This window comes from Pseudorasbora parva, chromosome 20, assembly GCF_024679245.1.
Source record: "Pseudorasbora parva isolate DD20220531a chromosome 20, ASM2467924v1, whole genome shotgun sequence".
NCBI classification, from domain to species: Eukaryota; Metazoa; Chordata; class Actinopteri; order Cypriniformes; family Gobionidae; genus Pseudorasbora; species Pseudorasbora parva.
The window spans coordinates 41,055,926-41,200,104 of record NC_090191.1 but is presented as its reverse complement, the minus strand read 5'-3'; the positions used below and the strand labels follow the sequence as shown (position 1 = coordinate 41,200,104).

At 37.7% G+C, this 144,179-nt stretch overlaps 5 protein-coding genes and 2 long non-coding RNA genes across 10 annotated transcripts in view; 5 read left to right on the top strand and 2 right to left on the bottom strand.

Moving 5' to 3' along the window:
* Positions 1-59,064: 59,064 nt before the first annotated feature.
* Positions 59,065-60,409, top strand: LOC137049946 (uncharacterized). Its single transcript, XR_010899751.1, has 2 exons — positions 59,065-59,194; positions 60,138-60,409. It is a non-coding gene; the product is annotated as an uncharacterized lncRNA (long non-coding RNA).
* Positions 60,410-64,574: 4,165 nt separating this feature from the next.
* LOC137049548 (uncharacterized) lies at positions 64,575-116,157 on the bottom strand. The gene is made up of 3 exons (XR_010899638.1): positions 116,078-116,157; positions 65,166-66,218; positions 64,575-64,990 (listed from the first exon to the last, which is right to left on the bottom strand). It is a non-coding gene; the product is annotated as an uncharacterized lncRNA (long non-coding RNA).
* LOC137049928 (secretory phospholipase A2 receptor-like) lies at positions 69,055-70,955 on the top strand. The gene is made up of 5 exons (XM_067428673.1): positions 69,055-69,187; positions 69,637-69,711; positions 69,965-70,318; positions 70,401-70,604; positions 70,834-70,955. Exons 2-5 carry the CDS (start codon positions 69,678-69,680, stop codon positions 70,953-70,955), a joined length of 714 nt encoding a protein of 237 aa, XP_067284774.1. The 5' UTR covers positions 69,055-69,187; positions 69,637-69,677.
* Positions 84,659-87,675, top strand: LOC137049518 (macrophage mannose receptor 1-like). 2 transcript variants are annotated; one of them, XM_067428061.1, is made up of 6 exons: positions 84,659-84,750; positions 84,896-84,963; positions 85,273-85,347; positions 85,602-85,964; positions 86,047-86,370; positions 86,485-87,675. In XM_067428061.1, the coding sequence occupies exons 3-6, from the start codon at positions 85,314-85,316 to the stop codon at positions 86,850-86,852; spliced, it is 1,089 nt and encodes a 362-aa protein (XP_067284162.1). In that variant the 5' UTR covers positions 84,659-84,750; positions 84,896-84,963; positions 85,273-85,313; the 3' UTR covers positions 86,853-87,675. The 2 variants fall into 2 exon arrangements, with proteins under 2 accessions (XP_067284162.1, XP_067284163.1); XM_067428062.1 differs by lacking the exon at positions 84,659-84,750 and having other exon boundaries at positions 84,887-84,963.
* On the top strand, positions 97,352-100,295 carry LOC137049583 (macrophage mannose receptor 1-like). 2 transcript variants are annotated; one of them, XM_067428135.1, is made up of 6 exons: positions 97,352-97,571; positions 97,717-97,784; positions 98,119-98,227; positions 98,478-98,840; positions 98,923-99,252; positions 99,348-100,295. In XM_067428135.1, the coding sequence occupies exons 3-6, from the start codon at positions 98,194-98,196 to the stop codon at positions 99,713-99,715; spliced, it is 1,095 nt and encodes a 364-aa protein (XP_067284236.1). In that variant the 5' UTR covers positions 97,352-97,571; positions 97,717-97,784; positions 98,119-98,193; the 3' UTR covers positions 99,716-100,295. The 2 variants fall into 2 exon arrangements, with proteins under 2 accessions (XP_067284236.1, XP_067284237.1); XM_067428136.1 differs by lacking the exons at positions 97,352-97,571; positions 97,717-97,784 and having other exon boundaries at positions 98,064-98,227.
* Positions 108,461-110,535, top strand: LOC137049926 (macrophage mannose receptor 1-like). The gene is made up of 4 exons (XM_067428672.1): positions 108,461-108,473; positions 109,322-109,651; positions 109,734-110,057; positions 110,171-110,535. The coding sequence occupies exons 1-4, from the start codon at positions 108,461-108,463 to the stop codon at positions 110,533-110,535; spliced, it is 1,032 nt and encodes a 343-aa protein (XP_067284773.1).
* Positions 116,158-124,080: 7,923 nt separating the features above from the next.
* grm8a (glutamate receptor, metabotropic 8a) overlaps positions 124,081-144,179 on the bottom strand; it is a 275,021-nt gene continuing 254,922 nt past the window's right edge. Inside the window, exons 10-11 of one of the 2 annotated variants that reach the window (XM_067428552.1) lie at positions 126,940-127,186; positions 124,081-124,753 (exon numbers count right to left, since the gene is read on the bottom strand). In XM_067428552.1, the coding sequence (XP_067284653.1) occupies positions 124,701-124,753; positions 126,940-127,186 (300 nt within the window). In that variant the 3' untranslated portion in view covers positions 124,081-124,700. The remainder of the gene's footprint in view (positions 124,754-126,939; positions 127,187-144,179) is intronic. The other variant, XM_067428553.1, reaches the window with a different exon arrangement.

Here is a 144,179-nt window from a genome sequence, read left to right as displayed (position 1 = left end):
ATTTTTAATCAAATAAATGCAGCCATAAGAGACAATCAAAAAATTTTTAATGGCAGTGTAAATATTCTACAAAGTTGTAAAGTCGAAAAGTAAAGTTACTGTCTCCTAAAAGAAAGAATCAACCCTGAAGAGCCTTTATGAGTCATTTAGGTTTCAAAACTCACTGCAAAACAGTTCTACGTTAATAGAAAAGACATTTGCATGTCCCCCTATGTTGTAAATTGTCAGCCCACAAATAACTTGCCCAGCCCTCAAACACTTAATTTTACTGACGACTGCTTCTCAAATCTGACTTCAACTTGGGATTCGCAAAACACTTGCTCTTGAAAGATGGGTCAGTACCAACTTGCTCCTCAAATTCATAGCCTGTATGTATGAATAATTATTAATTCATTCATTTTCTACCAGGTGTGTACGTTTGGGTTTTATATTGTGGAAGTTTCCGGGCTAACTAATGTGGTAACATTATTTTAGGGTTCAGTTAAAGGGGGGGTGAAATGCTGTTTCATGCATACTGATCTTTTTACACTGTTAAAGACTTGGAATCCCATACTAAACATGGACAAAGGTTCAAAAGTTAAGGTGGACGTTTGATGGGAGTATTTCTTTGTCAAAAATACTACTTCCGGTTAGTCATAAGTTTCGGCAAGTTTTTTTCGATCATGGGTCCACTTGACGTTAATAGGTCGGAATTTCCTTGTATGGGCCGTACGGGCAATTTTACCGGAAAAGCGTGAGAGAGAGAGGGAGAGTGCGAAAGCAACAGGCTACGCCCATCAAAGCGCTGGCTCGTAAGCTTCGCTGCACAGGTGCTGTGACTTCAAGAAATTAACAATGTCACCAAAAAAGTGCGTTTTTGGTTGCCAGACCAAGACAGCCCTGTACAGATTGCCAAAAAACCCCGCGTTAAGGCAACAGTGGATGGAATTTGCTTTTCCGGATCAGCAACTGAGTTCCACAAAGGTTTGTGTCTGTTCACTGCATTTCGGTGCAAACTGTTTCATAAACAAGGCCCAGTTCGATGCCGGATTTTCCGATCGCCTAATGCTGAAGGATGGAGCAGTCCCAACGATAAAGGTCCCAACGTTAGAACCGCAGGCGGTGAGTAAGACTGCTTCAAATGTCTGTGTTTTTGCCTATGCCCATCAAGTAGCCCAAACATGATCACGTATAGTTAATTGATCAATGGAGCACGCGATGTGTAGTGCGTGTACATTTGTTTAGCTGGCCACTATATGTGTAACTTTATGTTTGTGTATTGTAAAAGCACTCCAAACAACAATACACAAAGAGTGGGGAAAAATGATATACTAAATAAGCGCGCTTCTTCATTCAAATGCGCTACTATTCCATGTCTTTCTATGTAAACACTAGCCTGCCGTGCAAAACCAGCCCGCTTACTACAATTGTCTACACAAACCACGCGTAAACACACACACACACACGTGCACAACTGCACTTCCCACATGTACACCTTCAAAGAAAAAAAATACGACGATATAATTCAAGTATAAATATGTAAATAACACAAGCCGCTAAGCATATTATATTGTTAGTGTATAACTTGTACCACATAGAGACGTCCTGCTCTAGTCGTTTTTGCTGCTGCTCCTGTTCAACTTCAGCCTCTGGGTCTGATTCCGGATCATAGATGTATGGCTGTATCTGATTAAAAGCCATTTTTTTATTTTGAATAAATTTTTTTTCCCGCTGTTAGGGATGACACAGCTTTACGACGCACTCAACACAATAACAGCGGCGCGCACTTATCATCCGCTCACACGATACGCCCCCACCTGCTCGGCTTTTTCCGGAAAGACTCGAAAAAAGGCATTCTTTCTTATATAATTATTAAAAAAATAAAGACTTTTCGGAGATATGCAGGATGCAATGCTACTCTATAGGTACTCAAGATTGAAATGACACTGACTGAAAGTGAGTGTTTCACCCCCCCTTTAAATATTAACTAGTTGCTTATTCGCATGCATATTACTAGGATATTGGCTGTTTATTAGTACTTATAAAGCACATATTAATGCCTTATTCTTCATGACCTTATTCTACATTTCTTAATCCTGCCCAATACCTTAACTTAAATGCTACAAAAATTACCTTCCTACTTATTAATAAGCAGTAAATTAGGAGTTTATTGAGGCAAAAGTCATAGTTAATAGTGAATATGTGATCCCATACTAAAGTGTTGCCGCTCATGTTAATTCACGATTTATCACCAAAACTTATCTTTTGTCAACTTTAATAATTAATGTGGTCCAGATAACATACTATTTTGAGTTTCTATTTATTAAATCAATCTCCTTCACTGTATGAACTCATTTTTAATTTTAATGAGCTAAATTAAAGCATTTAGGTAACTTACTTTTAAGTTAAACCAACAATATTTAATTTTTTACAGCAAATCAGCTGTGGGCCACGATTATCTAAACCTGTGTCTATTAAGGCAGATTGTTTGTTTTTTCTATTACTTTGAGTAAAGATAAAAGATGGAGGTAGATTTGTTTAACAAACAGCACATATTGATACAGTTCCTACATGTCCATTGCAATAAGTTAGAAGTATACACATGGGATTGTTGATGGACATGCACTTGTTAATGCTGATGATGAGGAAATACAGTTGCAATACCTCATAAATGCACCTCAAAATGAGTGGCGCATCACTGAGAAACATCATTGGTGGTGGTTGAGGAAATTCCCCCCCTTCAATGTAAAGCACTTTGAGTGCCTTGAAAAGCGTTATATAAATTGTACAAATTATCATGCTTAAGTCGTTCTTGCAATGGAGGTTCGGGTTGAATAACTAATTATGTTTCATCATCAATTCAGATTCGCACTTGAACAACCTGGACGTTTGTGTTTTCAACACGCACTGTAAGCTGTAGACCAATCACAACAGACTGGGCAATCTGGCCAATCAGAGCAGAGTAGCTCGCGGAAAGGAGTGATTTAGAGAGATCAAACCATCTGTTGAGTCATTTGAGAATCATTAAAAATGTGGTGGTGTAATGTATATTATTAGAAAATTAAACAGTTTTTTTTACTTTTGATGCATAAAAACTTTTGTAGAAGACAAAATTAGGAGACTTTACAATAGCACAATAGGGACACTTTAAGAGTGCCACCCATGCAATAATGTAATCAGTAGAATTATGTTCATACAACTCAATACAGGTTCTGAATCCTCAGGGAAGACAACCTGCACTGTGCAATTTAGTCACTATGAGCTTAATTGCTGAAACTGAATTATATTGTTCTTATTACCTTTTTGTATTGTATCGTGGCTTATGAGATTTTCCCACGTCAGAATCTCTGCAGCAAAACGTAACTGATCAACGAAAAACAAAAGTCTTTGTTTTAGGGTATGTAGGAGATAACGGCTAATTAAGAAACACCCCCGAATCTTGCTGTGCCCCTTGGATCAGGACTAAATTGATGATATAATGGATTTTTTTCCATTACTGGATAAGCAAAGAGGATTATGACTCTTGAGAAGAGAAGTGAACTTTTCGCCTGCAAAATTATTCAACAAGCAGCTACCTGTTCTAACACAATGTAATTAATTTTTGCCTGATAACACTGTTGTGCTTGAAACGAAAAGATTAGTTCCCTTTTCTCCTTAACTGAGCGAGACGTGCGGTGTAATCGCTACACTATGATCTGAATTTTCTTTTACACTTTTACTGCTGTTAGTAAAAACTACTTTTGATAAGGAGAACAACATTTAAGCTCTGTCGAAAAACCAGTCAATGCTAAAAGCTGTCCATCAGCTCACTGAAAACGTAAGCTGACAGCCTATAATGCTGAAAGATGATGGTTGAAACCATCCTCAAGTTTGTCAAGACACTTGAAAGACTATTAAAAAGCTGACAGATTCTTTTTGTGCCATCTCTGGCTCTAGCATTTGGGTCAGCATGAATGACAATATGTCTGGAGGGGCTAACACTCAATACCCAGTCCCTCCTCATAAATGTGCAATTGAGCCATAAGAAGACATTTTAGTAGAATGAAAAGCTTAACTTACTAGAGATTACTGGCTGTTACATAAAGTTTACAGGAAAAAAGTTTGAAGAGCTGAACAGAACATACATGTGTGCTCAAACATATCTCATTTAAAGCTTTCAAACAAAACTCTTGAATAACTTTATAATTAATATTAAACTTCGATAAATCCACTGATTATTTCCTCTTTGGAAACACTTATTGTGGCAGAAAACAAATGTAAATGTAACGGTCTACCAGTGGACTAATAAAAACCTGTGCACCCTAAGTTTGGGTAAAGACAGTCAATGAGATTAGAGTTTACAGTTTTAAGAAGAGGGAAATTGACGAGTAAGAGGATTTCAGCTATTCAAAATATTTCCAGCACTTACAATATATTGCCATACGTATTGGGACACCCCTCCAAATCATTGACTTCAGATGTTCCAATCACTTCCATGGCCCCAAGTGTATAGTCAAGTAAGTATAGTGTAAGTCAAGCACCTAGGCATGCATAAGCTTGTACAAACACTTGAAAGAATGAAAGAATGGGTCGCTCTCAGGAGCTCAATGAATTCAAGCGTGGTACCATTAAAAGTTCCCACCTGTGCATTCGTCCATTTGTAAAATTTCTTAACTAATAAATATTAATAAACCCCTTAGTTCCAGTGAAAGGAACTCAATGCTTCAGCATACCAAGACATTTTGGACAATTTCATGCTCCCAACTTTGTGGGAACAGTTTGGGGATGGCCCTTCCTGTCCCAACATGACTGCGCACCAGTGCAAAAAGTGTTGGTCCATAAATACATGGATGAGTGAGTTTGGTGTGGAGGAACTTGCCTGGCCTGCACAGAGTCCTGACCTCAACCCAATAGAACACCTTTTGGATGAATTAGAGCGGAGACCGTGAGCCAGGTCTTCTCGTCCAACATAAGTGCCTCACCTCACAAATGCGCTTCTAGAAGAATGGTCAAAAAATCCCATAAATACACTCCTAAACCCTGTGGAAAGTCTTCCCAGAAGAGTTGAGGCTGTTATAGCTGCAAAGGGTGGATCGACTCCATATGAAACCCTATGGATTAAGAGTGGGATGTCATTAAATTTAATGTGCATGCAAAGGCAGGAATCCCAAAACTTTTGCCAAAGTAGTGTATAACATTGTCCATTTCTCAATACCAGGTACGCAAACTTCTGACTTGCGTCCTTGGTAGTTCCGAACAAACTCTTAAGGATGGGAGGACATAAGTCCAATGATTCTGACAGAACAGCAGCATTCTTAATTAACATAATTCAGCTTCGCTCTGGCTACTCCAGTTCTCACTGTATGTATAGTTTAGGCTACAACAAAAAACTAATCATAAAAAAAACACTCTGACTCTTTTCATTTAAAAAAACATCAGAAGGACTAACCGACGAAAGGCTGCTCTGGGATACCTGTCCACTCAAGTCACCTCTCGGTTCATCTTTGATACAAAAGGGGCGGATCAAGGACACATTCAGGGATTTGAACTGTACTTGGCTAGATGTGAACTTTGAATAGGAACAGTACTTGGGCAGCGAACTGATGACGTTTTACAAGTCTACGATAAGTACTTCATGTGATCTCTCACTTTCTCATGTTTATGTTACATTACTTGATTGTACTCTTTGATTATATAACTTATGTTAATTATCTGTAGTTATTTGTTTTCTCTAACTGTTTGTTTATTTCCAACTGTTACTTTGTTTATCTATTGATTGTACTAATGTACTACTTGAACCAACCTTGGGTTCATGAAAGGCGCTATAAAAATAAATATTATTATTATAATTATAATAATTATTATTATTATTAGACAAGAAAGCAAATTGAGAAATGGCCATTGCCTCTCAATGCTAATAATCTCTCAGCAAACATTTTTTCTGCTTTAGCTGGAATCAGCTGGCACTATCACATCAAATATGAACATGTAAAAGACGTCACTCGTCACATCACAGCTCTGACATGGATATTGTTGAAACAAACACTCCCTGTGGTTGTCAGTACAAATCTAGTAGCTTCCAAAAATCAAATAGAATTGGAAATGGAGAAATGACAACTTGATTCGATATCCCTGGCCAGGATATTGATTTCCTGCTTGACAAACCTCACAGTCATTTACTACTAGTGGTCTGGGCTCAGGGAATGGGCTTCCCAACTTCCGAACAAATCCACTCTTTGAAACAGCACACCTGGAAGGTGTATGGATCATTGAAATACAGAACAAAGTTGAAGCCAGTAATTCCCAAAGGTGTTCAGCTGTGCATGAATTTGTATGCTTTGCACATGTGTGTATTAGTAAGCTTTTCTGGCATAAAGACAGGCAGGTGCAGCTCAGTAGGGGAACACCGTTCAACTGCCGCCTTTGAGATGCCTCCTGAGGATTGTGGGATTGACAGCCTGAGGGTGGCATGCCTACGAGATAGGGTGGCTTCTCATGAGAGACCCTGCTTCTCCTGTCATATTTTCTTATCTGCCAATGCCAATTAAAGAAGGCCAAGACACTTCATGAGTCACTTCCTGTCAGGAAGGAAACCATTGCGCTTTTGTAGCACTGTTCAGACAGGATCGTTTTTTTTTTGTGTGTGTGAATGTTTCTGAAAATGTTTCAGGGAGCTCTGCATTGAGTTTCATTTACATTTAAAGATGAGCAAAACTTCAAGCATAAAAGCACAGAGTGGGATATAAGTGTCAAAGAGTCCCACTCCCTGTCTCCACCTCGCAGCTGGTATTGGATTACAAATTCTAGGAGCATAATTTTGTTACGGTTATCTCTTGGGTGTCTTAGATTAAAAGAAGAACTTGGTGCATAATCAACTACACTTCCTATTTACATATTTGCAATTGGACAGAAGCAGCAGTCGCAATTGCAAGCAGTCTCCAGGAAAAAAAGTAGCAGTGTTGCAGAAAAATCCCATACTGTTCATGAATTGTCACACTGAGTGAAAAACAGGCCATTTTAATGTGAAGTAAAAAGTGTGTGGCAGTAAAGACTTTCTCCAAAGCATCTGAAATTGGCAATTGATTCCAGAGTGTGACATTCGATTGCGTTATATATATTGAGCCAATCTTACACATCAGGTGGAATAAAAGTTGGGAGACAGACATTAAATTGAATTGGACGGCAGGATTGAGGGCATCTATAGTAAAGTGATTCTACGAAACAATGGGAAAATTAACGATTTCACAAAAATTACAGATGAGATTTAAGAATGGGTTTCATAAATGCAGGAAATTCAAGATTGCAAAAAACTTCCAGAGCCAGTAATTAGAAATAAAATTTTGGTTAATCCCGCACAGAAACCATATTTCAATTTCCAAAATGGTGACTGGTTACAACAAAACAATTAAAGTGATGATAAAAATAATATTAATAAAAGTTACTGTTTGTTATTTAAACCTTTAAAAAAATGTTTTAAAAAAATTGTATAAAATGATTTAACGTGTTCATGATTTTTTTAATGAATTGCATGCGTTAACGTGTTATGGTGCGTTCACACCGGTCACAAATGAAGCGATAAGTGTAAGTGATTTACATGTTAAGTCAATGCAAAGACGTGAATAGAAAAAAAAAAAATACTTCAGACCTTTGGCGGATATTCACGCCATGTAAACCAATCAGGAGCTTGCTCTAGGAGTGACCACAATGAGGACAAAATGCGGTCCTCATTTTGTGGTCCAATGTGGTATATATATGTGGATTCCCAGAGCTGTACGATACATCTTCGTATAATCTGGTCAGACAATCTGGTACGCTGATAAAAACACCCTTTTCTCAGCTTGAGCAATAGATAGGACTATTATGGGGTGATTGTGACACTTTTTTCCATTGAGATGACTTGGAAGTGTCCCAATCCCTCTGAATTTACTCCACTGAGACTACAAGCTAGTTAAAGCAGGCAAATTAATCTTATCTGGCGTATTTTCAAACAATCCATATCAGCTATTTTGCTACGATACGAGCCGCATGGCAGAAGCCCCTTCCATGACGCAAATTAGGGTCTGATGTAGGCATGTGCCGATATCAATTTTTCATGTTGCGATTAATTGATGAAGTTTTATCACGATATACGATATCACGATATTGAAATAAGTTGCAAAAAAAAAGTGTTGCCATAGCATAACAGCTTTAAGAACTATTTTTGTAAGAACAAAAATAACTGAATGTTTAAATACAATAATGCACCAAAAATATATACAGCTCTGGAAAAAAAATTAAGAGACCCCTCATTGAGAAATCAATGTTAAGTGGTCTCTTGATATTTTTCAGAGCTGTAAAAGTAGGCCTACAATTTTCAAACAGATTAAAGTGCAAAAGAATTAGGCTATAAAGAACAACAGATAGGCTTACAAATTACAATAAGGTCTCATTATTTAATGCATTAACTAAGATTGAGCAATAGCTACATTTGGTACACAAAGTATAATGTTTTTGGTAATGTTAGTTAAGTTAGTTAAGTCAGTTAACATTACTTAGAATGATTAATTCTTTATAAGTATTTTTCATTGTCAGTTTGGTAATAATGAATTAACATGTTATCTAATTAAGTCGTATGTCTCAAAGTTTTATGAACAATAACAAATAATCAGAACAGTTCTAATTATTAGGGTATGTTGTAGTCCAGATTAAAACATAAAAATGTTTAAGTTTGAAAATAAATAGCCTATTAAGTCTTTAAGTATTATGTATTTGGTGCTGTGATGAACAACATTGAGATTACAAAAACGAATGGCTGTTTTAAAAACTACACGCAGTTTTTCTTTGTTTGCTGGTTTCCGGGGAAACCGTTGCATTCTGCAGTTCATCAGCGCCCTCTGCTGTCACTGAGCGGCACTTCAGCAGCACGTCTCCTTCACCGGTTCAGTCATGTGCAAACGTTGGGCTTGTTTATATCTGAGCGCGTCCATTTGACGCAGAATACAGCGGTGTTGAGCATTTATACGGTTGATGGGCAAAGTATTCTTGAGTGCATTAAAAAATATATATAAATTGTTAATAAATTATTATTTACGATATTTTAAAGTGCCCACGATAACAATATCCTGCATATTCATTATCGTGATAAATCGCATTATCGAAAATCGGCACATGTCTAGTCTGATGTGAAGTGAATGTCATGCATGAATAAGGCAAGTAAACTCAAAATGTTCAAGTGTCCAACTACGTGCAAATAGCACGATTTATTTGATTCATTTGTGTCTGGTGTGGGGGGCACAATATGTACGATTTTTGGATTAAAATATCCAAAAACCAGTAGAGCAATGTTATACATTTTGTTGAACTGTGTACTTGCATTATACCAAATGTTTCCAAGAATGTTTAAATCCAGAGAAAGAAGTGATTTTAACCTGGACACGGACCATGTCCGTTCATCACCCATCGATGACATACCCATGTTACCCTCGGTTTTATTTTGTAGAAACCATGGAAACACCAAAGCCACTTTAATATCTGATGTGTTTTATTAGACACTGTGTGGATCATTGATGGACAGAAACTAATGATTGTTCAACAGCTTAACAAGTTAGTCTTATTGTTTAAATCTGATGTTGTTGATTTACTGCACAGAATACCATGTTTTACCATGCCTAATATGATCTCGCTCACTGCAGTGTGAACAAGTGTCTCATAGCATCACAGAGCCAATGCACAGAGTTGCATTATAACATCACTTTCAACACATTCAAATGTGTGTAATACGATAAAACAGCGCTGCGCTACCCAACATCCATGAGTTGAAGAAGCGGGAAGGCTTGGCAGAGGCAGAATAAAAGCTCTGGTATCAAGCCACGCCTTTGTTTTAAATTGGCGACCTCTAGTGACGTATTGTACGTAAATTACGTATTGTGGCTTTAACGCTGACAGCACACTCCAAAATATCTTGTGTTCAGCAGAAGAAATACATTTATACAGGTTTGGAACAAAGGGTGAGTAAATGATGACAGAATTGAATTTTTTTGGATGAACTATCCCTTTAACATTTAAAAACAGCAATTGTAAGTGATGCTTGCCATGGCAAGCTGTTAATCCTAATAACACTATTAAATGCTACAGTCATTAAGGGTGGAGCAGTAGGACATCGATTATCCATGAGCTCTGCCTTATTTTTTTCTTGATCAATACATCTCTTACTCTGGCAGTGATGAAGTAAACTAACAATCAATATATAAATGTTATAAATCTAAAAGCATGTCTAATAATTCATGTACATGTACAATCTATTTTGAAAGAGAATTTTAGCTCACAATTGCAGTCTTTGGGAGCAAATAAGTTTCTCAGAATCTCATTTTCTATCTTGAATTCATTCAATGTATTAATTTACTCAAAGAGCATGAATATAGTGTCTGCCACCATCCCAGAGCAATGAAGTCAGATCAATCCCATGGTTCAGCCTAGCTGCCACAGTGTAATGAAAAGGCTGTTTACAGGAGCATGTGTGAATTTGATCTGTTTAACTGTGTGTCAGCCTAAACTCAGAGAAGCTCCAGCTTCCATGCTGGAACAGGATTTGGCCCATATCAAATGTCCGAAGCTTGCAGCTATAACTGGCATATTCTTAATAGCTCCTTTCCAAAACTCAGTTGCCTAACTGTCTACTGCCTACACACGTAACTGTCATGCATGAGACTCGACCCAGTTGAGTGCAATAGTTTGGCATTAAAAAAAATTCTAAGCTGGAATACAAAAATACGTAGCAATTAGGGGTGGGAATAACAGTGTACCACACAATACATGGCTGACGATACCGATAAGATCACAATGCAGCAATTCTACGACAATCAATATATTGCAAGACAATCCAATAATGATCATGATATCAGTCTAACTATGAAAACAAAACGCCTGTGAAAAGGTTAAATGCAGGTTCTCTTTCTTTATTAAAGTCCAAACTAAAGTGTTTTTTAGTCTGTCAATTAAACTAAAAATTTTAAGCAAATTAAACAATTTCAGTGAGATCAGGGTGATATGGCGTTGCAAGTGGCTTTGCATGTTTATGGTATTAAACAACCATTGTGAATGTAAATGAGAAGTGTGCGTAATTCCATTCATAAACGCCATATATAAGGCCATTATAGATCATAGAAAAGAGAATATTCTAGCTCCAAGCATTGCCTGAAGAACATACACGACTCCAATATAGCAATATATGAATGTGTAGAAGTAATATGAGGCATGGGAATCATTCTAGAAAACCAATAGCAAGGAAAATGGAACAAAAGTAGAAGCATTTAAATGACTTCAGTGAAAGAAAAGTGGATAGTTTTTGACCCAGCCCATGGGGCTAGTAAAATAGACAGTGACGTGTTGCAGTTCTGAGCCCAGCTATGTTAAACCAGACACAAAAGGTAGCAGTATGTCATTAACTCCACCAATATGGCTGTCTGTAAGAGCTCCATACTGCCGCGGGCACAACACCAAACCATCAGGTGGTAGGCCTACGGAGGAAACAGCATTCATTTATTTTCTTTTGTGCTCCAAAACAATGTGGAGAGACCCATAGTTTCACAGTGCCAGCCTGCACAGTGTATTTCCACTATGTTCTCAAAACAAGGAAATAAATAAATAAAATTTATATAGGAAAAAACTCACGCCTCCATTAATATCATCTGACTACTCCAGGGAGTTAGCCTTTCCTGAGCAAAAATTATCTGGAGAGGTTTAGTAATGCTGGAGCCAAATTAATTCATTTATAGAATAAAGAGGAAATACAAATGTAAATGAGTGGAGTCTTCATTAAATGGCAGACAATAAACAATATGTTTTATGTTTATGCAAATATATCATTTTAATTACAGAAGGCCATCAGATGTTAAAAAAAGCAACAATGAACAATGACCACAATAAGCAATGCAGTAAATCCCACTCCGCAAAATAAACTAATGAGCTATGAGACCCGTGTCTGTTTTGCATATTTACAGATAGAACATATTCATAACTCAGATGAATTGCCTTTTTTTTCCTGATAAGATTCAAATTCATTGAATTTGTTGAGGCTGAACCAGGAATGGCACCTACATCCAATAAATATATCATTTGCTCTTCATTCTTTGTCATTATGGTCTTGGTGTTTCGCAGAGACATTATATGTGTTTTTGTTCAATGCCGTTCTCATGATAACTGTGTTGAGTGGTCCCAATGGTGCACCACAGTACAGTCACGACTTCTGCTATTGATACTGCGTCTTATCTTGCAGACCCAGTCCCGCCAACATCCCGCAAACACAAGCAGGCAGCAAAACAAAAGACTGACTAAAAAGCCTCAGGGTCGTCGTCATTTCCATGGCAACCACTGTTCCAGTCAAATATAAATGTATGAAAAGACATGTTGGTTAAAAGTGAAGGACAGTGACACGCTCCTACACACAGTTTTTTCTTCTCTTAGAGATGGCATTGGATGAGATGAGTATTTTAGTGTTGATATGTGGCTGCTAGAATTCCAGATAGTTTTGACTCCAAGTCAAAAAAGCACATCCCAATTAGTGTCTACGACAGGGGTGTCCAATCCTGCTCTTCTCCTACACTTTAGCTCTAAAGTCAATTAAACACACCTAAGCCAGCAAATCAAGGTCATACTAAGCACACTAGAAACATCTAGGCAGGTGTGTTGAGGCAAGTTGGAGCTAATCTCTGCAGGACAGTGGCCCTCAAGTCCAAGTTTGGACACCCCTGGTCTATAACATTCTGGTCTCTTGATAAGACTTTGATCCATTTACTGCAACTATAAAGGAGGTTGTTTTCACATGCAAGCACAATCTTCAGCCCAGATGGAGGGACGATTGCCTTAAAACTTGAACCATTAATGTGCACATGAAATTAAAATGTAAGTTGTTTAGCTATTAGTATGAGTAGCCTCACTGTTATCTATAAGCTAGTGTGCTCGAAAAAACAATGACAAAATTCGAACTTTGAAGATTTAAGCATTCAAAACATAGTCACTTCTGCCAATGCGGATCAATGATTTTGCTGAGGTCACTCTGCACTTCTCATCAGATGTCAGAATCTGAAGCTCCGCCCTCTACATTATAAACTGACACTGAGGCTGTGACTAAAATCGGTCACTTATCGGTCACTCACATTTACTATTTTCTAAATGGTGAATTGCACAGTGCACTATACTGTATAGGGGTAGGGAGCTTTACATTTGACGAATGAAGTCTGGTTTCACGTTAATGAGAGACAAACTGTCGCAGTTCCGGTCCAGAGAGCACAAAACATATCAGCCCCATTTGAATTCTGCACAGAATGATATTTTAAAGCGATATGGAGGAGATTAGGAGAAACGGTTAGAGATTTCTCTGACCAAGGATGTGATATAAACTAACCTATATTGGCTATTTTTAAAAAAAGGATGGGATGTTTCAGTGGAAATGACATAAACACATTGATTAGTGCTGCGCGTTTCAAGGCACTTCAGTTGGCCTTTATGTTTGGGCAATATCAGTGATACTTATCTTAAGCAAGCACCACTAATAATAAAGTCCCTTGTGTTATTGCAGCGTCAAAGCTCATTCCATTCAATTAACCACATTAAACACCAATACTCATGGCATGCCACTGTATCATAATCCCAACTCTCTGAAAAATAAGAAGCACAGCTGGTCAGCACCGAGACCAAGTTTCCATTACGAGCAGACAGCTCGCACAGAGGCACTGAGAGTATTTACATGCTGAGTTACAGCCTACTCCTGAGAGACGCTCCGCTTTTACCAGTGGACAAACATCAAACTCAGTGCTGTCAGTCAAACTGGCCCCCAAATCCCAAGCTTCCCAAAGCCCCTGGTCCCTCCCCCCGCAACACCATGTTAACTGAGGCATGGGCACTCTCACAAAACTCCCTGGCCTTCCTTCTTCCATAGTGCATGGACAAACAGTTTTGGAAAAACATTAAAAAAAAATCATGACAGGACATGAAGTGTGAAATATCCAATATCCGACCTAATTAGAAGCTGTTCTGCTTTCTTAGGCCAGAAACATAGATGTATAAACACAAAACAAATTCTGGTAACACTTTAGAATAATGGCCTTTAGTTAACATTAGTAAATGTATTTACTAACATGAAATAACCATGAGCAGTACATTTGTTACTGTATTTGTTCCATCTTTGTTAACATTAGTTAATAAAAATACAGCTGTTAATTGTTTGATAATGTTAGTTCACTGTGCATTAACTAATGTTAGTTAATGTTCACCCAAAAATTCTGTCAATAATTACTTAGCCTAATGTCATTCGACACCCGTAAGACCTCCGTTTATCTTCGGAACAGAAATTAAGATATTTATGTTGAAATCCGATTAAACCATTAAGGCTGATTCATAGCGGTTCGAAACTTTGATTTGAAATCGGCCTATCACTATATGTCATTATTTCATTTTTTCCCCCCACTAATATCACAATGGAGAAATGTTTTAACCGCTGGTGGTCTGAAAGCTTCCACCCACATATTCCAATTAAATTTCTCAAGCCCGAAGAGGAACTTTTGCATGCTTCGAGTTGTCTAGCCATTCAAGTGAAAGGAAGGCACTAATGAAAGAGATAAAAACAAGACAACATGACATTTGCTTAGTGAGTGATGTGGCTGGCCTATTTCCATATTAATATATAAACATGCAAATGCATGGTTTGAAGTTTCTAATTATTTGTAAGAAGTATGAATTTGTTAATAAACATTATTTATGGAGTTTGTCTCAGTTTCATGATTTCAAGACAGAATATACAGACTGTTCTGTAAATTATGGTATAAACAGTAGTTATAAACATGTTTCTGGTGACTAACTGGGACTAGGGAGGAGCTTCTGATCTGTAGATGGGGTTGTCTCATTAAAATGATCATTAGCACTGAAAAAATTGCCCTAAGACTATCAATCAAGTCACAATGTTCAAACTTACAAAGGCTCTGGACTCTGGTAACTCTGTGAAAGCCATTAGTCATGTCTACACAGCTCTCATAGAGCTTTGTAGCTCTGTGGGGAAAGGAACATTTCATTGGTAATAGTTGTAGAAGGTCCTCATTTTGAAAGAAATTCACCCAAATTATGTCATCTCACCAAGTTGCCCAAAACCTGGTAAAGCAGGGATTTTGAGACTTAAATCATCATCTAACTCTCACAAAACAATTTTGTGTGCCTTTATAAAACGTGTTTGTATAGACTAACATATGGATGTTTTAGTCCATTTGGAGCTTGACATTTCCAGTAAATATCCTTTCAATTATCCGTAAATATCAGAGGTTTGGATCAGCATGAATGTGAGTAGATGGCAATATTTTATTTCTGGGTGATCTACTCTTTTACACAAGCTAAGACTAACTGAAACCCAAGATTTTGCTTCTGCTTCACAATCACACAAATCTCCTTTAGCAATGACCTAATTATGTAATCTTAAAAAAAGTTTAAAGATTTCATACTGTAACCAAGAGACAAGACAAGACGACCTTTTCTAAAAAGACCCACTGAAGCAGAAAGGATATTATTATGATAACATTATGGCAAGCAAGCATTAAGAATTGCCCAATTATTCCCTTACAATTATGTTAATTATCATATTTAGTGCAAATTGTGGTTCACAGTCTGAAATACATAATCAGCGCGTTCAGAGTAATCATGTAAATTGTGAACAATTAAAATGGGTTGGACTTAAAGCATATTTGAATAGTCATAACAAAGCATAGTACCATAACCTCCAAGTTGTATCTCATTAGCATCTTGCAGGTCAGTCCCCTTAGTTGTTTTTAAGCAACTGAGAAGCAACTTTCGATGCATTTAAAACCAACTCCATTTTAGAAAGTGCAATTTAAGTTAAATGAAGCCTTTTTGTAGTTCAGGCACATTGCAAAATGTCTGAGTTCACCAAAAAGCCACAACAATTATATAGCTTGTATATTAAAACAAATCCAAATCTATAAATTTTGTATGTAAAAGTTGTAAAGTTCAGTTCCTTTTGCTACAAACTCAAGCTCTCAGGTGGTATAAAGAGTTTGTTTAATCAAAAATAAAAACTGTTACAGCTGCTTTCTTCTGTCAGAATGAATAAAAGACAAACTAAACCAATTTATAAAACTCAGCCTTTTTAGGATGGAATGGTTTTAGAGAAAAGTCCACAGGTTTGGTGTTTCACAATCTAATGATCACAATTACACCATTAAAATAAAATAATTTATGATTGGTTTATGGTATTGTAGATATGGGATTATGGTGTTATTAAGAGGCTAAACATTCTTCTTATGCACACTAGAAACAAAATTTAAACTATGTGGTCTGATACTTTTGCTGTTTCATACACAAAATATGGAACTCTTGACTAGGGTTGGGTATCAATTGAATTTTAACGATTCCGATTCCACTTGTCGATTCCTAATTTTAGATTCCAATAGGGTAAGAAAAAAAAAACCCTTAGATATTTTTCACATTTATTATTAGGCTATTATTGCAAAACATTTTAATGTAGCCGAATACCATTAACAAAAATCAACAGGCTAGCAACTTTTGCCTATGGTTTAAAAATACCAAAGCAAAAAAATGAGCCTAATTTAATTTTCAAGCATTATTTAAGCAAGTAAACACTCAGTAATTAAAAAAAGAACAAAAACAAGTGAGCAATTGCACAAATAAATACAGTTGAACAAAGATAGGATTAAAATAAACATTTTCAGGTAGGTACGGAAACTGTAATCAAATGTAAAGTAACACTGCACTTTATTGATAACATATAGGGTATATATTACAGACATAGTTAAATGTTGTTCTGTCTAGAACAGCAAGAATTTTCTTATCTTTTGTTGTGATTAATGTTACCATAGAGATGGCATCAATAAAATCTACATGTTTGTGAGAGTATTTTAAATTCGACATTTTGATATGTATTCATCCATTCACGTGCTTTGCAAAAAGAAGAGGAAGACAACTCAGTTCAATATCACACACTATTCAATGAATCACTATGAAAAGCCGTTCTGTGTACGTGTGTGTGTGTGTGTGTGTGTGTGTGTGCGCGCTAGCTTTTATTTAAAAGTCACAATAAAATGTGTACACAGTTAACAATAAGCGGAATCGAAACACGCTTTCTTTATTGAATCATTGGTTCTGTGCAATTTGTAACCGGTTCTCGATACCATCCCTACTCTTGACACATGGAACTTTCTCAGAATCAGGCAGTGTTTCCAATAAAGAAAGCCTTGAATGGAAAAGCCAGGATGCACATAAACTCTAAATGTGCATTAAAAAAAAAAACACGCATGAATCAAGTCGAGAAAATATATTTTAAATATCTATTATTTACTTGCCAGGTGTGTGTTGCAGAATTGTTAGTTACTACAGAGTTACTCTCAAAAGAAATGGACCCTAAGCAATATACTTAAAGTTAGTAAAAAAAACAGAAGGTTCAAGATCCAACACAATCAATATTCATATGCATGGCAAGTCAAAGACAAATGACCATTAACACTGCACACAGAGGATTCATAATAGAACAAATAATTGCTTTATGGAATAAGCAAGTTCGTAAAGGAAGGCTAGGGCTGAATCATCAGGTTTTTTTTCTTTGCAAGTCCCAGCACAGAGTGAAAAACCGACTCAGCAGCCGAGCTGGGTTAATAGATTTTCACCCTCATCTAGTGGGAAAACTCAATGCCACAAACAAGCTTTTCTACCTGTACAAGCAAATCTTGATGGTGGACAGCTGGGCGACACATGAAGCTTTCTCAGAACCAGTTTTCACTAAAGAGAGCTTTTGAGAGCTGAATGACAAAGTATGTAGCCATGTTTCAATCCATCTATTTTTAATGCACATTTTGGGATGGAAACTTTTTTATATATAAGAAGATAAGAAGACATGCATGATAAACTATCATGGAAAAACTGATTTTTTTTGGTAAAATATCGATGCGCAAAACCCCCCAACTAACTGTAAGTCAAATGTACGAATTTAAATGTAACGATCCACTCAACTCACAATGCAATACGATACTCCCGATTTTTGTTCTTTGTACAAAATGAGATTTAAGACATTATAAAGACAAAATTCTTTGTAAAATTTCAATATACACTTTGTCAAATAATATCTCAATTTAAACGTTAAAACAAATCCTCAAAAATCCCTTCAACGAGAGCTTCCAATGGTGTTTTCTTGAAAGGAGGTTGTTTCAGCTTCTTCACCCTCATCCTGCACCAAGGAAAAGCAGAAATAAAAAGACTACAATGACAGGGGTTTCACATCGTTATAAAGGTAAGATATCAATTATAATTTGCATAATTACACTTGCAAGAGTTAGAAAAACAGAACACATTTAGATAAATATGCCATAATAAATCAACAAATTATTGAGAAAAAAAAAATCCATGTGCACATTTAGAGAAAGAGATAAAAATAAATACAACACCTGGTTCTGCAAAAGCATAGCATTCTCCTTCAGTCTGTGGAATATATCCTCGCGCAGGTCTTTCTCTTGATGAAAAAAAGCCTGGAATCCCTTTATTAAGGGAGAAAAAAAAAGCGTAGTATCTTTCGCCACAATGCAATGCTTTCGCCTCGGTGGTAATCGCCCTCAACGGCTGCAAATCCACCGATCCGTGTGGTTTGGCCTATTATCTTTTTATATACAGATGGAGGTGACTAGAGTCTCTCACTGTGGTGATTATTAGTATTCGGAAAGTCAAAATGCCCCCACACCTCTGATTTGAACGAGTCAACGTCAATTACGTCCACGCCTTTGCCATGCTTCTGTTTGACGGGGCGTGCACACAGGTGCGCTCGCGCTCAACTTCCACATGAATGAACTATTCACTGATATCCCTTCTTCGCTCCAGTGAGCACGCACGGTCCGTAATGCTGGCTACAATTTGCTCATTGCAGCCTCAAAATTATACCACGATATTTCAAGAATAATTGTGATAACGATATTTATGACGATATTGAAAAAATATATGGAACACAGTTTTATTAGTTATTCCAGCTGGTAAGCAGCAGAATTTGTTAGTGCAAACAAAATGAAGGGCATTGTCCATCCTTTTCCAGTGAGATACTGTCATTGATGAGAGTATTTATTTCAAAGTGTAAATCTATTTTCATAAGGTGGCAGTAGAAACACACAGCACAAGCCAAGATTGCATTGCAGATCCAGGAGCACAGAAACTTGTAATCAACGCTGCTCCACGACTTTTAGCAATAAAATAGCTAAGCTACTGGATCACTAAATTATATTTCTAAGTAACTAATGGGTTACATCGCTATTTTTAATTAATAAACGCACATCTTCATTTTTAAGAGATGCTGAACAGAAGCAGGCACAAATCTCTCACTCGATAATTAATTCAAATAAATGCTAAAATCCATTCTTTCAAATAAATGTAATCTTACACACTACTTCTCTGTGTCTGAGTCAAAGGAGGCAGAATGCTGGATCTAACGAGCCGTAACTGACGAAAATTACTGTTAATGTTTCCCTTTCCGGTCAAATATTGCACTGCAAACATGATTAACAGCTTTAAGTTGTCAATGTTTATCAGTCATCAAGAGGGCAGACCTCTTGTAACCAAGTAGGTTCTTTTTAGACACTAAATCGTCATTGGGGGCTGCTCTTCGTGTATACTCAGACAGGTGCTGTTGTGCAAGCCAGGGAAAGTAAATGCGCCATTTGTCATCTTGTCGCTATATCATTGATATCACTATATGATGTTTATATAAAAATGTATACCGGTATTATTGTGGATGGTATTGTATGGCACACCCCTAGACAACATCACTGATTATAATGGGTTATATTGTCTTTTGTTGTCGCGCCACTTGTGGTCGGTGTATGCGTTTGCATAATTGTATTAACCAGCAGACCAATCTTTTTTCTTTTCACACCCTCTCAAATGTTGTTTTAGTAATTCAGAAATGCCAGAGCCAAAGTCTGTCATCAAAATGATTAAGTATAATGGCCTTACACAATTTCTTTGCAAACACTGGAATGGGTGCCAGTCAACTGAATGTGTCGCAATCAGGTACCTCCAGTGTAAATAATTGGTCCTTCCTATTATGCTCAGCTGCACTAAGTTGAAACTAGTTGGGTTTTGGGTTAGTCTAACCAGACTTATTTGTTGTTATTCTGAAAATGTGTCAACAAAATGTAGACAGCAATGGTATTCTTGACAAACTACTGTATCAGTAACTGTCAGCAAGTACAATGATATCATCTTCACCATCAATGTGCACTCCTCTGTCTTTATAAGCACTTAGATTATGATTGTCAGTCTTAATACTTATCCTCATCTAGACTCATTTAGCCATTTAGGACGTTTTGGAAAATCAAGAAAACGTGTCAGGCCAAATGAAGGACCGTCACATCTCTACCATATCCGCTTTCTCAATCTCTCTCTCTCCCACACACACACACACACACACACACACACACACACACACACACACACACACACACACACACACACACACACGATCTGTCAGGCATGGGGAGGCCGCAGGGCTCCTTTAACATTCTGATGAGACACATCTATTAAATGTCACCCTGCTAGGCAGAGAACCACAGGCCCAGATACTAACACCAGGGAGCAAAGAGAGCGAGACTGAGAAAGAGACAGTTAGGAGAATCCCTAAAGAAATTTTACAGGTATGAGTCACTCAGAAAATGACAATATGGGTAACCTTTTCACCAGTGCAGTATTTGAGACAAGAACATGACAGCATCAAACCCAATTGGCTAAGAAGTTCTCTTTAAGTTGACTGTATAAAACATTCTAATCTGTAATAGCTTAGGCAGGAGCATCTTAATAATAAACTTTTGCCTCCAAATGTAAATTTCTTGCAAATGCTTTTGCAAAAAAAAGTCACACAGAAGCAAAAAGTTAATAGCTAGTTTCCCACAGTAAAAAATAAAACCTATTGTGTGTGTATTATATAGATGCCTGCAATTAATTTGCATGCCTCGGAACTGATGAGCATCGAACACTACACCTTTAGAAGAAAGCCAAGCAAGAAACAACAGTACACAATGGTCAACACTTAACTTCCTTCGACTACAAGTTTGATGGATTTAGCAAGACTCTAGGGAAGAGCTTTAGAGAAACAGAATCTTTACTGGTTCCGTACAGGCCACATTGCCATGGCAACAGGAGCCCTTTACAAGGGTGTGTGTGTGTGAGAGAGAGAGCGAGTGCAGGGAGAAACCTGGGACTGCGGTTTTCAGCACTTAATTTTTCTCCTCTTATTTTAGCCGTTAATTTTCACTCATCACTTCTGTGACTTATGAAAGAAACATGCCGCTCTTTCCATTTCATTTTTTAGTTATATGAATTTCACTCATGAACGTGTAAAAAATTTATTTGGGGTCTCTTTTGTAATATAATCAAAACAGTGTTATGGGGGGTCTGATGTATTTATTAGGACAGTTGGATTCTCATGTTAAACATGGCCAAATAAAATTTTAAAAAAAAAAGTTGGATTTCTGTGCCAAATATTCTCCTTCAGAGCACATCCATCAATGGGCTTCGTTATTAAAGCCGTTGGCAGTCCTGTGCTTTTGTTTTTAGACCACAAAATCAACAATGTCACTAAAGAAGTGTGTTTTTGGTTGTGAGGGAAATATAACCTTTTTCAGCTTCCCAAATAACCCAGTGTTAAGGAAACAGTGGGATGCAGTTTGTTTTTCCGGAGTTCTGAAAGTGTGTGTGTTTGCATCAAATGTGTGTGTTTTGTTGGCAATCGGCCCGCAAGTGAATATAATGTAAAGAACATAAACGTTTAGTGAGTTGAAAGTTATACAGGGATAACGCCATGATGCATTGAGTGTGTGCTGATGACACTTTAGCTCCGCTCACTGAATGCCTGCATGAGCTTAGCTATTTTATGCAAGAATCAGTATAGTACCGTATTTTATAAATGTTATAAAACTAAAGACTCTTGGGAGATAGGAAGGATGCAATACTACTCTTTAGGGACTCAAGATTAACATGAGATTGTCAGAAACTGTGTTTTATGTACACTTTAATTAATAGTTTTCAGGCACGTGACTGTTGCGGATCCATGGAGGGCAAACCCGCCATAAAACTCCATTGAACTGCAGCAAACGCCTGTCAAATTTCCATCTTAAAACAAAAATGTGTGAACAAGATACACGTTTTGGGCACTTATGATCCATACACAGCACCTTCTGCAGTATTTCAATCACTAAAAACAACGGGACGTTCTAAAAAATTTACTTTGAAAAACACTTTGGGGTGAGTTGCACCAGTAAGGTTTCAATTAAGTAAGGTTTAACGCTTATCAAGGATTTGTTGATATAGGTTTTATTTTAAATGGAGTTGTTGCACCACTTAATTTTAAACAGATTAATTACGCAGTAAAACTGTTAGAATTGTAGAGCTGATCAAGCAGTAGAGAGAGGGTGAACCAACACCAGGCTAAATAATCATTTTGCAACCCACCGTTAAAGTGCAGTAATGTACTAAAACAGTAATATTAATAGATAAAATTTTGTATATATAGAGGTGAGTAGATGAGCCAATAATATGAATGCAACGCATTTTGTTTATAATGGGTTTGAAGGAAATAAAGGCTTAATGAGAAACCTTGTGTTGCTTCCATCTGCTTTCCTATATAAAGTTTGCATCATCAATAAGGTGTATATTGAATTTGGTCTTTTAATATAACTGTCTTACTGCATTAAAACTGACTACAAACCTGGTAAAAATTCCTAGAAGCGTGTGACATCACACAAAATTTTGAATAAGCACTATAGGAAAATTTAGGTTATGTTTAGTTTTATTTTGTTTTAATTTTCCCTTGAGTTTTTATTATTATTCATTATTTGTTGTCATGGCTTTGTGCATATGTTTCTTGTTCATTTTGTTTTCTCCTATTTAAGCCCTTAGTTTAGTATTATCTATAGCAAAGCGGTTGCATTGGTTCTCATGCTGGATTGCCAATGTTTTTTTTGTTTTGTTTTTAATAGTTACAATAGACGTTATTTATCCATCTCACCACTTCCTTGCCTTTGAGTTGCCTGCATGTGACAATGTAAAGGCATACAAATATTTAAGAATGTGAACAGGGATGTATAAAAGTGTCATGTTGCAGATTCATGCACACCTCCACATGCTTTCTGCTGCAGGAGGCTTTGACGTATATTTCTTGCTCTTCTTACTGAAAATTGCATTATTGATTGTCAACCCCACCAGTTTGCACTATCAAATAAGCCTTTGACCTTAAAAGATTGCAGAGAAGAATACATGGAAGGATAAGACAAATGCTAAAGTGCACTTATGGCAAAGTTGTAACATGATGTTGTATAGGCCTGGGTGATCAAGGCCAACAATGGTATTTGACATACAGTCTGCTGGTTGATATTTGACATAAGATCGAACTTTAACTGCATGTCAGTGAAGCCAAGTCTAAGAATGCTTGATGTGGGTAATTAAAAAAATGTGTATATGTAAAACATTGAAACCACTCTGATTATGTATGTATTCAATGAACAACAAATCCTTACTTTTGCAATTACATTTGGTGATACTAGCGCTGCAGACGCGCTGCCACCTTTATCAGTGCCTTGTTATGCCTGGAAAATACTTTAGGCTAATATTAAAACAGAAATGTTTAAATGTGTTTTTCCATAAGTATTTTAATAATCTCTAAGTAAAAAGAGCAAGCAAGTGCAAATTCCCCCATGCAAACCAATTTCAGTACTTGGCTTGTAATATAGTCCTAAATCCCAGAAAGCTTGGTATTTCCGGTAGAGATTTTGGTCCCACCTTATATTAGATGGCCTTAACTACTACTACTACTAATAATAATAATAATAATAGGTTTTATTTATAATGCACTTTTCATTCTGAAGAATATCAAAGTGGAACAAAGGGAAGAAAACAAAAACAAAAAATGAACAACAAGTTAAAAAATTGAATAATACAAACAATCAAACAGCCAAGAAGCTGAACATCCCAACATTGGATGCTGATGACGCTAGCCCGGTGTAAACTTAAGCCACCATGCAGTTCAAGCCCGAGGGAGACCACCAGTGAGCAGCCGACACCCAGAAGAGAGAGCATCCGCAGCGAGCAACATCAAATGTCCTTCAAACCAGAACCAACCGCAACAATTCAAACAAAAACAGCAGAGAAGCGGTGAAGAACGGTGAACGTCCTCTCAGTGGCTGCCAGCAATCAGCAACAGTCCCAATTGTAGCTCTGACTGTTAGACTAGTCACAAAAATAAGAAAATAAAATCTAATAGTACAGTTAACATGATTTGCGGGTGGAGAAGCGGCAAACAGACAATGCAAGCGTCCTCTCCCCCACGTTGCCTAGCATGATTCAACCAGCAGATTGATTAATGATTTGTATCGCCAATGTCACGTGATTCCAGCAGTTTGCCAGTTTTACACGCGATCTGAATCATGATTCACGACCGTTTTAATCTTTATTTGAGGACCATGGAAGAGAAGACAATGCTGAATAAAGTCATAGTTTTTGTTATTTTTGGAACAAAATGTATTGGCGACGCTTCAAAAGAGTCTAACTAACCAACAGATGTCACACATGGACAACTTTGATGATGTTTTCATTACCTTCTGGACCTGGACAGCAAGTGGGCATACACTTACATTCAAAGGACAGAGAGCCCTGGGACTAAATTTAAAATATCAAACTATGTTCCGAGGATGAACGGAGGTCTTATGGGTGTGGAACAACATGAATGAGTCATTAATGAAAGAAATGTCATTTTTGGGTGAACTAACCCTTTAAGGGTAGGATTAGGGACAGGTGTGGTGGTATGGGTCAGTTTAAGGGTAAAGTTAGGGACAGGTGTGGTGGTATGGATAAGTTTAAGGGTAAACTTAGGGAGAGGTGTGGTGGTATGGATAAGTTTAAGGGTAAACTTAGGGAGAGGTGTGGTGTATGATAAGTTTAAGAGTAAAGTTAGGGAGAGGTGTGATGGTATGGATAAGTTTAAGGGTAAACTTAGGGAGAGGTGTGGTGTATGATAAGTTTAAGAGTAAAGTTAGGGACAGGTGTGGTGGTGTGGGTAAGTTTAAGAGTAAAGTTAGGGACAGGTGTTGTGGTGTGGGTAAGTTTAAGGGTAAACTTAGGGAGAGGTGTGGTGTATGGATAAGTTTAAGAGTAAAGTTAGGGACAGGTGTGGTGGTGTGGGTCAGTTTAAGGGTAGAGTTAGGGACAGGTGTGGGTAATTTAAAGGGTAAAGTTAGGGACAGGTGTGGTGGTGTGGGTCAGTTTAAGGGTAAAGTTAGGGACAGGTGTGGTGGTGTGGGTCAGTTTAAGGGTAGAGTTAGGGACAGGTGTGGGTAATTTAAAGGGTAAAGTTAGGGACAGGTGTGGTGGTGTGGGTCAGTTTAAGGGTAGAGTTAGGGACAGGTGTGGTGGTGTGGGTAATTTAAAGGGTAAAGTTAGGGACAGGTGTGGTGGTGTGGGTCAGTTTAAGAGTAAAGTTAGGGACAGGTGTGGTGGTATGGGTAATTTAAAGGGTAAAGTTAGGGACAGGTGTGGTGGTGTGGGTCAGTTTAAGGGTAGAGTTAGGGTCAGGTGTGGTAGTGTGGGTCAGTTTAAGAGTAAAGTTAGGGACAGGTGTGGTGGTATGGGTAATTTAAAGGGTAAAGTTAGGGACAGGTGTGGTGGTTTGGGTCAGTTTAAGGGTAGAGTTAGGGACAGGTGTGGTGGTTTGGGTCAGTTTAAGGGTAGAGTTAGGGACAGGTGTGGTGGTATGGGTCAGTTTAAGGATAGGGTTAGGTATAAGAGAAGTGTCAATAGTGTAATTATGAATGGAACCTAATAATAATCCTTCAAATTCGCGATTACAACCCATATTCATATGTTCCTATATGAACCTTTAGTTATCCAAGTTCCTAGAACTACCCAGTGCAAAAGTCCCTATTATTGTACCATATATATATATATATATATATATATATATATATATATATATATATATATATATATATATATATTAAAAACAATTTTTTTAAAGAAGAAACCAAGCCAATCTATAGATGACATTTGAGGCTTAATGCTGTAGAAAAGCAATACATGTTATTTTAGGAAGAGTGTTTTCAGCTTGTTTTAAAAAATATATATATATATATAGTATATAAAAATGTGACGCAGTTGCTTCAAACTATGGTATAAAGCTATTCAAAACACAATTCAAATGCAAATTTTGATAACCGAAATTAAAAAATTGCAATTACAATTTCAAGGGAATAATCGACAGTTATGATTTTTCTCATGCAGCCCTACATGCAGGTCATTTTTAAAATTACAGTGTAAAAATATGCACACAAGTGCACTGTATCAAATGATTAATTTAAATGTTAGTACACATTAGTTAAGACCACCTAATATAAAGTGGGTCATAGATTTTAGAAGCAGTTAAAGTCCTACACGAATGATAAAAAAGATTCTTGAAATTTTTGCATTTCCCACATTATCGACTATTATAGATAACAGTGAAGGATCTATAGAGTGAGCATTGCTCAAAGAATTTGGGGCTGATGAGATTTTATGCAGATGAATTTAACACTCAACTACACAACAGCATCGCTTCTTAGGGCTTTCGGCCAAGGATAATAACAATGATTTATACAAGCTGTACAGCACTGAAGGAAATACGTTAGTTTACTTCATGAGCCTATTAGGGGAAGCACAACAAGAGCCATTCCAGCTTACAACAACAATAAGAGAGGATAACTCAGCCTGACCAATTTATGTAATTGAAAATTAGTCTGTCATTACTGAATTATAATACACACTATATTACAGAGAAATATATTCAAGGGCTCTTCATTTCTTCAGCACATCCATGTGCATACTAAAGTGTTTTTTCTGCAGGGTTTAGATCTGTGTGGTTTTCGCTTTAAATTTATACCTCTAATTAGACGCACCTGTCCAACCTCAACCGTGTGCCATAGAAGTTGAGAAACTGACAGAACCATGCCTATGGGATTTATTATTCATCAGTACCAGCGAGGAGCAGCGTTTTGCTGCTGGAGAATATTTATGTAGCTCTATTACCAATGCTGTTCACGCAACAGCATTTCTGCTGAGGCGTGGGGTTATTTGTAAATGTTACGCATTACGGCGGCTTCCTGGAGACTTTGGGGATTCCGTGTTTCTTACCAAAACGAAGCACACGGATGGACTGAGGACAGATCCTATAATGGCTGAGTTAACATGTAAGGAATGCTAAATACATGTTGAAGGTATTGGAGTATGGATGATGCATATTGGTATTCCTGAAAAGAAGTGCTGGGTGGGGGGGTAGGCAGTTGTTCTGCATCATGACAGGAAGACAAAGTAAGCACTCAGGGCAGGCAGGGACAGAGTTTGGGCCCTTGAGGCAGTCCGGAGGGTCTGAACAGAACAACAAAGTGCCAGACAAAAATACCCTGCCAACAGCCTCTGAATCATTAAAAACATGCCTCTCCACATCTTGCTTCCGTCTTCCTGTTGCACTTGCTTACAGTGATGCCACATGCCAGGGGTGTGCGATATTCAACAAAAAAATATATATCTCGTTATTTACTTTGATTTTATCGTTAATGATAATTAGACAATATTTTGCTGAGTGGGTTATTGTGCTGGTACCTTGGCAGATTTAGGACTGCTGTGGACAGCTGACACAAAGTGTTTGATATTCTTAATTTTTGGTGGTTAGTTCATAGCAGTTACAAAGTATTTTTTCAATTGATTTTTAACCTTTTATTGGCATTTTTCCCTTATGTTTTTTTAAAACTAATTATATGCATGCATCATCTTTTGTCTCAATTTCATAAATTGAATAACATTTTATTATAATAAGACACAATAGGGCTTTTACTAATTAAATTAAATAAGTATCCACAAAATTCACCTTTGCAACGGAGAGGTCAGTTGGACATGAATGCATTTGACCTGCAATTAAAAATGCATAAATGTTTTGATATTTAAAACATAAAAGTTGAATAGTGATATTTGAAGTGATTTAAAACACGAAGATACTTAAAATGTGAAATTAAAACCACCAGTAGGTGGCAGTGTTAATGAGCGAGTCATTGCGATTCGACCGATTCATTCAAACTACTGATTCATTCAGGAACAAAGCATTTGACTATCTTGGCCTGAGTCCCAATGTGTATACTATCCATCCTAAATAGTATGTGACATTAGACAATTTTTAAACTATTTAGGGCAGATAGGGTGGATAGTATGCACATTGGGACACTGAGAATCTGTCATTAAACCATTAATTCAACTGACTTATTCAAAAAGCTGATTAATTAAGTACCTCTGTGTGTTTCTAAGAGATGCAATTACAGTGCTGTGGCTTTGATTTTAAGTATTGTTGTTGAAGAAATAGAGCAAAAACTGCAATGTTGTGTCTTAAATGTAAGTCACTTAATATCTTATTTAATAAACTTTTCAAATCAATATCACAATTGTTATCAAGAAAAACTGCACTCTTCATGTGATATGTATTAACTATAGTAAATCATATAAACAGACTAAATCACGCAGTAAAAGCATACACTCTAAATGCACACCCGCACTACTTTAATCTACAAGACTTTATCACATAGTCGATGCATTTCATTCTCTGTGTGTGTGAGGGATATTCGACAATGTCAGATCATTGTTAAATTCGACAATGTCATTGATCATTGCACATTGTTAAAACAACAATTATGATTTATAAAATCGCACCCATACACGTACCAAATATATATAATCAACACTTCTGTTTAGAGATTTACCAAACTGCATCATGCCTTGACAATTCCTACTTAAAAATAAATACGTTAAAAGGGGGGAAATGTGCTTGCCCATGCAAAACTAACCACCGTTTTTGAGGTATTTTGAGCTATTTTATTGCCCGCAAGGTTAAAATCTTAAATAAAATGGTTTCGAAAAATGACTGCACACTTTCCTCAAAAGGCCACATTATTTGAAGCATCATTCATGTCTGTAGCAAAAGGTGTGGGGATGAACAATTTTAATATATGCAATATGCAATGTAATACATTCAGCATACTACCAGGAATACAATACATAAATCACCAATATCAAAATGAAAATCTCACCAAACCATAAGCTTAATCAAAGTTGAACCATTCTGGAATCATCTGCCTGAAGAATGCTTTCAGTTATGGTGTGGAGAGCAAAATTAAAATAATTTATCTTTCATTGATCTTTATCTTCAAGGTATAGTTCATTCTTGGTTTGTGAGAAGTGATGATGGGTTACTATTACTAAGCTTTATGGACTGTGATGTTACTCAAGTATCTTTGTTTTGAATTACTGGGGTTCAAGAAGATGATAGAATATTAATTTACCTCTTAACTCTCACCCAAGCAAATCCTTGGAAATACAGAAATAAGAGAGGAGCCAGAGGAAGACATACTGAAGGATATGGCTTTGGAAAATACTTTTTGAACTAAAATAGAAATCCTGTCCTCACCAGTTTAGGAAGTGGGTAGGGAGGGGGAAATCACTGGATCAATTAAAAGCCCAGCCTTGACAGTTATGGAGGAGAAAAATACTGCTCACTCTGGCATAAACGCTGCTTTTAACACTTCTTGTGGAGCTGTGCTTGAGGACTACTAATCAGGCGTGACCTAGCAGCAACCTTCTGAAGAAAAAAAAAACTAACTGGGCTTTTATCAGAGCCAGATATCAACATCCTGAGAGGAAAGACAACAGCCAGTCAAAAAAGTATGCTAGGCACAGTTATAGTATAAATTATGCCAATGCAGTTACTGAATAATACATATACACCCACTCAAACACACATTCCTGACATTTATTAGACACTCCCACAGCTTTATCTTTAATATGCAGCAACTGTTATATTTGCTCACTGAAGAGGCTGCACAATTCATTTTATGTTTTTCAAAAACAAGATTTATAGTATAAATATAGTATAATAAGTTTAATCTATGTCAGGCCGTTATATCAAATAACTATATAATAATTTAAAATGATAATTAAAAGTGAAGCAAAATGATTTATAGCACCATTTTTCCACCAATATTTCTTCCATGTTAAGACCAAACAATTAGATGAGCTTTGAGATCCTAACTTGTCTCGCAACTTGGGAGTGTTAAGTTTTAATAGCGTCAGTAGGCCAATTTGTTTTTCAAGTTGTTAAAAATGTCAATTTATAATGCAGACCTTTCAATAGTTATATTTTTGTGTTAGTAGTTTTATTTAGTTAAAATTACAAAATGCAGTTTGTGGGTAGCATATGTATATTAAGCATACAGTATTGTTTATGCGCAATTTCTTTGCGCAGCTGCGCATTGCATGAAATCTTAGAATTAAATTTTCGTGGTTTCGTACAGTAAAGCTATGGATATAAGAAAGTGGTTTAAAGACTCGTCGTTGACAAAGACGACTTTGACCAACAACGTGTAGAGACGAATCTGGTGCTAATGAGTTGGTAGGAATAGAGAATTTATCTAATGAGACAATGTCACAGCGTAGACAGAGTTGCGGGTGTAATTATGAACGGGCCTACTACTAGTGAAGTGTTTGCCATAGCTGCAGCGATGACTGGGTTAACACTGCAGGCCATTGATGATCTTTCAAATGAAGGACAGAATCAGATCATTCTACAACGATACCCTGCATGATTGTTTGATTATAAAAATATCATGGTATCAGACTTGTGACTGGCTTGAATATAGTGTCAAAGCTGATGCAGCATTCTTCTTACCATGTTGAGTGTTCAATAGTGCGCATGCGCTAGTAAGTCTCGACTTTCACAGTAAAAGGGTAAGAGCAAGGTTTATCCTACATTTAATGTTTTGGGGCGGCCGCCAACATTTTTTTTGTCCTGCCAAAGCCTTATTTGATCAGTTATTGTGATTTTGAGTGATGTAGAATAAATGACTGCTTGTGATAGGGCGCATGTTAACGGAGTTACAGAGAATGATCAGAGTGAGTCTTAGCTCTCTCATATTTAAAATAATACAAATTAAAAGTTCGGAAGAACGAATCCATGTTGCGCATTATGCATTTGGATTTTTTTTTAACCTGTATTATCGCTGAGTTTGAATTGCATTCAAAAAAGTTATCTTTCCTCTGACCAGATGACATAAACCTTTCAATAAACAGGAAACAAATACTATCCAGTTACAAAGTGTTTTCTGTGTGTTGACACAACGTGTCTGCTAATGTCCGATTCGTGACCTAATTCTCCTTCAAACCAATTCATTTTAACAACTGGTTTAAACAACTGATATGTTCAACACTGAACTAATCAATTTAATCATTTATTTAGAACATATCTGAAATGAGAACAAGTGTGCTTCCCAATTTATCAAGAGTGGTTTAATTATCCACAGTATTTCAGCTTATTTATATTGACAACGTGTAGCCTAGACAAATAAACAGCATAAAATAATTTAGCTTAGATTGGAGTGAGGTGAAAACAGAACAAAGTTGTTGTTAGCTGCTGATCATTTTCTTAAATTGTATAAGGCAGAAAATTGTAAAAGAAAGAAAAAGGAAAAAACAAACAAAAAAGACACTATTGCTACTTTATCTGTAAATAGTGTACAAAAAACAGGAACCAAATAAAAAAAAAAACATCAAGGTAAGAGATCCTACATAATGAGAATTCAAAATAACATAAGCAAATACAAATTACAAAGTGTTTCTCTGCATTTATTTTAATTTTATTGTCAGTATTGTGTGACTATGCATTAGACCATTTTTGACCCAGGAAAAACCCTGAAGGGGTTACATAAACATGCAAGTTCAAAAGAACATTTGACTTGTCTGGCAAGATTGAAAGAACACCAGATGTGCATGGATAGTGGAAAGGAAATTTCCACACTTAATTCTGATCAGCTAGGCAGAAATTGCTATATGGCGTCTACTCTGATTGATGTTGTGGGATTTCTCGCTGAAAATCAGTTACCTTTCAGAGGGAGCTGTGATGCTTTTGATGACATGGCAGAGGATGATAGTGGTCTTTTTCTATCCCTGTTGAATTATACTGTTAAGTAAGACCCTACATTGTCTGAAATAAAACACATCCCCCGTAATGCAAGCTACACAAGTCCGTACATGCAAAATTAACTGATCCCCATTATGAGTAACGTTGTGACTGATGCCATTGTACAACATGTGGGCGATTTGTGGTATGCTATTAAAGTAGATATGTTCTCAAATCCAGTGGGGACCCGTGTCCTATCCATAGCTATTCGCTTCACGTCTGCATTAAATGAAACAACAGAATGCATTCTCACTATAGCTACAGTAGATGCTGGTGATGCCAACACATTGACAAACAAAATTATGGAAGAATTGAACTTAACACTTCAAAAGTCAGGTGTATGATGGAGCTTCAGTTATGACGGGAAAGAATGGTGGTGTGCAGAAACTACTCCAAGAAAAACTGGGCAGAGAAATCCCACATATTCATTGCATGAACCACTAGCTGCACTGCAGAGGGAGAGCAGTCACAGATTTTTTTGATGCATGTTGTACCCTGTACAGATAATTTCAGAAGCCTACTGTTTCAGCGCAATGGGGAGCGATTAAAGCGACTTCTTAAACAGAAATGGAAAAGACATTTATCAACAGTCTCTGCAATCATTAAGTCTTAAAAGGAGATAATTTCTTTGCTTTCAGAGACCGACGAAGAGTGGACATATGGTGCTGAGGTGAGGATGGAGGCCATTGAGCTCAGCCTATGTTTATCGTACACTTTGTAAAGACAGTCTTGATGTTGCTGGATGGCCCTAACAAGCTTTTGCAGAGTGAGGACATGGACCTATTGACTGGGTTGGAAATGGTCGTGAGTGCCACTAAGTAAATGCCGCTGTTATGTCTAGTTTACAGAGCTGTGCGATGCGATTTGGATGTTTCTTCCGCACCTTCAAAATGGCAGCTCACAGTAAATAAGAATTTCCACTAGTATTTATTTGAATATTTATTTGTTGGTTTTTAAAGTAGTTCGAGCATTTTTAATTACTTTTATTTAATTCATTACTAGACCTGCGTCTCTCGCTTCCCTCTGCCATTGTGTGCGACCACGACAAAGCACATACGTGACAAATAACAGTACTTTATAATCGGTTATGGTCTATTACTGAACCGATGCTGAATCGTCCTCATCTACATCGCGATGCATAAAAGAAACGATTAATTTTAAAACCCCTAAGAAACAACAGGACAAAAGAGCAATGACAAGCCAGAGCTACGAAGGCTTTATTACAGTTCACTTGACACACTTCTTGGAGAAACCTACCATCGCTTTGGTGAGGACAATACAGAGCTTGCACAATCGCTGATTGCTTTGAACCCAGAGAGATCAATTTTTGAATCTGAAGTTACTTCAATTTTTGAATCTGAAGTTACTTCAATTTTTGAATCTGAAGTTACTTCAATTTTTGAATCTGAAGTTACTTCAGCACATCATGTCATTAACCAAACCAACCATCAACTAAACGGTTTAATTCTACATGAATAAAAAAAGAAGGAAACGCAAAATTGACAGCAAAATCTACTTTTAAAGTACCACAAAACATCAGAAGCAATGCCCACTGTCCTGGCAGCTTTGAAGACCGGATTTACGCTGTGCATAAACCGCAATGTGTGAAAATTCATTTTCAGTTTTGAGGAATTTATTCACAGACCACAGACGTTATATGCGCCACAAACGTCATTCAGCTGGCATTTGAGAAGACCCTCACACGCAAGTGTCAACATAAATTTGGAGATTTCACTCCCGCCGCCTCCAAATATTTTAATCAATTGTGAATACACTGCTTGCCTGCTACATTTTTTATATTGTTCAAAGATAGGATATAGGAGCTCAAAGATTATATGCTACATTATTTTTATTATTGCTGTGTTGTTGATGGAAAGAAGGAGCTTTTGTGACTCATGTTAATGAAGTATAGAGTCATAAAGCAAATGGGTTTTGGTGTAGTTTTAGGTTGGACTTGTAATGATATTCATTGATTATGCCTGTTACTTAAGAAAGCCACTAGATGGGACTGGGTTGAGTGTATATGTGTACGAACAATGCAGAGTAACGGAGAATATACTACTAAATGTGAAAATAAAAAAGTATTTTGTTTGAATAATTGAACAAAACAGAACTTGAATATAGAACATGATCTAATTTAGTTATAAAACGTTTTTTTTTTTTTTTTTTTTTTTTGGTGAATGTCTTTTTCAGATCATAAAAAAAAGTGTGCCTCCCCCCCAAATTGTTTGTTCTGGTGACGAACCTTTATTTTTAAATGTTGCATTTAACATGAGTAAGCACAAACACAACACATAATGACTTTTGTAATACTCAATGATGGAGTACACTCATTTGAAACCTTTTCTAGTTCTTCATTCTTCCTGTTCTGTGGTCAGATAATCAGCATCTAAATCATTCATAGAAAAGATCTCATTTTCACACACTGGCTTGTTTACATCGTGCCTTTGGTTAATAAGAAAGCAAGATAATTAATATTACCAAGTGCTTATAGAACCAGACATAAGAGGCTTGGTGTATTGAAAGCCAGGGACTCTCTCCAGGGAAGTGCTATTACGTGCTGAGTGAGACATGAGCAGTCAGGCTGCAGTTATGTAGGGCCCTATAATTTCCACGATCACGGAATCACGGAATTGGCATACAAACGCGGAATCTGCATATTAACACGGAATCAGAATTTTACATATCTGTAATGAAATTCTGTTTTGTGTGGGAGGAGAAGGTATGTGAGGAAAATGCAGACCGGGGAAAGCATATTTTCGCGACACAACCCCTCCCATCATTTCAGCTCCCCCTTCAAAACAATGAAAGCATGGCGAAGTTGGTCTCCATGGCTCTGCTTTCATCAGCGGAAAATTTAAGAAACTGGACGCTAACACCGGTTTCTGTAACGCAGAAGCTTTGCGTATGGAGAGCGGGAACCGCGCGCCGGTTGTGCTTTTTACACAGGCAGCATTGGTTGCATGCAGCTGAACCGCGGCTTGTGTATTGCAAATACAGACAAATATTGTCCATTCTGTCCGATTTTCCGGTGGTCTGCTCAACCCCTGTCATTCTCGTGCTTTGATTTGACAGACACATTAGGCAGCATATCTTCTGCAAATGCGACCGTTTTCCTCTCTGTTCCAAACATAACTTATGCATAACATACTGTATATGGGTAGTTTACATGATCAAAGTAAGTAAAGTTAAGAGGAGCATCTAGTTAATCATTTAAAGGGGCCTTTGAAATTTTTCTTTAAAAAAAAAACTTCCGGCAGTGTTGTTTTCGTGTACTTTATTTTATTTTTTTACAGCTCTGGATCATAATGGTGATTGTTAAACACACAGAACAATTCACTACATGATTTCATAATTAAATTAAAAAATGTCATGTCAATTTTCAGCTTTAAATGTTTTAATCAATAGTACTATATGTAAAAGATGATTCTTTTAGTTTTTTTATTATTATTTTTACTTGAAAGAAAAAGCTAATGGAGCTCTTTCATTTTAACTTATATTAACTAAAATAATGTATGTTACCGGAAAGTTTAAAGCTCATAACCATTAATATTTGAAGTACTTGAAGTGCAGTGTCATGTTGCATCATGCAGTCTTTGTTCTAAAAAGTTAATGTGATGTTTGTTACCGCAATAAATTTGAAGTCATTCCTATTTTGTGTTTTATGTTCTATTATATTAACATTGAAAGCACACTCTTTTTTGACTAAAATAACAGTAAAGGGTAAAAAAAAATTAAATTCCCAAAAATTAAAAAAGGAAAAAAACGGAATCTGCAAAAATTAAAACGGAAAACACAGAATTTGGGAAAAAAATAAAACAGATTTTATAGGGCCCTAGTAATGGAGATTATAGGTATAGATATGAATGTAAAGATGTAAAATTAATGGGGCCTTGTTGACAAGGTTTGATTTGTTATTTTTAAAACACTGTAAGTGTTGAAGAGGTTCTACATACTTTCTCTCTCCCTTTCATTATTCTTCCTTCACTGAATTTTTAAGTAGTGTTAGCAGAGAGAAAAACAGTCTCCAAAGAGTTTTTATTTAGCTATCAACTGTCTCAGACGTTACTCTTAAAGGGTACATAACACAGTTTCTGCCAATCTGTTAAGTTTGAAGTTTCTGTTAATCTTGAGTAGTAGTAGTTTTATCCTTCATATCTCCCAAGAGTCTTTAGTTTTATTATATTTATAAAAGACAGATACACTTTACAGATTATTTCCCAAGCCAAGCTTGTGAAGGCATACAGTGGGTGAAGCTAAACACACACACACACACACACACACACACACACACACACACACACACACACACACACACATCTATTGTGTTCATCTATTGTGGTTATCACACGACAAATAGTCTTATTGCCCCTAAGATTATTTTAAGGGGGAGTGGTAGACTTCTCCAAACTACTTATGTAATTTTTACCGATAAAGTTACTACATGAAACTTGGGCGTCCAGGTTCTTTAGGGGTCTAATTATGTATTCGGGCTCAATGCTAACAAAATTTTCACTGGTGCCACAACAAAAAGTAATAAATAAAATAGGCCTAGTATTGTTTGTTGTTCTTTGATCCATGTAACCTTAATAAATACGGTTATGACAATAATTAATATATATTATGCTGAAGTACATATCTGGATTAAAAGAAAAAAAACAACGAGGACCATACAGAACGGAAAACTGTGACCCTAAAACCATGATACGAACCGAACCGTGGGTTTTGTGAACCATGCCACCCCTAATATGCGCCTAAAACACAATCATCCGTTGCAGTTTTCATCCATTTTATTGTTCTTTTTGGTACTTATTTAAATGCATTTTTTAAACAGACTGAGAGTCCATGCTCCAATTTTTGTTGTTTTGTTCATTTATTGTGGTTATCTAAAATGTTTTCCATTTTTAGTGTTAAATAGTCTTTAGAAATTAAAGTTTATTGATCTTTGAAAAGGTGTACCTTCATTTTTATGCCATTATCATTATTTTAGATGAAAATGGTCTCAGAACGACAATATCGTTTATCACAATAATTTCTTGGCTAATTTATCGTCCAGCAAAATTTGTTATTGTGACAGGCCTAAGTCATATACATTTTAAATATTGTTAAAGACAATATTGCACAGCTCGATATGCGCACACACTCATCCGGGACCAGTGCCCATACAAGGAATTTCACCCTGTATGACCTAAAACTTTCAGACAATTGTTAAAACCCTGTGTGTGTGACACAGAAATACTCTTTTACACAACCAACTAATTTTTGACCATGTTTAGCATGAGAATCCAACTCTTTAACAGTGTAAAAAAAGACTGCATGAAATTGCATTAGGATATTACCGCTCGTTAACTTGGCTGTTTTTTTTCTTCCACATGTTGAAAGTAAACAACACTATATGGACAAAAAGATACATATTTAACATGTGTTCCAGAGAAGAAACTAAATCATACAGGTTTGGAACCAGATGAGGAAGGTTGAGTAAATTACAATCTTTATTTTAGGGTGAACTATACCCAGTATCAAGGGGAGCTCTATCTGAACTTCCTCTGTGCCAAGGTTAGGCCAGGGGGGAAAGAAGAAATGGATTTGAGCAGAGGGAACTCTGCTGGGACAGAAAATGAGATTTATTTATCTCTTTCTCCCTCCTTTAAAATTTCAGAGAACAGCAATTTATATTCAAGAGGAGATGCAGTTTGTGCTCTAAATTCTCCACTACATTCTGAAAGTAACCACAGGCGCTGAAGAAAAGGCAAGAAAGGGACCTAATCTTTCTTCCACATACAAACAGGGCATGCCAAGCTCTCTGTCAGAGTGCCGGGTAAAAGAATAAACAAGAAGAACACCAGTGGCGCTGCTACAGGCCTGTTTTCGCCATGCAGTGCATCCTCTAATGAGAGAAAGCTGCTCAAATGCGCTTCTTTAAATTCTGCTTCTGTCTCCAGCGCATTTCACACCTAGCTGGACAGAACACACTTGTTATAAAGAAGTATGGTGGGGGTCACGCTTTGGTGCAGGTACACCAAAATATTAAACGTATGAACTTCAAATCAACAGGTTTTCTGTATTTTGCGATTACTTAAAGGGTTATTAGGTCACTCCAAAATTTTATTTCTTTCAATAATACCTCACCCTATTGTCGTTCCAAACCTTTGAGATTTCCGTTCATCTTCAGAACACAAGTGAAGATATTTTTGATGAAATCCAAGAGCTCTCTGACCCCTCCTTACACTGCTATTTAATTAACATTTTCAAGGCCCAGAAAGGTGGTAAATACATTTTTAAAACAGTCCATGTGACTCTAGTGGTGCAACCTTAATTCAGTTTACACAAAGATTAAATTCTTTGGTTTACGTTAGCAAGCTCCTGCATCAGCATCACACACATGCGTTCTTGTGGTCACATGATCAGTGTCGGCCAATATTAAGCTGCCATTCTGGCGTAGCGCTGACATAATGTGGAAGCACTGGACTGCAATTACTACAGCAACAGCGTCGGAGGCTGACATAATTGTTGAATACATTTTATTTGCTTGTTTTTTACACACAAAGTATTCTCGTCACTTCATACAAATTAAGGTTGAACCACTGGAAAGAGAAACTCAGATCTCATAAAAAATATTTTAATTTATGTTCCAAAGATGACCGAAGCTCCTACGTGTTTAGTAACGACGAGGAGAGTAATGAACTAAAATGAACTATCATTTTAATACTCTGTTGTTTTGGCCAAATTATTCACATAGCCTTAACTCACTACACATTTTATGTATTGCTTTCTGATGTAGATTTCACCATAACAAAGCTAGGATGTGGTGGATGGTTACCAGGGTGTTCCTCTGAACGTGCTAAGGGGTTATAAGCGGTTTCTAAATGTGTATGTAAAAATACATGCAAGAAGTTAAATATCACAATTTCTTATTCAAGTAAAATTATCTACAAAAAGTTCCAACTGGAACTGAATTAACTGCTGGAAACTGCAGCAGAATTTCAATACAGCATTGCGAGCACTGTAAAAATGTGCACAATAGTGAAAGCTTGTCTCAAAAGTATAACTAAAAATAGGTTAGAAAGGTGAAGCAGGAACAGGCCAGTGATTCGTCTGCGTGATAGACTGGAAATCAATTTGTGGTGGTTACACAAGGGTAGGCGTCAAAGAGATATAATTTCAAAAGACCCCCAAAACAGCACATCACAGTGCGTTTGTGTAAACTCTCTCAGATGTGAAAAGTCACGCTGCGCCATGTTAAACATGAACAATGCTTTCAGATGTTTGAGGCTGTTGTGTTTAAATGTGGAGGGGAGGAGGAAATCCACACATGAAATTCAAATCCAACCATCAAACATGCATATGTTGAAAAAGCTTTACTTTTGTTGTTGCTGCAAAGATGTGACCTGGGATCCCTGCGCCTTTCTCACAAGACAATACTGCCCTCCCACAAAGAATTAAGATGTGGGAGAATTTTTTACCAAAACAAGAATTAACAGATCTGTGAAATTCCATGGAGGATCTTGTGAGTGATTTCAGATGTGCTTGTTTTATCCATTTATCAAAAACTGTGCTACAGTTGCTAAGCTCGGGCTTGTCACTTGTGTTTGTATCTCATCTCAAGTGTCCCTGGAGAGAATCTTGACAGTCTGCCGCTGAACGATACACAACCAGTAAAGTGTTTAAAATTCTTGTAATAACCTACAGGATCAGATACTGGGTTATATGAAAAAAAAGAATGTCAGCATGACAGGAAATAGAGGTAGCACTGGGTAAATGGTCTTCATAATGTGTAAATTGTATTCTGTCATATCTATAGCAAACATACAGATTCTGCATTTTTTTCAGTAATTGGCTGCCAGTCATCTGAATCAGACAGCACGCCTGCATGTTTGCCTGAAGTTTCCATTTTAATGGAGTCGATCAAGACCCTGAAACTGCCAAAGGTTTCAGATCCTAGTTTCCAAAGCTTCTGACAACTTATTAGACACGCCAGTCTTGATACAATAAATGCGGATTATAAAGAAATACATTACAAGACTCAAAGCTATGTTATCAATGCTGTGCTGTATTAGGTTTAAAGAAAGAGATTTGCTAATTGCTTGGGTCTTATGCTGCATTCCAGGCAGGTTTTTGAGCCTGTAAGTTACGACTTCAAACCACCATTTACGACTTTATAGCATTCCAGGCAAAGTTACGCCTAACTGCCTGAGCGCGAGGAATTGCGGTAGCTAGATATAAACCAAGCATGGCGGACCTTATGGGGCTTATGCTTATTTACAATCATTTCTAATGCCAAAGGTGTTTGCTCCTTGTTTATTTAAGGGAAACGGTAGAGAGAAAAAACGGTGCGTGAGGCAAGAGAAGCTGTTATACCTTTTATTTTACATTATTTGTATTTTTGGAAATGTATTTGGTATTCATTTATTCTTCCACTCTGAACTGAAAACTAGCTAACGCTATAAAAGCTGCTGATGATGATGATGCCCCTCCCCGTCCCCGCTGGGCGTGTTCATAATATATTATTTGGGTCAGAACCTGGTTTCGTTTGTGTCAAAGCAGTAGCTGTTTACCCGGTTGCTAACGACATTGAGCGTGAAGGTGGGGAAATGCATAGTGGTGCTCACGTCACTTTTATATTTTTGTTTTTGATCTGTTGGTTTTGTTGCCAAAGCTTCAGTAAGCAACAGCACTTGCATCAATCTGCCGCGAGTGCACTGCAAATGCTCTAAAAAATGCCGAAGACGAGCAGAAATGAGATCTACAGCTCTCTGCATGTCAGTGACGCTCATCAGGTAAATGAGTTAAACACACACAAAACACACATTTTTATCAAATTATTCATCATTGATACCGGCTCATTTCCTCGATTTAGTACGATTGCGTTTACATCAGCAACCAACCGTACCAGAGTTCACATAAACCGAACCCCAGACCACCTTTTTAAGTGGACTCTGGTATGGTTTGCAGGTGCCCACCCAAGTTTGGAAGACCGCATTCACATTATCCAAACGAACCAAACTCTGATGTCAATCGAACCCGGGTGCGCACCAAAAGTGCAAGTGTGAAAGCACCCTTAATGTTTGACTTCCATAAACACATCATCCGTAGGGGCTGCCATTGTTGTATCACAGGCTATGTAACGTTAGAACTTCTAACTGGGAGTACGCCGACTAGTACGAGTTCACGGATGGGAAGTCAAGGGTTTAATGGCCATTCCAGTGCAATTTCACCAGTAGAAGGTTAGAAAAACACAGGTTACGGGTTGCCTGGAACGCGACATAAATCTGTCAAGACGGCCATTTGGCAGTATTATATAGTTACAGTCAAACAAAAATCAAGGATCTATTTTTTTTTTAAAAGCAAACCTGTAGCACTGAAACATTGACCATAAAATTGTATCCTTAACAGAGCTTGATAATTAACCACCATGGATTTCTGACCTAATAATCATTTAAAAAAAAGATGTATTTGCCTTGCAATTCTATCTCCTCAACTTGTATATCAGTTCTTACCAAAAACTGTTAAAATTTATGAAGAAGGATTCACATTCAACATAATGGTAGAAGACCCCTTTCCACCCAGTCCACAATGATATTTCCCCATAAAACTTAAATACAAAAAAAGAACGAGGACTTTCTGAACATTCATGAATCATCCTTGTGCCCAAAAACAAGACAGAATTGTGACTATGGATATGACACCAGACATATGGATTACAGTAATGTTAGACAAAACAAAATAAAATTCCAATTACACAACTTGATACTGGCCCAAAGAAGAGGAGATCTGTCGAGGGTTGAATATACTTCGAATCATCTATTCTGAATGTGTTGCACACACGTGTTGAAATGTCACTGGTAATGGGCTTTTTCAATTTTTCAAGGAGTTCTCTTGCACTGACATTTAAAGGCATGAAAACTCAGATGAGATAGCCTTAGGTCGACAACAGAGTTAGCCGACTCGCTTTGTTTAGCATTTTAATTACAACTTTGATGGGACATGGTTCAATTAGGATAAATCAGGATGTGGTACGACTAAAAGATTCTGCAAAAAGTTTTATTGAGCACACTGAAGATAGCAGAGAACTAGTGGCTGAAGAAGTAACAACAAATGTTAGATTGTTCTAAATATCTGGAGAAAGCCAATCCTGACACAAGGACAAGCGACACAATTCTCAGAGGGGCTTGCATTAAAATTGGGGTGGGTGTAATTTAGTCTACTTGTTTATTTACTCATTTATTTAATTTACTTGATTTTATTATTCCGCAGTGCTTGGCGGTATACGATTCATAGTGAATACCGGTGTTTATTTTTGATTTGATATGAATTAATATACCGCAATACCGCTGTATAGCACTTAAACAAAGTTCAGAAATCAATGCAGCACAACTCTGTTTGAGATAGATCCCGTTTCACTGTTGCACTGTAGTGAGGGCACAGCTGAGATCACATTATACAGAAGAAAATTTAAACAACTCACAACGAGTTTGACAACACATGCCACGTGGATCATAAAGACCAAAATGAGTGTGTTTTAAGTTTTTTACGGACATATTTTATTTACTCTAGTGCTCTAAACATAAACCAGAAACATGTATTAGGGTTGGGCAATTTCCTCTAAATTGGCAGTTGACAAAGTTTACAGTAAAACTTAAAATGTATTTTCTACTTAACTATAATTTCATTATTTTACTAACCCAACTAGTGAATCATTCGGGCTTTCATATAGGTTACACATGAGGGAAAGAAAATAGTTTTCTTCCACTTATGAAGAATTGTGCAGTTTTAAGCACTTTATTTTAATATATTTCTTTACATAAATATTTTTTTCTACTTAAAAACTAAAATGTCATTATTTTACTTCCCCAGCTAATTACTCATTCAGGCTTTCCTTCAAAGAAACATCAAAATTTAAACATGGTCTATAGTGAAACACTTTTTTATGCACTTTCAATCCGTTACGGAGCTATTCAATTTTGCATAATTTTTTAAACGTTCATTCGTGTAGTTCATATGACCACTTCACAATATTTCAATAACATTATTTTGTAGCGCGTGCCATGCTTTGTACAACAAAAAGTTAATTGCGCTGCTAATTATAAATGAAATGTAAATCCAAGAGGTTCGGTTTGAGTGTCGTTCCCATTTTTGTTCTTCTGTGTTTTAACAAACGTGTTATCAGAATCACCTTCATTCTTTCATTTGATTTGACATTGTGGCAAAGGCAATTTGTCTTTAAAAGTATAAACCAGATACATTGGCTGAAGTCTGGGTTTATCTTAAACTGCTGCTTCAGTGCAGTAGCCACAGAAGAGCTATATGACATGAGCAAGATTTCCTCCGACACTCCAATAGGCTACTAATAATTAATTATTAAGAGATGTTTTCTTGTACAAAATTAAATATTTTAAGTTAAATGTACATGTAAAAATGAGAAGAGGCTAACAATGTCAAGATCGATATTTGTGTAGCCTGCCTGACAGTATTTTTACAGACTAACATGTCACATCTCTGGTATAGATTACAGTGTTTAAAATAGCATATATGCATTAAGTAATTCTCAATTTAATTTACAGAGCAATCCCTGCAAAGGGATTAACTATATAAGAGACTAGGTAGTGTGCGTCACACTCACAAGACTTGATGATATTGTCAATTGGCACAACCCTACCGTATATGTGCACATTATTAATTATTAATTCACAATTCTGACTGATAAAAAAAGTCTGAATTGTGACTATCATGCAATTGCAAGTTTATATCTCAGAATTGTGACTTTATAACACGCAATTATGAGAAAAACAAATTAAGAATTGTGACTTTATATCACACAATTGTGAGTTAATATCTCAGTATTCTGACTTTATAACTCACAATTGTGAGAAAAAATTCAGAATTCTGAGATAAAATAATAATAATTAAAAAAAAAAAAAAAATTACTATTTTTATTTAGTGGCGGAAATAGGCTTCCATATGTAGACCAAAAATTCAAAGAATGGGCAAAAAAGTAACCGTCTTTATTCTTTCTGTGTTAAACTGACGCGTGTCATTTCAGAGACTAGTGCTATTATTGGTTGTTGTCTCTCCACAGCATAATTTTGTGGGCCCTTGCAACTCTGTATTATATTCTAGTGCAGATTTTTTCTACAATATTCACTCATCATGACAGTAAAATAGGGCATTTGAAGTCAATCTACTACAGTATTTTTCTCTCTCAATCAATAGAAAATGTACTTAACACCTAGTTATGCATGGGGGAAAAAAATACTGCAATATGAATTTTTGGTCATACCGCCCAGCACTGATCATGGATGTGACGCGCACGAAATGTGAATTATTGTCCATCGTTTATCAAGAAATTGTTGAAAAAGAAAACACAATATTGGAAATATGTGTGATTTAAACCATGAAGGCAAGCCAGTGAATATCACAAGCAATGAAGAAAGGGCCTGGAGAAAGCTCTGTTGGCATTCACATTAATCTCAATGGCAGCAACCCCACAAGTACGTGACCTGGACACTGCAAGTCTGCAACCATAAGACACTCAGTTGCAGCACAACATTCCAGCCATATAAAAAGACTGATCACTCTACAAAAGAACGGTAAAAAACTAGGATACTTCACACCATTAGGAACCCTTTAAAAACTGCAAATATATAAAACTACTACATTTAGAATGGCTGGCTTCGTCAGATGTACAATATTAATTAAGGGTGCTCTAATCAGGATTTTTGAATTGATCACAGGAAAAAGTATCTGCTAATACGAACACGGATACCGATTCTTTTGAAGCCTTGTTTTTATCATGTAGAATTATTTATAGGGATACTCTAATCTAGATTTTTACATTAATTTAGGGCCTGAATTCTCATTTTTTAATGTTTTTTTTTCTTCAGGTATGTCTTAAGAAGTACTAAATAAATTTAATAAGGAATCAAATTTAAATAATACTGGATTGTATTCCATGCATAAATACAGATTCTTAATCCTTATAATCAATGTTACAAAAGTTATTCATTCAAGAAGAATGATTGTTGTTAAATGTTAATCAAACAATAAGACAAAAAACGAAATGATTAGGTTGCTGTCACTTGGTGTACGGATCCAATATACTATTATAAATCTGACAAGATGGTAATTTGTCCATACATTTGTGTGTATTTGACAATTTAAAGGGATAGTTCACCCAAAACCCCATGATTTACTCATCAAGCCATCCTAGATGCATTCTTCTCTACATGCAGGTTTATGAGCTTCAAATTTTGAGCTGCCATTCACTGCCATTATAATGCTTGAAAGAGCCAGTTTAAAATATATATATATATACAACTCTGATTGTATTTGTCTGAAAGAAGAATGTCATATACCTAGGATGGCTTGAGAGTGAGTAAATTATGGGCTAATTTTTATGTTTGGGTGAACTATCCCTTTAAGTGGAATTTTGTACTAGCTAGCTGAGAGGGAAAGAGTGCTGTCTGAGTGTTTCTGAAATTACCTTACACTGTATTAAAAAATATATATATTAATTGTTTTACCTGCACCAGATAGAGATTGAGACTGTGCTGCTGCATGTCATGCCATGAGATCGGTTTATCTGCCTTTGTAGCGACAATCAAACTTCCCAAACTGATTATCGACCGATAGTGATCAGTAGCCAATCAATCAGAGCAACCCTAATATTACAACATTTTTTAAACTAGTGATCATATAGGAAATTTAAGTTCAGCTAATTATTTAGCATGAACAAAAATCTGTAAAATAAGCTTCAATGTAAAAACTGTTAACAGTGTTAGGAACTATTTCTTGCCTGAACTGCTGACACTGTTTTAAAATATACTGATAAAACTATAATTACCAAACTTGAGAAACACAGAAATCCACAGAAATTGTAGAAACAAATTTAGTAGTGGAATTAGTATTGGTATCGTCAGCAATGATATTGGCCCTGCTAGTACTTGGTACTGGATCAAGTATAAAAGTAGTTGCACATCCCTAGTGTAAGAATAGTTTTGATGTGTTAAAAAAAACAACAAAAAAAACAACACCTTAAACCCTTAAGCTGATAATTAGAATAGTGAGCATTCTGATTCATGTTACAACAAATTTTCTCAGGTAAAAAAAAGAAGCCCTCTACTGCATACACAATATAGATGAAAAGCGTACTTTTAATGTATGAACATGCCAAATGATATGCAGAACGTTTCCTCTTAGAACCATTTTGTCTGCTGTGATGGTTTAGCACCTGACAGGACACTGGGGCACTTTATTCATTATAGCAACTGCCAAGTAGCACTAATGAACGATAAGGTTGTCTGAGCAGAAATAAGGTCAGCCTTTTGGTTGAAAGAGCTGATTGAGAAATCTTGTCCCTTAGGGCATTGAAAATATATGAGAAGGAAGCTGTACCTTGGACACCAGAAGGGGGCAATGAAGGTCAAATAAGTATATCATGGTTTGTATTAGCTATGCTTTTTTAACTTTGTCTCTATTAATATAAATCTGGCAACATTATTGCCAGATTAAGGCAAGGGCACGCAATTATTAAATCACAACAAAATATTTGACAAAAACTGCAAGTGGACAAAAGGTAAAGACTAGTATTTTGTCCCTAATCTAAAATAAATAAGACATGACCTTTTACTGCTGCCAAAAAAAGAGCTACTCTTGTTTCTTTAAGATCTTTAAATGTAATTCTTCTTTAGAACGCTGTTCTTCAATAAGCTATTGGCCATATGCAAAATGTTTCTAAAATCCAAGTGTTTTTTTCACCCCAAAAAGACACCTAAATCATAGAAGCACCATCTAGTATTGTATTACTCAAGACCGGTCTTGATCTTGAGACCAGTCTAAAGACCATTTTTTTAAGGTCTTTGTCTTGGCCTATTGGCCTTGGGATTTGTTTCAAAACCACAATTGCTGGGATATTACTAAACTGCCAGTGCAGTCTGATTTATTTATTAACATCATTAATGTGATTGGATGTAAAACTTACTGCTTAAGATGCAATCAATAACATTTCTAATTTTATTTATTTATTTGGCCCAGTTTAGTAGCTAATGAGGGATTGTGTCAAAAATGTCCCCAAAATTAAATGCTCACAATATTCAAGATAGCACTTGTACGAGATCTGGATTTTTCTATTATAAAGTGATATAATTAAACAAGAACAAGAGCGATTTCACACATTCGAGCATGACTACAAACATATTACTTTTATACAAACCATCAATACATTTTGGAAAAAAAATGTATCAATTATTTATGCATTCACCAATTCAGATGCATCTTCTGTACCACCACAGCAGTGCAAAGATGAATATTGTTGTTTCATTTTGTTGATCGGTAACAGATCTATATATTATCTTATTCTAATTATATTTATTGATTAAAAATAAGTAATTTCTCAGGCAGTGACCCTAACCCATCTTTTTGAGTTTAAGGAGTGCTGGTCCAGTCTTGGGACCAGATTTACTAACAGCTTGCGTCAGCGAAACTCTTTTTTTGCGTTAAAAAAAAAACTACTGTTAGGATTTACTAAAGACAGGCAGTAATAAATTAGCATTGAAAACCCGTGGACAGGGTTATTTTTCCAATTGGCCTTATTGCATATGCATCTGTAGGTGTTTTCCTTTCAGATGCAAAATGTATAGGAGGAGAGTAATTAAATTGAATCATGCAAGGTGATTTACAAAGGTTTGTGCTCGTCAATTTACTGGCGTTTGCGCTATTATTTACCACCCAAAAAAGCATGTCTTAAACCAGATGCTAACTGGTAAGTTGTGCTGGTCATTATGGAAATGATCCGGCTACATCTGTTTTCTTTAATTTGTCGTCAGTAGATCACTCGCAGAACTTTCCACTCCCATCTGCGTTTTTTAATTTTTATTTCTCCATCACGCTAATTTGCCATTTAGTAAATCTAGCCCTTGGTCTTGACTCGGTCTCGCCCTGTTTTGGTCTCAACAAACATTGGTCTTGGATTAGGTGGTCTTGACTACAACACTAGCACCATCAATTACATACTTTTGCTTTCCTGATAGTGTCTCAGCTTAGCAAAACTATTTAGAAAATGTGAGAAAAAAGTTAAGAATCAAGATTGCGGATTTATTCACGATTGACTTGAGCTGCTGGAAGAGCATTTTGTCAGCACATAGACATAGAACTGGAGCCACAGGTCAGATTTGGACAGTGGCCATTTCAATTTGTCACTTGGATTACTGTAGATTGAACAGACTGCTCCGGACACCAGGGACAATGATAGCAGCTCAGGCAGTATGACAGATTCTCTGAAAAACTTTTACTTCTTATTTATTTATTTTTTAGGGGAATGATTCAAGAGTCATTCTGTATAGCACTGCAATTTTCAGTGTTTGAGAACATTTCAGATGGCCAAATGGGATAAATATGAAATGTCATTTTTGTACTGAATATATACCTTATTGAGTGACATAACTTACAACAACAACAAAAAATGTTCCATAATACCATGGAGTTGCTAATCATGTTTGAAGTCTTTTGTGCCTTGTGGTGGCTAGGCCATAGCTAGGATAGCAATAAAGTATCTATGGCGGTGTCATCTTTACTTACTTGACTTTTCTGTGATGCCGTTTTCCCCCATGGTCACTTGCCTGCATTGTCTCTTCTCTGTTTGCGTTCTCAGTATCTCCTGATCAATATTAAACATTTGCCCCCACAGAGATGGCAAATATTGAAGGACTGGACACTTCAGAACTAAGTGAGACCCTATTACACCTGAGGCTTGATCAGGACAAACTCTTGCTTGTTTTGCTCTTGACAGATCCTGCCAGAGATGGAGAGGAACAACAATTATTCACTGCAAGATTAACAGATATAAACACTATAATACATTCATTCATTCAAACTTTATTTTTATGCGTACAAGAGACAGTAATCACACGGTATAATGAAAATCTTATTCTGTGAATCCTCCCAGCAGCATTAAATATCAATTAAACAAATAACTATAAGGAATAATACTCATCCTCGTTCTTATTATTGCCATTATCTTCATCTCTCTCCTGAATGTTGACATCACCAATTGACTATTCTCCTCACGTTCCTTCCTCCTGCTGTTATCCTTAGATGCTTTTTTTAGCCACCACAATTTGGCTAAATTGTGGGTAAAATGCTTCAATAAAAAAAAACAAATTTTGAATAATTAACCAAGATTCGCATAATTAATCATTCTATTCATTTGAATTAAGCCAGAGATGACTGATACATACCTGAATAACTGAACTGTTGCAGCAGAAAAAAAGTCCAAATGCTTCTGGAGGTAACTTGGAAATGCTCATTTCTGATGTGCAAATCTAAACAAGGCAACTAAGCATACCGGTAGGGTTTTTTTTGTTTTTACAGATAAATGTGGAATAAAAAAATTCATAGATGCTTTGGAAGATGTAGTAGGCTACTTGCCAAAGCAACCCTCTACAATGGGCAGGGTTGCAAACTCTCACGCATTTGGCGTGACACACACACTTTTAGGCTCTGTGTCACGCTTTCACGCTGCCCAACTTTATCTCACGCCAAATTGCCAAACCTGCTTTTTATATTAAACAAAGCTAGGCCTATAGCTTTTTTATTATTATTATTACGTTTTAATGTGAAATTCAAACAATAAATAGCTTTTCGGTGCTAATGTTAATGCCAGAGGCGTTGAAAAGCAGAGTGGCAACATGCACTCATCTCCCAGCGGCGCAGTCACGTGTTACATTGAGCACTCAACACTTCCAAGGGGGTAATCTATCACTCGGAAAGCGTTCCACCCATAGGGGCGGCCATTGCTAACCAAGCCATCACCCGCTGTTAGCATCCCATTGACTCCCATTCATTTTTGAGTCACTTTGACAGTGAATAACTTTACATCTGAGGCGTTTAAAGACTCCATTTGTCCATTGTTTATTTATAAAGAAACATGACAATGCATAAAAGGCTCCGTTACCTTGTATCTTACACTATCGCCCTGTAGAAGCTGTTTTTGTAAAAATAGGCTAACGATTGCATCATAACCAACACGACTCTGTCGGACAGTTGAGAAATTACTGTATAGATATGAGGAGACGCTCAGAAGCAATATTTTACTGTCTATGAGACTGGGGGAGACATGAAGACAAAGTCTAATAAAATGAAGGGAGAAGAAAGCGGAGAAGCCGATAGTGAGCAAAAAGCAATATTTAAACAACTACTAGAAGTCTTACAACTGTCAGACAGGTTGCTCACGTCACATCTACGTCCTCAAGCTCAGTCTGAGCCTGCGCAGTACGCTCATCCATCAGGAAGTGAGTGCCTCTAATTGACCTAATTTTCCACCGTTGAAGTCTATGGGAACGCTCTGTACATTTCTTTTACTGTCTATGAATACTTCTACTGCGGTGTCAATGCATTTGAATGGCTTAAGCGGATACACAACAGTTTCACTACACAGATGTTTGCAGCAAGTTTTGTTAAACAGTACAGCTTGTGCATTGATTATTAAGTCAGCCATATTCACAGGATCGTTTTATTATGGAGAGTGATAGAGATGCAACATTGTTAACATTAATTTTATTCTTGTATTCAGCCCTCAGGTATTCTTTAGGCCAACTAATTGGTCATACTCATACTCATTGATGGTCAAATGTGACCAAACACCTTACTATTTTTCAATTAAATAAGTGTTCTATATTTTAGTTTATTGAATATTTTGAAGAGATCTTTTGGTAGGCTACTAAATACTGTTTATGCAATAATTGTTGTCAATTATTGACCACTTAAAGTATATTTCATCTAATATTTTTATTATTTATATTTCAATTTGTGTAGTAATTAAGATTAAAATATAGAATTCCAATACAAAGAGGTAAATTAGAGTAATTTTGTTGCTTAAAAAATAATAATGCTAATTTGTAATGCCATTACCCAGTAGGTGCCTTATGGCTCTTTAATAAATATACATGTATCTAATCTAGTTGCTCAAAAACAGTCTTCCATTTGAATAAATATGATATATATATATATATATATATATATATATATATATATATATATATATATATATATATATATATATATATATAGAGAGAGAGAGAGAGAGAGAGAGAGAGAGAGAGACAGAGAGAGAGAGAGAGAGAGAGAGAGAGATCAAAATATCTAAAAAAAAATTTTTACATAGTGCACCTTTAAAGCATTTATCAATTGTGTCTTGTTCCATGTTCACAAAATAACAAAATTGTTCCATGTTTTTTCACTATAAACACTTTGCTACTGAGTAACTTACTCATAAAGACAGTCTTTGCCGACATTATAACTAGCATCGTGCCTAGCCCTTCAGCATTGACATATTCACGAATCACGATACAGCACAGCCTCTATCGTACCTTATTGTTGACATATACGATAAATGTACTTGTAAATTGTACAAACATTATAAGTTGCAATGCTTACAGCAAAGCCTATTTTGTCATGTTCAAGACATGTCGTTTAATACTGTGTGAAAAGGGAACTTGATGACTAATCACACTCGCCGATAAAACTCGTGAAACTCGAGAAATACTTTACAACTTACCTTAAAAATGTGGCGTCATGGTCAAATATAATAACTGCAATGCACTTACTTCAATCAAATAGCTGGTAAAACTTGTATTTCGAAGTTACAATGCCGTATTCGACCCATTTTCCCTTCAGCTGAGGTGAATTTCTTCAAATCTCCCGCGTTTGTTGTTGCCAGAGCGCGCACGTCGTCGTCGTCAGCGTCAGCGTCTGGCGACAACACGTCCATTGCGTCCATTGTGACAGTATGATGCCGTTGCGTGAAGCTGCTACCCTGGTAAGTTTGAGATTAGTTTGAGCAAAATCTGTTTTTTAATTCTTCTCCAGAATGTGGATTGTTTTTAGCGGTGTTCATCGCCATGGGTGCGATCACAAACCAAAAATACACAAATCGAGCAAAAGTGACATATGACGCAAGGCCACTCCCCCTGCATCTCTTGCTCTAAATTAAAGCTGTTTATAGTGGAAACAATTGGCCACTTTTGCTGCTAGTAATTTATAAGACTATATATTATATCAGTTGTTATTATGTATATCTATTAATATTAATCTTTGCTATTAGCTGAATTTTCATCAGCCTTTTCAGTCTTCATGAGCGTTCAGAAATCATTCTAATATGTTGATTTATCAATGTTGGATTCTTTGATGAATTAAAAAAAAACTTTAAAAAAATATTTATTTAATATGTATTAAATATAATTTAATACAAAAAGTGATTATTCCATGTATTGCAGAAACATCTTAAAGGTGCAGGATTTTTGCAGTAAAATATCCAAAAACAACCAGGCCAGTGTTATATATTTTGTTCTGTTGAGTTCTTGGTGAAAAGAGTACTGAAGAAACATACTCAAGTAGAAGTACTATTTGTTAGTGTTGTGTTATATTATGTATGCCATATAGATGTTTTAGTTGCACTAAATATATGTGATGGCACTGAATGGATTGCCCTAAATTTCGCTATACTTGTATTGTGACAATAAAGAATCTTGAATCTACTGTTGCTTGTCAAAAAATGTAGTAGTGTCCTGTCGACTCCAAGTACCTGTTCAAAATACTACTCAAAGTAGGAGTAAAAAGTAACCCTGTTTAAAGTACTCAAGAGTAGTGAGTAGTAAGTATTATTCCACATTATACCCTGAAAATTAAAAATTTTGCTTACTCTTTTATGGATGATTCTCAGTAAGAACTAAAAAAAAATAATAATAAAAAAAAATAGATCAACAGTATTTCAATATTTCTTTGACTATTTTTTTTTTTTTTTTTTTGACTGCTAACACAAATGCAGCCATTTCATATTTGAGAAAGCAACCAATAATCTGGTAACATTTATGACAACTATTCTGTAGAGAGTTTCTTTAGGTTAATTAAAAAAAGGTTGCAAAGCGTTGTACATTAACAATTTTACTTAAAAAAAAAAAAAAAAGCAGAGTTCTTTATTTTCAGGAGGCATTCATTGTACTGCTTTAGTAAAAAGAATACACTTAAGAAATTAGAATCAAGTAACTCACAATTTTCACCATTGATAATTTTTGCTTGCAATTAAAAAATAAACCTGATTTAAATATAAATCTGATGTTTTATGAAAGTTTTTTGCTATATAAACTACAATTTTAAATTGCCATGTGAGAACACATTAGGTCTACATTAAAATATGCACTTCAATGACAGAAAGCAGGTTTAATGCGTTTATATGTTAAACAGAATCGATGTAAGGGACAAAAATCTAGCAGTGACGATCGGTTAATGCCTAATGCACTTTGAAGCCTGACTTCAATCAAGCTAAATTAATTGTTTCCAGCAGATGACACACAAGCTTGTGCAGCGCTAACAAAATATCTACTATTTGTGCATGTATTAGAAAATGTAATATTCTGCTGTCAATTTCACGATTTTAGTCATCATACAGTAACACAGTCACAGTAACATTGGCATATTCTATCCTCACTTCACCCTCACACTCCGTCAGATATAAAGCGAGACAGCTTTTCAACTCGATGAGAAATCTCGTCACAGTTTAGTCTTGCGAGATCTCGTTGCACGCGTCACACCCCTAGTAATTAATGATTTAATCACTTAAGTATTTTTCAGAATTTTTCACACATTCACTCCAAAACCTGACATTTCAACATTTCTTTAGACATATGTTTCATGTTTGTGTGACAAGTATTCACTAAGTTACAGTTCATTTTCTGAAGACTATCAGAATGAACTTCACTGAGAGAGAGGCTGCAGATCGCGCATCATGTTTGTTTTCTTTGTTTAGCAAAAAGGACAACATTTTGTTTTTTATTGTGAGTGTACATAAATAAAAGTAGATACTTAACAGATTATAATGATGTATAACACTTGGCCGAATTATAAAAATCGACTGAGTTATTTAAGTGTCTTTGGCAATGATAAGAAAAAAATCGAGGCTGGCCCGATCATTGACCTCTAGGAGTTAAAAACAGTATAAAAACAGTAAAAGTGCATCTCAAACAGCTTCCTAGTTCAGTAGTAAGCGCACTAATCAGTGAGACGACATTTTAATGGCTGTCTCAATCACAACATTCTACCAGTGCACTGAAACGTTGGCTTCCTAAAAAGTCCCATGATGCACGTGAAAACCAGTGAGCACCGATGCTCAAATTGATGCTTCCCAATTTCCTCGCTCCTTTATCCTCCAGCCCATGACCCAGATATTGATTCAAATTAACCATCCTAAAGGACATCTAAATTGTGTAATTGCACCATGAGGAATGAGGAAGCTTTCAAAGCAGCTATGAGGGAGAATACACATGTGTATCCTTTGGAAGTGTTTCTTGTTGAAAACCAGACGAAGGTATAAATTCTCCTTCCACTTCACATTCATCACAATCATTTTATTCTATATTTTATCTTTGCAGTTACAATAAACCATATTTTTCACTGACTTCCAATTTTGTCCTTTTTAACCAGGACTTTTTAACTTCAGCAGGTCTTGTTATTGTTTTAGACACTGGTAATTGTATTTTTTTGCTTATGTTGTGTATTTAGGCTTGCTTTAGTCTTGCATCATTTTCCATACAAGAACAAGCTATTGTATTTTTTCTTCTTTTTTTTCAGTTTTATATTGCTGCACATTACACGCAGAGCAGGACAATCTGAAACCGCCACAGCTGTATATGAGGCAATTGTCCACTAAGTACAAGCAACTAAAGTAGAGCATATAGTGTTATAGTTTTGTAGATTAAGAACTGTTTTACACATGGTCACTTTTTGTGACTCGTTGCACATGCTTATTTTGGAGCCCATGTTAACACGATACAGTATTTGCAATGCTCACATGAGCAGAAATATAACTCAGCAGAAAATATGTTGAACATGCACTTTATGCATATAATCTTGGGTGCAATGGGTGTTATGAACCAACATGCAATAACAGAGTCAACAACTCATTCATTGTTTCAAAAAAGACATCATTTAGCCTTGCCATCATATTCAAGTCCCACACAGAGTGACAGACACAATTAGCACAAATTTGACTGAATTCAGATGAGTTCAGCCCACATTTTGGTGTTTTATTCCAGGTCGATTACTATTTTAATTTAATCAAAACCTGTAATAATTCTCAGGCGCTCACTTCCAATTACCATTTAATGATCTATGCCAGTTATTAAAGGAAATGTTCAATAAAATGTGCTTTCAACACTTCCTGGGTTTCCATCCAAAAGTGAAGCGAATTATGAATTCTAATTTTGAAAGAAAAAAGAGGGGCACATTTCTGGAAATTACCACCACAAAATCATTTAAACTTTGTCAAAGTAATGATAAAGTCATTTTGATCTCAAAAATCACCTATATATATATATATATATATATATATATATATATATATATATATATATATATATATATATATATATATATATATATATATTAATATACCCTGGTGGGGTTGAATTATGGGGAAGTGCAAGTTTATTGATACTTTGATCAATTTGAATAAAATATTTTCCTTAAATTTGTGATTCTGCATTTCCTTTGTAAGTTTTTTTTATTGCGTGATATAGGCTAGGTCTTAAATGCACTTTCTTAAAAAGCATAATGGTCTTAAAAAGGTCTTTAAAAGTCTTAAATTGAACTTGGTGAAACCTGCAGAAACCCTGCTTAGAAATTTCAGTATCGTGACAACACTAGCAGTCAGTATGTATTTCAATTGAAGAAGAAAAAAGCAGCATCAGAGAGACGATTTCATCCCACTTTAAAATGTCTGCTACAGTACCTGAGTACTTTCCTCCTGTGCTGTTCTCTGTTCAAGGTTACCCATAAGAGTGAAACACAAGTTGTTGCCCAAGCCTAAGCTAAGATGAGTTTATTTTTTCCAGCATTCAGGTCAAGGATCCCTGAGTGCAATCATAAAGCCTCCTCAAAAAAGATGAACTCTTTTAAACAAGGTTAACTACTACTAATATACCTACTAGCTATAGTTGCCTGAAAGTAGTTCAGCTTTTCCAGTAACAATCTACTTTTTGGTGGAGTATGATAAAGTGCTGCATGAATACAAATTTGTAATATTGCAGGATGTTGACTGATACATCCTGGAGAGAACAGCATTTGATAACCATAATTTTAATTTAATTATAGATTATTTTGTTTATTGAAAAAGCATATTCTAGATAAGCAGCAGCGTGACCATATGGAGGACACATCTGGCATTTAGCATGAAAAGTAGATTTTATACAATAAACAAACATACACAGAAGTTTTTAGAAAAGTGAAACAGTCAAAAGAGAAAGAACAAGCTTTATTTGACAATAACCAGCCAGCATCATGTGTCATGAACTCCACAGGAGAATAGATTTGGACATTTGAATCAGATTGAATCACCTCCACACGCTGATCAAACAGCTCATTAGTTAAACTCGGTAGTATTTTTTTTTTTTTTTTTGCATCTTCACATTTAAACAAAGTCCACCTGAAAGTACTTCCAGTCTTCAAAGTGATGCGTTCTGCAGGACGAGTTTATTTGACTTGATTAACCTCACTTGGGTCCCTATTATACACCCGGCGCAATGCAACTTCATACAGGAAAGCAGATGAACACAGAGCATTATGCAACACAAGGTTTCTCTTTAGGTTAAATTCTGCCATGTAAATATAGCGAACGGTGCAAGTGCAACTAGCTTTTAAAGGGAATGGGAGATGAAACTGGTTTATTGCATGTAACCCCCATAACACACCCATGTTTCATTGGGTGGATTTACATGCACGTTCTTAAGGCAATTATGCCTAATAAGCCGACAATGAACATGGTCATGTAAATGTGGTAACCTGTTTTTTTTTTTTTTTTATCAGAGTAAGGTCATAAACGGCGTAAGCATAAACCGATCGGGACAGGTCATTTTTTGCCTCTTACCCTGATTTCGTGCTGCATGTAAACGCATTAACCTGCTTTCTGTCGGCTTATTGAAGTGTGCATGTGTGATAGGTGGCAAAAACGCAAACTTAGAGCAGATTTAAATGCATCCAGACAGCGCGAGCTAGCGTTTTGCATGAAATAAGGACATATATTACAAACGCAGACTCTTTTAAGACCCAGCAAATTGTAAAGATGTGTTCTTCTCATCTAATGCAGCAGAAGTAGAAGAGGTTCAGTCCCAGCCCCAAAACATGTGCAAAGGATATTTTGACACTTTGTAGCAATATCTTGTGTCCTTCTGGATAACAAACATTCATAATGATTTCATATTAAACAACCTTAGTTAATGTCGGAGTTTTCCCCCCCAAAGTCCTCCCCAAGTTCAATGATCGGCCTGGAGTTATCAATCAAAAGTATAAATTTATTAAAGTAACAGCGAGTAAAAAAGTTTCTGAGCTCAGGATTCAGACCAGCAAAGACCAGCATCAGGGCAGTCCTGATTGCTTCACTATGGCTGCCCACGAATGACTTCACAACTTTATCATGCATATTTTATATTCTTGTTCTTCTTCCCCTTATCCTTCTGTACTGTCTCCTCCAATTGGGGTGTCCAGCGTCATCTGTCTCCTGGCAGCATTTCTTTGAACATAGGTTAACACACACACACACACACACACACACACACACACACACACACACACCCACACGCGCGCGCGCACACAAAGAAAGTACAGCTCTGGTATTTTTTTTTCTATCTTAGAGATCCCCTACCCCCTCTGTCTAACCATTGCTTGACCTCTTACCACGTCATACCACCTCTGCTTATCCTTAGTTTCGTTTCACACTCCTTATAGCGTCCAGCAAAAATCTCAGCACATTTCCTAATCTTCTGTACATTTCCAAGTTAAATCATCATAAGCAAATTCAATAACAATTCAATTCATAATGAACATCACACTCAATTATTAATACTTCATGGTGAAAAACACCATTATTACTGTATACTTAATATTTTATACTGTGAATCATAATATGCAACATGATTAAGACTTCATATTATAATAACTACATGAAAATAATGAACATATCCTTGAAAGAAATGAAAATAACCTTCATTAGCCAGGACATGACATCCATTATCCAGAATGATATATGTACAATTATGTCTAGTTTTTAATTAATCTTTGTAAATTTTAAGGCATATAGTTATTATTAGGGTGAGACTAGCCGACTAGTCGATCAAACTAGCGCTGTTTTTGCATTTTTCATGTGAAGCAATCAGGACTGCCCTGATGCTGGTCTGAATCCTGAGCTCAGAAACATTTTTTACTCGCTGTTACTTTAATAAATTTATACTTTTTTTGATTGATAACTCGACTCCAGGCCGAGTCATTGAACTTGGGGAGGACTTTGGGGGAAAAAAGTCCAACATTAACTAAGGTTGTTTAATATGAAATCATTATGAATGTTTGTTTGTTTTTTCAAAGGCTACATTTAAATTACCATCATGTTAATGTTACATTTTGAAATGAATATATTATTTTGTGATGAAAAGTTGAAACGTGTATGAAGATGGTTTATGGTAATGCAGAATGTCCTTCCATCTAACAGTGACATTGACAATTAATTGAATCCATATTTGTGTGTTAGATTACACAATTCTGTCTTATTTATTATATTTGAAATCATTTTTAAACATTTTCCAGCTTTTTTCCCCGATTTGGTTATGAGATATTTTGAGTTATCATCCGCCAAAAATGACCCCATCTCTATATGAAATCCCAAATGGATTATATTAATTAGGATTCAAATGTAGTTTTCCAAGCACTAATTGTTTTTTGAGCTCCAATTATGGATATCAGTACATTTGTATATGCCAACAATGGTAGATATGTAATTAATTCATTACCATTACCCAGGAATGACATTTTTAATGGGGAAAAAGATGCTTAAAGATTACATTCTTAAAATGAGTAAATGTCATTGCATCACATACACAACACTCTAATAAGTATAGAAAGTCCTAAACTTAGAAAAAAAATGTTAATGTTTTTTTTGTTTTTTTGTAAATATTAATTTTTTATCCTTTATCCGACATTCACCCCAATTTATTTTTAGGAGTTTATTTTGCTTAATTAGCGATCGTTAGCAGTGGGCAGGGCTAATTTACGAGCAGTAATCCCATTGGCTGAAAATGTGATAAATATACAGACAGCCCGGTGCCAAAATCCATTCTACCTGAGGACCGTCGTGAGCATGAGGAGAAGTTTTCTTTGAATATTGTGAGTATTTTTCTTTAATGAATCCCCTGGTTTCACAGACAAGGCATTAGTCTAGTCCAAAACTAAAATCCATGTTTGAGCTGATTTGAATATTTTAAAATATGTCAGTGCCATTATTTTATTTCAGTATGCACAGAAATGTTTTCTTCTGGGGCATGTTTATAAAAGCTAAATATCCTAATCCTGGCTTGATAAGCCCTGTCTGTGAAGCCAAGCTAGTTAAGTAGTTCTTACTTTTTAACTTTTTTTATTGTTTGTTTTCACATAAACACTGAATGACTGTTTAACAACAAATACAGCTTTTTGTGCATGTGGTTCCAACAGTGATTAAAGTTCTTGACTAATGTTTCTTAAACATTCAGAAGATAAGCTTTCAAATCATATTCAATTTTAAAGTATACCCATTTGTCACCTGAAGCTTAAATTGCAGCACCTGATTGATCATTGCACCTGATTTGAATTAACTTCATAGATTTGAAATGCATGTTAACTTATTGTTTTTTACTTTTCATATCAAGGTGTGACTTGATTATATTGTGGGACTTGATTGCTATCTTACAGATGCTGTTGCATGAGTTTTTCACCGCTGTACAATATAAAATTATTCAGTTAACATTAATCATGCATGTTCATTTCTGTCTGATACGTCTTACATCTCATCTTTGTGGTCTGAGACATAGCAATTGTTAGTGGAGCAAACTTTATCCTTAATTTGAAAGTTCCCTTTCTTTTTGGAAGTCCTGAAATGAATTACACAAAATATTAAAACAGAAATATACTTCTAAAAAGGCAGTCTATGGAAGTGGTGAAAAGTGTCATGCTTATTTATTTGCAAGAACTAACTTTGTTACATGCTTTGAATAATGCAGAGCTTATCAGTGAAGTGTTTGATTGTCTCCCTGCTGACTTTTTTTTTTTTTTTTTTTGTCCTTCTACAATAAAGCTTCTGGAGGTCATGAGGCGGCAGGAGAAGCAGCCACAGCAGTGAATGATGTTGCATGGAGTCTTTTGAGGAGATCAACTGCTGAACTATTATTCACCTGACCTTTTTCTGGACTCAATAGAGTACTCCATTTACTGCTGATGTGCTTTAGACAAGAATTCCTGGACCTGTCTGATAATGGCTCTTTCCTTGGGATGAAGGTTTCAACAGCCCATTTTCTGTTTGAGAATGAATCACTCCTGTTTGTGTGTACAATAAAAGGTTAAATGTGACATTTTTGTGCCTTCATGATTTTCTGATCTCAGCTCTCCAAACAAACTTATAATTTCAGTTGTTCAGTTAACTTTCCAAATGTGGCCTCCTGTGAAAATCTGAAAAATAATCAGATTAGTATGAATATTAATGTTTTAATGTCATTGCTCAGATAAAGTTTTGCATTAGAAATCCACCTTACCAAGTTACATCTGAATGCCTATGTGATTCAGTTGTAGTCTGATTTGTTTTTTTCCAGCATGGATGACCCTTCAAGTGCTGATCAGAAGGTGTTTTCCTTGAGAATGTCAGGGAGCTGCTGAGATTGGTCAAAATATTGCATGGGTGGGGCCACAATAAATGGTGTTTGGAATAAATTATAAGTCGACATAGAAAAATTTAGCTTCTGCTCTATAACCGCTGCTGGATATTGTCCTAGAGGCCCCAGGGGGAGCGGTTTGGACTTTTCACTCCCCCCTTTGTCTAGCCGTCTCTTGTCCCACTTGTCATGATCTGATCCGCTCAGTAGCTTGTCACAGCTCACGATGGGACAACCGTCACGCAACCATGCTTCTGTGACCAGGCTGGGGCTTGAACCCAGGTTCTTCCCGTGCAGGGAGGACACGCTCAGACCACTGAGCCACTGGCACTTGCATATCTACTACTTGGTTTTTGGTAATTTTATCTTTTTTATTCATTGAAAAACTGGTGAAACTAAAGTATTTCTCCTCTACAGAGCCTCGAACCCGGGTTGTCCACGCCAAGAACTGATGCTTAGACCACTACACCACTGGTCCATTCAGGGTTTCTGACTTTTTTATTGGAGATTTGTGCTTTTTTCCATTGGAAAACCACTGAAAATTTTTGTTTTCACCATTCGAGAGACTCGAACCCGGGTTGTCCACGCCAAGAACTGATGCTTAGACCACTACACCACTGGTCCATTGAGGGTTTCTGACTTTTTTATTGGAGATTTGTGCTTTTTTCCATTGGAAAACCAGTGAAAACTTTTTTTTTTCACCATTCGAGAGCCTCGAACTCGGGTTGTCCACGCCAAGAACTGATGCTTAGACCACTACACCACTGGTCCATTGAGGGTTTCTGACTTTTTTATTGGAGATTTGTGCTTTTTTCCATTGGAAAACCAGTGAAAACTTTTTTTTTTCACCATTCGAGAGCCTCGAACTCGGGTTGTCCACGCCAAGAACTGATGCTTAGACCACTACACCACTGGTCCGTTCAGGTTTTGTGACTTTTTTTATTGGAGATTTGTGCTTTTTTCCATTGGAAAACCAGTGAAAACTTTTTTTTTTCACCATTCGAGAGACTCGAACCCGGGTTTTCCACGCCAAGAACTGATGCGTAGACCACTACACCACTGGTCCGTTCAGGTTTTGTGACTTTTTTTATTGGAGATTTGTGCTTTTTTCCATTGGAAAACCACTGAATACTTTATCTTTTCACCATTCGAGAGACTCGAACCCGGGTTGTCCACGCCAAGAACTGATGCTTAGACCACTACACCACTGGTCCGTTCAGGTTTTCTGACTTTTTTATTGGAGATTTGTGCTTTTTTCCATTGGAAAACCACTGAAAACTTTTTCTTTTCACCATTCGAGAGCCTCGAACTCGGGTTGTCCACGCCAAGAACTGATGCTTAGACCACTACACCACTGGTCCGTTCAGGTTTTCTGTCTTTTTTATTGGAGATTTGTGCTTTTTTCCATTGGAAAACCACTGAAAACTTTTTCTTTTCACCATTCAAGAGACTCGAACCCGGGTTTTCCACGCCAAGAACTGATGCTTAGACCACTACACCACTGGTCCGTTCAGGTTTTCTGACTTTTTTATTGGAGATTTGTGCTTTTTTCCAGTGGAAAACCACTGAAAACTTTTTGTTTTCACCATTCGAGAGACTCGAACCCGGGTTGTCCACGCCAAGAACTGATGCTTAGACCACTACACCACTGGTCCATTGAGGGTTTCTGACTTTTTTATTGAAGATTTGTGCTTTTTTCCATTGGAAAACCACTGAAAACTTTTTCTTTTCACCATTCGAGAGCCTCGAACTCGGGTTGTCCACGCCAAGAACTGATGCTTAGACCACTACACCACTGGTCCGTTCAGGTTTTCTGTCTTTTTTATTGGAGATTTGTGCTTTTTTCCATTGGAAAACCACTGAAAACTTTTTCTTTTCACCATTCGAGAGACTCGAACCCGGGTTTTCCACGCCAAGAACTGATGCTTAGACCACTACACCACTGGTCCGTTCAGGTTTTCTGACTGTTTTATTGGAGACTTGTGCTTTTTTCCAGTGGAAAACCACTGAAAACTTTTTCTTTTCACCATTCGAGAGACTCGAACCCGGGTTTTCCACGCCAAGAACTGATGCTTAGACCACTACACCACTGGTCCGTTCAGGTTTTGTGACTTTTTTATTGGAGACTTGTGCTTTTTTCCATTGGAAAACCACTGAAAACTTTTTCTTTTCACCATTTGAGAGACTCGAACCCGGGTTGTCCACACCAAGAACTGATGCTTAAACCACTACACCACTGGTCCATTGAGGGTTTCTGGCTTTTTTATTGGAGATTTGTGCTTTTTTCCATTGGAAAACCAGTGAAAACTTTTTTTTAACCATTTGAGAGACTCGAACCCGGGTTGTCCACGCCAAGAACTGATGCTTAGACCACTACACCACTGGTCCGTTCAGGTTTGCTGACTTTTTTTGGGGAGATTTGTGCTTTTTCCATTGGAAAACCAGTGAAAACTTTTTTTTTTTTTAGCCATTAGAGAGCCTTGAACCTGGGTTGTCCATGCCAAGAACTGATGCTTAGACCACTACACCACTGGTCCATTGAGGGTTTCTGACTTTTTTATTGGAGATTTGTGCTTTTTTCCATTGGAAAACCACTGAAAACTTTTTTTTTTTTCACCATTCGAGAGCCTCGAACTCGGGTTGTCCACGCCAAGAACTGATGCTTAGACCACTACACCACTGGTCCGTTCAGGTTTTCTGTCTTTTTTATTGGAGATTTGTGCTTTTTTCCAGTGGAAAACCACTGAAACTTTTTTTTTTTACCATTAGAGAGCCTCGAACCCGGGTTGTCCGCGCCAAGAACTGATGCTTAGACCACTACACCACTGGTCCGTTTAGGCTTTCTGACTTTTTTTTTTTGGACATTTGTGCTTTTTTCCAGTGCAAAACCAGTGAAAATTTTCTTTTTTAAACCATCCACGCCAAGAACTGATGCTTAGACCACTACACCACTGGTCCTTTCAGGTTTTTCGGATTTTTTTTGGCCTAACCGTTAGAGAGACTCGAACCCGGGTTGTCCATGTGTTTTTGGGGGAGTTTTGTCCTTTTTTCATTGGAAAACCAGTGAAAACTTACAGTATTTATTCATTAGAGAGACTCAAACCCAGGTTGTACACACCAAAAACTGATCTTACAGCTCATTATTCTACTATTCTAGTCTCATTTGAGCTGATTTATGATTTATTCATTGAAGACTTATACTAGAAGACGCCTTTATCTCAGAGAGACTTTACTCACAAGATATATTTGCGAGTTTCACATATTTAAGTGAAATGGAAAAATCTTATGAATATGAAAATAGAATATAAATGGTAATTTCTTTCAAGCACCATTTACCATTTATGACCATGTTATATTAAAACACAGCAATTTGGATTTTTGTGACATTTACCAATCCTCAAAGACAAAATGGTAATACAATTCTGTTTAATATAAGGATTTTTCTAACTTAATTTGTCCAAAATAAATCTGGTGTAACATATCTGTCCATAAAATTACATATTTTTGATTAAAACTGAAAATTTTATTGAGGAAAGAATTGTTATTTTTTCATGCATTCACAATAAAACAATGATGTACATGTCTATTTTGATTTTGTGTTGACTTTAATACTGCGGTAGCAGATTCTGACTAAATTATAACCGTCCATTCACACAGAAGAATCGGGGTCACCTGATCATCTGTTTGACACACAGCATTAACTAGAGTAATACAAACATTTCAGGTGGAAATAATCAACGAGGCACTGATGAAACATTCAAAACAGCATTTAAAAGCACCACAAGCACCCATTTTAAAGTATCAGACATTTAATGACCAGTCACACTGAAAGAGAAAAATGAAATATCACAGATATTTTGGTTCTGGTGTGTTTTCACTATATATTGATGAGTAACCCCCAGTTAGACTTCAGAGCTCTTGAGGCTTTCCAGTCCATGGCAGAGTTTTGATTTTAAGAACTAAAATTGTTCCTCAAGCTCTACCGAGTGCAAAAACATCATACTCCATTTCCTCCTTTGAGCAGAAGTCAGAAGTCAAAGGCCTTAGCAAATCTTGAACAGAATGATCTCCCAGGCTATAGACCAATGAACCCAGTCAAACCACTCCTGTAGCACTGAAAGAAAACGAGATGTGTATCCATAGGCCGTTGTGGACATGCACTCATTGGTAGGTTTGTGTGTGTGTTGGTTTGTAATTTTCTTCTCTGTAGAAGATATGAACATAATGTCCATGTTGAAGGTCCTCGCACTCACCAGGTTCCAGCAAAAACATGCATCTTCTTCTGAAATTACACAAAAAAGAGGGACTTGAAAAGAAAAAAGACTTATCAAGTCACTTGCATTTATAATTTATAATAAACAAATACATTGGTGCAAAAATTAGCATTGACTCTCTCTAGATTTCATAATTTCTCATTAAGCATCTGCCAGGTCTCATCATATTTGTCTAATACTCACTTGAAACATATTGATGTGTAATTTTGGGTTCCAGAGAGTTCTGGAAGATCTGTAATGATTTGCTGAAAAGTTAAAGAAAATGTTTAAATTTAGGCCCTGTTTACACCTGGTATTAAGATGCATTTTGGGTGATCGGATCACAAGCCGACGATGCTAAATACAGGTGTAAACGGGGTCTAAAACATTTTAAGCTTGTCCACTTTTAGAGGTTGTTGAAAACGCATTTGACCGAATTGCTTTCGTAGAGTAGACGCTCATGTGGTCAAATGCATTCAAAAAGCCACCAAAGACTCCCAAACTCTCTGCCTACTAACCATTACTACTGACTCCGTTAGCAAGACGGGGTTTAAACTTTGTTGTCTGGAGACCCAAGTTTGGTTTAAAGATGAAAAACATACCAAACACAATGTTCTCTCATCATCCCTGATTTCTAACACACACTCATAAGGTTCAGTGTGATCTTGTGGCTGTCAGAGAAAAAATGAAAGCTGATGCTCTCTGTATGTTTTGGCCGCGTTCATATGTAAATTGCACAAGCTCAATTGGTCCATTAGATCGAAAGAAAATCCATGCATTTACCCACTTACAGACCCCTCCCCTCAAAGAAATCAAAACAGAAGTGGTTAAAAGTGGACAAAAGAGATGGCTTAAAACACACGGTATAAGCGGGAATGTGTTTCCCTCATCTACTTGTGATCCGATCGACCAAAACGCATCTTAATACCAGGTGTAAATAAAAAACAGAAAGGACATGGGGAGAAAAGTGGTTTGTGGGCTGGTCTTCCTAAGGTTGGCTTTCAGTTGAAAACTTTAAATTCCAACAAAATCCTCCCGAAAACTCCCTGAAACACAAACAGACACAGTATAGACTCAAACTTACATTGGTGTGAAATTTTTCACACAATGGAAAATGGGAAGCATCTGAGACTTCCTTGAGATGATCTTCTTGAGATATCCTCCAGAAGATCTTCTGGATCTTGGGATGTGCCAGACTCATAGGTATTGACTGATAATTTTTTACCTACCTCTTGACGGTCCATCCTCCTTGGATTTCTGAAACAACATAAAGATGCACTTGAAACAACACACAACACATGCAACATTTCATCTATAATATTGTGAAGAATGGACGCTGCAACTTCCAAAAATTCAGGACACAAAACTGATTTCCTATTATCTGATGTATCCACGGATCATGGATGGCTTTGGTTGGGTTCAATAAAACAGAAAGTGGAGGTAGACATTTGGACTAGCAGTTTTGAAGATAATCGCAAAAGTTTTGTAAGTGCTAAATTACACTGTTACACAAACCATAAGACAAAACCTGCCATGTTTGTGATTGTTGAACATGGCAAGGATTCAGGAGTATAAGGTGACTTCCGTGAAAAACACTGGCTTGAAACTTCTTAGGCTATTTCAAGGCATTGTGCTGATGATGCAAACTATGTTTTTTGAGATACGCCAATGTTCTCAAAGACTATATGGCACACTGGACAAAGGCACTACATGCCACTTATTATCAGATTAATGGTTGGGAGTGGTAATAGGCATTTTTTATGACATTTTTTCTTCTTACAGCGCCACCAAGTGGACAATTATCGCATTTTTTTTCAAGTGACCAAAATTTGAGCTCATAGACATGTGACCCAAGTTTTGCGAAAATATCTCTTTCTATTCACAATTTATAGTCATTTTCGTAAAATTGGCCCTCGACACTATGAACATTTTGGTTTCCCTTAGCGACCATGAATCGTAATTTTTTTTTCATAATTCATGCGTTTTGTCTGTCCCGAGCCAAGGATTCAACGATATAAGACACTTGAGCCCATGCCTAACAGTTAAGGAGTAATGGGCTGTTTCATACTTTTGCTTGCTGTAGCGCCCCCGTCAGGCCGATCGGGGTGTGCCTCTGTGACGTAGGTAGTCGGTGTGAGTAACACCAGCCCTGTAGATTTTCAGCTCATTTATCGTGGTGTTTTTTTAACCTTTTAAACTGTAAAACCTCTGCCGATAGCCCGATTACCTTAAAAGTTTGCACGCTTCTTTAGGATAATATGGCGCACGTGCCCAGCCGATTTGGTGAAGTTTTGCACAGGGCAGACCCTTTTTCAGTCATTTAAATTCATTTTGCACAGAATAATATGGAACATTTTTCACCTTTATAAGAGTTAAAGCACCATTAAAGTACACTCAGTTTCAGTCAATCTCATGTCAATCTTGAGTACCTATAGAGTAGTATTGCATCCTTCATATCTCCGAAAAGTCTTTAGTTTTATTATATTTAAAAAAGAAATATAGGCTGTACCGAGTCTTTCCGGGAAAAAAAAACGAGCGGCTGGAGGCGTATCCTGTGGGCGGAGCTAAAGAATGACGATCGTGAACAAAGCGGTGACGTCCTCAAGTGTGGAGAAACCCATGGCTATCTCAGCTAATACAGATAATGATCCAGAATCAAATCTGAGGCAGAAATAAATTGAATAGGAGAAACAGTAACATCAGGACGTGGTCTGTGGTATGGACTGTATTTAGTGGCCTGTCAACATTAGTGTGTCTTTACTTGTGCAGTTTATGAGGACATGATTCGGTTTATGGACTATTGAATGCGACTAGACCTTAGCAGTAGCAAGCAAAACGGTTTTGCACGTCAGATTAGTGTAACGTCATACATAGAACAGCAATGGAGTAACCGTTAGCGCATTTGAATGACGAAGCACGCGATCATGTCGTTTACTGATGTTTACTCACGTGACGATAGCCAACAGCACAGACATTTGAAGCAGTTTTACTCACCGGCTGCTTCCAAAGCAGGACCGAACCTTTATCGCTGGGACCGCTCCGTCAAAAACACACTTCTTTGGTATGATTTGGTGAAGTCCTGTGACAGCAGTGGAGTGAAAATCCACTTTGAGACGCGACTGAAGCGATGTTGTGAAGCTTCCCGTCATTTCTGCGTTCAAATCGGTTCAAATGCAGCGCTGCCTTCCCGGAATGCTGTGCTGAAGCATTGAAGTTGTTCGACGTCAACCATAGGAATAAAGTGGAGCGCGGCGTGGACTCTAACCGACATAAGTGTTCACGGACGACTGGATCTGCACTTGAAAGAGTGTTTATGGGCGTGCATTTCCTCTCTCGCTCTAGTCACGCGCGCGCGCACCCTACCAGGAGAAGAGCCCGTATGGCCCTTACAAGGACCTTCCGCTCTATTAACGTCAAGTCGACCCATACTTGAATAAAACTCTCCGAAACTTGTGAGAAACCGGAAGGAGTATTTTTGGCACAGAAATACTCTATCAAACGTCCAACATTAGTTTTTGAAACTTTGTCTATGTTTAGAATGAGAAACCAAGTCTTTAACAGTGTAAAAAGCTCAGTATGCATGAAACAGCATTTCACCCCCACTTTAAGGATCACGTGACGCATGCACACAATGATTTGGGTGACGCTGTATGCAAATCAGGCAGGAAGAGGGCCGCTTTCAGCCATTGAATGGGATTTTGCCAGGATTGCTGGTATAGATGTTTGAATAAAGACATATTCCGGATGTTAATATTTGAGATATTAATATCTGACTTAGGCAGCATGTTAATGCACTTATTTCCAAAAAGAGAATGAGAGCAGGCTTTGAACTATAAAGTATCAGGAGAATTATTTTCCGCTAACACGTGCAAGACTTCACATTATACAAATGAAAACTAGTTTCTTTTCAAAAGCATTTAAAAGTTAAAAGCTCAATATTTTCTCTCTGCCTTTCTTCCTTCAACCATCATCATGTTTGCAGTGCATTTTGCTTTACATAAAAGTAACTCTACCTTTTAAATTAAAATGCATATATGAGTAACAACAGAAAACATGAGCTACAGACATTTCTTTTGTGATTTTGATAAAGTATATCATCAATAACCTAACGTTTGTGTCATCAGTCAGTTTGCCCGTCTGTCTCTGCCCATCCTAAAGTTATGACATGATTTGAATAAGTCTGGCATTTCCTTCAGCGGACCACAATCAAATAACCTGATCAACGGGTAAGAAGGATCTTTTCTTTCTCTGTTTTATGATCAATTTTCATTACTTACACAAAACAGTATGTTAGTAATTTATAGGGTAAGCAAAATGTCTGAACGCTGTTTGTTGAAGCATTTTTGAATTGTTACTTCTTCATTTTTCATTTGTATTTATTTTATTTTATTTACTTATTTATTTATTGTTGTTGATTGTTTTAATTATGTAGCACTTTGAGATTTTGTTTAATATAAAGTGCATTACAAATAAAATGTATTATTATTATTTTATATTTATATGTGTATGAATTCATTGTACTGTGGGTATGTCATACAAGAAGTATTTAGCCTGTAACTTTAGAAGTGTTTATAACAGAGGATCATAAATAATAATTAATTACTGAGCCCATTTTGATTTCTTGCATTCCTCTGATATTTGTTCTGTTGTCTCTTTCCTCCAATCCACTGATCAGTCAAACTCATCGATTCTCATTCAAAATTAACTGAGATTACCATGGTACTTCTATCTGTCCTGTTTCTTCTCTGGGGTGAGTATTTAATCTATTCTTTATACAAAATAATAAAAATGTAAAAAATGTTTATGCATGTTAAAAATGTCTTAAGTATTTTGTTTTATTAAGATATTGTAGATCTTTATAATTTTACAAGGCAAGCACTAGTCTACGGTCTCCATTTGATTTTTCAAAGTTTCACTGGTAAATGTTTTTGAAAGAAATGAATGCTCATCCAGTCGAGATGATGTCTACAGTATTTGACTGAAAACTGAACATCTCTTCTCAGGTGTTCCCCTTTTAAATGCTACAGGCCGACTGAGAAGCTTCCACTTGATCGATACAACAATGACTATAAATGAAGCACTAAATGGTTGCAGAAGAAACTACACTGACCTCGCCACAATCTACGATGAAGAAGAGAATAAGGAGTTAGTAGATATTCTCAATAGTCAGAGTGATGAGAATAGTGGTTGGATTGGTGCCAGAAACTGTAAATGGTCAAATGGTGATTCTGTCACATTCACCAAATACAGTGCCACTTTTAATACAGAACCATGCTGTGGTGCTATAAACACTGAAGGAAGATGGGAGTGTTTCAATTGTACTTCAACAAAAATGTACTTCATGTGTCATGATCAAGGTGATGATCCCTGAGCTGTTTATATCTTATAAATGTCTAAATATTGTGAGTAAAATTATTGTCCATTCTTGTATTGATACAGATCCGGGGCAACAATCATACAGATACAGTTTAATCCGTGAAAACAAAACCTGGACTGAGGCTCAGCTGTCCTGCAGAAAGAATCACACAGATTTAGTCAGGATCAGTAATGAGATGGAGAATGATCGAGTGAAGGAAGCAGTAAATGGGAGCGACTCTTTCTGGATCGGCCTCCGATATAATCACAGCATTGATTGGCTTGATGGTGGACGTTCTAATTACACACAGAATAGTCGATCTAAAGGATGCTTTACATTTCTCTCAAAATATCCATTAGGATCTTGGGACAAAAGTAACGGGGGTGCCTATCCTGTTCTTTGCTACAGTAAGTTAAGAAAATATTTGATGCTTAACAATTAAAAATGTCCAAGTCTAACAAATCAGTGAAAGCCTGCAACTAATTGTAGTTAATTCAATATTTATTTTCTTTTTAGAACGCTTCATTCATATCAGTGAGAATGTAATGTCCTGGGAGGGAGCTCTGGATTACTGCGACAGACACTATTCTGGACTCCTGTCCATTCAGTCTGAGAGTGATCAGATAGAAACGGAGTGAGAGCTAAAAAGGAGGAGTATCTCTGGGCCAGTGTGGGTGGGGCTTAGACAGAGTCCACTGTGGAATTGGACCAATGGGCTTCAAGAGGGAAACTGGACCAACTGGAAAGGAGAAAGTCAACCAGAACACTGCGGTGCCATAGAGAAGGAGGCGGACGGTCAATACAAATGGAGTGATAAAGACTGCATATTTAAATTTAGGGTTTTATGTGAGAAGAAGTAATACAGGCCCGTTGGTTAATCATCTGCAGTTTTTGTTTCTCTGCCTCCTCAGCGAGAAGGAAAAAGAGCTCATGTGGTCAACACTAAACAGATCTATCTTCATGTATAATAGAAAGCTCTAGTCATTTTACTTTTGTAAACCTTTGTCTCATACTAAAAAACTATATTCAAAGTTGTTTATGAATGCATATTATATAATTAAGTACTTTTACTGATAATATGGTGTTGATAGCATTTGTACTTAGCAATTCTATATGTAAACACACTCAGACAGTTCATTAGTGTCATGAGTGTGTCATCTGTGATTGTTGCAATGTTTCTGGGGAAAAAATAAATAAAATTCTGTGTACTACATTGACTATTTCCTTCAATAACAACCTTTAGTCTTTAAAGGATACCTATTATGCCCTTTTTTTACAAGTTGTAATATACGTGTCTCCAGAATGTGTCATATCAGTCTTAACATCTGATATATGGTTTTCTAAGCACACACATCTGAAACATGTGCAGAGAAAGCTGGCTGTCAGACGGAGCATCATGTGAGTATTAAACTAAATTCTTTTCCACTCATATTGTGCTTAAACTGTCTTAAGGTTATATCAAAAACACAGTTTTTAAACAAAGTTCACATAAACACAGTCGTTTATGTCTATGAATGCAAACAGTGTAATATACAGTACCTACTGCTGTTAATATGAATAAAGAAAAAGAAAATCATTCACTGCTGTTGACTGAATAACTATAGTAGGAAACGAATTAAATAATGAATAACCCAGACAGAAACATAGTGCCGGCCCAGATCTGGTCCACATCTGGTATGCATTAAAGTGGTGGGGACATAAATGTGTGTACATTTCTTGGTGACAGGGACATAAATAAGAATACATTTCTTACTGGAATGCTGCTGTTGAATGCTCTGGCGAGGAGATAAATATGTTGGACAGTGAAATTATCTTTTTGCTTCAGCACAGAGTGCTTCCCTTCGGGCTGTCCCTATCACCCTGTGTCTTTACAAATGTGGCCATTGATCCAATGAGAGAGTGTGGTGTTTGCATTCTCAACTACCTTGATGACTGGCAAATTCTGGCCCAGTCGGTGAAACGGTTGTGCAAACACAGGGACCTGGTGCTTAGCCACCTAAGCCAGTTGGGACTTCGGGTCAACTGGGAAAAGAGTAAACTATACCCCGGGCAGAGGATCTCTTTTCTCGTATGGAGTTTGACTTGGTCAGTTTGACAACACAACTCACAGTGGAGCAAGTCCAGTCTTTGTTGAAGTGCTCGAATTCGTTCAAAAGTAAAACAGTGGTCCCACTGAAACATTTTCGGAGATTCCTGGGGCATATGGCATCTGCAACCACAGTAACGCTGCTTGGGTTGCTTCATGTAGTGGACACCAGAATTCCAGGGCCCAGTTTATGGCCGGGCCCCTCTTTGCCCATAACAGTGGACAAAGGTTTGCTCCATTTTGATTGGATCTTGTTGGACTAGCACAAACAAGATGTCCAACCCATCAGATAAAGATGCTTGGACAACAGCCAGACAACGCTTTGAGGGCAAGAAGAAGACCTCTAGTACCAAGCCCAGGAAGGACAGGACTTCTCATTGGTCCACATGCAGTTTCTGCCCTTCACCCATCTAGAGATGGAGCCCTAATGACCTGATTTGTGACGGCCATAAACATTCCTCGGGACTTCAGCAGTAGTGGGTGAAACAAAGAAAGACCAAAACTGATCCATCCAAATCCATTCACAACTATGTTTGGAAACCTTAAGACTGATGTAAACTACACACATCCATCTCATACTTATTCAGAGAAATAAGTATTCTCAGTGACAGCTATGTGTAATGCAACATCTTCCACAAACTCAGCTGTTAATGAACAAATGAATGAACACATGACAGTTCAATCTTTTTCCATCATGTTTGGTGTCTATGTGTTTAGTATATTGCCAAGGGTATTCTGATGGTGGTTTGGAAAGTGAGAAATGCATTGATGAACTTTAAAGACCCTTTAAAGACTAACTGTGTACAGTATGCAAATGAGTTCCACAGGGGAAAGAAGGGTGGGCCACACTGTGTGCCCTCTCTGATGCCAGCAGCCAATAGCAACACTGGAATGGAGAAGCGCCAAATTACAATCTCCTCCTATTCAGAAAAGGATAAAGGTACCCTTTCAATAGACACTCCTTGTTCTGTGTCTGTCCCCTGAGGATTAGACTGTGACAGAGCAATCAGGTTCTGAGTCTCCTCCATGCGAGAGACAAACAGTTCACCAAGTTCTGAGTCTGTCCCTTGAGGATTAGACTGTGACAGAGCAACCAGGTTCTGAGTCTCCACATCCGAGAGACAAACAGTTCACCAAGTTCTGAGTCTGTCCGTCGAGGATTAGACTGTGATAGAGCAACCAAGTTCTGAGCCTCTGGTTTAACCAGAGAGACAACACAAGATCCGAGGATCTGAATCTACAGCTTGTGAGGCAGTGACAGATACGACAACGTTCTGAGCCTCCAGCCTGTGAGGAAAGAGACATTAACCAACACTACGTTCAGAGTTTTAGTCCAGCGAGACGACTACAGCACGTCCCGAGTCTCCATGCTAAAGAGACCAGAGCAGATTGACCAACTTCTGAGTGTCTGGTCCAAAGAGGCAGAAGACACACAGAGACATTTGCAACAAGGTTAAGCTCAGGAGAGCAAACCTTCACTTCAAGGTTCCTTCGTCTGCGTGTTCCAGATTAAGGACCTTCTGCACCTACTTCAGGGCCTCATCTGCGTGTTCCAGATTTTAGGACCCTTTGGTGCCCCAGGAGATCAGCATCCCACAGATCTTCGTGTTCAAGGCTGTTGAAACGGATTCCAGCTCCTTTCTTCACTGCACTGTCTCCCAGCAAAACCATTGGAAGAAGCCATCACCATCGAACTGCTTACTCAACCACGTGGAACGTAAATATCACTTAACCAAACCTCTTTCTAGAGACCTTGGCATTGTTGTATATTATCAGTATATGATTTTCTAATTTACATTAGACGTAATATAACTGATGCTAGTTAATAACAAATAATCTTTCGTTTATTTGTTTGATACATAATAAGGTTCTTCACCTTAATTTCAGAGAAACAATAGTTTATCTTTCCATAAGTTAACGTACCTCTTCTATAGCCACACTTAACTTACTCACATGTATTTTTACGCACATTTTACGCACTTTATTCCTTTATCATTCATTGTATTCATTTAGTAGTTGTGTTAATTGTTCTGTTTATCTTTTGTTAATAAAATCTATTTTATTACAATTGTGTCTTCCTTGTGCCGATAAGGCAGAAAAGGCTCTACAAGTTAGAAATCTCACCAATCTTTCAGATAAATCAGCTGACCAACTCTCCCCCCTTTACATTCATTATAAATGACTGGGCAGCCTCCTGTGCGGAGTGTTCTCATACAGCCAAGGTAAAAGACCTTGACTAGTGTCCCAAACTAAGAGGGGGGAAGGTGGTCATCTGATGTACTCATAACCACACCTTAAGTGACGTGTGATCCAAAATTCACAACGTCAGCGGTGAAGTGAGTACCAATCACTCTCTTACTTAGTGTCCTTGGGTGGACAAAAGAAAAAATCACTACATTCATATGAGGCCACTTCCACACTGGCTGCAATAATCCCGAGATGAGTGTGGCAGAGTGGTTCATTCTATATAGCAATCACACTGAATTGCCACCAAACTTTCAGCCCATGGTGCTATGAGGCAGGCACGTTCTGGTCCATACGGACAGTAAATTGACCATTTTGTACATCAACAAACAGGGTGGTCTATGCTCCCATCGCATGGATCTCTTTTCTCTGTATGGATTTGGACTTGGTCAGTATGACAGTGCCCCTCACAGAGGAGCGAGTCCAGTCGTTGTTTTACTCTCTGACCGAGGGGATCCTCTGCTCGGATGCACTGGCACACAGCTAGCCCTGGAGCCTACGCAAGTATGCTTTTCCCCTAGTGAGCCTTCTATCATAGAATCTGTGCAAAGTCAGGGAGGATGAGGAGAAGGTATTGTTAGATGCACCGTATTTCCCCAACCGGACCTCGTTCCCAGAACTAGTTCTCCTCGCAACAGCACCTCTTTGACCCATTCTTCTGAGGAAGGACCTTCTGACTCAGAGACAGGGCACCCTATGGGACCAGCGTCCAAACCTCTGGAAACTTCATGTCTGGTCCCTGGATGGGGCGTGGAGGTTCTAGGTAATCTTCTGCAAACTGTTGTAGACTCCATCACTGCTGCTAGAGCCCCATCTATGCTTTTAAGTGTAACCTGTTTATTGAAAGTTGCTCTTCTCTACAAGAAGACCCCCGAAAGATGTTTGGTTAGTTCTGTGCTTTCCTTCCTGCAGGATGGGCTGGAGCGAAGGCTGTCTTCCTCAACCCTCAAAGTGTATGTTGCCGCTATCACCGCACATCATGATGAAGTTGAAGGTAAGTCCTTGGGGAAGCATGATCTGACCATCAGGTTCTTGAGGGGAGCGAGGAGACTTCACTCTATACCCTCTTGGGACTTGTCTCTGGTACTAACGGTGCCCTTTGAAATATTGCAATCAGCAGAGTTGAAAATCTTGTCTTGGAAGACAGTACTCCTGACTGCATTGGCTTCCGTAAACAGGGTAGGGGTTTTGTAGGCATTTTCAGTTGACAAATCATGCCTAGAGTTATGTGCCCAAAGTTCCCATCACCCCCTTCAAGGTGATGAAGACAAGGTGGTGAACCTGCAAGCGCTGCCCTTTGGAGGAGGCAGAATCAGCCCTGGCTTTTCTCTGTCCCATCCTTGCTCTACGGTTATATGTGGACAGAATGTAAAGCTCCAGAACAGTTCTTCATCTGTTACGAAGGCCAGCAGAAGGGAAAGGCTGTCTCCAAGCAGAGGATGGCCCACTGGATAGTGGATGCTATCGCCTTGGCGTACCTTACCTGCTCCACTAGGATTGTTGCCTCTTTCTGGGCACTGGTGCATGGCACCTAACTGACATATATATATATATATATATATATATATATATATATATATATATATATATATATATATATATATATATATGTAGAGCTGTGGGCCGGGCAACACCTAACACATTCGCTAGATTCTATAGTCTCCGTGTAGAGCCGGTTTCTTCCCGTGTGCTTGCTTCAACAAGCCAGTAACACTGAAGTGCCCATTCTAAGTGTTGGCTTGCTGCACCATTTCCCTCCTCATGGACTGGATAAATGTACTTTATTGTTCCAGTAAGTTCCCCAGTTAGGCAAACCCCGTTGAGTTCCTCCACCACCATATGGTTGTCAGATGTGTCGGATCATTACATGTTGGAGGGTTACATAAGTAACAATACGTTTATTTTCAAAAGTATTTAAAAGTCAAAAGCTGAATATTTTCTCTCTGCAATTCTTCCTTCGGCATCTGTGGAATCATCATGTTTGCAGCGCATTTTGCATTATGCAACTTTATGTAACAGTTACTCTACCTTTTCAGTTATAATGCTCAGCTCTGCTTTATGAGTAACAACAGAAAACATCAGCTACAGTAAGAACAGTCCTTTTTGTATCTGACACATAAATATGAGAAAATGTGTTTGTGTTGCACCTGTTGTATATTGTATGCAATGATCAATAACCTACAGTATGTGTTATCACTCAATTTGCCCGTCTGTCTCTACCCATCCTAAAATGAATGACATAATTTGAATAAGTCTGGCATTTCCTTCAGTGCAACACACACTTTTTCCTTTTCAGGATCAAACAGGATCTTTTCTTTCTCTGTTTTATGATTCTGGTGGTTTTCATTACTTACCCTGTAAATTATTAACATACTGTTTTGTATAAGCAAAGTATCTGATGGCATTGCATGCCATCGTTGTTTGTTTTTTGTTGAATTCATTGTACTGTTTGGGTTTGTCATATAAGAACTCTTTAGTCTTAAGCTGATGATACACAGGGCAACTTTTTGAACAATGTTGCTGAAATATGTTACTGTGGGCTTTTTCCCATTGGGAATGGGCAACACATTTCTCTTTGGATATCCAGATAGAAATTTGTTGCCCAGTTGCCCAAATTGTATTCCATGGTGGCTGTGGCTCTTCCAGCAGGATAATGCTCCTGCCACAAAGAAAAAATGGTTCGTGAATTGTTTGAGGAGCACAACAACGAGTTTGAGGTGTTGATTTGGCCTCCAAATTGGCCAGATCTCAATCCAATCAAGCATCTGTGGGATGTGCTGAACAAACAAATCCGATCCGATCCATGGAGTCCCCATGTCTCAACTTACAGGACATAAAGGAACTGCTGCTAACATCTTGTTGCCAGATACCATAGCACACCTTCAGGGGTCTAGTGGAGTCCATGCCTCGAAGGGTCAGGGCTGTTTTGGCTGCAAAAGGGGGACCAACACAATATTAGGACACCTTAACTAACCCTTAACCTACCCATACCATGGCCTGTCCTACACTTACCCATATCATACCTCAGCAGCACAAGTGTTTTGAAATACAACATGGACACAATAAGTCAATTGTTAAAAAAAAAAAGTGTGACCAAAACATTTTGTAAGAATGTTTTTCTAACGGTCTCATTGGTCTCAAGTCTTATTGGTCTTATTGGTCTTATAATGATCTCATTGGTCTCATGTTTTGCTAACGGTCTCATGGTCTCAAGTCGGTGTTAGAAATGTTTTATTTTGGTTTTGTGAACGTTAAGAGAACATTTTATTTTGCAAACATCATTGTAATGTTGCTGTTCTCTGAAAATTCTAAAATAAGTAGAAAAATTTAAAAATGCTACATGAACATTCCAATCCAAATTAAACATTTCAGGACAAAAACACTCCATGAACAATGTATAAATAAAGTTTTTGTGCTTACGTTTTGAGAAGATTATTAAAGACCAAATCTCTATTAATGTGACTGGAAGAACGTTTGAGAATGTTTGCTGTGATATCAGAAAATAAGCTTTAGAAAGAATTATGAAATTTTCAGGTAAATGCCTCAAACATGAAACTGGAGTTTAGGCTCATTAGAACAGGACATTACAGAACCCAGAGCGTGTACAAACACATTATAGATTATACTGATATTTGAGTAAGTTAATATGTTTATGCAAACACCGAATTAATGAAAGCAGGCTCTGAGGATCAGGTGGAGGTTTTTATTTATTCAAAATGCAGATTTGAATTTATTACGTAATGGAAGACGCAGTGTCTGCACTGCTCATAATCTATGTATTACAGTCACGTCATTTCACTTGGCGGCCATCTTTTACTCGCCTCTCAGTCATGTACCTGCTATCTCTTTGAATATGGAAACATCAAATTCTCCAGAACTGTTCACCAAGCTTACAATTAAATTTCATATTTGAAATCACCAATGACATCTAACAATAACTGTCTGATAAATTTAGTTTCTCAATAAGATATCCAATTTAAATTGAGGGAGGCGGGATTTATTGTCCACAGAAACCAAGCAGCGCTGCACTTGAATGCAAGCCAAGGTATGATAAACAGCTAAATATGATGAGTCAATACAACAATAATTCCTGACTGTTTACTGTTTATAAGAAGTTAAACGACGGACATTCGTTTCCAGGGATGCAAAACTACTGCTGGCATTTTTGAATTTCTCAGATTTTAGTTTACGTTATTCATCACACAATACACAAAGAACAATTAACGTAGCATTTTCAGGATATCAGAATGTTTGTGTACCTGTTTTCCAAACATGGTAAAACTGGCAACATTCATATTCAAGTAGCCTATGTCCCGTGAAGGAAAGCGAATACTAAAATAAATATATAATTTGCTAGGTAGTTCATATGCATTATTTTACACTCTGGCAATCAAAAGTATGAAAACATATTTTAATGTTTTTGAAAGAAGGCTGTATTTATTTGATTAAAAAAAATACAGTGAATACACAAATATTACGCTATATTAATATGATTTCCAATAGCTGTTTTCTATGTGAATATATAATAAAGTGTATTGTATTACTGTGAGCAAAGCTGAATTTTCAACACCTTCAGCTCTGCCAGAAAGACTCGGGAGAATAAATACTGTGACAATTATCCATTTATTAACAACCCAGCAAGCAATAAAGTACTTTGGCATAGGCCCCGTCCGTAGCTCGCAATCAGAGGGTATGGACTCTGCATATCCTGCCTGAAGACGAAGGCAGAGGAGCAGCCGACCCCCCGTGAGGTATGGAAGGGACCATCCTTGTGGTGGTCGGGTGGAGTAGGGAAGGATTTGACTTGGAGGTGGTGGGGAGGATTGCGGTTAATTGGGGTGTCAGCATCTGCGAACTCAAACAGGAGTAAGTACCGACCTTTTATACCCAAGTATTAGAATGTGATTGGATAGATAGATTTACTGTATTTTGTCATGAAAATACTCCAGGACCAATATAATTTTTAAACTCTTCCACAATTGGACCTCTATTCTATAAAATGACTGGAGTATTTGTCCTTTCTCCAGAAAGGACAAATACTAGCCACATTTCCAACGCAAGGACTTTCCCAAAGAAAAGTGTGTTTCAACCGCAGGGTTCAGGGTCTAATAAAGGTCTGGGTAAAGATTCCCCCTCAAAACAGCCCTGCTTGTGAGGTAGTACTTTTTCAAAGTTCAGGAACAATGGCTTTGTTTCAACCTAAAGTGTTGCGGTGCGTGCAGTAAGAGTCGTTTGCTATTCAAATCAACAAAGGAGTTTAAAAAATACCACCGATGGGCGACAAGTTTATTTGTGGAGGGAGAAATCCAGTGAGCTCTGGATAGTCGTCCGCAGTCCTTCATCACCAGGCTTATCTTCACGGTACTTTGGATCATGATGGAAAAAGTGGCTCAGGACAGATCCAATAGTTTTAAACTTCAACAGAGTTCCCGCCTTCAAGTAAGTTAACGCTTGTCAATGGAGAGTAGCCAGACTCTCTGTACAAATTAAATGTACAAGAGTCTGGTAAGACCAGGTTCTATATAAGCTTCTTCAGTACTATCAGCTGCTATCACATTTCTCCAGAGCAAATTACCCGCCTTCATCCCCAGCTCCTCCTCTTGTCCAGTCAGGCTAAATTCCCGAATTATTTTGTACATTTTAACATCAACATTAATGTTGTATGCAATACATGTTTTTATTTCCTTTCTGTTTCCTGTTCTAGGGGAGTTTATCACTGCTTTCCCTGCTCTCATCCATGCTAGCACACCACAAGCACATCACATTAGGACCATTAATAGACACAAACAACTTTATTAACCACTGAATTATCATTTTTCTTCTTTTGTGGCACCATCATTTTATTGTCCCTAAACACTGAGCTTAATCAAACGCATAAACGGATCAGTGATTAATAGTGATGTCCCTAAACATGCGCACATCACTGAATATTACTGATATGATGTATAACACCCAAGTGAAGCTCAGCTACTGATTAACTACTGCACCTGCCCACCATATGGTTATCTATAAAAGTATTGAGTTTTCTTCATCACATTATCAGATGAAATCATCCGCTCACCAGGTAAGACTGACTTATATGTCATTTTCTTAAGTCATCGTCAAATGAAGGAAAGACTGTACATATTTGAAGGTCGTGTTTTAAAGATTTCTCAAATTTTCATTTTTATTTTTCAGACATTTGATCAATTATCAGATTCTGGTTGACATCATGTCAAGCATTGCTCTGGTGTTTCTGTCTGCTCTGCTCATTCACTGGGGTGAGGATTATAAACACTTATATCATACATTGATGAGCATATGAGCAAAAGAAAACAAAATATGTGTAATTATGATATAGATCTCTTTAATTTTGCATAGCACAGGTTAAAATGATTTTACCTGGACAAGTGTTTGTCTATAATGTCCATGTATTAAAGTTCATATTTCACCAGATGCATGTGTAGGATAAGATGAGGGAAGATGCCCCCCCCCCTTAAGAAAAATGTGCAACTTATGAATTGTAATATATATATATATATATATATATATATATATATATATATATATATATATATATATATATATATATATATATATATTTTAGATATAAGTTCAGCATGCGGGATGATGATGTGTTTTATGGGTAAATAAATATAAATATTTAGTACATTTGAAACATGTAGTTGTTATCGCACAAAATTTTTAATTATTAAAAGAGGCCATCAAAATTTTTTGATATCATTCAGCTGAATAATTTATGACAGAATCCTAGTAAAAGAGATTCATCTGAAAGAAAAATACATTCTGTGACTTATTTACAAGCCAAAAGTATACATCTGGAGGGATATTTGTTTTTAACATTTAATATTTGTTTTCAATATTTTAAAAATAAGGGAAGAACAAAACATTGAATATGATTAAGGTATTTATCTGAAAAAAATATTTGGCAGAAAAAAAGCAAACTAAATACATTTAAAAACACTAAATAGTATTCAAAAATAGAATTAGTAGTTCTATGTCCCAAGTAAAAGAGCATTCCAAAGATACCTGGATGGTCAACTATCTCTGGTCAGAATCCAAAGTACAGATTGACGCACACTCTAATGGCTGATATTACCCACAACCCATTGCGAGTTGGACCAGGATTCGATCAGAACTGATTAGAACTACAAACGCAGATAAAAAGTGTTAAAAAAACTTCAAACATGGTGGATGTGCGAGTCCGACGGTTAAGTAGAGAGCTTTATTTAAATGGGTTTAAATAAGTGATAATCATTATTTAACCTGACTTTATTCAATTTGACTGTATATTGATTATTAAAGCCACAGGTAAATAGACCTATGATATTTATTATAATGGGCTTATGTGAAGATTTTTTTAAACTCACTTAAATCAAAAGTTATTTTTTTAAATTATACTTTATTGTTGAATGTCTATCATTAATATATATATATATATATATATATATATATATATATATATATATATATATATATATATATATATATATATAAAATGGACTATATTAAAATATGTCAATCTAACTTTCAGAATTATTGAATGATAACTGTGAATTACAGCAACTACATTTATAGATCTGATGTGGGCATCTTTTCCTGTTTTAACCTATTTTTGAAAGATATGATGTTTTTTCTCAAGTCGAGATGATGTCTACAGTATTTGACTAAATAAACCGAACATCTCTTCTCAGGTGTTCCCCTTTTAAATGCTACAGGCCGACTGAGAAGCTTCCACTTGATCGATACAACAATGACTATAAATGAAGCACTAAATGCTTGCAGAAGAAACTACACTGACCTCGCCACAATCTACGATGAAGAAGAGAATAAGGAGTTAGTTAATATTCTCAAAAGTTTGAGTGGTTGGATTGGTGTCAGCAGCTGTAAATGGTCAAATGGTGATTCTGTCACATTCACCAAATACAGCGGCACTTTTAATACAGAACCATGCTGTGGTGCTATAAACACTGAAGGAAGATGGGAGTGTTTCAAATGTACTTCAACAAAAATGTACTTCATGTGTCATGATCAAGGTAATGATCCCTGAGCTGTTTATATCTTATAAATGTCTAAATATTTTGAGTAAAATTATTGTCCATTCTTGTATTGACACAGATCCGGGGCAACAATCATACAGATACAGTTTAATCCGTGAAAACAAAACCTGGACTGAGGCTCAGCTGTCCTGCAGAAAGAATCACACAGATTTAGCCACGATCAGAAATGAGATGGAGAATGATCGAGTGAAGGAAGCAGTAAATGGGAGAGACTCTTTCTGGATCGGCCTCCGATATAATCACAGCATTGATTGGTTTGATGGTGGACGTTCTGATTACACACAGAATAGTTCATCTAAAGGATGCTTTACGTCCCTCTCAATCTCTCCACCAGGATCTTGGGTCAAACGAAACAGTGGTGAAGGTTCTGCTCTTTGCTACAGTAAGTTAAGAAAATATTTTATGCTTTAAAATTCAACATTTCCAAGTCTACTATCAATCAAATCATGCAACTCATTTTTTTTTAAATTTACAATTATTTCCCCAGAAAGCTTCATTTATGTCAGTGAGAATGAAATGTCCTGGGAGGAAGCTCTGGAGTACTGTGACAGACACTATTCTGGACTCCTGTCCATTCAGTCTGAGAATGATCAGATAGAAACGGAGCGAGAGCTAAAAAGGAGGAGTATCTCTGGGCCAGTGTGGGTGGGGCTTAGAAAGAGTCCACACTGGATTTGGACCAATGGGCTTCGAGTGGGAAACTGGACCAACTGGAAAGGAGGACGTCAACCAGAACACTGCGGTGCCATAGAGAAGGAGGCGGACGGTCAATACAAATGGCGTGCTATAGACTGCAGATCTCAATTTACATTCTTATGTGAGATTAAGTAAACTTTTTTTGTTTTCAGTTCTCTGCCTCCTCAGCAAGAGGGAAAAGAGCTCATGTGTTCAACAGTAAACTCCTCTATCTAACCTCTTGTAGCTCTTTCTTAAAGCTTTCCTTAGTGTTCCTGTTTCCTCTTTGATTTTTATATTTATCTAATTTATGTTATTGCTTTATTTTTGTAAATCGTTATGTCTCATACTGAAATTTTTAAGTCCTTCACTGATAATACTGTGTTGATAAGATTTGTACTTGGTGATTCTGTAAATGAACAGAGATGCACTGACAGTTCATTAGTGTCATGAGTTGATGTTGTAATGTTGACATTTATAAATACATAAATAAATTAATACAAATCTGGGTACTACATTGACCATTGTCCTTCAATAACAACAACTGACAACTATTACATTATTGTACATTAAACCAAATAAGGAGAAAGTGATTTAATATAGAAAATATAGAATATATATAGAAAATATAGAAAATATAGAAATATATAATATGATTGTGTAGCCTTCAGAACTAGACTGAGAGCCCATCTAAAGGCCTTTGCAGGTGTTTTGAGTTAATGAGCTGATTAGACTCGGGCACCAGGTGTCTTCAATATTGAACCTTTTCACAATATTCTAATTTACTGAGATACTGAATTTGAGATTTTCCTTAGTTGTCAGTTATAATCATCAAAATTAAAAGAAATAAACATTTGAAATATATCAGTCTCTGTTTAATGAATGAATGATAATTAATGACTGATAACCTATTCTGATACAAATTATAACCCCCCCCATTATTTACATTCAATAAGCAACAAAAACATGACTATTTTTTTCACAAACAAGGGTGCCATTTGATTTTGTTTGTTTTTTAAATGTTCAAAAAGTGTCGTTGCAGAATGAAAGGGCTAGATGTTTGAACAAAGACACATTTAGTATGTTATTAATATTTGACTGAGGTAGCATGTTCATGCAAATAATTCCAAGAGGGAATGAAAGAGGCTCTGAGATTCACATTCTGGAATGAAAACTAGTTTCTCTTAAAAAGCATTTAAACGTCAAAAGCTGAATATTTTCTCTATGCCATTCTTCCTTCAGCATCTGTGGAATCATCATGTTTGCAGCGCATTTTGCTTTATGTAACTTTATGTAACAGTAACTCTACCTTTTCAGTTATAATGCTCAGGTCTTCTTTATGAGTAACAACAGAAAACATCAGCTACAGTAAGATGATCTGACACATAAACATGAGAAAATTAGTTTATATGTGTTATGCCTGTTTATATTGCATGGAATGATAAAGTATATCGTCAATAACCTACAGTATTGTGTTACTCAATTTGCCCGTCTGTCTCTGCCCATCCTAAAGTTATGACATGATTTGAATAAGTCTGGCATTTCCTTCAGCGGACCACAATCAAATAACCTGATCAACGGGTAAGAAGGATCTTTTCTTTCTCTGTTTTATGATCATTTTCATTACTTATCCTGTAAATTACTAACATACTGTTTTGTGTAAGCAAAGTATCTGATCGCATTGCCTGTCATTGTTTGTTTGTTGATGCGATACATATTTATACTTGTATGAATTTATTGTACTATATGGGTTTCTCATACAAGAAGTCTTTAGCCTTTAGTGTTTATAACAGAGGATCATAAATAATAATTAATTACTGAGCCCATTTTGATTTCTTGCATTCCTCTGATATTTGTTCTGTTGTCTCTTTCCTCCAATCCACTGATCAGTCAAACTCATCGATTCTCATTCAAAATTAACTGAGATTACCATGGTACTTTTATCTGTCCTGTTTCTTCTCTGGGGTGAGTATTTAATCCGTTCTTTATAAAAAAATAATAAAAATGTAAAAAATGTTTATGCATGTTAAAAATGTCTTAAGTATTTTATTTTATTAAGATATTGTAGATCTTTATTATTTTACAAGGCAAGCACTAGTCTACGGTCTCCATTTGATTTTTCAAAGTTTCACTGGTAAATGTTTTTGAAAGATATGAATGCTCATCCAGTCGAGATGATGTCTACAGTATTTGACTGAAAACTGAACATCTCTTCTCAGGTGTTCCCCTTTTAAATGCTACAGGCCGACTGAGAAGTTTCCACTTGATTGATACAACAATGAGTATAAATGAAGCACTAAATGCTTGCAGAAGAAACTACACTGACCTCGCCACAATCTACAATGAAGAAGAGAATAAGGAGTTAGTTAATATTCTCAATAATAGTCAGAGTGGTGAGAATAGTGGTTGGATTGGTGCCAGAAACTGTAAATGGTCAAATGGTTATTCTGTCACATTAACCAATTACAGCGGCACTTTTAATATTACTGAGGAAAACTGCTGTGGTGCTATAAACACTAAAGGAAGATGGGAGTGTTTCAGTTGTACTTCAACAAAAATGTACTTCATGTGTCATGATCAAGGTAATGATCCCTGAGCTGTTTATATCTTATAAATGTCTAAATATTGTGAGTAAAATTATTGTCCATTCTTGTATTGATACAGATATGGGGCAACAATCGTACAACTACAGTTTAATCCGTGAAAACAAAACCTGGACTGAGGCTCAGCTGTCCTGCAGAAAGAATCACACAGATTTAGTCAGGATCAGAAATGAGACGGAGAATGATCGAGTGAAGGAAGCAGTAAATGGGAGCGACTCTTTCTGGATCGGCCTCCGATATAATCACAACTTTGATTGGTTTGATGGTGGACGTTCTAATTACACACAGAATAGTTCATCTAAAGCATGCTTTACATTTCTCTCAATCTCTCCATCAGGATCTTGGTCCAAAAATAATGGGGGTGCCTATCTTGCTCTTTGCTACAGTAAGTTAAAAACAATGATTTATGTTTTAAAATGTAACATATCCAAGTCTACCACATCAATCAAAACATGCAACTCATTTTATTTTATTTTATTATTATAATTATTTTCCTCAGAAAGCTTTATTCATGTGAGTCCTGTTGAAATGTCCTGGGAGGAAGCTCTGGATTACTGCGACAGACACTATTCTGGACTCCTGTCCATTCAGTCTGAGAATGATCAGATAGAAACGGAGCGAGAGCTAAAAAGGAGGAGTATCTCTGGGCCAGTGTGGGTGGGGCTTAGACAGAGCCGACTTTTTGGATTCTGGATATGGACCAATGGGCTTAATATGGGAAACTGGACCAACTGGAAAGGAGGAAGTAAACCAAAACATCAGATTTCCGAGCACTGCGGTGCCATAGAGAAGGAGGCGGACGGTCAATACAAATGGCGTGATAAAGACTGCAGAATTAACTTGAGAGCTTTATGTGAGAGGAAGTGATATTTGGTTTATCGTATGCAGTGTTTGATGTGTTCAACAGTTAACACCTCTATCTAACCTCTTGTAGCTCTTTACTTAAGCTTTCCTTAGTGTTCCTGTTGCCACTCTGATATTTATGTATATCTCATTTATTTTATTGTCTACATTTGTAAATCTTTATGTGTCATACTAAAGTTTTTTTTAGTCCTTTACTGATAATACTTTGTGCTGATAACATTTATACTTGGTGATTCTGTTACTAAACCAAGATACACTGACAGTTCATTAGTGAAAATACATCAAAATAAATGTTAATCAAACAATAGCTATAGGCTATAGAAAATTAGCTAAAAAATATTATTTTGCTATCTGCAGGATCTCTAATCATAACTAATTGTTTGAATCTCTGAATCTGTTATTTAAACACATTTTGTCTAAATAATTTTTGATAACTACATTAACTCTTGTTGTATAAGTACAATATTAGAGAAATGTAATGTAATTAAATACATTAGCTATTTATGACTGTGAAAATAAAATATATTCATGTACCTGTAATGGTTTGGAGAGGTTTATAAAATATAATCAGAAAACGGTTGAAGAAACTTATTTGTAGCCTTTTTTAATGGATGGATTAACATTAAAATAAGGACATGTTGACAGAGTTTAAAGCTAGAAAGACTAAAACGCTAAAATGTTTAAGAATATGTAAAATTCAGTAAATATTAAATTCAAAGGATTTTTCATTTCGGTCATATTTTGTAATAAATGAGATTGTTGGTTAACACATTTAAATATTTTGACATTGATTTGTAAAACATGCTAATACTTGTTTATCTTTGATGATATATTTGCCATTAAAAAGGTCTTTCTCAGACAAAGATCCTCTTCTGATAAATCAGAGCATCAAGGGGTTGTACATATTCAGGTATGATTTGTAAATAAAAGAAGTATAAAATGTTATATTTTAAATGATGTCAATACGGTGACTCTAAACGTACAGAAATGCAGGTGTTTACCTCATGCACACGCACACGCACACACACACACACACACACACACACACACACACACACACACCATATTGAATTTTAATGCAGGGTGGTCGCATTACACCAAATTACAGCACAAAAATGGACATTATACATGAGTGCTACACTTTTAAGCTGGGCTTGTGTGACATAGAGTTTAAAATCCCATAATGCAGACTGATATGGATAATTGAAAGGGTTGATGATTCTGGAGGGGCATAGTAGCATTGACAATTATCTTAGTGGCTTAATAAACAGCCCTTGACTAGAAAATATTCCTAGAAAAGGAAAAACATAAGCCAGTTTCATGTTTTTAAAAGTAATGAAATACTTGTGATTCTTAGGTGGCGTTCAATATAAGCAATTTGATATACATCGATCAGGCATAAATGTGAATAACACTGATTATCTCTTCACCATGGGTCCTGTTAGTGGGTGGGATATATTAGGCAGCAAGTGAACATTTTGTCCTCAAAGTTGATGTGTTAGAAGCAGGAGAAATGGACAAGATAAAGGATTTGAGCAAGTTAGACAAGGGCCTAGTTAGACGACTGGGTCAGAGCATCTCCAAAACTGCAGCTCTTGTGGGCTGTTCCCGGTCTGCAGTGGTCAGTATCTATCAAAAGTGCTCCAAGGAAGGAACAGTGGAGAACCGGCCACAGGGTCATGGGCCGCCAAGGCTCATTGATGCACGTGGGGAGCGAAGGCTGGCCCGTGTGGTCTGATCAAACAGACGAACTACTGGAGCTCAAAATGTTCAAGAAGTTAATGCTTGTTCTGATAGAAAAATGTCAGAATACAGTTTGTTGCATATGGGGCTGCATAGCCGCAGACCATTTAGGATAAGCAGGATAATGCGCTTGCCACAAAGCAAAAATGGTTCAGGAATGGTTTGAGGGGCACAACAACAAGTTTGAGGTGTTGATTGGCCTCCAAATTCCCAAATCTCAATCCAATTAAACATCTGTGGGATGTGCTGAACAAGCAAGTCTGATCCATGGGGGCCCCACACATACGCAAGTATTTTTAAAAACAGAGTTTTAAAAACTGAGTTCAAAAAAATTGTGTGCAGCTGAAAATGCAAAAAATAAATAAAATAAAAATCAAGCTATGAAGCACTGTCAATCACATGTCAAACCAACAGGTGGCAATATAACCCTAAACGTAAAGATGTTGGACAATCAGAAGCCTGGGAAAAAGGTTATTGCCGTTTCTGACATAACAAGCCAAAATCTTTCTAAAAATCTTCACCCTGGCATAAGTTTTCAAAAAAGTTTGGTTTCAGCAACCAAATACTACGTTTGTGTGTGAACGGCCAGCAAACCGCATTGGAAAAGCTGTGGTTTTGAAAATACTCGTGTTTGTGTGGACAGAGCCAGAGCGTTCAGACTGACCGTCAAATTCCGATTTTTATGCATATCCGATTGAAATCCGATCAGATTTGCAAGTGTGACCTGTTAAAAACCACATGAAATGTGATTTGTACAAATCACATTCGAGGAACATTCATATGTAGTTTGAAATCCTTTTTCAAATAGCATTTCTGTAAATCTGTTTCAGTCTGACTGCTCTAATCTGATTTTGCGTAGTTTATGTCTTTCTCACGGTATGTAATGCATTAACGTCAGACGTTTTTATAGGAAACATGCTGAAAGATGCTACAGAAGGTTCTGTTGTTGCAAAGTGACAGTCGAGCAGAAAATGGCAAAATAACAGACATGTTTTGAAACTGGTGAAAACAACAGCATGGAATAAAGCCGCTCATACCAGCCTCATATGGTTCTGCCGCTGCTTCAAAGGGAGCAGTAGTCCAGCGCACAGCAGCTGCACTGAGTCATATTGTAAATAAGACAACATCTGTATTGCTCTCTGTGCTGCGGTTGTTGTGTTTGTAATTTGGGGTAAATCAAACAGGCAATCTTTAGTCTTATGCATTTTATTATCTTTATTATAGACCGGCTCTATCGCATCCTTTGCCAGTAATACTGTGATCTCTGCATGCAGGACATTAGCATTTGCATTCTATTATCTTGTTCCAGAGAAAAATCTATTTAACCAAAGGCAAAGTTAGACCAAATCCAACACCATACGGAGAAAAAAGATCCTCTGAACTTTTCCCAATTGACCTAACTGGCTGAGGTGTCTGGGCACCAGGTCCCTGTGTTCCCTCCCTGGACTGTCCTTTCACGAGTTAATACTTACAAATAAGTTTGATAAATGCATGTTTGTTTGGCATGCTGTCCGAGGAGAGGGCTCTGAGCTCGGTATTTGGCCCGAACCCAGAGTAAGTAACCAGATGAGTGTTTGAAAGACAGGGTGGTGGAGGGATGCTGAAAACCTGTCAAGGAACATTGGTGAGTTGACTGGGTATGTATGTGATCCTCCACTTGAGCTGATATGTTGATTACTGATTGCTGACAACTGGTTGGAATGACACCATGAATGGATATATTATTTGAATGTTCCTCCCGAACATTGTTAATGAAACATCATAAAATGAGCCAGTTGTCAAGATAGTTGATGATGCAAATAGCACAAACATCAGTTTCTGCGTGAGCAGAAATGATAGCTTGTGAAGGCTTCAATTCAGAACTTGCAGGTCCATGACCGGTTGTAACCAACTGGTTTTCTTGGGTACAATGAAGTAACAGGCTGTAAAACCCTTTCTTCATATTTGGAGGGACCGGCTCTTTCGCATCCTTTGCCAGTAATACTGTGATCTCTGCACTCAGGACATTGGCATTTGCATTTTTCATCACAGGGATGCATACACCCATGAACCTAGGGAGATGCCAGGCGAACTGAATCATGTAGCCGAGCCTGATGGTCCAAAGACCATCGCTAGCCAGGCTCGCAGAGACCAAAGGGACCATAGGTATACCCATAGTGGGGCAGTGAGGTGGAATACAAGAAGAGGGCTGGGGCGACTATCTCATGGAGGCGTCCAACAGTGGGGTCTGAGTGTGCTGTACAACACTTACCTGCTTCCACAGGTGGGCAGAGGGTATGTGAGGACTATAAAACAGAACAAAAGATTCTTCCCCGGGGGAAGGAGTTGTGTGGTCACAATCTCCTGAAGAACAACCCCTTCATCTCTGGGTTGCCTGTCTCAGGGCCTCTGGTTTTGCAGGCCCTCTTGGGCCTGGATGGGCTGGGTGACCTGCCTATGACCAGCACTTCTGCACCACTTAGGTGGAGGAAGGCTGCTGCATTGTAGGAGCAGGGGCACCATCGGCAATGAGCAGGCTGAGGCAATCAGTTGCATGCCAATGTGCATTGGCTTGTTTAGTTACACTCAAAGAAGATCTCTGGCGAGATCCCTATTAGTTGTTCCAACGTGGCATCGAAGTGAGCAACTGAATGAGAACATCAAATTCTCCAAAACTGTTTGCCAAACATCTGACACCTAAATTGTGAGCTTCCCTTCTGAAATAAAAATTATGAATGGGACACCCTACGGTTTCGTGGACTTTGCGGACAGTCCACCAAGTGTTTTGTAAGTCCACAAAAACAAAAGTGCATAGAAATGTGCCATTTGGGATTCAGCCATAAGTAATCACAGTCTTATTTTATATAAAGTATTTGTTGTAGTAAATAAGTCACTGTAATTTTCATTATAGGTACACTTTAATTATGAGAGACAGGGAGGGAGAAATACAATCCAGAAAATCACATTGTCTGGTTTTTAAAGAATTTATTTGCAAATTGGAAAATAAGTATTTGGTCACCTACAAAAAAAGCAAGATTTCTGGCTCTCACAGACCTGTAACTTCTTCTTTAAGAGGCTCCTCTGTCCTCCAATCAATACCTGTATTAATGGCAGCTGTTTGAACTCGTTATCCCTATAAGAGACACCTGTCCACAACCTCAAACACAACCCAGGCTCATTGGAAATACGTGACTCTGCCTTCATTTTTGCAACACCCGAATTATGCACCAGGCCGGGAAGACTGAATCTGCAATAGGTAAGCTGCTTGGTGTGAATAAATCAACTGTGGAAGCAATTATTAGTAAATGGAAGACATACAAAACAACTTATAATCTCCCTCGATTTGGGGCTTGATGCTTGATCATTGCACGATAGCTACTGTGAAGCATGGAGGTGGACACATCATGCTTTGTGGCTGTTTTTTTCTGCAGAAAGACCAGGAGGACTGATCTGTGTAAAGGAAAGAATGAATGGGGCCATGCATTGTGAGATTTTGAGTAAAAAACTCCTTTTATCAGCAAGGGCATTGAAGATGAAACATGGTTGGGTCTTTCAGCATGACAATGATCCCAAACACAACACCTGGGCAACAAAGGAGTAGCTTGGTAAGAAGCATTTCCAGGTCCTGGAGTGGCCTAGCCAGTGTCCAGATCTCAACCCCATAGAAAATCTTTGAAAATCTGTGTTGCCCAGTGGCAGCCCCAAAACATCACTGCTTTAGAGGAGATCTGCATGGAGGAATGGGCCAAACTACCAGCAACAGTGTATAAAAACCTTGCGGCAACTTAAAGAAAATGTTTGACCTCTGTCATTGCCAACAAAAGGTATATAACAAAATATTGAGATTAACTTTTGTTATTGACCAAATACTTATTTTCCACCATAATTTTCAAATAAAATCTTTAAAAATCAGACAGTGTTTTTCTGGATTTTTTTCTTATTCTTTCTCTAATAGTTGAAGTGCACCTATGATGAAAATTACAGGCCTCTCTCATCATTTTAAGTGGGAGAACTTGCACAATTGGTGGCTGACTAAATACTTTTTTGCTCCACTGTATAACACCCAAGTGAAGCTCAGCTACTGATTAACTACTACACCTGCCCACTATATGGTTATCTATAAAAGTATTGAGTTTTCTTCATCACATTATCAGATGAAATCATCCGCTCACCAGGTAAGACTGACTTTAGTCAAGAAGTGCATGGATTTTTATATGTCATTTTCTTAAGTCAGCATTAGATGAAGATTTCTCAAATTTAATATTTTTATTTTTTTCTTTCACCAGATCACAAGAACGAGTTTAAGACATTTGATCAAATATCAGATTCTGGTTGACATCATGTCAAGCATTGCTCTGGTGTTTCTGTCTGCCCTGCTCATTCACTGGGGTGAGGATTATAAACACTTATATCATACATTGATGAGCAAAAGAAAACAAAATATGATTTGCATGTGAAAATGTAATAGTTATTTTATGTTAATAACATTCTCTGTGTAAGATAAAGAGTCTTTAAATTTCGCATAGAACAAGTTAAAATAATTTTACCTGGACAAGTGTTTATCTATAATGTCCATATATTAAAGTTCATATTTCACATGACATGTATCCACAACTTTCCCGAACTCTGACCTTTCCCATGATCGCTATGGCAACGTAGAACACGCCGGTAATGAACTTCCGGTTTACGTTAGTCTGTACTGTTATCAGCTTTGAATGGAGTGCGAAGGGTGCTAGCAACATGTCAAACGGGTCCCTTTATGTTACATGGTTTATGGAAGCAAGTAGCTTTCTGAGGTGAGAGACCCAGGCGCTCAGTGTTCATTTACCCCAGCGAGAGCAGCCTTAACTTGGCTCGTCCTTCTGACGACTGCCGCTGCCTGGCAGAAGCCCCTCCCGTGATGCAAATTCGCGCCTGTTGTGTAATGAATGAAGCGAATGGAGTTAAAATGTTCACGTGTCCATGTTCGCGTGAATAGCGCTATTTATTCGCGTCACTCGCGTCTGGTGTGAACGCAGCATAACTGTTATGTGTGCTAAACCGGAACTGAGATACCGTCAACCGGAAGTATCGAGTGTCATGGCGACGCCCACTAAGACTTGCAGGAAAGTTGTGGATATACGTTAAGATGAGGGAAGATGCCCCCTTAAGAACAATGTGCAAATACTTTTAAATTGTAACATTTATAGATACAAGTTCAGCAATTAAAGAATCACACAGATTTAGTCAGGATCAAAAATAAGATGGAGAATGATCAAGTGAAGGAAGCAGTAAATGGGAGCGACTCTTTCTGGATCGGCCTCCGATATAATCACAGCATTGATTGGCTTGATGGTGGACGTTCTGATTACACACAGAATAGTTCATCTAAAGGATGCTTTACATTACTCTCAATCTCTCCACAAGGATCTTGGTTCAATGGTAAAGGCAATACATGTCCTGCTCTTTGCTACAGTAAGTAAAAAAAAACATGTATACTTTAAAATTCAACATTTCCAAGTCTACCATATATATTAAATCATGCAACTCATTTAATTGTATTATAATTATTTCCGTCAGAACGCTTCATTCATGTCAGTGAGAATGAAATGTCCTGGGAGGGAGCTCTGGATTACTGCGACAGACACTATTCTGGACTCCTGTCCATTCAGTCTGAGAATGATCAGATAGAAACGGAGCGAGAGCTAAAAAGGAGGAGTATCTCTGGGCCAGTGTGGGTGGGGCTTAGACAGAGTCCACTGTGGAATTGGACCAATGGACTTCAAGTGAGAAACTGGACCAACTGGAAAGGAGGATGTCAACCAGAACACTGCGGTGCCATAGAGAAGGAGGCGGATGGTCAATACAAATGGAGTGCTAAAGACTGCATATCTGAATTTAGAGTTTTATGTGAAATGAAGTAATATAGCCCCTTTTTTTCGTTTTCTGCCTCCCCAGCAAGAGGAAAAAGAGCTCATGTGTTCAACAGTAAACGCCTCTATCTTCATGTTTTGTATAATAAAGCTCTCACACTAACTAACTGCTAGTAGCTCCTTGGTAATGCTTTTTGTTACTGTTGCTCATTTTGTCTTATACTAAAAATGAATTAAAAGTTGTTTATGAATGCATATTATATAATTTCATTAGTGTTCTGAGTGTGTCATCTGTGATTGTTGCAATGTTTCTGGAAAAAAAAAAATACTACATTGGGTACTACATTGACTATTTCTTTCGATAACAGCCTTTATCACTTAAAAGAGACCTTCAAGATATAATATAAGTCTTGGGGGTCTCCATAATGTTTCACCTTAAAATATCCCACAGATCAATTATTACACCATGTTGTAAATCCCCAGTGGAAGAAAAAAACTGCTGTTTTTGTACTAGTATCTTTAAACGTAAATGAGCCGCTGCTCCGCCCAATATCCAGAAGAGGGCGGAGCTTGTTCAGCTTCTTCCTCCAATAATCTAAACTAAACAAACTAAAACTAAAACATCTGTTTGGTTTTGATTATCATCTCTATCGCGGTCAAACTCACATGACTTTGCTTTTTTTATCATCATGAATGTTTTCAGTGCATCCGGAAAGTATTCACAGTGCTTTTCTTTTTCCACAATTTGTAATATTACGGCCTTATTCCAAAATGGATTGTATTCATAATTTTCAATTCTGCAAACAATGCCCCATAATGAGAATGTGAATGACATTTGTTTGAAATCTCGGCAAATGTATTCATCCTTGAGATGTTTCTACAAATTGATTGGAGTCCACCTGTGGTAAATTCAGTTGATTGGCTATGATTTGGAAAGACACACACCTTTCTTTATAAGGTCACACAGTTAGCAGTGCATGTCAGAGCACAAACCAAGCCATGAAGTCCAAGGAATTTTCTGTAGACCTTAGGCACATGGGTGGAGCTGAGGTAACGTGATGACTAACAGACAGCAGACAAACAGCAATCCACCAGTCACTCAAGTAGCCACGTACTTAATAATGCAAGAACTTTAAGGCTTAATATTATTTAAATAATGTTATAAAAATAATCAAATTTTTACCAGGCTGTAGACATGTTTTTTTTCTGCTGTAAAGTATTTTAACCTGATGCTCAATTAGATTCTGCTCTCTTTTGGAGCCTGTCTCTAGTGGCCAGTCGATGAATTGCAGTTTAAGTCACTTCTATATTGGCTTCAAAGGAAACTGGGGGAGCTTGCCACTTTTTAAAATCCTGATGGTAACTCTGAAAAAGGTCCAGCATTTCTCAGTAGAAAGAGGAGAACCTTCCAGAAGAAAAACCATCTCTGCAGCACTCCACCAATCAGGTCTGTATGGTAGAGTGGCCAGATGGCACATGATAGCCCGCCTGGAGTTTGCCAAAAGGCACTTAAAGGACTCTCAGACCATAAGAAACAAAATTCTCTGGTCTAATGAAACAAAGACTGAACTCTTTGGTCTGAATGGCAAGAATCATGTCTGGAGGAAACCAGGCATCACTCATCACCTGGACAAAACCATTCTGTGGGGATGCTAGTCTCCCAGCTGACTAGTCTCCCAGCTCCTGCCACAGAAAAGCATCCCCACAGCATGATGCTGCCACCACCATGCTTCACTGTGGATGGTATTGTAAAGGTGATGAGTGAAGCATGGTGGTGGCAGCATCATGCTGTGGGGATGCTTTTCTGTGGCAGGAACTGGGAGACTAGTCAGGATCGAGGGAATGATGAATGCAGCCATGTACAGAGACATCGTTGATGAAAACCTGCTCCAGAGCACTCTGGACTCTTCCAACAGGACAACCACCATAAGCACACAGCCAATAAAACAAAGGAGTGCCTGCTGGACACCTCTGTGAATCTCCTTGAGCAGCTCAGCCATAGCTTGAACCCAACTGAACATCTCTGAGACCTGAAAATGGCTGTGCACCGATACTCCCCATCCACCCTGATGGAGCTTGAGAGTTCCTGCAAACAAGAATGTGAGAAACTGCACAAAAAAATAAGTGTGCCAAGCTTGTAGCATCATACTCAAAAATACTTAAGACTGTAATTGAAGCCAAAGGTGTTTTAACAAAGTATTGAGCAAAAGCTGTGAATAATGTATGCATGTGATCCCCTCAGTCTATCATGTTGCCATAAGGCTGAAACATAACAAAATGTAAAAAAGTTAAGTGCTTTGAATACTTTCCGGATGCACTGTTTATTGTAGGGGGCGGTGCTTTAAATTCAAGAGAACATTTGATTAGACAAGAAATCTGATGAGAAACTGAAGTACAGAGTCACCCAGCTAGGAGGAAGTGAGAGACTGTAAGTTTTTAAATGTGAATTAGGGCTCATTAGCTTATATATTACAGTATGGCTGACATATTCATACTAAAAGCCAAAAAAAATAAAAAATATTATTTTGCTTTGATGGGGACAAAAGTTCTACCACCAGAACACAAGGACACAGGAGAAGTTAAAGTGGATTTCTTTAGGCCTATTTATTCAATGATGAGAAGAATGGGACTAACAATATATTGTATCATAGTAATAAATGACTGATAACCTATTCTGATATAAAGTTTTTTTTTCTCCTCACCATTTACTTTCAATAAGCAACAACAACAACAACAACAAAAAAAAAAACTATTTTTTCACAAACCAGGGTGCCATTTGGCTTTATTTGTTTTTTAAATGTTCAAAAAGTGTCGGTGCAAAATGTAAGGGCTAGAATGTTTGAACAGAGACACATTCTGTATGTTATTAATATTTGACTAAGGTAGCATGTTCATGCAAATATTTCCAAAAGAGAATGAAAGCAGGCTCTGAGCTCCACATTATGCAATGAAAACTAGTTTCTCTTCAAAAGCATTTCAAAGTCAAAAGCTGAATATTTTCTCTCTGCCATTCTTCCTTCAGCATCTGTGGAATCATCATGTTTGCAGCGCATTTTGCTTTATGTAACTTTATGTAACAGTAACTCTACCTTTTCAGTTATAAGGCTCAGGTCTGCTTTATGAGTAACAACAGAAAACATCAGCTACAGTAAGATGATCTGACACATAAACATGAGAAAATTAGTTTATATGTGTTATGCCTGTTTATATTGCATGGAATGATAAAGTATATCGTCAATAACCTACAGTATTGTGTTACTCAATTTGCCCGTCTGTCTCTGCCCATCCTAAAGTTATGACATGATTTGAATAAGTCTGGCATTTCCTTCAGCGGACCACAAACAAATAACCTGATCAACGGGTAAGAAGGATCTTTTCTTTCTCTGTTTTATGATCGGTTTTCATTACTTATCCTGTAAATTACTAACATTCTGTTTTGTGTAAGCAAAGTATCTGATCGTATTGCCTGTCATTGTTTGTTTGTTGAAGCGGTTTATAGGGGCACATTTATAGGTGTATGAATTTATTGTACTGTTTGAGTATGTCATACAAGAAGTCTTTAGCCTTAGTGTTTATAACAGAGGATCACAAATAATTAATTATTAAAACAATTTTGTTTTCTTGCATTCTCTCATACTAGTTCTGTTTTCTATTTCCTCAAATCCACTGATCCGTCAAACTCTTTGATTCAACAGACTAAACAATAAACATTTTTCACCACGTCATTCAACAAAATATAAGATTCTGATTAAAAATGAACTAAGATTACCATGGCACGTCTATCTGTCCTGTTTCTTCTCTGGGGTGAGTATGGAATCCAGTCTTTATTAAAAAAAAATTGTATACATGTTAAAAATGTCTTAAGTATTTTATTATTTTATTAAGATATTATAGATCTTTTTAATTTTACAAGGCGAGCACTAGTCTACATTCTCCGTTTGTTACATTTGATTTTTCAAAGTTTCACTGGTAAATGTTTTTGAAAGATATGAATGCTCATCCAGTCGAGATGATGTCTACAGTATTTGACTGAAAACTGAACATCTCTTCTCAGGTGTTCCCCTTTTAAATGCTACAGGCCGACTGAGAAGCTTCCACTTGATCGATACAACAATGAGTATAAATGAAGCACGAAATGCTTGCAGAAAAAACTACACTGACCTCGCCACAATCTATAATGAAGAAGAGAATAAGGAGTTAGTTAATATTCTCAATAATAGTCAGAGTGATGAGAATAGTGGTTGGATTAATGCCAGCAGCTGTAAATGGTCAAATGGTTATTCTGTCACATTCACCAATTACAGCGGCACTTTTAATATTACTGAGGAAAACTGCTGTGGTGCTATAAACACTAAAGGAAGATGGGAGTGTTTCAAATGTACTTCAACAAAAATGTACTTCATGTGTCATTATCAAGGTAATGATCCCTGAGCTGTTTATATCTTATAAATGTCTAAATATTGTGAGTAAAATTATTGTCCATTCTTGTATTGATACAGATCCGGGGCAACAATCATACAACTACAGTTTAATAATTCAAAGCAAAAACTGGACTGAGGCTCAGCTGTCCTGCAGAAAGAATCACACAGATTTAGTCACGATCAGTAATGAGACGTTGAATGATCTAGTGAAGGAAGCAGTAAATGGGAGAGACTCTTTCTCGATCGGCCTCCAATATAATCACAGCCTTTACTGGCTTGATGGTGGACACTCTAATTGCACAGATGATATTCAGCTCAAGAAAAAAGGATGTTTTCCATATCTCTCAATACAACCGTATGTGTTGTGGTTCAAAATAAATGTCCAGAATTGTTATGCTCTCTGCTACAGTAAGTTAAAACAATTCTTTATGCTTCGATATACTGCATGTCCAGGACTACCATATCAAATAATTTAATTGAATTTATTTTTTATTTTTCCTCAGAAAGCTTCATTCATGTCAGTGAGAATAAAATGTCCTGGGAGGAAGCTCTGGATTTTTGCAACAGTAACTATTCTGGACTCCTCTCCATTCAGTCTGAGAATGATCAGATAGAAACGGAGCGAGAGTTAAAAAGCAGGAATATCTCTGGGCCAGTGTGGGTGGGGCTTAGACAGAGCCGACTTTTTGGATTCTGGATTTGGACCAATGGGCTTAATATGGGAAACTGGACCAACTGGAAAGGAGGAAGTCAACCAAAACATCAGATTTCCGAGCACTGCGGTGCCATAGAGAAGGAGGCGGACGGTCAATACAAATGGAGTGATAAAGACTGCAGAATTAACTTGAGAGTTTTATGTGAGAGGAAGTGATATTTGGTTTATCATATTCAACAGTGAATGTCTTACCGCTTGTAGCTCTTTGATAAAGCTTTCCTTAGTGTTCCTGTTGCTTCTTTAATTTATATATGTATATCTCATTTATTTTATTGTCTCCTTTTTTAAATCTTTATGTCTCATACTGAAGTTGTTTAGTCCTTTACTGATAATACTGTGTTGATAACATTTGTACTTGGTGATTCTGTAAGTAAACCAAGACACACTGACAGTTCATTAGTGTCATGAGCAATGTTGACATTTATAAATGAATTAATTAATTCATAAATAAATGAATTGTTTATTGAAAAAAAAATCTGGCTACTACATTGACTATTTCCTTCAATAACAGCCACTGGCAACTAATACTCTACTGTGTGTTATGTGTGTATGGACAGGTTTAGAGAATGTTTAAGAATACGTAAAATCCAGTGAATATTAACTTCAAAGTATTTTTTATTTTTATGGTTTTCTTGGTTAACACATTTACATATTTTAACAAAGTTTAAACACAGTTTAAAACATTGCACTGAAAAATCTTTTATCTTTGATGATAAATTTGCCAATAAAAATGTATTTCTCAAATAAAGTCCCTCTTCTGATAAATGAGAGTATCATGCTAAGTGATTGTATATAATGTTATATTTTAAATGATGTCAATATGTAGATATTGGGTAGATTTCAGTCTCTAAATTTACAGAACACACATCACAAATGCAAGATTTTGCATTACACCACATTATAGTACAAAAAAGGGCATTAAAGCCTACATCAGTGTCACACTTGCTTTATAACTTTAAAATCGCTGTAGAAAGAGAAGTTGGGCATGTGTGATGCTGGTCTGTGTGACAGAGACCTTAAATCACATAATGCAGACTCAGCGTTGCACTTATTGACAAACCTATATAGCGCTGAGGCTGTAGAAAAGATGCACTTTGATCACTGTGATTAAATAACACGAGCAACACAGTTTACAACCAGCCTAAGTCTCCCGTGTGAGAAAATACAGAAGCATCAGTCATGTAGAGAACAAACTCGGCCAGCGTCTGTGATCCATCACAACTCTGAACCCTGATCCAGGCCGGCTTTTTCCATCTCTAAATCACAACACAGAAGCTGCACTAGCGGGAAAGACAGTGACTATCTCAACACGCATTCCTCTGCAGTTTCCAATGGCCTCAAAAAACCCTAACAGACACTTAAAAACATATTTATTATTATTTAACCTGTGAACCCTGATATGGGTAACTGAGAGGGGTGATAAATCTGGAGTGAGATATCTTACTAGCATTGAGAATCATCTTAGTGGCTGAAAAAACAGCCCTTCACTAGAACATACGTAGTGGGTGGGATATATTAGGCAGCAAGTGAACATTTTGTCCTCAAAGTTGATGTGTTAGAAGCAGGAGAAATTGGCAAATTGGCAATGGGCAAACAAATTGTTATGGCTAGACGACTGGGTCAGAGCATCTCCAAAACTGCAGCTCTTGTGGGCTGTTCCCGGTCTGCAGGGGTCAGTATCTATCAAAAGTGCTCCAAGGAACACATGGCCCCAGGATGCACTATGGGAAGAAGGCGAGCCGGCGGAGGCAGTGTGATGCTTTGGCCAATGTTCTGCTGGGAAACCTTGGGTCCTCCATCCATGTGGATGTTACTTTGACACGCTCCACCTACCTAAGCATTGCTGAGACCATGTTCAGCCTTTCATGGAAACGGTATTCTGGTGGCTGTGGCTCTTCCAGCAGGATAATGCTCCTGACACAAAGCACAAATGTCAAGTCCGATTCATGGAGGCCCCACATCTCAACTTATCTACTACTAACATTTTGGTTCCAGATACCACCGCACACCTTCAGGGGTCTAGTGGAGTCCATGCCTCAAAGGGTCAGGGCTATTTTGGCTGCAAAAGGGGGACCAACACAATATTAGGACACCTTAACTAACCCTTATCCTACCCATACCATGGCCTGTCCTACACTTACCCGTATCATACCTCAGCAGCACAAGTGTTTTGAAATACAACATGGACACAATAAGTCAATTGTTAAAGAAAAGTGTGACCAAAAATGTTTCTAAGTATGTTTTTCTAACGGCCTCATTGAGTCAATATATATTTTTAAATGTGTTAGAAACGTTTTATCTTGGTTTTGTGGACGTTAATGCCTGGTTCAGACTACACAATATTAGCCAAAATTTGGCAAGAATCGATCGTTTCATCTCGTAGAGTGTGTCATAGTATACGACAACCGAATCCGCATCTGCGATAGTTCACGACGTCATGACAGAAAGACTAGCATGTTAAAAAAAATTTGCGGTCCTTCATGACGGCTTCTGTCACGTGTGACGCTGAGCAACCGGAGCACAGACAGTTTTCGCACACAGCTTTCAAACACGGCGAAACGCATGAGAGATAACGGCTAACTTTAGGTGGAATTATACAATGGAGGAAAGGTTCGTGGAGTTGTGGCAACAGTACTCCTGCCTGTACGATGTGTCATCGACGGACTACCACAACTAAATAATAAAAATGCTGGGGAACGATAGCGGAAGCCATTCAGGAACCCGGTGAGTAACGTTACTGGAATGTAAGCTTAAAAGATGTTTTACAAATACGTTGTGGTGGCAAGCTTTTACTACTGGCTAATAACTAAATATTTCATATAAACAAACTATATTTTACCTCAAGTTCTCTTTGGAGGATTGACAGCCCATAATGTCCTCTTTCAGCAAGCCAGGAACATGTCCTTTGTTGGGTTTTCTTTCTATTTTTGTGCTTAACTCATCAGCTCATCAGAACAGGACATTACAGAACCCGAGCGTGTACAAACATAATATAGATTATACTGATATTTGAGTAAGGTAATATGTTTATGCAAACACTGAATGAATGAAAGCAGGCTCTGAGGATCAGGAGGAGGTTTTTTACTTATTCAAAATGCAGATTTGAATTTATTGTTTAATGGAAGAAGAAGTGTCTGCACTGCTCATAATCTATGTGTAGTGTGTAGTACAAAGTCCCTTTAAGACATGTCATTTCACTCGGCGACCATCTTTGACACGAGTCATGCAAGTGCAGCTGCTATCTCTTTTAATGGAGAAACATCAAATTCTCCAATACTGTTCGCCAAGCTTACAATAAAAAAAATAAAAAAAATCAGGCCCCAATTTAAGATTTTCTTGTGACTGATCACATCTAAAAAATTTAGTTGGCCAAATTCACAGAAATTCAATTTGGCTAACTGAAAAAAGAGTGATCAGTTAATGGAATTTTTTACATTTATTACAGTTTTTTTTTATTTTTATTTTTACAAAGTGTACGATTAAATTTCATATTTGAAATCCCCAATGAAATCTGACAACAACTGTCTCTGAATAAATGTAGTTAATAAATACTCGAAACATGATTTTTTTTTTTGGCTTTGCACTTTCTCCCATTCATAAGTATGCAGTCCACAGTCTTCCTATATATATAAAGTCTGGGGTGGATTGGCCATCTGGAGCACTGGGAGTTTTTCAGGTGGGCCGCTGGACAATGTGAGCCAGTCCGTTGCTACGTAAATATATATGAAGAATAAATTATAGTAAAATTATGTTGCCTATATTCTATATCAGCCCAGACTAATGGCCCACTTGGCAAGTGGCAAGTTTATTTATATAGCACATTTCATACACAATGGCAATTCAAAGTGCTTTACATAGAAAGGAATTAAAATAGGGATAGAAAATGCATAAGAAAAAGAATACACTTGAATCAAAAAGAACCATTGTAAGTCCACAAAACAGAAAGGGCATAGAAATGTGCCCTGATGTCAGAGTGCACCTTCCAATATGACGTCAAGGGTTTATTTATTTAATGTACACATCATTGTCATTTACTTTTCAAACTATCATACTTCTGAGAATTTAACATTCACACCACAAGCACATCACATTAGGACCATTAATAGACACAAACAACTTTATTAACCACTGAATTACCATTTTTCTTCTTTTGTGGCACCACCATTTTATTGTCCCTAAACACTGAGCTTAATCAAACGCATAAACGGATCGGTGATTAATAGTGATGTCCCTAAACATGCGCACATCACTGAATATTACTGATGTGCTGTATAACACCCAAGTGAAGCTCAGCTACTGATTAACTACTGCACCTGCCCACCATATGGAATCTATAAAAGTATTGAGTTTTCTTCATCACATTATCAGATGAAATCATCCGCTCACCAGGTAAGACTGACTTTACTACCTTTAGTCAAGAAGTGCATGCATTTTTATATGTCATTTTCTTAAGTCAGCATCAGATAAAATAAATACTGTACATATTTGAAGGTCATATTTGAAAGATTTCTCAATTTTTTTTTCTTTCACCAGATCACAAGAACGACTTTCAGACATTTGATCAATTATCAGATTCTGGTTGACATCATGTCAAGCATTGCTCTGGTGTTTCTGTCTGCTCTGCTCATTCACTGGGGTGAGGATTATAAACACTTATATCATACATTGATGAGCATATGAGCAAAAGAAAACAAAATATGTTTTGCTTTGCGAAAATGTAACAGTTTTTTTATATTAATGACATTCTCTGTGTAATTATGATATAGATCTCTTTAATTAAGCATAGCACAAGTTAACATGATTTTACCTGGACTAGTGTTTGTCTATAATGTCCATATATTAAAGTTCATATTTCACATGACGTGTGTGTTTTGTAAGATGAGGGAAGATGCCCCCCTTAAGAACAATGTGCAAATAATTTTAAATACAATATGTGGGATGATGATGATGATGTGTTTTTAGGGGAAATAAATAGAAATATTTGCTACATTTGAAATATGTAGTGTGTGTATTGCAAAAAATGTAAAATTATTAAAAGAGGCCATCAAAAACTGAATAATTAACTAATTGATGACAAACGAGGCAGAATCATCGAGAAATAGATTAATCTGAAAGAAAAATGTTTTCTGTGACTTATGCACAGGTCTGGAGGGAATTTTTGTTTTAAATATATATTTTTAAATATTTTAAATATGAGGGAAGAACAAAACACTAAATTTGGTTACAATATTTATCTGACAATTATTTGGCAAAAACAAAAGCAAACTACAGGTTTTACAGGTTTTAGATCACTATGCAACATTTGTCATGTTTCATTGTGTTTTCACATTTAAAGGTCCCATGGCATGGATTTTTGTATTATTTTATAATGTTTCCTGGGGTGTACTTATATTGTTAGTATGGTTTTTACACTCTAAAAAAAATGCTGGGTTAAAAACAACCCAAGTTGGGTTGAAAATGGACAAACCCAGAAATTGGGTTGTTTGAATGGGTCCATTCACTGGGTTCAAACAACCCAATTTCTGGGTTTGTCCATTTTTAACCCAACTTTAAACAGTATTTTTTAGAGTGTACATTAGAAAAAAATCATAATTTAGAAATAAAAGCCATTTTTTCTATACTGATATTAGCCCTCTGGCTTGAATGCTCTGTACGTCTGTGAAAACGCCCTCTGCTGTGATTGGCTGACATCTTTGCATTTAAAATGAGATTATGTGGCGGAGGGGGCGTGGTTTAAAGGGGGGCGTGGTTTAGCAGCACTGCCAGTCCAGACAGAGAGAGATGGAGAGCTGAGAAAAGATTGCTGAGAAAGTATTTTTGTACCGAGTTGTTGAGAGCGATGTGAGCGCGAGTTTATTTTGTTTGTATCTGAGAGCTCTGAATGAACACGAGTGAACTTTGCAACGTTATTTTGCTCACAAAATGCTTCACCACAACTAACAACAAACACGACTTCGACATGAATACAGTAAGAGCTTCAGTTGAGCAGTTTAACAGCGTCATTCAAACGGCAGTTTGGACAAGTGACACGTGTGATTGACAGATCCGAACATCATAAAGAGTGTCCTTTAATCGCTCTCTGAAGTTTAATCATTTAAATAACAGATTTGTTTCATGCTACTAACAGAAACGACGTGAAGTTGATCATTCTAGTCACCGGCTTGATTCAATGATTTATCAAGACGGCCAGCGGCGGGACTGACAGTATTAAACGACTTAGAAAGAAAGTCTGTGTGAACTTGAATGATAAGCTACACATCAGAAATCACTGATCCCAGATCAGGCATTAACCCCTTGCCTGTCACACCCTGATTTGGCAAATGAAGCATTTAGACATACTCATAGTAAAAAGATAGCTGCTCATACGTTATTCCGAGTATACAAATAACCAATATATATTTAGAAAGCCAGCACTTGAGAGTTATGTTATATTTTAACGTGCAATGAATGCTGACATCAGTAATCTGAGGCCGTATACGATCTTTGACTGGTAAGGAGTTAATGAACACTGTTACTCAATGTTTGTGGCGGTGCTGTCCAATCCATATAGTAAAGCCTGTGCTGACATCGCGACTGATAAACTAAATTAAATTTAACTAATTCTCTGAGCGGGAAAAGCAGAGGAAGGGGAGGAAACGTTTTCTGTTATGACGTCATAACGGGAGAATTCAAGATCAGCTCGTCTGAGCTCATTTTCTCAAACGCAGAGAAAGAGCCAGAACTCGGTTTACAACGATCAACATTTCTAGCCACTTGGGGACAATATTCAGGCTAGGGGAACTCATATTAATGTTGAAAAACAAAAATAAAATGAATAAAATAAAAATGTCATGCCATGGGACCTTTAAAACAATTGACTTGAAAACATTTTGAACACTTTTTAAATAATGTTCATATAAAGGTGGATAGGAAGATGTTGATTTTTTTAAGCCAGACATCACTTTGGCCACTGCTGTATATTAATATATCAGTGCTGTAAAAATTAGTGCATTAATTCATGCAATTATTTTTTTTTTTAAGTTAACACGTTAAAAATATATAACTCAATTAACGCAGCATCTGTTTTGTCTGAGATTTTTAAAATGAGACTACGTCAGATTCGCATCAGATCCTTAAGTCACAGCAGCACTAATGATGTCTGTCATTAATGTTTATCACAACAAAAATAAAAGAGAAAACGTCTTGGTTACGTATGTAACCCTCGTTCCCTGAGGAGGGAATCGAGACGTAATGTCAGTGACTGACGAATGGGGGTTTTGCCTAGAAGCCAATGATCTTCGAGATCTAGAAAACGGCCAATGGCAATGCCATGGGCATTCGGAATTTGCATAGCGTAACTCTGCCTCACCATATGGGCATATAACAAAGTGCGCTGACATGATCGCATTATGTTTCTGCTTCGGAGCCGAGACTGAACTCCCGGCCGTTTCAGCGGTACAGCGGAAGTGGCAGAGGGACGTTACGTCTTCATTCCGTCCTCAGGGAACAAGGGTTACATACGTAACCAAGACATTCCCTTTAGTTCAGTCACTCCAAGTAACGTCAGTGACTGACGAATGGGGGTCCCAGTTTAATCACGCGACTCAGCTGTCTTCCAGTGCTCTGTGTAAGCACAAGTGCCCTGTCGTAAGACTAGTATGGACAAAGGACTCCCACCTATCACAGGATTACCAAGGTAAACTGGGAAGCATATTCCAGGTGGAAATATGCTAAGATACCTACCCATAGGGAGAACTTAGAGAATACACATATGACCCGCTAGGGGCTGCATATGGAAGAACTCTGGGGAACCAGCCGAAGGTGGATTTTTAACCACAGGGGTGGCAAGTTTGCCAAGAGAAGGCACCTGCTCAAGGAGGCTTACAGTAGAAATACACCTGTGGGCGTCGCTCAGAGGGGGAACCATGCACATGGAGGCACCTGGCCGGACACAATGGTCTGGGCTAGATAGGGCAGACTTACTTGTGTCGGTGTCGACAGTGCTGGAGGAGCTCAGGGCTTCTGGAAAGCTCACCTGAGGAAAATATCGCACGTATCCAATCTGAGGAGTGGAATGACGAGCAAGTGAAGACATCTGAGCTTGGTCCATTACTGTGGGCTTGCTTAGCCTACCCACATCAACCAGGTAAGGCCAGGTGTCTTTCCCGGACCACAGCTGTGGACATTGCCTGGCTCATTGAGTCTCGACCACAACATCGCAATGGTCATGGTCCCACAGAGGGAACACAGCACATCCACAAACACTGCCCGAACGTGCTGAAGCCCAAACACGTCGAGCAGTGAATGCGCCCAAAGACAGCAACGGATATCGATCGAACCCGGAAGTGCGCGGACAAACCGTCTTGAAAAAGACATGCCACACGCAAGCTCTTTTTGTGAGAGGAAAGCTCTGCAGAGTGCCGAAGTGCAGTGGGAAAACACCCACAGCTGTTGCAGATCAATGCACATATCAGCAGGCAGGCAATGTGAGATCGCTGGAAAGCGCGTTACACCAACACCCTGGAGAACCGCTCGTCTCGAAGACTGAAGAGAGGACTTCAGAATTCAGGCTTGCAGGAGTGAAGAGATGCTCTCGGCTCCAGAGCAGAAACATAATGCGATCATGTCAGCATACTTCCTTATGTACCCACGTGGTGGGGCGGAGTTACATTATGCAAATTTTGCATGCCCATGGCATTGGCACTGCCATTGGGCGTTTTCTGGCTTCTAGGCGAAACCCCCATTCGTCAGTCACTGACGTTTCTCGGAGTGACTGAATGAAAGGGAACTTGCTTTAATATATATTTAAAATTTTATATTTATATACATTTTAAATATATTTTTATATTCTATATTCAATTTATAATTTATGCAGGTAAGACTGTAAAGTGTTTCATAATTTTATTCAATTATTGATTATACATGAAGGCCACAGGTAAATATGACATTTATTATAATGGGTTTATGTTAAGATAGTTTTAAGCTCACTTAAATTAAAAGTTGTTCTTTCATAATAAAATTTTAAATGTATAGTTTTGAATTATACTGTAATAATGTCTATCATTAATATTTAAAAAAATTATTAATATCAGTTTTACTGAGCTTTAAAACATTCAATTAAGTCAAATATTTAAAATATACTTTTAAATTATTACAATGTAAATATGGCAAGCAGCGAGGCGAGGGACTGTGAGAGCGGACCGGTGATGAGCTAATGAGTGCCAGCTGCACACCATCGTAAACATATTAAAAACGTGATTAATTAACTAATAATATGTATTATTGATTAATTAGTTTATTACTATTTTTAATCAATCGACAGCACTAGATTATAATGGACCATATTTAATTGAAAATATGTCAAACTAGCAAATTGATTGATTTCTGTAAATTAGGTTAAGAATATAGTGAAGATGTCTAAATCTAACTCTCAGAATTATTGAATGATAACCCTGTGAATTACAGAAAGTATTAAATAAACAATAAAACTATAAAAAAGAAATCATCTGTCTGTTGTGCTGATTTCAGCGCGCACACACACACGCGCGCGCACACACACATGCGCACACACACACGCGCACACACACACACACACACACACACACACACACACACACACACACACACACACAGGTTACATTTATAGATCTGATGTGGACATCTTTTCCTGTTTTATACTTTTGAAAGATATGATTTTTTTCCTCAAGTCGAGATGATGTCTACAGTATTTGACTAAATAAACTGAACATCTCTTCTCAGGTGTTCCCCTTTTAAATGCTTCAGACCGACTGAGAAGTTTCCACTTGATCGATACAACAATGACTATAAATGAAGCACTAAATGCTTGCAGAAAAAACTACACTGACCTCGCCACAATCTACAATGAAGAAGAGAATAAGGAGTTAGAAGATATTCTCAAAGGTCCGAGTAATGAGAATAGTGGTTGGATTGGTGCCAGCAGCTGTAAATGGTCAAATGGTGATTCTGTCACATTCACCAAATACAGCGGCACCTTTAATACAGAACCATGCTGTGGTGCTATAAACACTGAAGGAAGATGGGAGTGTTTCAATTGCACTTCAACAAAAATGTACTTCATGTGTCATGATCAAGGTAATGATCCCCGAGCTGTTTATATCTTATAAATGTCTAAATATTGTGAGTAAAATTATTGTCCATTCTTGTATTGATACAGATCCGGGGCAACAATCATACAGATACAGTTTAATCCGTGAAAACAAAACCTGGACTGAGGCTCAGCTGTCCTGCAGAAAGAATCACACAGATTTAGTCAGGATCAGAAATGAGATGGAGAATGATCGAGTGATGAAAGCAGGAAATGGGAGCGACTCTTTCTGGATCGGCCTCCGATATAATCACAGCATTGATTGGCTTGATGGTGGACGTTCTGATTACACACAGGATAGTTCATCTAAAGGATGCTTTACATCCCTCTCAATCTCTCCACCAGGATCTTGGGTCAAACGAAACAGTGGTGAAGGTTCTACTCTTTGCTACAGTAAGTTAAGAAAATATTTTATGCTTTAAAATTCAACATTTCCAATTCTAGCATATCAATCAAATCATGCAACTAATTTTAATTAGTTAATGTTATATATTTTTTTCCCTCAGAAAGTTTAATTTATGTCAGTGAGAATGTAATGTCCTGGGAGGAAGCTCTGGATTTTTGCAACAGTAACTATTCTGGACTCCTGTCCATTCAGTCTGAGAAAGATCAGATAGAAATGGAGCTAGAGTTAAAAAGGAGGAGTATCTCTGGGCCAGTGTGGGTGGGGCTTAGACAGAGCCGACTTTTTGGATTCTGGATTTGGACCAATGGGCTTAATATGGGAAACTGGACCAACTGGAAAGGAGGAAGTCAACCAGAACATCAGATTTCCCAGCACTGCGGTGCCATAGAGAAGGAGGCGGACGGTCAATACAAATGGAGTGATAAAGACTGTGCATCTGAATTTACATTCTTATGTGAGGTGTAATATAGAGCTCTAACTAAACTATCATTAAAATATTCTTTAGTGTATGCTCTATTCTCTTTTACATTTATTGAGTGCCATTTCTAAAAACAATGTGATGAAATAAATGCAATTCAATAATAATAATAATAATAATAATAATAATAATAATAATAATAATAATAATAATTTTTGAATTATTTCAGTATCACAATGGCTGTGGTCAAATAAAAAAAAGTTTTCCAATCCATTTAGAGTGCACTACTGTAATCCCTAATGCTCAAAATAACGAATTGGTTTAAGTAGGACTCACTTAAATTAAACAAATTAGTTTTTTTTTTTTTTACTTTTATGATTATTTAGAACTTTCTTTTTCTTTTGAGTTCACTAAACTGACACATTTAATCTGAATTTTTTCACTGTTTTGAGTTTTATGAACTTGAAACACTCGAAAAGGGAGAGTAAATGCTATTCTCTCCATTATATATGCTATCAGAGTAAAAAATGGGGGGGGGGGGGGGTTCATTCCCATCATAATGACAAGTGAGACATGAGCTTGGTTTGAGAACAGATATACAGTTTATTAAATGTTCTGTATTGTCGTACTCATTCAGAAATTGTCATGCTATTCTAATGCTATCAAAGCATTGTGTTACCAATTAGCTAGTTAAAGATAGCCAATATTTAAGTTGAGATTGCATGATAATTTTAGGTTAAATGTTTGAATTAGCTTACTCAATTAGTTCATAAAATGTAAATGTATGTTTAAAAAAAATCTGCCTGTTCTACTAACTTAAAATTTCTTAACTTCATTTTGTTGTTGTAACCGATTACCTCATTTTTTGCCAACTTATTTGGGTTTACAGTGTAGCTTTTAATATTCTACATCCAAGAGCACTGAACACATATGACAGAAACAGACAGAGAGAAAAATGTTGGACAAAAACTAAAATATAAGCTTTGTTCTGCTTCAGCTTTGGTTTTAGTTGAGGTTTGGAACAAGCATATCTGTAAACCCAAACAAGTTGGCAAAATAAAATAAAAAAATTGAGGCAATCTGTTAGGGGTGCACGGGGCACAACCTAACGTAGGGCTAGTCGTAATACACATGGTTTAAAACTTTTCACATATGCCAGGATGACAAAACTTAGTAAATTTACTAGTTGCCATATCAACACTACACAGAAAAAAATCTGCCAAAATTAAAAAATCTTTGGGAAATACAACTGAACATTTATTTAACCATAGCAAAAGTAAATCTCTTTCTTACGTTTTTTATATCACGAGAGCTTTTTTGGAGAGGATTCCCAAAAATTTGGGAAAGGTAGCAATAAGAGCGGCAAAATAAATGTCCGCTGTGCCGTCAAAATAAAAGTCACAACAATAAGTGTGGCTTATGTACCTTCAGAGTTCCTACTGGCGAATGCAACCAGGAAAATGACCCTACATTTAGTTCTCAGGTAACCACCCTGATGTCTAGTTCCTATAACTAATTTCATGGAAATACTAAAGTCCTGAAAGTCCCTATTATTTGATGCATATTAAAAAAAAAAAAAAAAAAAAGAAGAAATCAAACCAATGTATAGTTGACATTCAAGGATTAATGCTACAGAAAAGCAATAAAAGTTTTTCAGGAAGAGTGTTTTCAGCTTGTTTTTTTTAATTTGTATAGAAAAATATGGTATGCAGTTGCTTCAAACAATGGTATAAAGCTATTTAAAACAATCAATGTAAATTGAGATTAATAATATTTTAAAATAATCACAATTACAATTTCAAGGGAATAATCATCAATTATAATTTTTGTCATAATCATGCAGCCCTATTTCATATACAAAGGCTGGCCATTCGATGGCAGTGTATAGTATGATGCACTAGTGTCCAGTAGTTGATGGGCAATTATGCCTTCAGAACTCATGCAAACACTAGAAAATGGCTTTTTAATTACCTGTCCACTGTAGTGACCTCTATGCATGTTAAATTTGAGCTGTAAAGTAGGCTAGTTAATGCTAAAATGGTGTTATTAATTTAACGTAGCCTCCGCAGCACTGCTTAAAAGTGAGACGACAAGCACACGACAAGTTAGTAGGACACGCATTAAAGTGGGCTGTGCATCAATGTGCTGTGCACCTTCACGGCTGGTTATTCTACCGTACGTTCAGTTCCTCTACCATCATCGAAATACGGAGCATCTACACACTCGACTCTTACAACTCTGCTCTTGTTACCGAGCAATGTCATCCACATCTCGTTTTTCAATCATCCCCACCTTTCTCTCTCACACAACTCAGAGATGAATGAGATATTACACAATGGAACATGGCGAAATGGGTTGAACCGTTCGGCTCAGAGATACCTATTCAGCGGGATCATCAATGCACAAGCCAAGAACACGGGCACGCCGGCTCTAACAGCCCCCTGGACTCGGAGACCAAAAGCAGCACCTTCATTAAAACTTCAGCAAAGTGCGTGACTGATGACAAAACGCTCAGCAGATGTGTCATGACTCGCAGTGAGCTTGGAGTGAAAAGGCTCTCGGCGCTTTGTAAATGGAGCCGAACCGCATTGCTGTCCCTCGTGTCTGCCATTAGAGGAAAAATCCCGTTAGGGCTGAAAAGTTTTCTGTGTGGAAAATTGCCGTGGGTACTCTGAGGCCTGCATTTGACCAGGTCTGGAGTCATTACGATAACGGGCCACTGCTTTTAAAGCAAAGCTAGCTTTTAAAGTAGCTGATCGTAATCCTGGAAAGAGGTGGAGATTTGAGCAAGCCTAATGTTGACATGCACAGCATGTTCATTTTAGTAACATTGAGATACTATAATTGTATTTTTTTAAAAAGAATTCTCATTTGTAATATTTTCCATTCCAATTATAAATTACATGAACAAAAACAAAATGTACCGCAGAGCCTTCTAAAAACCAGCCTTGTGTTGTAAAACCAGGATTTTTCTCCGGGAAGGTTGTTGATGTCCACTTTGCCAATTGATCGGCAGGGAACTCAAAGGGAGGCTCTGACTTTCTACTGAGATGCTCTCGCATCCTTTGGTCTGCAGCTTGAAAGTGTCACAGTCCAAAGCACTGGAGAGCAGTCAGTCTTAAATCAATAACCCTGAATATTGCCTGAAGGTCAGAAAACGCAGAGGGAGGCAGAATTCATCAAGCAACAGGAGACGAAGCCGAAGGGATTTACATGAGTTTTGCAATTTTTATAGTAAAAGGTCAATGACTCTTTAAGAACAAAGGGTGGTTTTGTCTTCATAATTCCCTTTCTCCTCAAGGATCTTAAATCAGTTCAAGTATCTTAAACACCCACATTGAATAAATCTAACAAATGCAATAAACTATTTTAGGACCATTAAGATTTTTAACTCTCAGTTATCATAGCTAGATAAATACAGTAGACTGTAGTATTAACTCTTTCCCCACCATTGATAGATTTTTTTCCCCTGTTATTTGTGACACAAAGCTTTCCTGCTATTGCCGGAAATGTCACTGTTATACTGTAGAGGGTGCTAATCTCCTGAAAAAGTACATAATCTCCAGATCAAACCACATGCAAAGAAGATGCAGAAACGAGCGATAAAAGCATTGCTTATGCACATGTCAAATAATGCGACCATCAGACATTCAACAGCACATAAATGAAAATGAAAATGGCTAATGTTACTGAATGAAGCATATAGCCAGGACTAGGTACAGGACTGTGAAGATTTAGCTTTTTGTTAAACATGTAGCTTTTTTATAAAACCTACCACATTCAAGTGTTAAAAATGCATAAAGCCAGAATAAAACATTTGTTGTTTGTTTGTTTGAGACCAAAGGCTTTGTTATTTCTTTTGATATATTGCATGTTCAGATAAAATATTCTGGGGGCCATGAAAGTTGTAAACATGATATAAGCTTTAAAAAAGAAATAAAAAAACCCGCTGGCGATTAAATAAAAATAATAATATATATAAATTGTAATTAGGTGAACCAACAAGAACCCCCACGTGTCCTAAAATGATGATTCACAGAATAAATATACATTTTCTACAAAAATTGCTTTGAAGGGGTCCTGTAATATCCATTTTTACAAGACAAATACGTCTCTGAGGAGTGTGTATGTGAATGTGCATGTTTTAGCTTAAAATACCCCACAGATAATTTCTCATTTTTGTGTGTGTCCCTTTAAATGCAAATGAGCAGCTGCTCCCCACCCCATTTCAAGAAAAGGGCGGAGCTTCAAGAGCTCTGATTACCTTATGCTGACACACACACACACACACACACACACTGAAAATGTCAGAAACTGTTCCAACTTTTATGTTCAAACCGGAGTCGGACAATGATGGAGAGACTCAAGAAGAAGTGACGACATGTAGAATGAGACAGGACGTTTCTGAAAGAATTTATGAGTTAACTATATCGATCAGCATATTCTGTCATGATAATCTATAAATCGCTGGTGTGGAAACTGTTGCAGAGCCAGAGCATATCTGCAGGGAGATGGAACAGGTATAGATTACTTTAATTACGGTTATAACTTAGGTTGTCATCTTTCTTTATGAAATACTATTGCATTCATGTTCGTACAGTATTGCAATAGATGTGAAAAGACGGATGACAGCTTGAGCGAATCCCAAATGTGCTTGACTCCTTCTCAACATGGCCTTTGTTGTGTTCCCGGGGGCGGGTTCATGTAAATTCTACGGTTTGTGAATAAGCTTGTTGTAGTTTCTACCAAACGTTTGTTGTAGTCCTTAAAAAGTGATCTATGTAAAAGAAAATATCTCCCTTTGCTTTGAACTTTGTGCGTCGTAACTTTGCAGATGTTGTTTAAGCTCAAACATAGACATTACACACCAACTAAAGTTTCAACGAAAATATGAAATAAATTCATCAGAATTTCTGCAAACCTTTCTGTATCTCCATTATATCTGAGGTCATAAATCAGAGGGTCTCTACAAAAATTTTCCCGCTTTTACACACACTCACAAAAAAACACAACCCTGTACATTTTTCACAGTTTCGCTTGCATGAAGGGAACACGACCGCAGCCGAGCATGAAAAACAAGAGCTTCACAAGCACAGCTCTCTGCCAGCTTTGGGATTTTTGCAGCATGCGGCCATTTCTCACCGATGCTGTCAAGATGTGAGATTCTGCCTGAGAGCCCACATACAGCGCGCCTGTAGCTGCCTATCGTACGGCTATGAGAAGAGGGTTTCATGCCAGCACTTTAAAAGCATGACTGATACGTTTGTTGAGATACACATGTGAAATTGCATATGAAAGACTGTTATCATTGTACAGAGATTCAAATCAAAGTCACCTTGATAATTTGGGATAAAATAAGATGTACAATGAAAATGTAAAGTTAAATTTCCTCAACAGCCCCTAAAGACCATCTATTCAAAGTAAGCAGCAAAAATTTTACTTATAGGCTATTCAAAACAATAGCACATGACAACCCATATTTGCACATAAACAACTCTTATTTGGTGTTCAACTTGGCCAATCATATGAGGTAAGAAAGTAGGATACTGTGATTCAACAGTAGAGTAAAACATGGAAAGTTTGCCAAACCTTGTGCTGATCTTGGATGTGTTGCACATACAGCGCTGCAGATGCTTCAAAAGATTCCCAATGTAAGATATGAAGATGAGAAGGTACAAACTTTATTGGAGCTAAAAAACAAACCACAACTCCAAGTAAACACACCAAAACAAAGCTGCTCATTTCACATGCAAAGTCTTAAAGGCACAGCAACATAAAAAAAGCCTGGATTTGGGGCTCTACTAGAGGTTTTCATGCTTGAATGTTTAGCTCTTGTCTCGATGAAGCCCCACCTTCTGAAAAGCACAAGAAGCTCTGAATGGTCAGCTGGAGCATGTTTTTTCCAAACAGTCAAGTGTGTTTGGAAAATGTCCTGCCCCTTACCATAACTGTGAGTTCTAATCATAGACCGTAAAAAAATATGGACGACTCGAAATCATCCGTTTCCACTTGCCAGATTTGAAGCTTTCAGGCGGCCTTCATGGCGCTGACATCTTGGGACCGAGTCTGCGCAGTAGAGATCAGGAAGTAGAGCAGGAAGTACAGCTGCGATATCAAAAGCCCGCCCACACTCTCGCAGATGCAGAACAATTAATTATGTTGGTGTGAAATAAACAGTTATGGAAATGTAGAAATTAAAGCTAAAGCTCCAATCTGCTCCCAAAAATCCCAAAAAATGTCTATTAGTGCCTCAGTGACAACTTCCCTCAGAGAAGACGTCAATCTCAGCTGTCAATCATGACGTCACACCCCCCTTGTGTTTATAGCATCAGATAACTAACTTATTTTAAAAAAGAACACTTGAAATGAAATCATCGTGATGATAACTCCCTTCAATGACATAAACTAACTTTGGGGGAAAAATATTTGAAGTGTAATTGTATTGTTTAGTTTGCCTCGCATCCATTAGAAAGCACAGAGGGGCGGCTATACTGGACCGGTCACCGGGGGGTGATCAAGGCGCGAAAGCTTCAGTATCTAAGAGGGAGACTGCAGGCTTGGCTCTAATGCACTACTAACTAACTCAACCAGGCACTGCCCCTTTATTTTGGATGGGAATTATTTAAATAAGGAATATTGTGACATGTTCATTCCCGGAAGAAAACTCAAGACTAAAATGGAGTTTCAGGGAGTTTAGAAACAGTGACACTGATATAGAGAAGAACTTTTCAGAGCTTTGTTATGCTCATACAGCAACATTACACACTAAAGAAAGACAAACATGTAAAAAAACCCCAGCTTTTTTAATTCTAACGGTGCACAAATATATTGAAATGGTTCATGATCATGCAAAATATATTTTTTTTAAAACAAAAGCATTTGCATTTTTATCAATAAGAGTTAATGATGTTTTTTATCAGAAGGCAGTGGTAGAGTATGCTCATGTGCCAGGCAGCATGTGTGTGTTCACATGCCGTAAAATCCCAAGTGCTCTGAACGTAATTTACCAGATGAAGCACCAGTAACGCTTCCGTCTCAATGGTATTCATGGAGACGCAATGATTGACAGCTATGACATTTCTGACAGCTCGCGTGTCTCAGGTGTGGTGTTTTTCTAAATGTTTTGGAGTCATTCATATGTTCACTGTCTTGTACCGAAGCCTAGGGAGAGAAATCACAAAGCTGTGAAAAAATAACAGAACAAACTAACAGACTGACATTTCATAAAAGAAATCAGCAAAACTGAAGTCTTAAAGTTGGCATGAACCCAATTTTGATCTAGTCTTTTCTTTCCATATTGTAACGTATATGAGAGTTAAATGCTTCTCGAACAAGAGCAAATGTAGGGCGGGGCTTGAGTTTGTCTGTGGGGATTTGATTAGATGGTTGTGGTTTGCTATTGGCCGATCTCATGTGAGTGACAGGTTGCCCCGCCCACATCATCAGAGAAGAGATTCCACAAGAAGGAGGGGAAGTTATTCTGATTCAAGATTATGAGATAATAATAAAAATAATGATGATATGCACAGATAAATCATTTACAATACAGACTGCAATATACAATAAAAAAATACATTACTTTAAAGTCATAAATAGTGTAATAGATGGTTACATTACATACAAGCAAAACAAAGACCAATTACAATTGAGTATGCAAATAAATACAATGAAGCAACCAATCAGATTTCACTATGCAAATAAAGTCATTAATGTTGGCTAGATGTAAAAAGGTAATTAAAGGTTGATTTTTAAACTTTACTCTTAAATTTTAAAATATAATCCATTAAAACCTAAAATAGATATCAATATAACTTTGAGATGAATTCATCCCTGAATATTGTGGACAAGAAAAAGATGATTGACAAGACACAAACATGTTTTGCATGGACTTTTCTCTCACTCATGAGTTCCTCTTTCATGCAGGTCCCCTGGAGAGATTACGTCTCATGTAACAACTGACAATATATATCGTACGTTCATATTCAGCTGCAATTGTTTCGCTATCTGGCAGCTGGAAGACTGGAGATTAAACTTATTTCCCGCCTCATCCTCCTTTGGGGACGGCCATTCTAGGTCCCGCAAACAATAAAACGCTGCTTCTACTCTAAATTATTCTGTTTTTCACTGTTGCTAAATCTTATTAGGCAAAACTAACACACACAAAAATAGCTTTCCATGGGTCGGGAGGGAAGCAAAGTTGGGGAAGAAACACAGAAGGGGAAAGATAAACTTATCTGAATTCACAGCTCTCTGCTTGGGAAAACATTTCCAGTTTTAAATCATGGATGTATTTAGACTAGAGTATCATAATGGTTTAGTTATAGTGCATATGCATTTTGGGATAAAAAAAATCATAATTAGTGCATTTTATCTAGTCTGTCTGTGCAAAAGTTTGGTTGTAGTCAAAAAGGACAACTACAAAAAGGGATGCATTCGACATGTGGTTCAGATCAGTTTTATTAACAATTTTTATTAATGTTTTCCAGGAGCCTCTAAAGAGACATAGTGATAGAAAAATATGAGATGGAAGGAAAAATGTATATATTTTCTCATTCCCCCGAGAAAGAAATCAGTTTGCATGAGTACACAATAGCATTAAAGGGGTGGTTGATTATGATCATACTTACTTTTAACTTTAGTTAGTGTGTAATGTTACTGTTTGAGCATAAGCAACATCTGCAAAGTTACAATGCTCAAAGTTCAAAGTAAAGGGAGATATTTTCTTTAACAGAAATCGCTTGGTAGGGACTAAATCAAGCTTCTTCCTGGGTTAGTGACATCACTAACTGTAAAATTTACATAAACCCACCCATGGGAACACACAACAAAGGTCATGTGGAGGAGATGAAGAGTTGTTGTAGTCGAGCACATTTGGAAGTCCTCAAGCTGTCACACCCTTCTTTTCACATTTATTTCAATACAGTACGAACACTAATAGCATGTCACAAAAGCAAGATGGCAACATAAGTTAACCATTATTAAACTATGACTGTTCTCTCTTCATGCAGGCTCTGTGCATCTTACAACAGTTTCGTCATGATATAGATTATCAGGACAAATAAATGTCATGACAATGTCAGATCTATAGGTTTATAGATTATAATAATAATAATAATATATTTTATTTATAATGCACTTTTCATTCCGAAGAATCTCAAAGTGCAACAAAGGGGGGGTAACACAAAAAATGAATAACAAGTAAAAAAATAGAATACTACAAACAATCAACCAACACAGAAAACAGAACAGAAACAGAGCTGATGGTGAACAGAAACAGAGCTGATGGTGGACAGAAAACAGCTGATGGTGGAAGTCTCTGTTAGCTCCGCAGCACACTGTGGTCCACTCCATGTTTAAAATTTCTCCCAGCGGCAGTGTGTCCTGATGACATCGCTGAGGCACGTCAGCTGAAGACCAGATGATGGGTCTTCATGACGATTCAAACAATGGGGATCGCCGCAGCTCCATGCAGGAGGCAGAACATTTTTCCGGGCACTTCTGTGGACACACCGGGGTCGGCGCAGATGTCCAAGCCGCTCCACGGCCGCAATGCAGGACGGAACAGCGGCGCAGCCGAGAAGCGGAACATCCCAACATCATGCCGGACGCCGATTACGATGGCCCAGATGACGCTAGCCCGGTGCAAACTTCAGCCACCATGCAGCTTATGCCCAAGGGAGACCACCAGTGAGCAGTCGCGGCGAGAAACATCAAATGTCCTCCAAACCAGAACCAACCGCAGCAATTCAAACATAAACATTAGAGAAGCAGTGGAAAACGGCGAAACGACGAACAACGTCCTCTGTTGCAGAGCCCCAATTGTAGCTCTGACTGTTAGACTAGTCACAAACATAAGGAAATAAAATGAAATCTAAATCTGATAGTACATTAACATGATTTGTGGGTGGAGAAGCGGCGAACAGACAACGCCAGCGTCCTCTCCCCCACGTTGCCTAGCAACCAAATGTCCAATAGATTATCATGACAGAATATTCTAATCGATGACTTGAAGATAGTTAACTCATAAATTCATCAGCTAACCCTTCAGAAGCGCCCCGTCTCATTCTACATGTCGTCTCTTCTTCTTGAGTCGCATCAATGTCTGACTCCGGTTTGAACATAAAAGGCTGAACAGTTTCAGACATTTTCAGTGTGTGTCAGCGTGAGGTAATTGGAGCTGCTAACATGAGCTCTTGAAGCACCTCCCTCTTCTAGAAAGGGGGCGGGAGCAGCAGCTCATTTGCATTTAAAGGGACAAAATGTGGGTGTTTTTGCTTACCTTCAAAAAGTGAAAATTTTAACATGCTATATTAAAAATCATATGTGGGATATTTTGAGATTAGATATCACATACACACTCTGGGGACATCAGAGGCTAATTTTACATCTTGTGAAAAGGGGCATTATTATAGGACCCCCTTTTTTTTAAACTGTAAAATATTAACAAAATATTAAGATCCAGACATCGATTGCATCCTTTTTGCTATCAAAGTTATCTTTTTCAGATCAAGCAGTCAAATCAAGTGTTAAAACGTCCTTAGAAAAACTCCCAGAGCAGATCAAGGTCTATAGACACTACAGTTGTTTAGCTGCCATGGCAACTGCATCCCTCCAAAAGACAAGTTTGTTGATTCTGGTCTTACCCGAGACGACATCTGCCTCTGTACTTCCTGACTGACATATCTGAGTGCAAGCGAGGCAGATAGAAGGGGTGAGAGACGTGAGATGGGATGTTCTCTGAATCTCGTTTGTACGGGGGGGGCAAAGTAATTGAATTAGCTTGGTGGAGATAGCAGGGATTAGTGCTTCGGAAACGGCACGGATCTGCAAACTGACAGCCTCGAGTTTCACCCTACACCTGCCATATCATTCCACAGAAACGGGAGGTGGTCGTGCCACAGGCACTGTGCTGTCAGCCAAGGTCGTTTCACACAGAACATGTCCTCACCTGGAGACACAATCTCAGTGCTCATCAAAGCTCTGATTAAGTGGGCAAGGACAGAAAACTTTACCAACAAACCCTTTCCAAGATCATTCATCCATAATCAGCCCAGTTATTGATCAAACTGAGGACATCGATGGCACACAGCATTCCAGAAAGTTAAATAGCAGAAACGTGAAGCTCATGTTGTATAGAGAGAGAGAGTTTCTTTAGCTGTTAAATTGATGCATTTCCAATGCAATTCCTTGGCATCAGTGATCAATTATTCCATTAAGAAACCTTCAAACAAACAAACCCATTCCATAACCAGCTCAGTTGAGTAGATCTATAGGGGCTTTCACACAGGAGGAATGTTTTCATAGTTCCTATAACTATACGTGGCTATTGCACTATTGCATTTTGATGTGTTTAAATGGGAACTGGGAATTATTTTATTCATAGGAAAGCCTTTTGGGGGACTAAGGGTGTATTCACACTTGTAGCTCAGTTCACTTGGTCCAGAAAAAAAAATACCTAAAGGCATAAGGATGTGTACACAACTGGATTTTTCAGCTGTAAAGGGGTCTATCAGAGACTTTATATAGATAAAAAAGTGCACTCTGATTACATCTGAATTGAAGAAATTAGGCCCCACCTTCTAAATGAAAGTGCCAATCGTTAATTAACAAAGTCATAGCGTCACTGAAGCTACTGTTAGAAAGTCTGGTTGCTGTAGAAACAGGCATTTTTTGTCATGATTCGAGTGCTTAGAAACAAAATTGTTTGGTGGCACCAGGGTTCAGATGCAACGTTATTAAAATGAACTGCACTAACAGAGCAATAACACCAGGGTTCATATTAATCAAACCAAACATGCCAAGTGTGAAAATACCCTAAATTAGCTCCTACTTCAGAGGGAGGTATAACCCAACACAACAGGAAACACCAGTGATGTAAGTGTATGTTGATTGGAACACATGCCATACAAAACACATTTACAAGTACTTACCACACTAACTCCATACCTGATAGATGGACCGAACCTGAAGTCCAGGCACTTCTCAATCCCGGCATCCTCCATCCTCCAATTATTGAATGCCCTGCTTAAATGATGTCTGCCAGCTTACGTCACTTTAGAGTTCCTACCGGTGTTGCGAATGCAATCAGAAAAATGGCCACAGGGGAAACATTTAGTTTTTTGGGGACAGCCCTGGTGACTAGTTCCTATAACTACCCAGTGCAAAAGCTCCTAATGGCACAAGGCATTCCAGATGGTTTAATAGCAGAAATGTGAAGCTCATATCAAGGCAGAAGCCATGTTTTGAACATTGGGTGGGACCAGTGTTTTTTTTTTTTTTTAGTTTTTTTTTTATAAAGCATAAAGAAATAGAATGTTCTAGGTCTAAATTCTAGTAAGGAAATAATCATTTTGAACCATATGAAAATAATATTTGCATTAAAATGTAATTTGCATTGAAAACATAAAACGTTTCTTGTCACACTCAGTTAGGAATTGCATGAATCATGTAAATGCATATTTTCAAAAAAAGAAAAAAGTAGAGTAGTTTGCATCCCTGTATGTTACTGTCGATTTTAACATATCTTTTGCCAAACAGCAAACATGTATTACATGTTTCTTTCAGTGTTAAACTGATACTTTTGGCAGGGAACTCACGCTATGCATCTGTGAACAATAAGCCTTGCTTATTTGATTTGTTTGGCCATCCCAGTCATTTTGACATTGACGAGTGCTGTTAGGGTGCTAAGGCAGACCAGACTAACAAAAAAATAACTTTTAAACCTTTTTGTCATCCTAATAACATACAGAGCACTGCATAATGGAGTGCAGCAGAACAGAGTGCAGGAGGGAAGGGGGGGGGCAATTTGGCCATTTCTAATTATTGAGAGACCCTGTACAAGGTGGATTTTTTCAATGAAAATGCATTGTTGAGTTTATTAAAAATAAATGTTCTGTATTGGCATTGATGGTTCCATTAAGAACCTTTAACATCTTTCCATTGCACCTAAGGCTCTTTAGATTATTAAAACATTCTTCACACTAAGAAAAAAGGTTATATTTTAAGAAATGTTCACTGAAGGTTTCTTTGGAGAAGCAAAGAAGGTTTTTCTCACTGCAAAACCCCATTTTGGATCTTTTATTTTAAAAAGTGTATGCAAAAGTCGCTGGATTAATCAGCTTTACATGACAAGCATATACTGTAGCTTCAAACAAAGAAGATTACCAAGTGATCTTATCACATGGTTACATGAATAATGTTAAGTCTTAAGGCTATTTCGAAATGCAGTATTTTAATGTTGATCCCGCATTATTTGGCCAATGAATTTATGTGAATTTCCATTCCAGTCACGTAAAACCAGTTTTATAGGAATTGCATGTGCAAAAGTACAAGAAAATATTGGCTTTTTAAGATTTAAAATATATTTTCATTGTATGATGGTGGCTTGCTCATGCTAAAGATTTTTCTGTGGTGATTGAGACCATAATGAACCTGAAAAATCACAAATCAATTTGTGTTTACATGGGGTAGAGAGCTGGAAAACAGAGCTTGAGTTTTGTGAGCAACATGTTTTTGGACTGTGGAGGCGAGTGAATATGAATGAGAGAAATGAGAAACAAATCTCACTGTCAAATATGCATCTAACAACGCTACACATTTGCAAAACATTCCTTTATTATAAATAAATCTTCTTTTTTTGGTATAAAAACTAGCATGCTTCAACCATGGCATTTTACAGCTTCACAACCCCGCGGTTACGGTTCATTCAGCCAATACAAGACACATCATCTCAGAATGCAGGTTTCTGACAAAGTGGGACAAGAATGAAAAAATCTGCACAACCACAAAAATACAATAACAACAAACATAGTTTGACTCTGGTAGTTTTCATATATTTTCTCACTTTTTTTTACATCCACATTTCCAAAGTTTACCGTGAATGTTTCCATCTGCAGAATGTTAAATGGAAGGTTATTTTTTTTGTTTGTTTCGTATGACTGCAAGCCTGCACCTTCAGTTTTGTGAGTGTGTGCGTGTTCACGTGTGTTCATGGCAGGATCGGTAGCTCTTGAACGCAGAATCTTACTGGAAGGTCCCATATGTCCGTTCGTCTCCCAGGATGCTGCGGGTTTTAGATTGATGCAGAACGATATAAAAATCTCATGCTCAGATGCCCGTTTCAGGTCCATTTGCCTGTCAGCACGTCACATGACAGACGTCCTGCTTCAGACAGGGCCCCGCCCTCAGCTCCGCCCACAGAGAGTGTCCCTCTTCAGATGGCGTGATTGCTGTAGCTGACATATGTCGTCTTGGTGGAAGGTGCTGCTGGAGGAGACAACAGAGAGTCACATTCACTCTCACTCGACTGCATGTGCATTTTAGGCAGCCTAATCCATTGTTTTATGGTCACTACTCATATGCAATTTTATCTGTGTTGTTCCAAATGTTGACTATACCTACTAAATTAGACAAGTTTTTATTTGATTCTGGCCTTTTGCCCATTTTATTTAGTAAAGAGAGGACTTGGAATAGGGAATGAGAAAAAGCCAGTAGTGCTGGAGATCTTGATAAATTTCAGTGAATTACCAAAAATATCTTAAGATCTTAATTAAGTCCTTTTTTCAACAAAAAAGAGAAGAAAACTAACATTGTGCGTTATTCCCATGACCCGCCGGGCAGCATGCGGGAAACCACGAGTCTTTGGGTTCTGGGGGAAGTATGGTTGCAAAGCTGAAACTTAAAGGAATTGATGGAAGGGCATCACCAGGAGTGGAGCCTGTGGCTTAATTTGACTCAACACGGGAAACTTCACCTGGCCAGGACACGGAAAAGATTTTTACAGATTGACAGCTCTTTCTCGATTCTGTGGGTGGTGGTGCATGGCCGTTCTTAGTTGGTGGAGCGATTTGTCTGGTTCATTCTGATAACGAATCAGACTCCGTCATGCTAAATAGTTACGTGGCCCCGAGCGATCGCCGTCCAACCTCTTAGAGGGAAAAGTGGAGTTCAGCCACGCGAGATGGAGCAATAACAGGTCTGTGATGCCCTTAGATGTCCGGGGCTGCACGCGCGTCACAATTAACCCTGCTCATGATCGGGACTGGGGCTTGAAATGGTTTCCAATCAATGAGGAAGCGCCCAGTAAGCGCGGGTCATAAGCTTGCGTTGATTAAGTTTGTTCACACCACCCGTCGCTACTACCGATTGGGTGGTTTAATGAGGTCCTTGGACCTGCCCTGCCGAAGTGCCGCAGCTACGGCTCGCATCGGAGTCCGGACCACCTACCCCTCTCCTGCTCTCAGCCAAGCTGGGGGAAGGCTCGCCCTCCCCAAAGGGTGGTCAGATTCGGCCTCGACCCCAGAGGTTGACCTGGGTGATGGGCCGAGTGAAAAAAGAAGGGTAATTTTCACTCTTTCACCCACATCTCCGTGAGGGAAAGGCAAAGAATTCTAAAACTTGGGCCCCTTATATTTTTTATAGGGTACATACTGACCTAATGATGTAATCTGAGAAGAGGGTTACAGAATGAATCATTTTGGGGAATGGATTCACAAGATCCACTGAAATTAATTAAAGTATCCACCACTACTGGCTGGCACCATTTCCTGTTCCCTCCTCCAAATCCTCTCTTTGCTAAATAAAAGTGGTAAAAAGGCCTAGAATCAAATAAAAACTTGCCTAATTTAGTTTTGGGTGGTCTTGATACTGATGCATGAGTTGTGCTTTAATGTTTCAAAAGGCAAAGCATCACCCGCAGCACAGAACAGAGTAATTGGCTTGATGACTTAAAATGGGCTTATTTCCCCTCAAAGCCTTGGATCACTTCTGAGTGATTAAATTTTCAACAGTCTATAATCCTGTACTTTGCAGAACAAAAAAATAAATAATAAAAACATAAAAAAAGAGCCAAAAAATGTATCAAGCTGGCAAATAACGCAGCTAGTTGGGTATGCTAATCAGACCGGGAACATTGATGTCACACTTTACTTTGCCTGTCTACCTCCGGCAAACATCTCAGCTGGAAACTTTGGGCTTATAACAAGACTTGTGTTTGGTTAAGTTTACCATTCTGTACTAAACAGCTGTTCAACCTACAGACGCAACATTAAGCAAACATCTGGAGATGAATGTGACGCAGAAATAGAGCGCAAAAAGAAATAGACTAGCAGCAGCCTTGGATTATCAAAGCATATTTTCTATTAATTTTCTACATTTGAATCAACTTTAATCAAAAGCTTTAAGCCTTGAACCAAACCAACCAACTGTGATATGAATCGAAGCATTTGATTTAAAAAATCTGACAAATTAACATCTTTTATGAGTGAATGATTAAATGAATTATGTTGTAAAGCAATGGGAATTCAAGTCAGTGTTGGTTTTTGTATCTTTTCAATGCAACATATTGACTAGCACAAAGTAGGTGGCCTCCTATAGCCTTAATAAACCAAGCGGTCATGTTTAATCATTGATGTTGAATGGGATTTTCTGCTCTACGTGGAAGAAATACTCACTGTTGGTCTCCATGCTCTCACAAAGCTCGGTCTTCACCTCCCCGTTGGGTCGGTCGCTTCCCTTCTGCACTAGTTTTCCTGACATGGTGGCGGCAGTGACGATGGCTTTGAAGCTGCGCTTGCGCTTGGGCACGTTCTGCTCCGGGTGGAAGATGATAATATAGACCTTAGGCATGTAGAGCATCCCCAGAGACACAGACGCGCTGAGGCTGAGAGAGATGGTGAGCGTGGTCGTCTGAATGTACATCTGGAAACAACCCACAGAAAATGGGAACAGAGAGAGAGAGAGAGAGAGAGAGAGAGAGAGAGAGAGAGAGAGAGAGAGAGAGAGAGAGAGAGAGAGAGAGAGTCAGAGAAGTACCATTCCACAGAGTTCACAGTCTCTCTAGCCGTTTTAAAGAGGACATGATATGAGAAATCAAATTTGCCTTGAGGGCTTTGTTCCTTTAATATACAGCAACATCCTCCTCATTAAAAACAAAGAATTTATTTAAAGATGCACTATGCAGGATTTTTGCAGCAAAATATCCAAAACCCACTAGGCCAGTGTTATATATTTTGTTCAGTTGAGTTCTTACAATATCCCAAATGTTTCCAACTATTTGTAATTTGTGAGAAAATTGCTATTTTAACCAATTTTAACATCACATCTGCGTTACCCTCGGTTTAAGGTTTTATTTGGAAGAAACGCTTTACTCTTAGCAGCGAGAACATGTGTCACAGCAGCCGCTGAGCGATCGCACAGAGTAACGTCATTACATAATTTTCAACACACTCAAATGTATCTAATATGATAAACAAAGCTGCGTTACCTCATACTCATGACCGGAAAAGCGGAAATGGCGCAGACGCCTGTGTCATAATAAAAGTCCCGCTGCTCGCGAACCGTGTGTTTGGCAACAATTGCTCCAGCGGCCTTGCTCAGCTCCTCAAAACTCAGTCCTGCTCTGCTTCACACTACAGTAACGTTAAAAGAACTGTATGTAAGAAATGTATTTTAATTAATTGTAAAAAGGCCCTGATATGTCACTAGACATTAATAAATCAAGTTAATTTCAAATACTTCTATCACTGACAACAGTAGTCCGGCCAGCATATTGTCATTTAAAAGTTGTTGTTGCAGCCCTCAACTGATGTTGATGTTGACATGTTGTGTTTTGGACTAGAGCGCCGCCCTCCACCTATCGACTAATCACGAAGTCTGTAGTGTTATGGCATCTGGGTTGCCTGATCTGCTCTGGTTACCACAGCTGCAGCTACAAATATTCCTGCTGGATCCTGCAGCCAATCTGGCAACCTCAAGTCGGGGGGAGGGGAAGAGGTGACAGTGATTGCAGTATCAGTTTTGGCCACAATCTTACATACACTTCCTTTAATAATCACATCCATGAACATGATTTCTGACCGAGTCCCATCCCAATTCTTTTTCACTGGCTGTGAGGTGATGAACACATTCTGAGCTCAAACCTGGTGCCATCAAACAACAACTTTGTTTTGAATTGGCGCCCTCTAGCGGACGGAAAAGTTACATAGAGTAGCTTTAATCAAGCTCCAAAAATGTATCCATCCTTCATCCATCCATCCATCCATCCATCCATCCATCCATCCATTTGACCATCCGACCAGGTAGGAGATTCACCACAATACATGATACATCTAATCAATCAATAAAAAATACAAAATGTTAGAATTAGGGGCAAAAAAAGTTGTACTTGTGGTACTGGTTAATTTCTGACCCAGATGAAAAAAAAGCTCATAATAAAATTAAAGAACATGTCTGGATTTGTTATTCACCAGGCATTTTGAGCTTGATAAGATTCCCCAGAAACCCTCAGACCACACACACACACACACACACACACACACACACACACACACACACACACACACACACACACACACACACACACACACACACACTAAGACTTCTCAGTTGCTGGAAGCATAATTAGCGTCTGATAAGGACACATGCTCACACTCAGAGACAGATTTACAACTTTTCTTAATTAGAATTTAAAAATGAAAGCTCTTACTCAGTTAACAGACATGAGCACATTCAACACAGTCCTGTGAACAGACACACACACACACACACACACACACACACACACACACACACACACACACACACACACACACACACACACACACACAAATGAACAGAAGAAGAATCCTCAAAGGGTAAGCACTCATGTGTATCTTTTGTCTCCAGCAGGGGGTAAAAATCACAGAGAACAACTGCTAGCAGATGGCGAGACACGCTCGCGTCCAAACGTACAGCAAAAACCAAAGACAGATAATAAATGTGCAAAGGAAGAAGCGCAAACGTCCTGTAATGAAAAGCGGCGGTTAGGGAACGGATCCAGCCACCCGCTGATCCCTGATCCGTAACCAAAAGAGGTTGGATGGCATTCGTCGGTGTGCTAACACGTTCATAGCTGTGATCAGTAATGTTTTAAAGACAATCCACTGGGGTAAATGCTTAGTGACATTTACAGAGCGAACGGATACAGGCTGCTGGAGGAGCGAGATCCTAATATACGAGCTGCCACATGGGAAGGAGACATGCTAAGTGTTCATATCGCACTAGCTAAGGCCGAATACAGAAAGCAAAGCTCTGTTGCTAAACCTAGTGAACTGCAAATAGCCTCATGAATAAAGAAAATAAAGAGAGCAAATAGAGCACAACTGCAAAAATGTTTGGGGTCAGGAAGATCTTTAAAAAAAGATGCATGGATGCATTAAATCCTAACTCCACACTTACATAAGGAGGATCTTCAAAGAACTCATGCACACACTACAAGATTTTAACATTTTTGCACATCACACACTGCTGATATTATTAAGAAATTATCATGCCAGGACGAGCCCCTCATGTGTATGGAGGGATTTTTCAGTCAGATTATAAACTAAAAGTCTAAAACTAAAAGTCTTAAACCAAAACTTAAAATCTAAATTTGAAACTTAAAGTCCAAGTCGAAAATGAATTTGGTATTTAGGATTGGGCATTTGGTATTTAGGATTGGGCATTTTCTATTTAGGATTGGGCATTTTCTATTTAGGGTTGGGCATTTGGTCATTTAGCCATTTAGGATTGAGGATTGGGGATTTGGGGATTTAGGATTGAGGATTGGGGATTTAGGATTGGGCATTTGAGGATTGGGGAGTGTATGCAAATTAGGAGGCGTGGCCCAAATACTGGAGGCTGGGCTTGAAATGGCTGGTGCGCAGATGCACCTTATGGACAGCAGAGGGAGCTCCCAGTGCTAAGGAGCACACTTTAATGAAACCAAACGGAGCGAGTGAGCGGCTTGAGCGAGGACTGTGCGATAACTTCAACTTAATGACAGCTTTTTAACATTTGTGGCCTCAAACACAAAGTCACCAGTGAAAGGAGTGCTATCGGTCTGACGACGAGAAAGCAGCAGACAGTGCAGCAGGTAAGATGCTAACATTAGCTACTAGTTATATAAGCTGATATTGCTAATATGCTTTAGTAGGGAATTATTATATTGGGACATGTTGCCTTGTTTTTTAAACTGCGGTTAACCCCTCTGACATTAGTAAATACACTCCTTTCCCATTGCCACTAGATGGTCTTGTTTATGTTTTTTTCTTTTTTGCTATATAGCCTATATACATTTTATAAAGATTGTGAGAGAAAAGAAATTAGGCTTGTTCGACTTGAACGCTGCACACTGCAAGACCTATCGGTTTATGACATCAAAGTACTGCGATGCAAAAGCATAAGGAGCGTCTACTCTCTTTGATGTCATATGTTGTGTGTGTATGTATGTATATGTATGTGTGTATATATATATATATATATATATATATATATATATATATATATATATATATATATATATATAACAAGGTTAGGAAAGCAATCATGAAGGCCAGTGACGATGTAACAGCAGGGTTTTTGTGCAGTGTAAAAAGGAGTCAAAGGACCGCAATATATTGCTATATTATGCTCTGACTGACATCGTCTTAATGTATACATACATACACACACAACATATGACATCAAAGAGAGTAGACGCTCCTTATGCTTTTGCATCGCAGTACTTTGATGTCATAAACCGATAGGTCTTGCAGTGTGCAGCGTTCAAGTCGAACAAGCCTAATTTCTTTTCTCTCACAATCTTTATAAAATGTATATAGGCTATATAGCAAAAAAGAAAAAAACATAAACAAGACCATCTAGTGGCAATGGGAAAGGAGTGTATCTACTAATGTCAGAGGGGTTAACCGCAGTTTAAAAAAACAAGGCAACATGTCCCAATATAATAATTCCCTACTAAAGCATATTAGCAATATCAGCTTATATAACTAGTAGCTAATGTTAGCATCTTACCTGCTGCACTGTCTGCTGCTTTCTCGTCGTCAGACCGATAGCACTCCTTTCACTGGTGACTTTGTGTTTGAGGCCACAAATGTTAAAAAGCTGTCATTAAGTTGAAGTTATCGCACAGTCCTCGCTCAAGCCGCTCACTCGCTCCGTTTGGTTTCATTAAAGTGTGCTCCGTCCTTAGCACTGGGAGCTCCCTCTGCTGTCCATAAGGTGCATCTGCGCACCAGCCATTTCAAACCCAGCCTCCAGTATTTGGGCCACGCCTCCTAATTTGCATACACCCCCCAATCCTCAATCCTCAAATGCCCAATCCTAAATCCCCAATCCTCAATCCTAAATGGCTAAATGATTAAATGCCCAATCCTAAATACCAAATTCCCAATCCTAAATCCCCAAATCCCCAATCCTCAATCCTAAATGGCTAAATGACCAAATGCCCAACCCTAAATAGAAAATGCCCAATCCTAAATAGAAAATGCCCTATCCTAAATACCAAATGCCCAATCCTAAATACCAAATTCATTTTCGACTTGGACTTTAAGTTTCAAATTTAGATTTTAAGTTTTGGTTTAAGACTTTTAGTTTTAGACTTTTAGTTTATAATCTGACTGAAAAATCCCTCCATACATGTGATCTCATGGGGAAGCGGATGTAAACGTATGTAGCAGATCATTGGTGTCTCAACAGGTAATGTTTACATTTGCTTGCAGCTTTCTACACTCACCATGGTATGTTCAAAAAACAAGATGATTTATACTCAGCTCTTCTCTGTGTCTGTACAGTTGTCACGTTATCGAAGACATTATACAAATGGAGGTATTGTTGCGACACTCCACATGCCGTTCCGCCATCTCCGCTGTTCAACAGACCCGCACACAGCACCTTGTTTTACGGTCGCGGCTTCAAAAGTGCTCTCAATCACTTCTCTTACATGCTATTGAAAAAGAACTGATGGCCCTGATTTTTGTGAGAGCAGATCGGGAGGTGCAAGAATCGATCTGAGAACGCCTCACATTACCAGATAATCTGCGCAGAGCATCGAAACCAATCCAGGTCCTTGATAGGATTTTTTCTCAGATTATTGCGAGAGAAAAAAAAATCAGCTTAAGACTTTAAAAATGTCACAAGTAATGAGAAATATTACAGTACAGGTCGTCTGTTTTATTTGACCACACGGGCCAGCCTTCGCTCCCCACGTGCATCAATGAGCCTTGGCCCTGTGGCCGGTTCTCCACTGTTCCTTCCTTGGAGCACTTTTGATAGATACTGACCACTGCAGACCGGGAACAGCCCACAAGAGCTGCAGTTTTGGAGATGCTCTGACCCAGTCGTCTAGCCGTCACAATTTGGCCCTTGTCAAACTCAAGAAATGTTTCTCCAGCGACATCATATTAGAAAGATTTCGGAAGGACCATGTGACACTGAAGACTGGAGTAATGATGCTGAAAATGTAGATTTGATCACAGGAATAAATTACACTTTATAATATATTTACATAGAAAAAAGTTATTTTAGATTGCAATAATATTTCACTGTTTTTACAGTATTTTTGATCAAAAGAAATGCAGCCTTGGTGATCAGAAAAGACTTCTTTAGTCTTAAGTCAAATCACCTTTATTTACATAGTGCTTTTTGTAATGCTGATTGTTTCAAAGCAGCTTCACAGTGGTAACAGGAAAATAATGGAACAGAATTTGGTTTCGCTGTACAGCCGCTCTGAAGAAAACAGTGAAGTTATCAGCTCATTTAAATTATTATATAGTGACAATCCAGGCAGATCAGTAATTTACTTGAAAATTTAGAAAATAAATTCAGTGACAAGGAACCAAAATTCCATCAGGTGGTATAATGGAGAAAAATAAACATTGGGAGAAACCGCAAAGATTTGTCTTTCTTTAAAAAAGAAACATTAAAAATGGTACTGACCCTGAATTTCTATACTAATTTGAAGTAAATGTATATTTCATTTTGTCATTACAATTAGAGTCAGATAGACAAACACACACACAGGCACACGCGCGCACGCACTCACACACACACACAGAGCAGAGAACAATTCAAACTAACAGCCGTCAATGAATCCGTGGATTTTCTCTCTTTCTAAGGTCGGAAATTGCAGGTAATCACCGGAGACCGGCTCTGCAGATATTGATCCAAAACGGTCTGACACAGATTGGAGATTTTCCACTAAAAGCTACACATAACTCAGTGTTAATTTGCCTCCGGATCAAAGAAATCACATTAGACAAACAACTAGCCCATTAATAGCAGTCAGAAGAAACACTGCTCATTATATATAATCACCAAACTTCTGAGTTCTCACAAACTTCAGCTGCAAGCGCATGCTTTCCTGGGAACAGCGATGGAATACAAGACAACTCTGATGCTATTTGCCATCATCTTCCACTCCACGGGAATATAATGAATCAATCTGTGCGATCAGGATGTGTTATGACCAAGGGCTGTGGCAGAAAGTGCCACATATCAGTGGCTTATACTTAATACTCCCATTAACCCTGAGATGGGACTGAAGAGGACTTTAAAAAGAGATTTCAGTGCAATGTACGTTATATGTCATATCCTATACACTGTTGTGGTGCGCAGCTGGTGCTCATTATAACTCGCCACCGGCCCACTCTCACGATCCTTCGCCTCGCTGCTTGCCACAACTGTATATATTGACATAGATAGTATATTTTTATAGGCTGCTGTCACTTTAAGAGCTAATGCATGGATCCAATACAATGATACACATCTGATTTATTTCCATGTGAACCGTCATTTGTGGTTACAAAAATACTTGCAGGGACATATTTTGAGGCAATGTTTTGTGTATGTGTCACACAAAATCTGTGGTGTCACAATATAACATGGCCTTTCAAAACCAAAACCAGAGTTTTATGTAATATAATGTTCAATGTTAATGTTAATGTCCTCTGTTCAACGTTTGTTTAAAGCATGTGATTCCCCTGAGGTTGGGATTTAGCGGCTTCATGTTAACCTTTCTCGCTCGTTGTGAGATAATGATAATGTTTTATTTATTAAATTGTGTTTATCTATTAAGGTTGATTCATAAAATCATTATATCCTTATATGTTATCGATCATTACTTGATCATGGCTGTTTCAGCCGTACCTTTAAGAAAAACTCTATTACTGGGAAAGTAAATTTCCTGGAAGTTCGTTCATTTTCGCAGCCATTTCTGATCTTGGAATGAGGTTTTGAGCTCTGAAAGTTATAGTATAATACATCAAACTCTTTCAAGCAATGGAAATGTGATTTCTTTTCTTGATATGACCCCATAGGCTCCTAAAGTTGGAATAATAATGGGAAATCCCTGCCAAAAAGAGGATAACTCAAATCTCAAAGGACCAGTAAAAGATTTTCTCAGCAGGTTTGTAATAGCATATATGAGCAAGAGGAATAATTGAAACAAAAATCATATCAGGACGTGGTGAAATTCTGCAGCAACATAAAGAGACCGAGTACACGTGACTGTATAATGGTGTCACACTGAGCACTTAATCACACGTCGCTTACCCAGAAGCTCACTCTGTGTCTGAAGTTAAACAGTCAATTGTGCCACATAGCTGTTCTTAAAGTCTAAATTTAACTTTTCAGAGCCAAAGCTAAATAAAATGGTACAACCGCTGTGCATTCAATTAACCTGCAGGTATGCCGTTATTATCACACATGATCACGTAATGTAAAAAGTGAGGGAAAAAACAGCTCCCACCTGCATTGTTGTCTACATCAGCTTCCTTTTGAAACAACATTTCGAATGCAATGGAACTTCATAAGAGAGTGATTTGGAACACTACATAGTCAACACTAGCCTGGTCTTACTAGACTCTCATACATTTCATTTGTACATAAAGTCTGGCCACTCTCCATTGACAAGCATTTACTTCTGCGAAGCCGGGCACTCTGTTGAAGTTTAAAACTATTGGATCTGCCCTGAGCCACTCTGGATCTTTCATAACCAATCGCTAACGTTTGGTCATGACGTATGTCGTGCACCCTTCGCCTGTTTCACACATGGAAATCCTTCAAAATAAATGCGAACTTGTGCAGGCCACCTCAGTGATGAAATCATAGGACAAAACCTAAAACTCGTGCATTCGGATTGTGATTTATTCAGGCCACGCTGGAGGAGTGAGTTTTGTGATCAGGAACGTGCCGCTCACGTGGTCCATATGCTGTAAGTAAAATATCATATGCTTGGTATGATAATAAATGCTAATATAAATAACAGACCAATTCAAATATTTATGTGCTTTTTAAGTATTCTAGTTGTAACTGATGCTTGTGTTGAATTAAAAGTCTTCCCATTAACTTTGAATGGGTTATGTCATGCATTGCCGAACTTTTCAACTTTTCAAGTACCAATGCAGGTATCAGCCAGTCAGATCGCCTATGCAAGTACCCTAGTGCAAACACTAACCAATTGCACCGGAAAAGTCATGTCGCGTGAGCACCAGCTTCAGACATGCCCACCACCAAGCGTTGGCGCTAACTCCCCATGTGAATGCAGAGAAAGAGCTGTGCGTCTAAGCCTCTCTCCCCTGGCCTCAAGATGTGCGCCTTAAAGTCCTTGTTAGCACACCCACCTCCCACATCGGAGATCCCAGTTCAAATCTTGCTCAGAGCAGGTTGAGTAGGACTGGTTACATTTGGTGCCATGTCCCGGATGGGAGTGAGGTTTAGAAATGTGCAAAGGACATTGGCCTGTGAGAGCTGTGCATGTAAACCTCACACCCCTGATCTCAAGATCCCATGCCAGCGACTCCAGTTTGAATCCTGCTCTGAGTTACACTTACTTGAAAATAAATTCCAGCACAGTGCCACAACAACCATAATTAATTGAGCCGTCACAATAGATAAGACAATTAACTCACTTAGAGAGATACATGTCAATGTATCTGCTCAATAAAATACCTTATTCACCGGTTGATAATAAAAAAATCTATCTTTTACAACATTTCAAATCCCTTCAGTACTCGCCATCTCTGAAAAGCCAAGCCAAGCCAAGCCGAGCCGATGTTGATTCTTGTTTTATTATAGTATTAGTTGTGTTAAGTTTTCTTTTCTCCAGCAAGACTCTCGTCCATTCAGCGTTTGTCAAAAGTGTGATGTTAACCTTTCTCACTTGTTGTGACAACATACCTCTGCCATCCCCACACCAGATGCTAGAGCAACAGAAGACATGCACTGTCAAGTGATGTACGTACAAAAATTTATTTGTTTTTTATCTTTGATATAACATGCTCTGATAATAAGACAATAAAAGCAGGATGGTGTCTCGGTAGGCAGCTCTCTAGCATTTTGGATCAGAGCTCTTGTGTTATGGTTGTCAGTGAGATGTGCTGTTGCCTTATTGCTGATCTATTTTCTCACCGCCCACCCAAATAGAACGCCGGATTGCAATAAAATCTGAATTACTGTTGCTGTATGATCCAATAGCAGAGCATACACACACAGAGAGAAAGAGAGAGAGAGAGAGAGAGAGAGAGAGAGAGAGAGAGAGAGAGAGAGAGAGAGAGAGAGAGAGAGCGCTCACCAGAAATGACCTGCGCAGTGTCAGTCATTCCTTTGCCTGCCAATTCCCCTGTTGTTTCATGAAGCTTCTCGATGCCCCCGTGTCACTCTTAATTAGTTTTGAAGAATCCCTGTACAGAAGCAGCCGGCAGACTATCACCCGGCACTTCTAATAGATCTCAGTTTCCAAAGCTGCGGCTCACAGAACTCATTGGAACAGGTTTGTAAAGGCTATTTCTCAGGTGACGGCACATGTTATTTTCTGGGCCAGTGAGCACAACCTCCTGTGTATGTGTTGGAGGTGAGTTTGGGATAGTAAAAGTACAATTAATTAAAAAACAGATCACAGAACTACAGTATTTCTTATGTCAATCAACAGGCCACATAAGCATCACATGCAACCGTGATCTTCAGCATAAATGTCATGAATTAGCCGGTGGGCGCATTAATGCACTGGCTTCTTTGGGCTGAAGCCCTGGGAAAGGGCCTAGTGGCTGCACGAGAATAACATTTTTCAAATTATTATTTGTATATATGAGAGTTTGCAGCAGTGACAACAGCATTAAACAAATTCACAAACCTGTACTTTTTCAGGACTCTCAACTGCGTTTTCAGAAAAGGTTTGCTGTGTGAACGGAACCGAACTGGAAAAATAGTTTTGTGTAATGCCATTCAGTGCGAGAGAGCTGCCCTGTGCTTTCATTGTATAAGAAAGAGTCAATATTTCAGCTGTTGCTGAGGCATATTTTAACACCAGTGAGAAAAACACACCGGCACCATAGCAAAATCTGCTGGTCACCATAAACAGGTGCGTGAGATTTCCATCTTTGAACGAATTAAAAAAGGAAACCGTTTAAAATAAATTGTTGGGTCAGAAGCTCCAACTAGGCAGAGTCTCGAAAGCAGTGCTCAATTATATCATATTTGAGAGAGTTACATGATCTGCAATTAATGCTCATAACAGATTTGCATCAGAGTGGAAAAGCTCTCTTAAATGTTTGCGAATCTTTGTCTGAAGAAATTAACTTCACAAAACAGTTCAACCACCCCTCAAAACTTTTAAATCAACATGAAATTGTTTTCATGACTTATTTAACTTAGTGGAACAGAAGTAAAAAGCATATAACATAGTATTCTGTGTTAACTGCTAACAATGACTTGTTAAAGTTGTCATGAAACTGAAGTTCTTCTCTATTGTGACGTGTATGAGAGAAACGCTTTGCAAACAAGAGAAAATGGAGGGCAGGGCTTGATTTCATCCGTGTGGAATTGATTGGATGGTTGTGGTTTGCTTTTGGTCAATCTCGTGAGTGACAGGTTGCCTTGCCTACATCATCAGAGAAGAGATGAGCTGAAAAAGGGAGGGGAAGTTATTCTGATTCAAGATTACGAGGCACATTAATAAAAATGTGGATATATCATTTAAAATACACACTGCAGTACTGCATAATCAACAATAATTGCCCATTTTGATTTCATGGTGACTTTAACATCCAGTGATTTAATCTCATTGATTATCAGTGCATCTTTAGAAGTTTGTCGTCTATGTAGACAGCGATGGATGCGCACTCGGGTTAAGCACAGGCTCGTGGTAGCGATTAGCAGCTGACATTCCCATTCAGGTGTGTTATCAGAGAGATGGGAGTGAGAATGACACCCATCTGTTCACCCAATCGCTCGGCACACAGTTGCGCGACAATTAATCAATGCAAGATTAGCCGCACATATGTCAGCAGCAGTGCACTAACACGCTAACACAACACACTCAACAGATGTTAAACACTAAACACGGACTGCCCAGGTAAAGGTCAGGCAAAAACAGCCCCTCAAATCTGACTGGGACACGAGCACATGCTCTCAAAAACAACTCAAATGTGTAATTTATCAGATTGTATGTGGATGTCATAAAACCAGAGGAAATGGATGTTGGTGAAGGAACCCCTCAAGTGAATGTTTTTGATCGCAGAATTTACCGCTGAAGACTGAGAAGAATCCAATTATATTACGATAGGGAAAAATGCTTCTTATTAATTTAGTAGCTCCCAACATAAGTTTAGAGTTTAGGACTGTCATAGACACAATAAAGCAATACAGTGACAAATCTCTTTCTTAATCTATCCTAAAATCTCTGGCTCCTTACCATACACAACCATACACACACGCACGCATGCACGCATGCACGCACACACACACACACACACACACACACACACACACACACACACACACACACACACACACACACACACACGTCTGGTTCACTATCTATGAGGGGACTCTCCATAGACGTAATGCTTTTTATACCGTACAATCTGTACATTCTATCCTTCCACACTGCCCCTACCCCTAAACCTACCCATCACTCACTCACTCACACACACACACACACACACACACACACACACACACACACACACACACACACACACACACACACACACACACACACACACGCACACACCTAGGCAAAAAAAGTGTTTTATATATGATATGGTATATTGCACACAAAGTACTATTTGAATTGTGTTTGATTGTGGTTGCATAATGTAGGTTCTCTGTGCTTAAGGCGAATGAGTTAGAAGTCATACTTTTATAATTGCAGACATTACAATAACGTATGATAACGCAGATACAGCCCTTCTGTTCAGATGTTTCACTTTGTGTTGGTATATTATGTGCAAAAACAAAACAAAAATATTCTTGGATTAATTTCCAAGTGAAACTGAATTCTCAACAAGAGAACAAATGCAGCAATAATTGATTAGATCATGAAGAGTATGCATTGCATGCCCGACTGGCAGCAGGTGTTTGGAGATATGAAGGATTGTGACGTCGACTAAAAGCCATTATAGCACCGGAGCAGGTTATTACATTTTGATGAAATATTAGAAACACTAACATTTTGCGTTTGAAACAACATGCACCAATGAATGCTTCACACTAAGAGCAGGAATGCTTTTGAACATTTGTTTTCCAAGGTTTTCTCATTAAAGCGCAACCAAATCTTGTGAAAAGTCAGAGCTTGTCAAAGGCATTTGCACATAACTAAGGCTTTATGAGACGTGTTGACAGTGCGCAGGAACCCATTGCAAACACACACACACGGTTTTCACATTACACATTGATTTTTTAATAGTGGTCAATTAGCCAAATGAATGTGTTTATCGAACAGGAAAGATGACACTGGTCAGTGATTCCAGCTGATCTCAGGCCTGTAACTGGAACTCTGTCTGACAGCTGTCGTTTACAGAAGGAGCTGAAGGCATTTGCTTTGGATATTGTGTCACTCACAAACGTCATTCTCGTTCAAACATGCCCTGTCAGTTTTTGAGCACATTTTGAAAATATTTGTATACTGTGTGATTTTTCACAGTATTTTTGTTAAATGTTGCCTTTGTGAACAGAAGAGACTTCCTTCAAAAACACAAAAAAATTTTCTGACCCTAAACTTTTGAACAGTGGTGTGTGTGTGTGTGTGTGTTAGTGTGAGCGTGTGTGAGTGTGTGTGTGTGTGTGTGCGCGAGTGAGTGAGTGAGTGAATGAGTGTGTGTGTGTGTGTGTATGTATGTATATGTAATACTTCTTTATTACTAAATTCTAAATTCTTATAAATGGCCACTGAGAGACATTATAGATGTGTACTAGAGAGCATTTCTAGTGACTGAGAAAGCAATAATGAAACCATTCAAACTAAAGCCAATGGCTTTTCACACTAATGTGTTGTTTGCATGACTGCAGCTGACCTGATCCTTGGCTTATCGTTCACTGTTGTGACTCTACCTTGAGCTATTCTTCCTATTCTTCTCTGGTGAAGTCACGGCTGCGGAGGCGATTCTCCATTGCACACAGATTAGCCATGATTAATAGCACAGCGTGAGGCACACTAAGGACCCGGGCCGTCACTCTCTCGACCGGTGGGAATATCATCAGCGGAGAAGTTGCCGGGGAGGATGAATTATGACCAGGGCTTTTTGTGGCAGGTTCGCCTTCATGTATGATGATATTAGCAGCGCAAATATAACGAAAGCTTATCTAATCTGAGGTAATACGGCTTCCACTCCGCGCAGCATGATCCTACACAGCGTGATATAACTGTGTGTGTCTGTCCAGAACAGATATGATATATTACAAATAAGAAGCGACAGCCTTAGCTAGCACATTTCTAAAGTTCAAATGGGGCGGATATTCTTTTTACAGGATCTAAATAGCAGAATATTATTTCCCAAGTCACCAAAATGGCAAATATCTAGTGCAATAAGGAAAGTAGTCTCAAAGATTGTAGAGAAAATTAGTTTTGATTTTCATTTTCTGAAGAAAACACTTGGTCTTTGATTCACAACTCCCTGAGGAACAAAGCAAACAGAACTAATTGTGAACAAAGCTGGCCTTTAAGGAATTAAAGACACGAAAGTGAAACAAAAACATCTAAATGTCACATAAAGATCCAGTTTAGGTACGGTGTCTCAGATGGAGTAATTGAAATTACTGCGCAGGCTGCTTGTGTTATTTCAGGCATAATATTCCTTATGCAAACTTAAATCTTCATAACATCATTCATCACAGAAAAATAATACAATATTTCACGCTCCAGCGAGATTATGCTTACACCCACGAGAGGATTACCATAACAGGAGTGCAGTTACTAAGAACTTTGCCACGTTTCAGATCATGTTGTAATATTACTGTGCATATCAATGTATTTCACCCACTGATCCGCTTGAAATGTGCATTTACATGCTCCTGCAGCACACCGAGCCAAATCATTTACAATTACAAAAAAACAGCTCTGTACGGAGAAAAAAAATGCATTTCCATAAATTTTGGCTAACAGCCCTTATATTGTTCTACAAAGACTCAAAACTTGACTTAAAAAAAAACTAAAAAGCCCAAGCTTAAATCAATTTACCATGCATTTCAAATAATATGAGGAACGCATGGGGCCCCCGAATGGAGATCGGGTCACACAGTGAACTTCACAAAACCCAATAAAATTATATGGCATCAATTTTTGCGAGACCCGTAATTTGATTCTACAACATGCCAACCTCAAACTAATCTTTTACAATCACGAAAACAGCCCGGTATAATAGGGAAAACCTGCATTTTCTTGACTGTTTATAATGTACATTTTGGCTTACAGCCGTTTTGGTATTGTGCTGGAGAAAGCAGGCAAAGGCGAAGGTCTAAATGCAGGGTTTTTAATAAAATAACGCACTGAACAAAGAACTCCAGGATTAAAAAAGACCACTTGGATACAAGAATTAGAAGCAACCATTAACAACCCACAAACACCAGTAAGACACAAGCACTATATATACACACAGGGTAGACTAGCTTAATAATAGAACAAGGGGTGTGGATTCACCTGGGAAACACCTGAGGAGACTAATCAACAAGAAAAACTACAAAAAGCCCAGGAAACACTTCAATTTAAACATCCAAGGACAGACACAGAGCATATGTGACAGTTAATTCATTCAACAGAGACTCACCCGCTTCAGTAACATCAATGAAAAGTAAACTTGACTTTACTAGATTTTGAAAAAAATCTAAATAGCCCAAGCTTAAAATCAATTTATCATGCGTTTCAAATATATGTAGAACGCATGGGTGCTCCCGAATGGAGATCGGGTCACAGTGAAATGAACAAAATCGAATAAAATGATCTGCCAGTGATTTATGCAAGCCCCATAATTTGATTCTACTACATGCCAAGCTCAAACAAATCTTTTACAATCACAACAGCAGCCCTGTATAATAAGGAAAACTGCATTTTCATGTCTGTTAATAATGTGAATTTTGGATAACAGCCGTTATATTGTTCTACAGAGACTCACCCACTTAATTACATCAATGCAAAGTAAACTTGACTTAAAAAAATCAAAACAACCTAAGCTTAAATCAATTTACCATGCGTTTCAAATATATGAGGAACACATGGGTGCTCCCAAATAGAGATCAGGTCCCACGGTGAACTTAACAAAACCCGATAAAATTACCTGTCAATTTTTTTTTTGTGAGATCCCTAATTTGATTTTTACAACATGCCAACCTCATCAAATCTTTTAAAATAACAACAGCAGCCCTGTGTAATGGGGCAAAACTGAATTTTCATGATGGTTAATAGTGTAAATTTTGGATAACAGCCGTTATATTGTTCTACAGTGACTCATCTACTTCAATTACATCAATGCAAAGTAAACTTGACTTAAAAAAATCAAAACAACCTAAGCTTAAATTCAATTTACTATGCATTTCAAATATATGAGGAACACATGGGTGCTCCCAAATGGAGACCGGGCCACATGGTGCACGACGTGATCTTCATGACTGTTAATAATGTTAATTTTTGGCTAACAGCCGTTATATTGTTGCAGAGACTCACCCATTTCAATTATATATATGCAAGGTAATCTTGGCTTTTAAAAAATGTAAATAACCCAAGCTTAAATCAGTTTACCATGCATTTCAAATATATGAGGAACGCATGGGTGCTCCCGAATGGAGATCGGGTCACACGGTGAAATGAAAAAAAAAAAAAAAAACAATAAAATGATCTGCCAGTGATTAATGCGAAATGCAGAGCCAACCTCAAACAAATCTTTTACAATTACAAAAACAGTCCTATATGGGGGGAGAGAGAAAGAGAGAGAGAGAGAGAGAGAGAGAGAGAGAGAGAGAGAGAGAGACGCCACGTCATCTTCATGACTGTTAATAACGTACATTTTGGCTAACAGCTATTATATTGTTCTACAGAGACTCACCCACTTCAGTTACGTCAATGCAAAGTAAACTTGACTAAATAACCTAAGCTTGAATCAATTTACCATACGTTTCAAATATATGAGGAACGCATGGGTGCTCCCGAATGGAGATCGGGTCACACAGTGAACTTAACAAAACCCAATAAAATGATCTGCAGTGATTTATGCGAGACCCGTAATTTGATTCTACAGATATGTGGAGTGATTATCTTAACCAGTCACCTTTGGAAGGCATTGATTTCCTGAGGAGCCGGTCGCTGTTCATGCAGCACTTTATTGACTCTTTATGATTCCGCAGAGGAAATGTCAAAGTGCACGTATTGGTTTTTTTTTTTTTTTTGGGGGGGGGGGGGGTACCATTCTCAAATGCAGGAGGGCAGATCGTATCAGACTTGATATCTTTATGCCGGTGGAAAATGGAGAGGTAATAGTCGCCACAATGAAAATCCACGCAAATTGATTTTTGAAGCATTAACCAAAGCACATTCTTAATAATGGAAGCATATTTTACAGGCGGTGCAGTTTTATCTACTCCTTCACTGTGGTTCATTTCACAAATGCTGCAACTGATACGACATTGA

What these genes read in the sequence shown, in the direction of transcription:
- LOC137049928 (XM_067428673.1), top strand. Translation starts at nt 69,678, where the DNA reads ATGGTACTTCTATCTGTCCTGTTTCTTCTCTGGG. An exon ending in TGTCCTGTTTCTTCTCTGGG is followed by an intron (nt 69,712 to 69,964) that starts GTGAGTATTTAA and finishes ATCTCTTCTCAG; the next exon opens with GTGTTCCCCTTTTAAATGCT. An exon ending in CTTCATGTGTCATGATCAAG is followed by an intron (nt 70,319 to 70,400) that starts GTGATGATCCCT and finishes GTATTGATACAG; the next exon opens with ATCCGGGGCAACAATCATAC.
- LOC137049518 (XM_067428061.1), top strand. Translation starts at nt 85,314, where the DNA reads ATGGTACTTTTATCTGTCCTGTTTCTTCTCTGGG. An exon ending in TGTCCTGTTTCTTCTCTGGG is followed by an intron (nt 85,348 to 85,601) that starts GTGAGTATTTAA and finishes ATCTCTTCTCAG; the next exon opens with GTGTTCCCCTTTTAAATGCT. An exon ending in CTTCATGTGTCATGATCAAG is followed by an intron (nt 85,965 to 86,046) that starts GTAATGATCCCT and finishes GTATTGATACAG; the next exon opens with ATATGGGGCAACAATCGTAC.
- LOC137049583 (XM_067428135.1), top strand. Translation starts at nt 98,194, where the DNA reads ATGGCACGTCTATCTGTCCTGTTTCTTCTCTGGG. An exon ending in TGTCCTGTTTCTTCTCTGGG is followed by an intron (nt 98,228 to 98,477) that starts GTGAGTATGGAA and finishes ATCTCTTCTCAG; the next exon opens with GTGTTCCCCTTTTAAATGCT. An exon ending in TTGTTATGCTCTCTGCTACA is followed by an intron (nt 99,253 to 99,347) that starts GTAAGTTAAAAC and finishes ATTTTTCCTCAG; the next exon opens with AAAGCTTCATTCATGTCAGT.
- LOC137049926 (XM_067428672.1), top strand. An exon ending in CTTCATGTGTCATGATCAAG is followed by an intron (nt 109,652 to 109,733) that starts GTAATGATCCCC and finishes GTATTGATACAG; the next exon opens with ATCCGGGGCAACAATCATAC. An exon ending in AGGTTCTACTCTTTGCTACA is followed by an intron (nt 110,058 to 110,170) that starts GTAAGTTAAGAA and finishes TTTTTCCCTCAG; the next exon opens with AAAGTTTAATTTATGTCAGT.